The 144,179-nt window shown below is 42.7% G+C and overlaps 2 protein-coding genes and 1 long non-coding RNA gene across 3 annotated transcripts; 2 read left to right on the top strand and 1 right to left on the bottom strand.

Moving 5' to 3' along the window:
* Window positions 1-36,545: 36,545 nt before the first annotated feature.
* Window positions 36,546-70,665, bottom strand: LOC124086873 (uncharacterized). The gene is made up of 3 exons (XR_006849956.2): window positions 70,185-70,665; window positions 69,508-69,598; window positions 36,546-38,890 (listed from the first exon to the last, which is right to left on the bottom strand). It is a non-coding gene; the product is annotated as an uncharacterized LOC124086873 (long non-coding RNA).
* Window positions 41,611-48,564, top strand: Vsx1 (visual system homeobox 1). Its single transcript, XM_046435353.2, has 5 exons — window positions 41,611-42,059; window positions 44,336-44,414; window positions 45,347-45,470; window positions 46,393-46,573; window positions 47,545-48,564. Exons 1-5 carry the CDS (start codon window positions 41,636-41,638, stop codon window positions 47,832-47,834), a joined length of 1,098 nt encoding a protein of 365 aa, XP_046291309.1. The 5' UTR covers window positions 41,611-41,635; the 3' UTR covers window positions 47,835-48,564.
* On the top strand, window positions 70,636-131,716 carry Acss1 (acyl-CoA synthetase short chain family member 1). Its single transcript, XM_046435340.2, has 14 exons — window positions 70,636-70,978; window positions 82,846-82,942; window positions 103,030-103,229; window positions 111,345-111,520; window positions 111,945-112,097; window positions 116,663-116,810; window positions 118,037-118,174; window positions 119,787-119,879; window positions 121,407-121,519; window positions 121,885-122,011; window positions 123,809-123,936; window positions 124,085-124,148; window positions 127,968-128,086; window positions 129,732-131,716. Exons 1-14 carry the CDS (start codon window positions 70,651-70,653, stop codon window positions 129,909-129,911), a joined length of 2,064 nt encoding a protein of 687 aa, XP_046291296.1. The 5' UTR covers window positions 70,636-70,650; the 3' UTR covers window positions 129,912-131,716.
* Window positions 131,717-144,179: the final 12,463 nt, after the last annotated feature.

Raw genomic sequence — 144,179 nt, 5'->3', positions numbered from 1 at the left:
AGAAGGCTGGAGTAATGGTGCCTTGGAAGCTCTAAAGACACATGCCCCATGGGGAAGGTAAAAATAGAAGATAAATAAAATAAAGCATAGAATAGTGGTCACTAGAGGATAGAAAGAGGAGGGAGAGGTGTGGATAGGGGAGGTTGGATAATGGATATGAAAATGCCATGAGATAGGACTGGGTAGAGTGCTTGTCTAGCACACTCAAGGCCCTAGGTTCAATCCTCAGTATTGAAAAAAAAAAGTTAGGAATGAATACTAGTTTTTTATAGCAGAGTAGAGTGACTATAGTTTACAACAATTTATCATATATTTTATAAAGCAATAAAGAGAGGAGTTGGAAAGCCCCCACACAAAGAAAGGATAAATATTTAAGGAGATGGAAATGCCAATTACCTTGATTTGATAATTACACACTGTATTCATGTATAAAATAATTTCCCAACACCCCCAGGAATATATACAATTAAAAATATTACAAAAATATAAAAATACATTCAGTTTTTACGAGTCATAAAACAAAAACCAATGTGAATCCCAGTGCTGGTTCTTCCACTAAAAAAAACTAGGACTCCATGAATCTGCTCTATTTCTGGTCCCTTCACAGCTCTATAAGGCTCTCTCTAAATCAGGGCACATGGGCTGCAAGAATTTGTACTGCAATCCAAGAGTAGTTAAAGCAGTAACCCACTCCACTTCTATTTCTTGTCACCATTTCCCATACTATGCTGAGCACTGGCAACATAATGAAGAACTGAAATATATGTGGCTCCTGCCCTCAAGTTGCTTCATCCATATTTTCCTTGGTGGCGTTCCCCTGGATTTGCCAGTCATATGGAATCCTCATCATCGTTTTGGCCTCTCAAAAGGACCCATATCTATTCTACAGTAAACTTCTTTGGTTTGAACAACTTCTGTAAGTGTAGACAGGCAGCTCCATGGTTGTATAGTGGGTAGTTTGCCTTTTTTCTTTTTTTGAGTTGGAATCATTTTTAATATTTAAATACAAAAATTGAGCACTGACTTTTTTTTTTTTTTTTTTTACACACAGGTCTAATAGCCAAAATGTGCAGAGCCTCTGTTCTGTCTTCCACACTCATTATGCCCATTTTGTGGCTGAAGCTGCAAACAGCCTCCCTTCTCTTCAATATACATGGGGCTTCCTGGTGCTTTATAAGACAGCAACAGTGCACTTTGTCAGTTTCATAATACGTGCATGTCCCTCCCCAACATCTTCATTCTTTAAAAAACAAAAAGAAAAAAGAAAGAAAAGTCATTAATGGTCAGGGATCCTTCCCTCCCATTGTGGGGTATCATTCTACCCCATAATGAGATAGTGAGGAGATCTTCCAGTTAGGAGCAATTTACTAGAAGGGCCAGAGCTGGAAAAACCATCTGCATAGCTGCGCTCTGGTATCAGAGTGAGGAAAGAAGAAACATTGAGGACAGCGTGGAGGGTACAGTTGAAAGTTGGGAGTCTCTCCGTGAGACAATGAGGGGAGAATTCTTCTTACCAGGTTTGGATCAATGTGCCACAGTTTAAAAATAATTTCTTTCCCCTCTAAATAATCAGCAGTTCAAACACAATTGAATTTCCAATTTCTCCCATCAAGACAGCTCAAATAGAGCAGTAACAATCTATATATTTCCAGGAAGCGAAGGCAGAGCCCCTGACATTCCTCCTAACAGCCCTGTGTTAGGCCCTAGAAGTATCAGCTGCTGTTGCAGTTGCTACTGTTGCTCCATTTGTAACTTTTCAGCCTCAAAGACAACAGGAAGAACCAGTACCATAAAGGAAGTGGTCCCAATTCACAAGGCTTCCCTGGAAAACCTGAACATTTTTTGAGCCACGAAGAGGGAGAGATCAAAAGTGGCTCTGGCGGCGTACTGGACCCTCTCCGGGAACATCTCCGTCAGACCCCAGAGTCTCTCCGACAGGGTCTCATGTAGCTCATCGTCGTTGTCCACTTCCAGTTGGTAGTGTGCCTTTGATTGGGAAAGATGGAGCATCTTCATATTTCTTTCTGCTGGTATCCAGTAGCTCTCCTGGGTCACCTTGCCACTCCACAGTTACCTTCTCAACGTACAACAGAAGACTGAAAGCAAAACAATAGATCTCTGTGATTCCAAATTCATTCAAAAACTCAGCTATATTTGTTCTATACTGTTATGGTTTGGATATGAGGCTTCCCCTAAGGGTGAAATGATTAGGTTATAAGAACTTCAGCATAATTAGTCCATCCTAGTTTGAATAGACTAACTGGCCAGTAACTGTAGCAGGTGGGGTGTGGCTTGAGGAAGTGAGTCACTTGGGGGCATACCCTGGAAGGGCTCATCTTCCCTGCAGCCCCTCTTCCCTCCCTTTGCCTCTGCTTTTTTGCTCATCATGCCCTGAGCAGCTTCCCCTGCCTCTCCTCCGGCCCAGAGCAATGCAGTTGACTCACCATGGAATAAACCTCTAAATCTGTGAGCCAAAATGAACTTTTCCTCCTCTAAGTTGTTTTTGCTGGGAATTTTGGTCACAGTGATGAAAAATTGACTAATGCTCGTGCCTGTGGCAATTGCAAAGCACTTTTTTTTAAAAAAAAATTAATATTTATTTATTTTTTTTAGTTCTTGGCGGACACAACATCTCTGTTTGCATGTGGTGCTGAGGATCGAACCTGGGCCGCACGCATGCCAGGCGTGCGCACTACCGCTTGAGCCACATCCCAAGCCCCATGCAAAGCACTTTTATTTATCCATTCCCATTCCATAAAGATATCTTGGGTCAGATTCACTATCTAGATTCAGCCTGTGGTTAGCTCTGAGGGCTTCTATAGAGCGGAGGGAAAGTTTAAATCATCATGAATTTACAAACATGCTTATCATAGCTCTCTGGTTATTTCTGCAGGTCCAAATTTCAGTTTTACAGAAATCAAAATTTAAGCACAAACATCAGAATTAGACTACATATCCAAACTGGAACTAAACTTTATTTAGAAAATAATCATTTCTCCTTAGAAATTAAGATGAAAGGCAACATCACCCAAGCCTGTATGCATCTAATTACATAGTTTTCAACGACATTCCCAAGATACATGCTCTTTCATTTTTGAGTAGCCATGAAATTAGGATATCCCATGATCATGATGCCTGAGTATACATGAATTTGCCCAATGGCCTAATGGATGATGATAATCCACATTTCAGTCTTCAAACCGTGTGAGGGCCTTCTAGGAGGGACATGAGACCTGGATATTGTCTGAAGGCCTTATGTTGGTGTTTCAGTAACATCAATTTTAAAGCATCATCATCAATGTATGTGTATGTGAACACCCCTCAGAAAACCTCAGAACAACAGGAGAACATTTTTTTTTTAATAAGAGATCATGTGTCCCTAACACCCTTGATGGGTGAGAGAAAGAAATGTGTAGAAAAACAAGGATAGGTGCTCAGGTTGTGGCTCAGTGGTAGAGCGCCTTCCTGGCATGTGTGAGGCCCTGGGTTCGATCCTCAGCACCACAATAAATAAGTAAGTAAGTAAGTAAATAAAGCTAATTTGTCCATCTACAACAATAAAAAATAAAAAACAAAACAAGGATAGAAATGGTCCTAATTCATAAATAATGCAGAAGTGTCAGGTTCTGGAAGACAAGAAGTCTCAGGAGTACCTTAACCAATTATTTTGCTTATATTTTTCTCTTTGGTATGCATTTAAGAAAATATACAATAAAATGATTTAAAAATAGCCTAAAAGAAGTCTTTCAATAAATATAAAAATTCTCACAGATAAGAAGCATTGTGTCATAGCAATTAGTAGCTTTATTTTTCTCAGCAGTGTATAAAATAACAGTGAGACTGGACAAAAGGCATTAGTGATAGTGGTTGGGGTGCATAACTTAGATCCAAGTTATAGGGACTTAAATCTTGACTTTGCCATGCTAGGCATATAATAATGGGGTTCCCCTTTGCCTTGGGTTCTCATCTGAAAAACAAGAATAGTAACAATGGCTCCCTCATATGCTGTTATGAATTATTAAATGAGGTAATAGATGTAAAGTCTTTATCATAGGTTCTGACACACAGGAGACAGTGAATGACAGCAATTCAAACACACTTTTACAAAAACTGATGCAAATACAAAAGGAAATGTAAAATTTCACTATCATGTTTTAATGAGGTTTTAATTATACATCTCTTTTTTTTTCTTTTGCTCATTAATTATACAGAACAGAGGGTTTCATTGTGGCAAATTGCGTATGTATAGAACCCATTTTGATCATGTTCACCCTTCCCTTCTCTGACCTATCTATGCTCCCCTCTCCATTACCCCAATCCTCTTACTCTTCTCTAATAGTCTTTCCTGCTACTTTCATGTCACCCTTTTCCCCCCTCTGGATTCCACATATGAGAAAAAAAAATGTGATACTTGTATTTCTGAGACTGGCTTATTTCAATGAACACACTGATCTCTAGTTGCATCCATTTTCCTGAAAATGACATGATTTTGTTTTCCTTTATGGCTGAATAATGTGTATACATATACATCACATTTTTCTTTATTTATTTATCCATCAACGGGCATCTAGACTCATTCCATCATTTAGCTATTGTGAATTGTGTCCTCATAAACATTTATATGCAGGTATCTCTGTAGTATGCTGCCTTCGATTCCTTCAGGTATATACCTGGGAGTGGTATACCTGGATCATATGGTAATTCTATTTTTAGTTTTTTGAGGAAACTCCATACTGATTTCCGTAGTGGCTGTACTAATTTACATTCCTACCAACAGTGTATAAGGATTCGTTTTTTTCCCCTCACATCCTCACTAGTATTATTTGGGTTTCTTTTTTTTTCTTTTGTATTCTTAATTATTGCCATTCTACCACCAAAGAGGTGAGAGAGAATCTCAATGTAGTTTTAATTTGTATTTCCTGATGGTTAAAGATATTTAAACATTTTAAAAATATAATTATGGCCACTTGTATTCTTTTGAGAAAAGTTTATTCAGTTCACTTGCTCATTTATCAATGGTGTCAATGTTGGTATTTGTTTTCTGATGTTAAGTTTTCTTGAGTTCCTTGTATGTTCTGGATATTCTTTATATATTTGGGATATTCTATTGAAAGAGTAGCTGGCAAAGATTTTTCTCTCATTCTGTAGGTTCTCTCTTAATACTTTTAATTGTTTTCTTTGTTGTACAGAAACCTTTTAATTTGATGAAATTCCATTTGTTGATTCTTGATATTATTTCCTGAATTATAGGAGTCCCAATCAGAAAGTTGTTGCATATGCCAATACCTTGAAGTGTTTCCTTTATGTTTTCTTCTAGTGGTTTCAAGATTCCAGGTCTTATGTTTAGGTTTTTTTCATCCATGTTGAGTTGATTTGGACAAAAAAGAGACAGAGATCTAGTTTTAATCTTCTACATATGGATATTCAGTTTTCCTAGCACCATTTGTTAAAGAGGCTGTCTTTTCTCCAAATCCGTTTTTGGCACTTTTGTCTTCTGATGATGGCTGTTTCTGTGTGGTTTTATCTCTACATCTTCTATTCCAGTGCATTGATCTACATGTCTATTTTTTATGCCAGTACCATACTTTTTTTTTTTTTAAACATGGCTCTATAGTATGTTTTGTAACCATGAATTGTGATGCCTCCAGCATGGTTCTTTCTGCTCAGAATTTATTTGACTATTCTGTGTCCCTTGTTTTTCATAAGAATTTTAGGATTAATTTTTCTAGTTCTGTGAAGAATGTCATTGATATTTTAATGGGAATTTTATTGAATCTGCAGATCATTTTTGTAAGTGACTATTTAATGGATATCTCTTAACATTGACAGAAATAAAGAAGATTAAAAATAAGCACATCTTGATTAACACAGATGACAAACATCATATAACAGAGAACAGGTTTTTTTATCCATTTGAGAATATACCATTTGTAACATAGTCAAAAGAACTGGCCATATGTTTTCATAAAGAAACTGTCAGTAAATTCTCAAAAACAGCAATCATGTTATAGAGCACACTTATGCACAATACAGTAGAATGAAGAATTGACAACTGAAGATAACACATATACTTAGAAAGGATCATTTAGTAAATGTGCAAAGATGCATATACAAGGTTTATGGCTAGTAATAGAAAAAATGCAAACTTCCAAAATCTCCTTTACTAGGGGAATTATTGAAGCTATGGCACATCAACATTATGGAATTCCATGCAGCATGTAAAAAGAATGAGGTGGGCTAGTATATAGAAGCAATGAATGATGTCCAAGATGTATTGATAAGTAAAAAAGTAGTCTAAAGAGAAACGATACATTTAGTGATACATATCACTTTTGTACAAAAACCCAAAATGAAATTATATTTCTCAGGCTGGGGCTGTGGTTCAGGCAGAACACTTGCCTAGCATGTGTGAGGCACTGGGTTTGATCCTTAGCACTGCATACAAAAAATAAATAAAACAAAGGCATGCTGTCCATCTACCACTACAAAAAAATTAAAACAAAAGAAATTGCATTTCTCAAGAAATGAAATCCATTTCTTACTACACACACATAAAATGTACTGTAAAGGGGAAATAGTAAAGGAAAATCCTACATTATTACATTATTGTAGTAATAAAAATCATCTCTAGAAAGGATCTGGCATTCAAGGTGTTTGGTTAAGAAGAGCTTTTCTCATCACTTGCATTGTTAGACCCCCCCTTTTTTTTTTGTACTAAAGACTGAACCCAGGGGCACTTAACCACTGAGCCACATCACCAGCCATTTTTATAAGTTATTTCGAGATAAGATCTTGCTGAGTTGCTTAGGGCCTCGCTTTTGCTGAGGCTGGCTTTGAACATGCAATCCTCTTGCCTCAGCCTCCTGAGCTGCTGGGATTATAGGCGTGTGCCACTGTACCTGGCATAGACATACTTATCATGAAGATATAGTCATCTATTCATATATTATGGCATTTAAAATAATTTAAAATAACAGAAAGGTGAGAAAGAAAGAGCAATTTTGGGTACCACTATTCAATGGAAGGACAAGAAGGTTTTTAAAAATATTTTCTTCCTCTCTTTGCTAATTCTTCATCTTTACCTTCCTTTACCAATGTTTATAGAATATCATAACCTTGATGTGGCCACTTACAGTTTTAGATTTCCATAGACCGTCTTTGTTTGTGATCTCCAAGTTTCAAAACAGTGGTCATTGTTCTTCCTCTTCTGGGGGTCACACTCTTGTGCAATCCTTCTCACACTGAGTCAGAGCTGGCCTCTGTCCAAGAATTGGATGTAAAAAGTAATGCATCTTTTATTTTACTTTTTTGGATGACTTGTGCTGAGGGAAATCAGCCACCATGTCATAAGAATGCCCAAGCAACCTTGTGGAGGGGCCTGAAGAAAGCACCAAAGACTCCCCAAAACAACAAACACCAACTCAGCAACCATGTGAGGGGGTGCCTTGGAAGTGGATTCTTCATCCGTAGACAAACCTTCTGATAATGGTAACTCAGGCTGATGTAATAGGCTGACAATGGTAACTCGTGAGAGACCCTGTCTTATTCCATTTTGTGCTTCTCTAATAGAGCACCACACACTGGATAATTTATAATGATCTCATGGTTCTGGAGGTTGGGAAGGCCAAGATTGAGGGACTGGCATCCAGTAAGGATGTACTTGCTACAATATTCTAAGGTGGAAAAGCAAAGAGAAGACAAAGGTCATTCATGAGGGCAAACCTCATCGCCTAATCACCTCTCATTAGGCCCTACTCCCAGCATTGTTAGATTAGGGATGAAATTTCCAGCACATGCTTTTGGGAGGAAACATTCAAACCATAGCAGGCCCTAAGCAAGAACAGGCCAGCAGAGTTATTTGCAAATCCTTGACCCACAGAAACAAAGAGAGATGGTACATGTTTATTGTTGTTTTAAACCATTAAGTTGTGTGGATACTTTGTTATATAGTGCTAGATATCTAAAATACCATCCTTTGTTGGGAAGATCCTTTCTGTTTCATCATTTTTCATATCTTGGGCATGCTGCTGACCACCCTCCATTCATAGGCATCTAACCATTTTAGCAGTCTTTGAAATCTCCATTCTCCCACTTAGCATCCAGCATTCACCATCATTGATTCTTTGATGTTGGTTCAGTCTGCTTCCACCTCTTTGTGTACCTCTCTTTCCAGCTTTCTGTGAGCGAGCTCATATTCATTTTCTCTCTCTCTCTCTCTTCTCTCTCTCTCTCTCTCTCACTCCCCCTGCCCCCCACCCCACACCTCTCCCTGGATTTTTTCTTGGGTAAGGAGGTGAAGTGATTGGATAAAAATCAAGCGTATGATCTTGACCTTGGGCAATGTCACAGCCAGGACCATTTTGTACGTCAATCCTATGTTACTTTGTAATTGGACAAGAGGTTCCAGTAAGGATGCAGCCTGCTTTGTTTTCAGAGCCTAATTCTTTTTCTCTCCTCTGAGGGATAAACCAACCTGGTGGGAAGGCTTTCTCAATAGGGGCCAGACAAGACAGTCTTTTCAAGATAGGTATTTTTTGGAATGAATATGTTTTTTTTGGATTAGTTTACTGGGGACCTCCTATTTGGCTATGGAAGCAACCTTAGCAACAAAGCTGTCTCAGGCCTGTGTTTCCTGCCAAGATGCCATCTGACTATAAAATGTCTGTCCCAGGTCTGGTGCAAGGTGTGGCCTCGTTTATGAGAGGGAGTCTGCCCTGGTGCACCTCTGGGGGAGGAGAGGCAATACCTCCTATGGGGAAGGGGAACCCTTTCTCAGCCTATGATGGCCAGGCCACAAGACAAGTATAAATGCATACGTTGGCATTTCAGAGCCATGAAGGACTCGGAGAAGCCATCCAGCATTTTAGTGCCTCCATCGCATGGAAGTCTCTACAGGCTTTAAGACAAAGAAATGAGGGGTTGGGGTTGTGGCTCAGTGGTAGAGTGCTTGCCTAGCATGTGTGAGTCCCTGGGTTCGATCCCCAGCACCACATACAACTAAAGAAATGAGACACATCTATGAGTATACCCAGGACAATCTCCAAGTGAAAAATGAGTGAAAAATGCCAGGTGTGGGGGCAGATGTTTGTGAATGATGTTATAAATATACAACATCCCCATTGTCTACTTTTACCATAAATACAATACCATCTGTCTATTTTCCATCATATTGGTTCATCTTTATAAACTCTGAAAGAGTCATGAAGTTTTGAATGATGTGGTTTATTCCTGTTTTCCACCAAGAATACTCTTTCCCTGGTTTCTATCTCTTATCCACTCTCTAAAACTCCGTTCAAGTATTTATTTTTTTTTCCTTTATAAAGCCGAGTGAGAATTCTGATAAACTTTTATCTCCTTTATTCTATGACATGGCTTAAATGCATACTAATTTGCATATCATCTAACATTATTGAGCACTCCTGTGGACCATCTCCAATGCTAAGAATAGGGGAAAATGAGCCAGGTGTGGTAGTGCATACCTGTAGTCCAAATTACTCAGGAGGCCAAGGTAGGAAGATTATGTGAGCCCAGGAGTTCAGATCAGAGCCAGCCTAAGAAACACAGATGTTCTTAATTTAAAAAAAAAAATCAATCCCAGCACCAAAAAAAAAAAAAAACCCAAAAAACAAAACAAAACAAAACAAAAGAATAGGAGAAAACAAGGCAAATATAATAGTAGTTTTTCTATAAGAGTTGCATAATTAACTGAACAACATGACGTTTGGTGAAACTCATGTTCTGATTTTTTTTTTTTTGAGCCATGGTCTTGATATATTGCCCAGACTAGGCTTGATCCCACAATTTTCCAGCCTCAGCCTCATCAGTAGCTGGAATTACAGGGACGTACCATTGCACCTGGCTAGGTTCTGAATCATTTCACATACAGAGATTTATTCAGGGATAATAATGTGTCAGAATCTTTAGAAGGTAAATCTAATTGTGCTATGGATGCTATAAATCTGAAGCACACATGATTCCATATGTTTATTATTTCTGTGTTTTTTCATGATTTTCCTTCCTATATTAAGTACCTATTATCCTGATGCTGTTGTCATTACTGAACACTACTTGGCTCTGTTTCTTTGGTCATCAACTTGGCCCCCTAGTCTCTCCCTCTAGGTCTCTCTCCCTTCTTTAAAGCCATCATCCAGATACATGTAAACTAGGAAATAATTATAGGCTAGTAGTTGGGGATGACAAGACTTTTCATCAAGCATGTCCTGAGTGGGAGAAGACAGAGGGAGGGGAAGCTGGAGCTGGTTTCCTCTCACCTGATGGTCCAGCTCCCCATGTTGGGAGGCAACCATATTAAAAATCTCCCAGGCGTGGTAGTGCTGCCTGTAATCCCAGTGATTTGGAAGGCTGAGGAAGGAGGATTGAAAGTTTGAGGCCAGCCTTAGCAACTTAGGGAGACCCTATCTAAAAAGGACTGGGGATGTGACTCAGTGGTTAAGTGCCCCTGGGTTCAATATCCAGTACCAATATAAAAAAATAAAATGTCTCCTGAGTCCCTCCAGTGGGATCTCCTTTTCTGTACTGCACAGGTACAGATGTTACACAGCTGTTCTGGGTTTAGTGGGACAGTCCTACTTTCACGAAATTGAATACTTTGCAGTCGGATTCCACTATATATTTATATTTATAAATATAAATCCCACTATAACCCAGTGGGATTTATTTAGATGTGACCCTTTGTACACTATGTTTTTGGATTAACAAAAGTGAATTGAATTAGAAACTCCCCATGCTAGATTAGAGCTTGATCTTTCTGAATATTCTGGACTCTTCTGGATGTCTAGCACTGGAGTTCTTGGATGAGCTTTCTCTTATGCTCTTCTGTGATCTTAGTGTTAATGCACTCCCTCAACTTGCATGTTGTATCCTAATGGTCAGTGTGGTGATGCATTAAGGGGGGGGGGGCTTTAGCATGTAATTAGGTCATGAGAGGTCTGCCTTCATGAATGGGATTGGTGTTTTGTTTTTGGTACCAGGGATTGAATCCAGGTGCACTTAACCACTGAACCACATCCCCAGTCCTTTTTATTTATTTTGAGACAAGGTCTCTCTAAGTTGCTTAATGCCTCATTGAGTTGCTGAGGCTTGCTTTGAACTTGTGATCCCCCTGCCTCAGGCTCCCAAGTCACTGAGATTATTGGAGTTCACCACTGTGCCCAGTGGGATTGGTGCTTTTATAAAGGAGGCTTAAGATAGTCTCCTGGTCCCTTCTGCCATGAAAGGACACAGTGTTTGCCTTCCCTTAACTTCCATCCTGTTAGGATACTAACATAGAAGAAGGTATCATCTATGTGGAACAGGCTCTACCCAGACATTGCATCTGCTAGCAGATCTTGGACTTCCCAGTCTCCAGAACTGTGAACAGTAGTTTTCTGTTTATAAATTAGTCAGTCTAAGGTATTTTATTATAGCAGCAGGAATGAACTAAGCTTTTAAGCAGGTGGTCAGAGCCCCTAGGAATTGTTTTTCCCTTTAAAGTGTATGTCCTCCCAGGCTACCCGCTCCTGGACCCCTATGGGGAGCTGAAGTTGTCTTCCCCAGAGCAATTGCCTCCACTCTCCTGGCATCCTGAGGGTGGGGTATGGATGAGGTAGGGTACTGTTTTAGTCAGCTTTTTCACTGCTATAACTAAAAGATCTGACAAGAACAATTGTAGAGGAAGAAAAATTTGAGGGCTCACAGTTTCAGAGTTCTCAGTCTACAGAAGGCTAGCTCCATTCCTCGGTGCTTGAGATAAGATTGAACATCATGACTGAAGAGTGTGGTGGAGGGTAGTGGCTCACAAGATGATCAGAAAGCAGAGACTCCATAGGTCAGATATAAAATACATACCCCAAAGGCATGCCCCTATGGATCCACCTTCTTCAGCCACACCCTACCTGCCTTTAGTTGCCCTCACTTAATCCCATCAGGGGATTAATTCACTGTTGGGTTAAAACTCTCATAACCCAATCATTTCTCCTCAAACCTTCTTGCATTGTCTCACATAGGCGCTTTTGGGGGACACCTCCCATCCAAACCATAAAAGGTCAAAGTCCTTACTTCCCTAACAGAAAGAATATGGACTATTTTTTTTTTTTTGATAGTTCCTATGGGTCAAGCTCAGTGTGAAAACTTTCTGGAATTCAGAGACAGTGTAGACATCGGTTAGACAGTGGCTGCATCTACTTGTAGAAAGGCACCAGAATAAGTTCTTAGATGATATTTCCAGCATTCCGGTGTGCAGAGCAGCTCACCTACAGGTGCAATTAGATCAAAGGTCGTGACTGATGTCTGGGAAGGAGATGCAACCTAAATGTGATGCTGGAAAATAGAATGGAGGCATCTCGCAGTGGCTCAGCTTCCATGACCAGGGAAGATGTGATTCTAGGGATCTACACTAGGATAGTGGAGAAGTGAGGCAGGAAGAAGGAGGCCAAATAAGTGCATCATCTGAGAGTTACTCTGTGAGCAATGCAACTCCATCCCAGCTGGCAGCTCTGGAGACCATGAGCCCACACCCGAGGGGATCTCACCTATGGGCCAGAAAGCTGGAACAACCACCCAGCAGCTCCCTTTCCTCATTGGTTGAGGGATATTTCTGGGACATTAACTTTCTGGTATTCCTGGACAGAGTGAGGTCCCATGTCAGACAAAATCCTGCTGGGGGTGTTTGTAGAAAGCACTATCTGCATATAGAGGTGCATACAGTGCACAGGGCAGGGCCAGATGCTGCCTGCACAGTGAATTTTACTAGTATTGTGTGGAGCACACTACCTTCTCTTGTTGTAGGGACAAACGAAGCAAGGCACCAAAGATAGCAGGAAACAGTTTTATTTGGCTGCAGCTGGGTTCAGAGGGTACAGCTTTTGCTGTAATTAATCAATTCCCTGAACCCCGAGTTCAGGGAGTTTCAGAGTTTTATATCCAGCATTTAAGGGGAGGGGCTCAGAAGTTCACAGTCTGCAGAAGTTCACATGAAAGCAGCTTTTTCTTTCACTGTTCTGGGCATGTTAGCTCTTCAAGGACAACACCTGAGAAGGGGAGAGCTTCTTCTCTTCTTTCTATCTTCCCCCTGCCAGCTGTTACCATGGAGCCCATTTGTAACTTATCTTAAAAATGTAGACATCTCTGTGAAGCCCAGCTCAAGGCCAGAGGCCTTGTTTGCACATTTCTTCAAAGTACTATACTGGATATGTTTGTGAAAAACTAGTAAGGGGGTGTCCAGCACCTGGAGTGCTGGCATCTTCTCGGCCAGTGGCCCAGTAAACAGGGTGACATGAAAATAGGAAGTTTATCTACAATGGACTCTTTTGCTGACAGTCCTAAAATCAGCCGTGGTGAAGAGGGCTTTTCTGTGGAGAAAGGGGGTGCCACTTCACTCTGACTCCTTTGATTCTCATCACAACCCTATGTTACAATTTTATAGACCAGAAAACTGTCTGAGAAGGTCAAGTCTGTTGCCCTGGAATACACAGCTACCAAACGACAGGGTACGGATTTAAGATCAAGTTAGCCTGGCCAAGAACTCTTGTCCTACTTCCACTGAAATACTTGGTGTCTAAGTTGGAGTCTCCCCACGCATTAGGAAGACGAGGGCAGACGTCTGCTTCTGAGGCATACACAGCTTTGCAGAGTCTCTGCTCCACACTGAGCATCCCACTTCTCCAGTGCCGTGGGTATTTCTAATCTCACTGGTGGGCAGCAGGCAGGTGTAGGCCATACCCTCCCCATGCCTGATGCCAGGAGGCCTTCCCATATCACTCCACCTGCAAGTTGCTGGGAATCTCCCCTTGGGATTGGGAGAAGAGACAGGTGACTGTGATTCAAGTTCATGGCTATAGAGGGACGTAATGAAATTCCCATTTAGGAACTTTCCACCTTACTCCTGTGAAAGGGAATGCCATGAAAGGGTTAAACACTTTATGTAGATGGCTTTGCTTGTTCTGGAGAATTAATGGGAGATAAGCTAAAAGTTCATTTATAAGAGTATTAAAGGATAATTATGATGGAGTAAGTGCAGAGGGTCAAAAGGCATTATGATGAACAGACTTATAACACAGAGAGCTGGGAAAAATAGGCTAAAGTACATTCAATAATGCAGTACCTAACATTTCCCTCGTGAATTCCACCATATATGAAAATCACCTCTTTCTCTCCCCTTTCCTTCTCTTTCTTTCCCTCTCTCTTTCCTCTTTTTCTATTTTAATTAAAAGTAGAGCAATTCAGTTCCTTGTTAGGTCATCTGTGAACTTATAATTATGAATTGATCCTAGGAACTTAGAGTTCGAGGCAGATCCAAATAGGTGATCTTTTAATAGCAACAGAATAAAAAAAGATTTTGTAGAAAATCTGTTTCAATCAGATTAGATGAAAAGTGGGTAAAGCTGATTACAATCCTACTAAAGACAGTATTTGGGCAGTATTTGTTCTAAAACAATGACATTAATTCTTTCCTAACACGTATTCTCTGGAGAAAAATCAATAATTAACAGGAACTTGTTTTCAACTATATAACATTGACATTGTATTGTGGTATAAGTAATCTGGAGATGCTGTGTATAAGTCATATGCAAATACTATGCCATTTTGTATAAAGGACTCCGTGGATTACCTAATCCACAAGGGTCTTGGAACCAATCCCTTCATACACTGAGGGACAAATGTATTGAGACTTAGAAAATAGTAACTCCACAGATGTGGAACTTCCTGTGTCAAAAGAGAAAACGCTGGCAATCTTCTTTGATGTGGCAGGGGGTGGAACACCTAGATCTCCTTGAGAGGGACTTACTGTCCAGATGTGGGAGAGTGGCCAACAGGATCTGGGGCTTTGTCTACCTTGGCCACAAAATTGCCACCTTGCTCTTCCCAGGGAAGATAGTATCCAATGACCAACCGATTCAACCCAGCTATTTGCACCCAATGGGGATACTCATGAACTATCTTTGCTCCAGAGCTCTGAACTGGGCTGGTTGAGGCATCATCAAAATTAACTTCTCCCCCCCTGCTCAATCCTACTGCCTCCATTTTCTTTTATAGGCATCATACCTCAATAAACTTCTTGTACCACAAACTCTGTCTCAGGATCTACTTTGAGATATCAACATAGCCTACAAATCTAGGTTGCTATACAAAGACTCAAAATAAGGTAATAACCTATACTCATTTCTGAAAGCTGAGAGAAAGGGATCCTTTATTTTCTCTGTCACTTTTTAAAAAATTTTGAACTTAGACAAAAATTGACAGTTCTACATCGAACACTTGTATAAACAATCATAAGTATTCACCCCAATCACATTTTGTCACATATGTGTGCTTGGAAGTCCCCCCCCCGCACCAAAATAAGTATTTGTAGACATTTTGACATCTCACTCAATGTTCATAAGGAAGAGAACATTCTAGAGAACCTCAATACCATTGCCACACTGATAATAATAATAATATCTAGTATTCAGATTATATTATTACTATAAGTTCAGACTTCCTCCTTTGTGACAATAATGCCTCTGGTAATGATTTATTTGTTCTTTTTATAATCAAGGATTTCATCAAAGATTGTGGCATTTCATTTTGTGTCTGTGATGTTTATGCTTTTGAAATTGTAAACCTCTTTTCACATATAGATAACTCCACTGACATTCATCTTGATCTTATCTGTGCCATTTCTAAGGTATTTCACTTAATATGTTTAATATTGAGAAGTCTTTCAAGTGAATGGGCTGATTTCCTTTTTTTTTTGGTCTGATTTCCCTATTCTCTTTCCAGAATTCCTAGTATTGAATGGTGAAACTTTTTGGTCTGATCCTCCAATTTTCCTACTGTTTTGCTCCTATTTTATAATTCTTTTTAATCTACTTTATGGAATGATGTTGTTCATTTTTATCTTTCCAACCCTAATATTGCATTTTAAATTTCTACCACCAAGTTTTCAGATGCTAAGAGTTCCTTTTTGTAGTACCGTGTTCTCGTTTCATGGATGCATTCTTCTCTCCTCCTCCATCTGGTATCTGTTTCATCCAGGTAACATTTACCTTTTAATCTGCATCTTACAGGCTAGAGGTGTCTCACATTTTCAGCCATATTTGGTTCATGATTTAGAGAGGAGGGATTAAAAAGCCGATTTGAAACCCAAGAGTGAGTGCAAACTTATGAAGTTTGAATTTTAATGTAATGTATTCCATAGAACATATATTGGAGAAACCTTGAAGTCAGTATCTTCAAGTCTTTCTTTTTGAGTTAGTCAGAATCTCAAAGAAACCTTTTTTTAATTTCTTAACTCTGGGAATATGGTCTGGCTACCAGTGGGAAGACACCTAGGTCTTCCTCCTAGGAGACCCTTGGTTCTCCCAGAAATTATGGACCTTTGTCTCATTTCCATCAGTCTTCTGCCAGGGTAGAGAGAATAATTTTTTTATATCCAGGATCAAGAATGATCCAGGGGAGTTATTAGGTAATTTCATTACTGCACAAATACTATGGAGTGTACTTACACAAATGGAGATGGCTATGATGTCACTAGGTGAAAGTATTATGGGACATCTTGATATATGTAGCCTGTCACTAGTTTAGAAATCATTATATGTGTGTATACTATGTTTTCTGTATCCATTTATCTGTTCATGGACATTTAGTTTCTTCCTGAATGCCTATTGCGAATAATGTAATGAATAAGGCTCTTTAGATACTAATTTCACTCCTTTTGGGTACATAATAAGAAGTAGGGTTATTGGATGATATGATAGTTTTGTTTTTATATAGCTATTTTATTTTTAGTCGCCGTAGGGATTACATTAAACATCCTAAGGTTATAACATTCTACTTTGAATTTATGCCAGCTTAACTTTAATATCATATAAAATGCTGCTTTTTAATAGCTTTGTCCCCTTTGCTAGTGCCCCCAAATAACATCTTTAAACATTATCTGCCCCCCAAAATTAGTTAATAATTCTTTTAGATGTTTTACATTCTTAAACTATGTAGAAAGCAAAATGTTATAATATTATTAGTTTTTAGACAAATGATTTTTTATTATATTTATGTATGTCTATTGAGATATATGTATTTCTTCATATGATCTGAATTATATCTAATGTCTTTTCATCTGATCCTATAAGACTCCTATGAATGTTTCTTGCAGAGCAGGTCTAGTGTAAATGAATCTATCAGCATTTTTCTATGTAGGAATGTTTTAATTTGTCCTTCACTTTTTAAAAAAATATATTTTTTTTTAGTTGTTGATTGACCTTTATTTATTTATATGTGGTGCTAAGAATCAAACCCAGTGGCTCACACGTGCCAGGCAAGTGTGCTACCGCTGAGCCCCAACTCCAGCCTTGTCTTTCACTTTTGAAAGACAGTTTTGTTAGTGTTTTAGTTAGCTTTTTCATCACTGTAACCAAAAGGCTTGGCAAGAACAATTTTAGAGGATGAAAAGTTACTTGGCATTTATGGTTTCAGAGGTCTCAGTCCATAGAGAGCAAGCAAATAGTTCTAAACCTACACATAGTGGGGTAGAACATCAAGGTGGGAGGGTGTGAAGGAGAAAAGCAACTTAAGAGATGGCAACCAGGATTCAGAGAGAGCTCCCATCACCAGGGACAAAATATAAACCCCAAAGGTCCAGTGACTCACCTCTTCCAGCCACTCTCCATCTGCCCACAATTGCAGCCAGTTAGTCATATCACTGGGTTAATCCACTGATTAGGTTAAGGCTCTCATAATTCAATAATTTCACCTGTAAACTTTCTCGCATTGTCTTACATATGAACTTTTGTGGGAACACGTCATTTCTAAACCATAACAGTCAGGTATAAGATTCTTGGTTGACAGTTTTCTTCTTTTAGCATTTTGAATACAATGGCCCACTATCTTCTGGCCTCCAAAGTTTCTGATAAGAAATCTGCTCAAGGTCTTATTGAGGATCCCCTGTGTGTGAAAACTCGCTTCTCTTTTGCTGTTTTCAAATCTTCTATTTGTCTTTTAAAATTTTGATAATGTCTTTTTTAATATATTTTTTTAGTTGTCAATGGACCTTTATTTTATTTATTTATATGTGGTGCTGAGAGTCAAACCCAGGACTTCACATATGCTAGGCAAGTGCTCTACCAGTAAGCCACAACCCCAGCCCCTTGGTAATGTCTTGGCGTGGGTCTCCTTGAATTCATCTTACTTGGAGTTTGTGGAGCATTTTGAATGTTCATATCCATGTGTTTCACCAAATTTGGAAGGTTCCTGTCATTATGTCTTCAAATAGTCTCTCTTCCCCTTTCTCTTTCTCATCCTTCTGTGTCTTCCACAATGCATATGTTGGTAGGCTTGATGGTGTCCCACAGGTCTGTTGGGCTTTGTTTACCTCATAATATGTTTTCTGTTTCTCATATTTGATACTTTGATTGTTCTATCTTTAAGTTCACTGATTCCTTGCTCTGCCTGCTCAAATCAGTCTTTGAATCTCTCTAATAAATTTTTCATTTCAGTTATTGTATTTTTGGCTCTAAAATTTCTTTTTGGTACAATAAGAGTGGGATCCTCTTAAATAGGGTTGGGATTCCTTTAAAGAACAGCCATGAGAAAACTTGCTTTCTGTCTCTACTGCCATGTGAAGATATGAGAAGATGGCTATTCACAAACCAGTAAACTAGCCCTCATTAGCCACCAGATCTACTGGCACCTTGATCTTTGACTTCCCCAGTCTTCAGAACTGTGACAAATGAACATTTGTTGTTTATCTGTTCAGTCTATGATAAAATTTGATATAAGAGCCCCAAATTAGCAAGACAGATATAAAAACATCAATACTTCAATGCTACGATATAAAGTTATTACATCTTATATTACATAATAAGGGGAGAAAAGAGGATCCCCCCAAATCTGCTATAGACATATTCATTACAAAATAAGGATGAAATACTCATGACAATACTCACAGTCCTTGTTTTTGTAACTAGTTATTTAGTCATAGCTAATATTTATAACTTCTTCCACTACCCATTTTTTGGGGGGCTTTGCTAGCATACCCTCCTGGTGAGGGTAGTGTAAGAACTATCTGAATGTTCAATTGTCAAGAGAGGTTTTGCCATCCAGAGCTGGACAGAGAATGGGTGGGGGTAGGGTATTTTTTTTCCCTAGAAAACTTACCATACTGCCAGAAACAAAAATCAAGAGAGCTCTTTCAGATTTTTTAATTTACCCCTAATCTTTTAAAGGTGTTTTGTCAACATCTAATTTAAAAGAAATTTTATTTTTGCATTTTTATCTCTTTGGTTTTCATATGATTTAACTAATTTGAATAATGCTAACAAGTACAGAAGGCAGGTAACAGATTTGGGAACAATCCCTACTAATAGTTGGGAAGCATGATGCTTAATTGGTAGGAACTGCAACTATAAAGCCAGTTGTGAAAGTACTGACGAATATACATTGGGCAATAGGCATAATTCTTATAGAGGGACTAAAAGAACCTATTGGTTGCCTAAAGGTCATCTTTGGGAACATTCATTGTAGTTTAAAAACTTAAAGACTCCTAGTAGTTTATAATGCATAACAATCCCTTAGTCCATGTAGCAACAGTTGGTTCCTCATCACTATCCACTTTCCCCATCAGAGGTTGTAGGAAGTCTCAGTGGATGAATCACATCCATGCTGATGACTTCTTACCTAGAGCATCTGCATATTTCTGCTTTAGGATATTATCTGGCGGTAGGAGTGGATTCAACTCCTGCATGGAGCAGGCACAAAGTTCCAGGGACTTTGTGCCTCAGTGAGTAAGGACTGAGAGCTGTGACAATTTTGAGTGGGCAATTTGGTCTGCACTGTCTTCTAGAGATTTCTAGTAAGATTGAGCCCCAGTTGCCCACAGTGGCAACCTGATCATCCAACTCATCCTACATTGGTTTCTTTCCCTTCCCTGCCCAGTTCCCCCTTTGCATTCCAGTGTTTCCTGGAATCATCTCGCATATGAATTTGTATGAAATGTTTGGGGCAGGAGCTGTTTGGGCAGGTGGGGGGAAAATCTAGTATAAGAAAGCTCACTATTTTCTACTGTCCAGAGATAACCATTTTTAATCCTTCTAGCTATTTCTAAGATATTTCCTTATTATTAAATAATATTTAATATTTAAATGTAGCCATTTCTTGATTTAACCATTTTAGAAATTATGATATCTGAGGATTTTACTGTCTTCTCCCCTAGGTTCTCTTTTTCACATCCTCCTTATAGTTTTTGTTGAAAGATAATATTTACATTATGATGATAATATAGTAATTATATTCCAGGTCTTGTAGAATTTTTTGTTTTTTTGGAGTTATCATTACCTTCTTTTTATTGCCTTTTTCTTTTGACAATCTCTCACTAGTTCTTCCCGCACCTTTTAACAGTTTGTTATTTTGTTATGACAGTCTTTTTATAGTGGCAAATATATCAGATGATCTTCCTAAGTGATTGATCTATTTTCTCATATCTCCCGGAATCCCTCCAATCTCTTATTCAACTCTGCACAAACATTATCTTGAGTCTTCCCCTTGAACATTCTAGCAATTCCTTTAGTGTCTCTCCTGTCCCTGTCTCCTGGATCCCACGTATTCTTCTTTCTTAGTTTGTGGCCTTCATTCTGTTATAATACTCTATCTAGTAACTTCCTCTGGGATGATGATTCAAGATAATTGTTTTATGACCTTACAAATGTGAAAATATCCTTGTGTTCACATTCCACATCATTTTACAATTGATTGACAGTTTGAATTGGATATAATTCTAGACTGAATATATTCTCCCCTTTGAGTTGTGAAAGCTCAGTTTTTAGGTGCCAATGCTGTGTTGGAAAGGCTGTTCTGATTCCTCACTCTCATCATTTGACCTAAGTTTTCCTGTCTGAAAACATTTGGAATCTTTTCATTGTTCCCCAGTGTTCTCTAATTCTTCATGTTGACCTTTAATCATGTGTGTTTCTGGTGACTGTTGGGCCTTTTGAATGAGGGACAAGTTCACTTCTGCAACAATTTTTTTTTTTTTGCATGATCCCTCTGTGTTTTCTGACTCTCTTTCTAGAACCCTCATCAGCCGCGTATTGTTCCTCTGTAGTGATTCTCTATTATTTTTTTGTACTTCTTTTGTCTTTTTGCCCATCTTCTTGCTTCTCCCTGTCTTTGACAGATGGCTTCAATTTTGTCGTAAACTCCTACTACCGATTACTTTGTTTTGGCTATTATGTTTTGAATTTCCAAGGGAATATTTGGTCATTCTTACTTTCTTTCTTTTCCTTTTTTCTCCAACAGCGCTGAGTTTTAGTTTCATAGAGACAATATCTCTTATCTCTTGAAGGATATTAGTTATAATTCCCCTACAATTTCTTCTATTCCATACTTTCTGTTTCCATTGTGTTTCCTAGTTTTGGCTTTTTTTTGTTGTACTCTCTGTCTTGACCATTAAAGGCTCCCCTCTGTTATCTTTTTATATTTAGAAATGAGAAAACAGAGCTGGGAGTCTAGGTTAGTGGTACAGTCTTACCTAATACGAATGAAGCTCTGGGTTTCATTCCCAGTACTGCCAAGAGGGAAAACAAAAGGAAGAAAGAAAGAAAAAGCAGGTGAAGTCCTGTGGGTGAGTGTGTAAGAGTGTATGAGTGTATGTGAGAGTTGTGCATGTGAGTGTGGTGGGGGTATTTGTGGATTTTTCCCTGCAGGTCACCAGACCCCTCTCAGAGAAAAAAATCCAGCTTTCAGAGGGCTGGGAGAGAAGTGGTTCCATCAAGAATGTGGGGGGTCCTGGCTCTAATTGCTCCCCCTACTGATTTTTCCGCTTTTAACCCCAGATTCCATCTTGTCTTCCGAGGAATGTGGGGTGTCTAATTCCTGGCTTTCCTGGGTTCTCGTGGGAGACACAGCCCACATGTCATCAAGGTCCCCTTCACAGGCCTTGGTCCTTCCTGCTTTGCCCCAGAATGCCTGTCCCCTGAATACTGTTTCTCTTTAAATTTCTGTTGACCTTCCAAGTCTATTGTGTTTGCTGCCTTTTCTCCTTTCCCATTTTCTTTCTCTGTATGGATTTTTCCCTTTAACTTTTAATTTGGCAGGATTTGGGGAAACAAGGAACATAAAATTGGCTGTTCATTTGGCCACATTTAACCATGTGTTCCATCATAACCAATCAAATTCATTTGTTATTATATATTATATCTACCTATAGAAGGATTTTCAAATTGTTTTCAGTTTTTTTTTTTTAATTATACCAAATGTTTCAATGGATCTCCATCTAAATTGAGTTTTTCAGCCAGGCATTTTGGCACAGGCCTATAAGCTCAGTGACTGGGGCTAAGGTAGGAGGATCACAAGTTTAAAACCAGCCTGGGTAACTAGTGAGACCCTATCTCAAAATAAGATTTAAAAAGGGGTTGGAAATGTAGCTTAGTGATAGAGTACTCCTGGATTCAATCCTCAATACTGCTGAATAAATAAACAAGCAAATATATAATTGTTTTCATGTCTGTGAAATTGTTTCCTTGGTAAAAAATGGCCAGGAGGGGGTTATTATTCCGACATCTTTGTTTTCTTTTTCTTTTTTTCTTTCTTTGCCTGTGGTTGTCGTGTCCTGAGAAGTTACCCATGACAGCTTTTATTTTCAGTTGGCAGCATAGTATTAGTTGTCCCCAAATGTCCTCTGGGACGGGGCCAAGGATGGGGCATGGGAAGGCTGTGGTTGGCATGGGGCTTACCTCTGGAGAAGGCCCACAACTTGCAGGAAATGTGGGGTTTTGTGGCCAGTAATGACACTGTGCCTGCAGAAAGAAACAGGTTGTGTGAACAAGGAGGGGCCTCTGCAGTGACATTTAATCACTGGACATTAACAGGGGACATCTGTCACCACCTCTCAGTGAGGAGGCCAGGCTTGCAGCCCCAGGATGACAATATGTTCTGGGCCTCATAATCACTTGAAAAATACCACTTTTGCAGAGGGTTCTTCCAGCATTTGTTGCAAATCCTTCTATTTTATTACAGAAATCCCAGGCAAATCCTTCAGTGAAGGGGACTTTCTATTAACACGCAGCTGGTAAGTGAAGAATAAAACAAACAAGAGAAAACCTAAGCCAGATCCCAAATAATCACACGTTGGCGCTCTGAACACAGGAGAATCAGGCAGAGGAGAGGATAGCTTCAGGGATCTGAACAACACTTTTTTGAAAGCCACAGCAGAAACCATAGCCCTGGCCCAACAAGGCCCTGGGTTCGTCCTTCTCTCACTCCCTGCTCTTCTCTATCACTTTCTTCCTCTTCTTCTCCTTCTTAAACTATTTTTTCCTCCCAGTAGATGACTTTTATGTGGTGCTGAGGATCAAAACCAGTGCCTCACATATGCCAGGCAAGCGCTGTACTGCTGAGCCACAACCTCAGCCCCCTTCTTCTCCTGATGAGACTTTAATCACTATTCACCCTTCAGTCCATCTGAGACACCCCTTAGCTAAGTCTCTGCACGTATGGGCTGCTGAAGGCCTGATTCTATCAATCAGGAGAATATTTTAAATTCTTTTTACACTTAGGGTGTAGCTCACACATGCTTAGAGTGCATGCTTAGCATGTGAGAGGCCCTGGGTTCAATCGCCTTTCATACATATACACATAAAGAAGTTGATGTGTTTCCTTTTGGCTTCTGAAGTTTTTCCTTGATTAACATGTTATAAATAAGATCTTTTCTCATAGTAATAGCAGGTACTATTTCCCATGGTGGTTCTCTTCTTCTTCTTTTTTTCTTTTTCAGTGTTAGGGATGGAACCCAGGGCATCACACATGCTAAGCAAGTACTCTGACACTGAGTTATACTCTGAGCCCATTATCTTCTTTTTAAGGGAAAAATTTGAGGTATAATTAAAACCAGTAAAATGTGTTCTTTTTAATGGATAGTTCTTTAAGTTATAATCTAGTAGCCACCAATCTTAGAGGTTCATTCATCCAAAGCTACTTGGCTTAGATGGTTTGTTGGAAGCAGAGTCTAAGGCAAGAATTTAGTGTGTGTGGCTTATTGTGGAAGTGGAAGTGAGTCAAGCTTGATTGGGCAAGGGCAAGGAGCCAAGCAAGGACGTAGGTAACTTGCACCACAGTGAGGAAGGGCACAGCTGGAGGTTCCTTCAGTCATCCAGTTGAGGGACGCTGGGACCTCCAGGCACTCTGGAGCCAGGTGTCTGTGTCAGGTTCATGCTGTTCTCTAGGGAAAGATGCCCAAGAGCCTGTGGCTGCCAACTCCTACAGCAGCAGGTGGATGGCAGTATCAGCCAGGAAAAGACATCTGAGTAGCACCAATTCTACAGCTACACTTTCTGAGAGCTAGAATATTTAACACTCACAAAAGGCATCCTGGGAAATGCCAGACAACCTGCTAGGGTGCCAGCACTGCCTCTTGAACTTCTTAGCAGTGAGAAAAAGCTCATCCAGGGCACAGCCTGGGTCTCTGCTGTATATTTTGGCTTCAAGGCAAAGGAGGTGAAAATTTTCCTTTATTTTTGACTGAGCAGCATTATATCTGTACATGAAAAGAATATGAATGTAGGAAATAAGTTCCTATCATATGTATACAGGCTACTACTTATGCATTTTTTGAGAAAATGTACCAAAATATTTTATTTAGAGCTGTCAGATGACTATTTATCTATCTTCCATCTATCCCAATGCTGGGGATTGAATCCAGGGCTTTGTGCATGTTAAGCAGGCACTCTACTACTGAACCACACCTCCAGCCCTGTCTTATATATGTTTAAACAACCTTTGAGACTTACAGGAGAAATACTTTCCTTGACCTTTCCAAAAAGGGCACTGGAAATCCATAAAATATAAAATACCAAAGAAAAAATTGGGGTGAAGGTGGTGGCATTGCTCAGTGGTAGAAAGTATGCTTATTCTGCCAGAGACCATGAGTTCAATTCCTAAAATAATCACCCCAAAACAAAAAATAAACACATAAAAAATTTAAACTTGGGTGCAAGCATCCTGTTGTTACTCATAAGCTATTTTTTCTGCTCTTTCACAGAGATATGTGTGGTAGAATGTACTGTGAATAACTCGTTTAATAGCAATCATTAACATACATTCTGTAAGCCCAGATTAAAGTGCACTCCTACTAGCGAAACATATATGGATACATGCGCAGGATAAACATCTTCCTAAAACATAATCTAGGAATCAATTCCCTGAATTTGAGAAAACCGGCTTCATTTAGTAGGATTAATCCCCCCCACTTTCAGATATGGAAAGGTTGTGCTAAATCTGTCAGAAACATAACTAGAAAGGCAGTTCATATGTACATGCATATATAGGTGTATTTGTCTCTCTGTCCATCTGCCATGCATTTAATTTCTCAGGCATTTTAAGATGGCATATAAAATGGAAATAAATTGAATACATTAATTTTTGCTCAGAACTTCCAGGAACATTTCTAAAATGTATAGTTTCAGATGTTACCTTATCCTTAGTTCCATAGTTTTGTTGCTTAAACAAGGTACCTTTAACGTCTCAGATATGGTGATAAATAAGGTGCCTCTAAGTTAAAGAAAAATTGGTACAATTAGCAGTCACTTAATAGATTTAAATAAAGCCTTTTGCTTAAACTTTCCCCAAAAGGAGCAAGTGGTAGGTTCTGAAAGCAGGATATCAGGTGTTCTCTTACTCTTTGGTCTAGCAAATTGAATGGCTATCTGATCATGAGGTTGTCAGCTGATGGATAACCAATCAAAACTTGAATTTGGGACATGTAATCAAGAGAGAACTCAAATATTTGAGTGATGCTGCCATAATAAAACTGCTTCAAGTTACATCTACTTCTTTTGTGAACAGGAGATCTCAATGTCCCAAATGTAAAAAATGAGAAATGCGATTAAATGGATGCTGCCCGATAGTATGCAGTGTTGACCCAGGCATGCATGAACCAGTCCTGGAAGAGTTCTGTTTCAATAAAAGATAAATTTTCTCAGTAGAATGCAAGTTTTTTTTAAAATAATCATTCTTTAAATATTAAGTATATTTATGATGTATTATTTAATTGTGCACTAATATTATAATTCAACCCAGATGCCTTTTCAAAGACTTAGAATCATATGGTTGCAGGAAATTTTTAAAACTTAGAATAAAGGTGATATAATTTTGTTCCAGAGAGGTGACAATACTCAATGAAAAATCTTCAAGCACAAAACATATAACATTGAATTAAATTCTATGAGAGAACTGGGTTGAAAATACAAATTCTGTGAGAACTTGGGGAGAAATCTGATGCAGCCCTATTGTGCACTGATCCTCAGATGGGTAGATAGGAGCAGCCCCAGTGTTATGGAGAGAACATAGCCTCAGGAGGGGGACATCTGGTTCAGCCCCAGGGCCAGGCTTCACTCACCAAGTGACTTCAGGAATTCTGGAGCCTCTGGGTGGCTCTGTTTTACCCATTAGAAAGCAATCACCTGTGATGAGGCTGCAGACAGCAGTGGGCGTGACCTGCAGCCACGCACCTTTCCAGTCAGAGCAGGGCAGTGATCAAGAGTTTGTTGGAAACAGTTATTGTATATCTTCTTCTGAGAAGTGTCTGTTCAGTTACTTAGCCCGTTTATTGATTGGGTTATTATTATTATTTTTTGGTGTCAAGTAAGTAACAATAAGTGTTGGCAAGGATGTGGGGGAAAAGGCACACTCTTATATTTGGTGGGACTGCAAATTGATGCAACCAATCTGGAAAGCAGTATGGAGATTCCTTAGAAAACTTGGAATGGAACCACCATTTGATCCTGCTCGGTTTATATCCTAAGGAATTCAAAACAGCATACTATAATGATGCTGCCACATCAATGTTTATAACAGCACATTTCATAATAGCTAAATTGTGGAACCAACCTAGATGCCCTTCAATAGATGAATGGATAAAGAAACTGTGATTTATATACAAAATGAAATATTACTCAGCCTTAAAAGAGAATAAAATCATGGCATTTGCAGATAAATGGATTGATTTGGAGAATATCATGCTAAGTGAAGTAAGCCAATCCCAAAAAACCAAAGACCTAATGTTTTCTCTGATAAGTGGATGCTCATCCACAATAGGGGTAGAGGATATCACTGGAAGAATGGAGGAACTTTAGATAGGGCAAAGGGGAGGGAGGGGAATGGAAGGGGCTTGGGGGTAGGAAAGATGGTGGAATGAGATGGACATCATTAACCTAGGTACATGTATGAAGACACAATGGTATGACTCTACCTTGTGTACAGCCAGAATAATGAAAAATTGTGCTCCATACGTATACTATGAATTGAAATGCATTCTGCTGTCATGTATAACAAATTAATTAATTAATTTTTAAAAAGAAAGAGTATACTGGGAGCAGGGCACGGTTGAAGATGCCTGTAATCTCAGTGGCTCAGTAGGCTGAGGCAGGAGGATCGTGAATTCAAAGCCAGCCTCAGAAACTTAGCTAGACATTTCTCTAAAAACATTAAAAAAAAAAAACAGCTGGGGATGTGGCTCAGTGGTTAAGCACCTCTGGGTTCAATCACTGTTTACCCCCCACCCAGCAAAAAAAAAAAGTGTTTGTGGGAAGCCCAGGAGACCAGGTGCAGCCCCTCTGCCAGTGGTGTGAAGGTGGGACCCATAAAACCAGGTGATGGGTTTTCTGCAGACCCTGTTTCCTCCCTCCCAGAATCTTCCCTTGTGTGTGCTCTCAGGGTAATAGGGTAACAGCAGCAATTTTGTAATGGGGAGCATCAGGTCTGCTGACCCTAAAAGAGAAGGCTTTTAGTGTCCAGCCTGGTGAGATTCTCTACAAGTGGGTCTCGGGCTGCTGACTCCCAGGAACTGGGGAAGGCTAATGTCTTTTTTTTTTTTTTTTTTTTGGCACCAGGGAGTGATCTCAGGGACACTCAACCACTGAGCCACATCCCCAGCCCTATTTTTGTATTTTATTTAGAGACAGGGTCTCACTGAGTTGCTTAGGGCCTCGCTGTTGCTGAGGTTGGCCTTGAACTCGAGATCCTCCTGTCTCAGCCTCCTGAGCCTCTGGGATTACAGGCATGTGCCATCACACCGGCTCCAATGTCTTTCTGACCTCATTTGTGCCTAAACCCAACCCTCATGCAGGTGATCCCCAAGCGTTCTCCTGCCCTGTGTCCCATGAGGAGTATGAAACACTTCACCCACAAGTCAAAAGTGCTTCAGGCCAGCAGCTTGTGGTAGAAAGGACAGAGGAGTCCAAAATAAGTGCTTCTCTCTCCACTTCTACCCTGTTCTTGCTGTCTCTCAAGCCCCTAGCTCAGTATCCACCAGCTTGGAAACTCCCAGCTGCCTTAGTTTCTCCTTCCAGGGTTTTTTCCAACCTCCAACACCAACTGGGTGCAAAGAATATTTTATTTAATCAGGTTCTCTTGACTCTGAGGTGAATGGCTCAATGCAATACATTGCATCCATGATTGGAGAAGATAGAGGAGGTGGGGTCTGTTCTGTGGGGAAAGTGCCATTACTGGAGAAGAAGGAGGTGGACAGTGGTCCTGATTAGGGAAGGAAGAGGTGGGCTCTGGTTAATGACTGGAGTGGGGAGGTGTGATCCTCATTTAGTTTCATTGTCTCTCTAGGGCAGCTTCAGTTTACATCCTTGCTGGGTTTTCTAAGAAGGGTACACATATCATCACATGATGTGAAGACAGCAGTATCTAGCTTTATATGAGGGGGAATAGTCCTTCTCTTGCCTAACCCTTGACACTTGCAAGGGTCTTTATCCTTCTAAGACTCCTGCCCACCATCTTTGCCAGTCCAGCAACCCTTTCCCCTTCTTTTGGGTCTGCCTCTGTTTGCCTTTGTGATATGCCTTGCTTCCCAGGTTTCTTGGTAGAGCTGCTGACCAAGGTGTCCCATGCCTCTGAGAGGAAATCTAAGGCATAGGTGGTCAACAGAACTTGTCTTGCAGAGCCCGCTGTTAGGTTCTGCACTCAGAGTGATCCCAGTGCCTTTCCTTTTGCAGGTGGAGCACCCACCCTTCCTTCCATTCTGCCTCCTGTATTCTTCCCTGCCTTCCTTTTTAATGTTCTGCTTGCAGTAGTTGGGTTTTTGACTGACCACTAAAGAATGCTAATGAAATCTTCCTCTCCCCTGGGACAATTTCATCCCATCTTTCAACAGACAGGAGGCAGGGAAAAGCTTAAGAAACGAGTATACAATACATTCTGTGCCTGCAATGGCATGTGTTCCTCCAAATGTTCTCTTACTCCAGAGGAAGGTGGGTGGCCTGGCATGTGTGCAGCCCCAGTGGTAAGGAAAGGGCAGAGGTGCCCAGGGGTGAGAGTCAGAGGGGGAGGGATCCTGGCAGCTGTTTCTGGGGGTCCAGCTGCACCCATTTGTTTTCCTGTTCCTTAAGCTAATAAATTCCCTCTGCCTAAGTTGGTTCAGGTTGGTTTTGTCACTCATAGCCAGACACATGTTGAAAATTTTATCTGGAGAATATTTGATTTCCATTGTTAGCAATCATTGTGAACTGAATAAACTGAAAACCTAGAAATGCTGAATAAAAAATAACACAAGTGCTTTATAAAGTCAGAGTTTTTCTTGCAAGGGGAATTTTCAGGAGCTAAAAAGAAGGTGAAAACCAGGGTGGTGAGAGGAACTGAGAGCAGGCTCTTCTCTGTGGTTTCCGTCAGCTTCAGGAACCAAAATTTGTCTTAAAAAAAAAAAAACTGAGCAGAAAGTACAGAGAGTTCCAATAGACTGCCCTCCTCCTCCATAATTTACCCTAATGTTAAGGTCTTTCATGAATGTGGCAAATTTGTTATAATTGATGAACCAATATTGGTAAACTTGTTATTAACTGAAGTCCACAGTTTACATTGGGATTCATTGTGTTGTACATGCTATGGGTTTGGATAAATATATAATGTTATGTATCAACCATTATGGTATCTTACAGAATAGTTTCACTGTGACCCCAAATCCTCTGGGCTCTGCCTACTTATCTTTCCCATCCCCCCAGTCCCTGGCAATCACTGGTCTTTTTTATTGTCTCTGTAGTTTTGCCTTTTTCACAATGTCATATACTTTTATTAAATGGTATGTAGACCTTTCAGATTGACTTCTTTCACTTAGTAATATGCATTTAAGTTTCCTCCATGTATTTTTATAGTTTGATAGCTAATTTCTTTTTATCACTGAATAATATCTTATTATCTGGATGTACCACAGTTTATTTGTATATTCACGAATGGAAGGACCATCTTGATTTCTTCCAACATTTAGCTATTATATAAAAAAAAAACTACTATAAATATTCATATGCAGGTTTTGTGAGGTAATAAATTATCAATTCAATTGACTAAGTACCAAGAAGTGTGATTGTTGGATCACACGGAAATATTATGTTTAACTTTCTAATAAACAGCCACACTGTCTTCCAAAGCAGCTGTATCATTTTGAATTCTCACCAGCAAAAATCAAACAGAAAAAGGTAATGGTGAAAGCATGAAAGGAACTTTAAGCAATGCAGCTGCACTGAGCAGACAAGGGGACCCATGTGATTAGCCTTGTGTTCAAGGGATTGACAATGACTTTGAGATTTTATAAAAAGGGGAATGAGGGCAAGGGTCAGGGGTTTGCTTAGCTTGAGGCTTTTCACAGCTTACAAAGCAGGTGATCTTGATCAGGTGTGGTCTGCTCCATCATGATCTCAAGATTGGTTAAGTGGAGTCTTGTTCTGGATAAAAAAGCTGCTATTGCCTTTTGGGTAGCCTAGACTAGTTACAAGGTGTTTATCCATCCTTATTCCTGGACTTCAAGGTGACTCAGAGCAAAGGAGACAGATACAAAAATGGAGGCAAAAACACCAAGTCTTTAACCCTGCTTTTAGCCACCAATTGGACAGTTGCAGGCAAAAGTGAAGTATCCAAGTCCTTTGTTACATAAAGATAAACAGAAGTGAATAAATGGGAAAGGAGCCACCTCCTTTACTTTCCCTTCTTAGAGTATCTATTTGGGAAGCAAAATGGATCTGAGTCTTTTTTCTTAACCTTTGGAAGGTAGATAAATCTCTTCAGGAACTGGAAAAAATCCTTCTTCTCAGTCTTACAATGCAGCAATTTCTCCCGGAACAGAGGTCTATAAGATCCTTGAAATGTGGAGTTAACCTAGCAGCCTAGATCAAGGTATAAGCATTTGTCCTTCAGGAGAGAAATTTTCTTATTCTTTTGGAGGAGGTGAATTAGCTACACAAATAGCTACCTCATTCCTAAGTAAACTTTTTTTTCCTGCTTTGTTGTACAAACTGTGTGGAATTTTACTGTGGCTTGATCATCTTTTGTGAGCTATCTATATTCATGTGCTCTGTTATGCTCACTAAATAATTAACTACCTTTCTTTCTGTGTTGATATGGGGAAATACCTCTGTTGGAAGTATTTTTATTTCTCCAAAAGCAGATATTTAGAACCAAGTCCTCTATTAGAAGTTGATACCCTTAGCTGGGTGCTGTGGCACACACCTGAAATTCCAGCTATTCAAGAGGTTCAGGCAGGAGAATCACAAATTCAATGCCAGCCTTGGCAACTGAGTGAGACCCTGTCTCAAAACTAAAAGGGGGATGAAGCTCAGCAATAGAGTACTCCTGGGTTCAATTCCCAGCACCCCACCCACACACACAATGTTGATACTCTTGAAAATCCCACCCTATGAGAAAGACCATGGAGGCCACAGAGGGATTATTTATCTTGGACTTGGCTCTAGATTGAAACAACCTTCTTCAAGTCTATGGTCTGAATGTTGATGTTCCCTCGAAACACATGTTGGAACCTAATACCCAATGTAATAGTATTAAGAAGTGGGGTCTTTGGGAAAGTGATTAAGCCATGACAGTTTTATCTTCATAAATGGAATTAGTTCCTTTATAAAAGAGTTTGAAGGTCTGTGGGTGTGGCTCAGTGGTAGAGCGTGCACTTAGCATGTATGAGGCCCTGGATTCAATCCCTAGCCCCAAGAAGAAAGAAAGAGAGAAAGAAAGAAAGGAGTGGGGGGAAAGAAATAAAGTGAGAGAGAAAAAGATTGAAGAGAGCTGTCTTGTTCCTTTTGCCATGTGAGGATGCAACCAGAGTGACATTCATGAAGCAGAGAGCAAGATTTCACCAGACACTGAATCTGATCTTGGATCTTGATGTCAGACTTCCCAGACTCCAGAACCATGAGAAATAAATTTATATTAATTATAAATTACCCAGTCTAAGGTATTTTGTTAGGGCAACCTGAGCACAATAAGACCTCGAAATTCAGGAGTGACAAGCTTGCCAACATGTGAGCCTGGGGTTCTAGTTTATACCAATGGATTGGCATAGGAACCCCATGTCAAAAATTAACAAGTGATCCCTAATCCTGGGTTTTGACTCCTCCCCAACCCCCACCCCATTCCATCCTCCAAAAACAAAAAGAAAAAAGAAAAAAAAGTGGTTCCTGACTGATAAACATAAATGGAGGATCTAGAAGTAAACACAAATGTAGGATCAGAGCTCAGAAGAACCTATATAACATGACCACAGATAAAGTCTGATGGAACATGAGGTAATCCTTGATTACAACAGAGCCCAGGAAAAACTACTGTGAGCAGGAATCAGCAGAAACCTAAACAGTAGCATTTGACCTCCACATCAAATTCTGATAGCAAAAATTGACTGATGTCTATCCTAAAATGGGTGTTTTAAAATCAGACAGAAATGAAAAATATAGCCACTGAATTTAAAAACATCATAGATAGTTTTGAAAGCAGATTAGGCACTATTTAAGAGAGAATTGGGGAAGTCACATTAGACCTGCTACACAAAGAGATTTTTTTTTTTCACAAAGAGATTTTTTTTTGATGGACCTTTATTTTATTTTTATGTGGTGCTGAGAATCAAACCAAGTGCCTCACACATGCTAGGTGAGCACTCTACCACTGAGCTACAACCCCAATCCTCACAAAGAGATTTAAAAAAAAAATGAAAAAGGTTTAAGAGCATGTAGAATGGGATAAGAAAGTCTAATCTAAAAATAACAAGTACAATAAGGAGAGAATAGAAAAAAAGGGGGCGCAGCAAAACCCCCCCCCAAAAAAAAATCTGATAATTTTTTAGAACAAATGAAAGACAGGAGCTCCAGAAATCCAAGGAGTATGTGATGAAAGTTTCCTTAAGCACTTACCAAGAACATAAACCACTCCTTGGGGCAGATGAAAGACTCAACTAGAATTGTAGTTGAAGGAATAAAATGTCTCAGCATTTGCCATTTCCTCTATCTATGTACCTAAACTTTGAGTAGAAGCATCTCTACCATGCTCAGAAAGGATGGCTTAGAGGCACACGGCAGCCAGCGTCCGCAGTGGGCGTATCTTCACAGTTAAATCCTCTCCTTCTCTGACTTCTCCTTTCCTACTCCTTCACTGATCACAGCAGTGCTGGGATCAAACCCGGGCATTCGCACATGCCAGGCAAAGCACTTTATCACTGAGCTAAATCCCCACCTTTTTATTTTATTTTATTTTGAGGCAGGTTCTTGCTAATTTGCCCGGGCTGGTCTCAAATATGTGATTCTCCTGCTTCAGCCTATTGAGTAGCAGGTATTCCAGGCATGTCTCACCATGCCTGACATTTGCAGACCTTTTTGTGGTCTGTGCTCATGATATTCTGTGCCCTGGAGGTCCTAGGGCAAGTTCTGGTCATTGTGTCCTCTTCTTAGTTTGGCTTGGTCCTGGGGTTCGTTAGATTCACAGATGGGACTTAACAAAGAGGGTGGCCATGAGCTCTTTTTAGAGGTGAGGGAGGAGCTGAAGAAGAGGAGGGCAGGGGCGAGGAAGGAGAAGACAGGTACCAGGAAAAGAAGGGAGGAAATCGGTGTGTTTCCTGGATTCCTACCTAGAACTTCCCTGTTATCTCAGGGCCTAAAAAAAAAAAAAAAAAAGATCAGTCACAGGTCACAGAGCTCATGAGTTTCTCCTAGAAATCTGCCCACAGCCCATAATGCCATCAGTTGACAGCAATTGTAGTAGTGTAAAAAGTAAGACTTTTAAAGACCTCACACGTTTAAAAAATAAGAATACAGGTGTGATGGCACATGCCTGTGATCTCAGAGACTCCAGGAGGCTGAGGCAGGAGAATTTCAAGTTAGAGGCCAGCCTCAGCAATTTACACAAGACCTTGTTTCAAAGTAAAAAATAAATAGGATAGGGGATGTAGTTCAATGGTAAAGTGCTTCTGGGTTTGATCCCCAGTGCCTAAATAAATAAAGAATAAAAATAATACTAAGTATAAGGAACTCCCCAGCATTTTCATTCCCTCCTCATGTTTTACTGTTCTAAGTCTGATGGTCAGGATGGAACCCTGATCTCTTCACTTACTGCTGAGCTAATTATAGCTCCACACTTCAGTTTTTTCATCCACAAAATGTGGATAATAATAGAACCTCATGTGAGCTTGGTGTGGTGGCACATGCCTGTAATCCCAAACACTGGGGAGGCTGAGGCAGGAGGATTGTAAATGCAAAGCCAGCCTCAGCAACTTAATGAGACTCTGTCCCAAAAAAACAGAAGAGAAAGGATTGGGAGTGTAGCTTAGTGATAAAGAACCCCTGGGTTTAATACCCAGTACCAGATAATAATAATAATAATAACAACAACAACAATAATAATAATATAATCTCATTAGGATTGTCAGAAATAGTAAACAAATTGATGCCTATAAATTATGTAGTACAGGGCCTGGCACAGAGTGAGTGAGTGCTCCACTGGTAGGTATTAATTTTATCAATGTTATATGTTTTGGAAGATAACATTACATTTTTTTCTTTTTTCCATTATTTTTTGATGCCCTGATTTGCTAGTTCTCTAAGCTCCTGTCTGGTTGATAACTGTTGTCCTAACACTGCACTTAAGTGGTCTTCATAGTTCCTCAGAGCATTTGGGAACAACCAGATGTTTTTGTGCCAGGACATATTTGTTAAACAAATGAGTACACACGGTTCATGTAGCATTAATAGAAAACCTTGGTTCTTGAACTTGGGTGGGCATTAGAGTCCCTGGGGTCTTGTAAACATGCTGATGCCCAGCTCACCCCCAGGATCTCTAATTTTGGAGGGTCCATAGTTTCTTTTTCCAGCCAGTTCCCAGGTGATGCTGATGTAGCCAGGAACCATACTTGGAGAACCACTGCTTTGGAAGAGGGATGTGATGACGAGGAAGACTTTTTTCAGGGCAACTGAAGCCCCTGGGTGATGAGTGCAATATGAGATGGCATAGGGAATATCAAGAGCTACAAGAGTTTGGAAAAGTGTCTTTCTATCCAGGCAGGAAAATCTGAGAGGGACTCATGTTGAGGAGCCATTTGAAATGGGTCTGTGTGGCAGGGAGAATTTCTGCTCAGCTACTGGCCCTACAGATATTGTGTGGTGGCCTTGAAGTATATACTTCTGTTGTGAAGAGGTGGGATTTATGTCTTGTCCTTGTATCTGGGTGGGTTTGTGGCTGCTTAGACCAGTCAACAAGGTCAACTTATCCAGTAAGCACAGTGCCCAGGGACCATATTTTTAAGGCCAATGAATATATTTTAATTTCTCTTAAAGTCAATAGGAAAGACGAATTGATAATAATGAACATATAGTCATCAATCTGGACTTGATTATATTTTGCATTTTACCAACATAGTCTTGCAATATAAGTTAATATATTTTATGGAAGAAGGGACTCAGGAAGGTGAATATACCTAAGACCCCCCAAAAGTCATGATATGGCTCTACCTATGGAGTATGTTGGAAATGATGCTCTGGCTCCTGAGTGAGCCTGCTAAGCCCATGCATCATGCGCCTACTCTCTTGGGAGGTTCCCATTTCCCTTGAGACCCCACAAGGCCCATCAGCTATAGCCAGTAATCAAGCCACCTTGGCGTTCAGCCTGGTTGAACTCTTGGGTGACTGCAGTCCCAAAGGCAACCATGTGTGGAGTTTCAAGTGAGAATAATATAATCCCCAAATTTCTGGCCCCCAAACCATGACTAAAATAAAAATGGTTTTTTTTTCAGTGGCTAAGATTGTTGTTTTTGTTTTTGTATTTTGTGGTGCTGGAGATCAAAGCCATTTGACCATGATAGTGGCTAAGTTTTGGGATAATTTGCTAAGTTGAAATAGTAGTCAGAACATTCAGTCAAGGAAGGGTTCAGAGACTGTTGCTCTTGTGGACATGATAAATAGATTCATGATCCCTGATCCCAGCACCGACTGCAGTTTGGGGTGAGTTTTATGACATACTGGTTTGTGGACTCTTGATTGCCCACTTGATGAACCAAGCCTGTGAAGCAATTGCCTCTTCAGTCACTGGAAGAAAAGGGTCATAAATTAGTACTGTGTGGGTGATGATGGGGAGATGGTGAGGAATTTAAAGTTAAGAGCAATAATAGGGCATGATCTCACAAAGATCACAGGTGGTGGAACAGAGATTGGAGTCGTGGGGCTGCAAGGAAAGGGCTGGAAAAGATGGGAGGAGACAACAGAGGATGGAGCCTGATCTGTAGACGATAGAGAGGTTTCTTGGACACAAACCACAGGGAGAAAGGCTAGCAAATTTATGCAGAAAAGAAGATTACTGCATGGTATCATTTTACTTTTCCAGGTTGATGGAAGGTTGGAGAAAAGGTGCAGAGCTGCATCAGGCTGGGCATCTGTGCATAAGGTCAAATCATGCCAGGGAACAGTGTGGTGTGAAATGGAATCACTGGACAGTCCCCTGAAGCTGCTGTGGAAAACATTCCCTTGCCTTCAGTGCCTGGGTCAAGGTCCCAGGTAAGAACTTTGAATTGTGGCCTGGGCATGTACCTCAATGGTAGGGTGCTTGCCTAGAATACATGAGGCCCTGGACTCAATCCCTAGCACTGAAAGAAAAGGAAAGAAATTTATTTGGTGGCGGGATTTCAGTGGTAGATTGTGCACTTATCTGGGTTTAGTCCCCAGCACCAAACACACATACAAAAATCTCCACAAGTAAGAGATTGGCTTGATCCAAGGTGTGGCAATGGGCAGGGAGAGTAGATAATTAAGGAACACAGGCTATCCCAGAGTCAAGCTGTCAATTCACACTGTTTGGGTTCAAATCTTGGCTTGCAGTGACCTCAGGTAATTTCAATAATTATTTGACTGATAGAAATCTTTGTTTCTTCATGTGAAAAATGTGGACAATGATATTATCTACCCAATGAGTTGTGAACAGGATAAAATATGATTATCCTGACAAGGTATTTATAATAAATGCTCATTGTGACATGAAAAATTGTGCTGCATACATGTAATAAGAATTGTAATGCATTCCTTTGTCATTTATTTAAAAAAAATCAATAAAAAATGCCCATTGTAAGAAGCCAAGAGGGGTCAGTTATCCTCATTACCGTCCAAAATTGGAGGTGAGCAAGATGGGGATAGTGGGGAATCGAGGACTATGCTCAGGGTTTTTCTGGACCCCTGGGTAGAGAAGTGAAGAAGAATTGAGGAGGTACAGGCTGCAAAGGAAAATGCTGACTTCAGCTCTGGGTGGGTTGTGTTTCTGTGCTCCCAGGAAATTCTGGGGCCTTGTGAAATGGGGCCTGGCTTCAGGAGCAAGTCCCAGGCTGAAGACAGATTTAAAAATTCTTGGCAGGGAGACAGTGACTGTGCTATGGGTGCTTAATGGTAAGGGAGAGAGGTGCCCAGGGAGACTCTGAGCCACGCATTATAGAAGAGATCGGGTATCTGAAGGTTACTTTCAGTAAGGAAGCAAGATGGAAAAGGAAAGCATCTGAGGTTGGGGTCCTTAGAAGGAAAGCTGGAGAAAATGTCTTTAGGTGGCACTCTCAGGAGTGAGGGAACCCAGGGAGGGAGTGAAAGGAGCTCAGAAAGCATGCAACTGACCTGATCCATAATGGGGAGGGTTTTGCAGCAGAAATGATTCTGCAGTCATGCTGGCTGTTCAGGTGTGTGTTCTGGGGTAAGGGACCTTTGTGCAGCAAAGGATTCTCCTGATGAGGGAGCCTGGTGACCTGTTAGCAGCCTGTACTTAGCTGATAGGGGTAGGTGCAAGAGTCCAGGAAAGGGGTCTAGGTGGGGCACCAACAGCACTGAAGAAGGAAGCAATGTGCAATGTGATCATTAGCAGGGAAACAGGTTCATTCCTGCTGGGGATTGCTGGGAGATGGAGTAGAATGCATCCCAGACTAGGGAGGGGCAGGGTATTTATAATTCAACACCTGTTAGTTTGTGGTCTAGAACTTTTCAGGACATATTAGTTCTTGGCACCTTTGGCTAGTGGGCAAAATTGACGCAGAGAAAAACCCCAAAGAAAAATGTGCAGGTGTGGGTGCTGGAGGTTGGGTTCAGGCAAGGTGGTCAGGGCAGGAGATGTGGATAGGGCAAAACAGGGTCCCCTTTAAAGTGGGGCACAAAAACAACCAAGAAGGAACAGCCAAAGAGGTGGGAGGAGGGTGTCATTCACCTGTAATCCCAGCTGCTCCAGAGACTGAGGCAGGAGGATGACAGGTTTGAGACCAGCCTGGGCAATTTAGGGAGACCCTGTCTTAAATTTTTAAAAGGGAGGGGAGTGTTCTGGGGAAGTAGCTCAGTGATGAGGTTCCCCTGGGTTTAATTCCCGGTGGTGATGTGGTGAGGGGGAGGGAGAAAGTGGGAGGAAATCTAAGAACAGAGCCAGAGCCATGAGAATGATTTGTGACACTCGTATCCATGCTGTGCATCCCACTTCTATTGTATTTGCGTATAGCAGTGGCTCTGAAAGGCCCAAGAGAGGTATCTGTTGCTCCAGTCTCAGCTTGGCACAGTGAAGAGCCAAGTCACTGTGGTCATCCTGGTTGGGCAAGCTGAAGATCGCGTGGTCTGGGAAGTGAAATGAAGCAGAGAGGGGCTGGAAAGCTTCCCTGAAAAATAATGAGAGGAGAAATCTTTACTGATTAGTTAAATCCCGGATAATCCTGGCTGATGAAGGCAGATCCGGACCCCTTAACGGATTTAGGGTTCCAAAATGACTCCGGGGGTATCCCGGGGCGGGGATGGGGCGGGGACACTCTCGAGCGCCATGCCTCCGGCTGAAGATTTGCATATGGTGGGAGAAGCCCACACTCCAGCCTGCCAGGGCATGGAGCCCTCTTTCAAAGGCCGGCGGCCACAAAGACTCCGCATCTGCCCCGGCGCCAGGATGGACTAGAGGAGAGTGAGTGGGTTCGGGAACCAGCTAGCTTTCTCTTGTCCACTACTCCTAAGCCAAGATAAGCTCTTCCTCCATCTTGATGGACGCTGAGCGAAGCACTTCGCCCCTTCTTGCTGCTGCGACCCGGTCCCTTGACACAGAACTGATTTCCCCGTCAGAGGGCGTGATCCTCTGTGGCTGCTGAGGGTGGGGTGCAGGTTAGAGTGACGGGGCAAGGGAGGCGTTTCTCAGTGGAGAGCAGGTCCTGAAGTAGTTTTTTGGTGTGATGTTCCGTGGCCTCCAGGTTGGGACAGGAAAGTGCCCCAGGGTCCAACGAGCTTCTGTCGTGGTTTTTACCATTGGGGATGCCACTGTCAGAAATTGCTGGACATCCCCTGGAGACACGCCTCTTCATGGTCTCCGAGTTCCCTTAGAGCCCCAAGTAGGACTCTTTTTTCTTGGGTCTCTTTGCTCTACTTCCCCTTCCCCATTTCTTTCTCTGAGTCCAATGTTGTCAGGTTAATAGAAATGTCACTTTCTTTCATCCGTAAAATGGGTTTAGTAAGATCTTTCACAAAGGGTTGGAAAAGGGTCTGTTTTGGGCACTGTGTCGAAGTCACCATGTGGAGTGGCTAAGATTCGGTCTCCCTCCCATCCCCCGCCTTTTGGTACTTCTGGATACCTTACCATAAAACTTGGGGTCTGTCGTCTTGGAGACTTCCTGCCTCCCTAGGCAGAAGCTAGGAGAGGAAGGCCCCAAGTCTGTGGACCAGGTGAAGTTGTCGCGTTTGCACCTCGAACTGCAGGTGAGGCGTGCGCATCAGCTGGAGCCTCTTAGACTCTCCCTTGCCGGTGACCCTGTCCTGCCTGCCCATCATGGTGGAGGGCTATTTAATACATGGAATGGTAGGTATCTTTCCTAACTGCGACCCTTAAATTCACATTTACAAATGACCACGCTGCTGGTCGAAGAGCAGGAGCACTTGGCAGTGTTCTGTATCTTCAACGCCTTCCCCTAAATCCAGAGATAAAATTGGGGGAAAATTCCTGGTGGAGCCGAAAAGGACGCCCGCGTCTAAAGCCGCCCTCAAAGCCACCCCCGACCCGGAGCGATTCAAAAGACAATTATCCCAAACGAAAGTTATTGTTTTGCTAATCCCGGGAACAGCTTGCAAGGGGAGATTTGGGTCTTCCTTTAATAATGGAAAGTTAATGCGCAGCCTCTTGTAATTATCTTCATCGGAAGCCCCTTGTTTAATCTGTATGTTTAGAAGAGGCCTCACTCAAACGCGCAAGGAGCGGGAGACCCACTTGCTGAGCGTGGGCTCCCGCGTGCACGCAGCGAACAGCGTAGCATCCTCACAGGGCTCTGGGAGTTCCTCCTCACTAGCTGAATGACCTCGGCCGTCTGGCCCTTCACGAGTGACATTGAGGTTTCTGGATTCTATGATTGGGAGAAGGGTAAACTCAGGGCTCCCAAAGATGAGTGTTGTGTGGGCCTAAAGCTGAGCCCAAAGTGGCTTGCCCACGTGCTTTGGCGCCAATTTTAACAATATGGTAATTTAACATGAAAATCATGGTGACTTTGGAGAATCATATAATCAGACAATAATTTGTTAGTTTCCATGAAGGAGTGTGTCCCAGTGTGTGCACTCTATTTTATTGCAACCCCCCCCCCCAATTTAGGGCCGTTTGATAAAATACTGGTACACTACCAAAACAATATTCACTACTTAACTGAAATTCAAATTTCACTGGGACTCAAATATTTTTATTTGTTAAACCCAGTACATGCCCCATCATTTTAGCCCGCTTCAGTCCATTCAGGCCTCTACTTCTTGCCCCCAGATCCAGTAAGTTTGCGACCCCCTACAGCCTAGATATTAGAGTAGGCAGGGGTGGGGTAAGAATTTGACAGGAAGTAGAGTGTCAATGGATTAGATAAAGGTTTCCCACTCTTTTCCTCTTGGGGATTTTCAGGGAAGGTCTTCTGTGCTCAGGCAGTGAAGTTGGAGGGCTGGAAGTGGTCGTTTTAGCGGTGGGGGTGTGGTTGGGAATGAGACCCTAGATCTCGAGGTGCGATTTGGTCCTGTCGGGGAGGGTTCAAGACGGCCAGGAGTGGAGCCTCTTCCCCGAAGAGTCTGGAAAGAAGGAGAAGACCACACTAGGATGTGGAGCTTGCGGCTCTTAGAGGGATAGGCAGACACTACAGAGTCGTTGTTCTTTCCCTTTCCCTCCTCCCGGGATTGGAGGTGGGGTGGGTTGGGGGACTGCTGTAGGGAGGCTGGGAGGGCGGCGACTAAGGGGAGGGGACCTGGAGGCGTCCCCACTTCGCAGGATCCAAACGGTGACGCTGATTGGAGCCCTCCAGGCCTTCGTGCCCGACGGGCAGCCCAGGTATAAAAAGCGTCTTCTGAGCTGAGCCTCGTCTGCAAAGGTGAACCACAGAGGATCTCGCCTCGCAGGCTAAGAGGCTATGACCGGACGGGACGCGCATTCGGATGGGCGCACCGGGAGTAGGGCGCTGGTACCGGGCGGTTCCTCCACCGGATCGCGTTCCCGGGGTTTCGCCATCACCGATCTGCTGGGCTTGGAGGCCGACCTGCCGGCACCCGCCGGTCCCGGGCCAGGATCAGGATGCGAGGGCCCAGTGACTACTCCGTGCCCCGATCCGGGGCTGGGTGGCTCCTGCATAGCGCGCGGGGCTCTCCCACTGGGGCTGGGCCTCCTCTGTGGCTTCAGCGCACAACCACCCGCTGCTGCTCGGGCGCCCTGCCTGCTCCTAGCCGACATGCCGTTCCTGCCACCTGGGGGACCAGAGCCTGCTGCCCCGCAGGTCCCCGGCCGCCCGCCACCCGCTCTTGGCCGCCAGAAGCGCTGCGAGAGTGTCTCGACGTCCGGTAATCAGGCCCGCGCTTCCCGCCCCTGCCTCTGACCCGGGAGACTTAGAGCCGCGCAAGGGTAACACACCCTTGCCCGACTGCAGCCCTAGATCTCAGGGAATTTGGGATCCCAGAGGGAAGCCCAGCTGGGAGAGGCTTCTTCGCGTAGCTGCAACTGCCCTTTGCTGGACCCCAAATCCCTGCCTCTGCTCTGAAATCCGATCCCTGAATTGCTGCAGGGACGGCTACCGTGGGTGCCAGATTGAACGCTATAATGAAACAAAATGGATCTTGGCGCCTCAGGAGCCGTCTTCCGACGGCTTTTTGCTTGGCGGCTGGCTGGGACGGGCGTGAGTCGGGAAGGCCTGGGCATGACTTGTTTCACCCGCAGTACAGAACCTGGTATCCTGAGGGTGAGCTGATTGAAACTGATTTGTTGAACTGATTGAAACTAGTTACGGGTGCTTGAAGTGAGTTGGGCTACGAGCCCTGGAACTGTCCGCCTTTACGAGGTGCTGAAAAAGGGAGTCCTGGCTCTCCCGCTGCTCTGCTCCCAATTCCAGTAAGAAAGAAAACAATCTCGCTGATTCACAGTACTCGTGCTTTGTTCGGAGCCCACCCGCTTCCTCAAAGAAGTAGAGGTGCATTTAGGAGGAAAGAGAAGGAATCAATGAAATTCCATAAACAAGGAGAGCAGGGAATTAGGGTATGGGGGAAGGAAAAAGATAATTATGTAAGAATATGTAAGCCTAGAGGAAACTATTTGGAGAACCTAGAGCAGAGCATCCAGGCAGCCAAGTCAAAAAGAGTACATTGTGTCTCACAGATAATAAAAGGAGGCATGCCAGATCAGCGAGCAGGTGAGCACTGAGCCCTAAAAGGGCTTTATTTCACAAATCTCTGTAAAATAAAAATGAAGCCCTCTATTGGTTGTTCCATTAAAAATTCAAAGGCCAGCCAGATGGGGTGACAAACACCTGTAATCTCAGTTACCAAGGAGGCTGAAGCAGGACAGCCAGCCTAGACTGTGCAATTTAGCAACACTGTCTCAAAATTAAAAGGGGTTGGGGAGGGAATAGTGACATAGCTTGGTGGTAAAGCATCCCCAGGTTCGATTTCTAGTACCCTCTAAAAAAAAATAAATCTAGGATGGATTCTTTCTTCTATGGGCACTGATAAAAACAAAAGGCAAAATGCATCCTATCCTATGCAAGCATTTCAGGAAGATCTAGAGCAGAACTGTCCAATGGAAATAGTATGTGATCACATATTCAATGAAAAATTCTATCACCTTAAAAGGAAAAAAAAACAGGTGAAATTAATTTAAATACTATATTTTAAATCCAATATATGCAAATATCATCATTGCAATATGATCAATATAAAACTATTTTATTTGGGGGGTACTAAATCTTCTAAATCCACTGAGTATTTTATATTTACGGCAGGTCTAAATATAACTAACTACATTTCATGTGGTCAATAAACTTCTGTGTCTAATGATGACCAGATGAGATAGCACAACCTAAATTCTGTAACCAAAGCATAAAATTTTCTGATGACCTAATTGATGTAGGATCAAAACTAGTATTATTTTTTACTTTTTCATTTTTTGAATAATAATGCTTTCTCAGGATGAATCTGACAACTTTCCTTTCCAGCTAGATTTTTTAATACAATGGATATAAAAAGATAAGGCATAATAAAGTGATTCTTGAGATTTCAAGTTCATCTACAAATCATTTGGGCATACTTGTTAAGAATGAGTTTCCTGGATTCCAACTTTAGAGATTATGAATTGGTACATCAGGGTAAGGGTGCAAAATCCACAGGGATTCTTATGTCACACAACCTCAATCCTCCTTGTGAGAATTCTTGCTGTAGAAGCAAACATGAGAAGGTGGGAGGCAAAGAGAGGTGGATGAATTTAGGGGCTATGGGGGATAGAATATGCAATTAGTGGCTGATTAGCTTTGACTGCCACACAATTTGGGATTTGAATCTCAAACCATTTACTTTTTATGTGATTTGAGCAAATTATCTAACATCTCTTTGCCTTTGTTTCTTCATATGTAAAAATAGGATCATAATAGTAGCTACTTATGAAGAATATTTGCGATAATGTATGGATAGTGACAGTGACTGGAGTCTGGGAATTGGTAAAATTCTAGCTCATATTGTTAAATACATTCCTAACAAATATGTTAGGAATATGTTAACTCTCACATGAAAATCTAGGAAATAAAGTAAAAAATGTGATCAGCTTTTGAGTCCTCTTCTCATTGTGCCAGCAGATGAGGAAAGTCCACCTGAAGACAGGAGTGATCCGAAGGCATCTCCCACCCTAGGGAAGAGGAAGAAGCGGCGGCACAGGTATAGGGACAGGCTGTCCTTTCTGACCACTTTCCCCTAACATCTATGGGACCAGCATCTGAAAATTTATTGCTCTGATTTATAGCAGGCCCAGGGGCCTCCTGGTTGGCAGTAAAAAGGGCACATTTTAAAGCAACCATTTGCAGATAATTCTGCAGTTCCTAGAGGGCCACAAAGGACCATCTTTGCATCATTTTAAAGACATGATTTTGTGGGTCTGTAAAATAGGTCTTGTCAGAAGAGTTTATGGAATTCATTAAGAAAGAGTTTAAAAAACAGATGCAATGGTACATGCCTGTAATCCCAGGTGGCTGAGGCAAGAGGATCCCAAGTTTGAGGCTAACTCAAACTTATCAAGACCTGTTAAAAAAATAAATAAATAAAAGGAATGGGTGTAGCTCCTCTAGGTTCAATCCTGGTACTGGGGGAAAAAATCCCACAAGGCCTTTGATTCAAACACTAGCACACACACACACACACACACACACACACACACGCACACACACACACACAAAATCAAGAAAAACAGAAACACCTGAAGAATTCTGCTTTGAACAAAGATTTTCCAGAGACTAATCATTCAGCTGTGGAATGTCCAGTTATCATAAAGGGGAATTTTGGGGGGAAGGAGTGAGGAGGGATACTGGGGGTTGAACCCAGAGGCAAACTATTATTAAGCTACATTCCCAGCCCTTTTTATTTTTTGAGTCAAGTTTCCATTAAGTTGCTTGGGGTCTCACTAAGTTGCAGAGGCTGGCCTCAAACTTGTGATCCTCCTGCCTCAGCCTCCAGAGTCCCTGGAATTACAAGTATGCTCCACCACTACCCAGTATGAGATAGCTTTTGGGGTGAGGACTGGAAGGGTTAAGGCAGAAAAACATAGTTTCCCCTGTGGACATGTGCCCGCACACATATTTTGGGTTTATCCACAGGACAGTTTTCACCGCTCACCAGCTGGAAGAGCTGGAGAAGGCATTCAGTGAGGCCCACTACCCTGATGTGTACGCTCGGGAAATGCTGGCTGTAAAAACTGAACTCCCTGAAGACCGAATTCAGGTATCTGAGGTTCCCCCTTCTGCTTCCCAAAGACATCCAGAGAATATGTCACTCCTGCACACAGTGAGCCAACCCATAGCCACTTCTAAATAGCCCAACTCAGTCCCCTTGGCTCCAACCCTGAGGGTCACTTAGCTAAAGGCACAATAAGCTTACCTCTGACCCTCATGCCTTTTCTCTTATTATTTTTATTTATTGTTAGATCATTCTCAAAAATATGTGTGCTGCAACTAGAAACTACCTGAAGATATATGGCTAAACACTCTCCACCTTATATCCCCAAAGAAATCATGTATAATCCCATGTGACTGTTCTATACCTTGTGCTGTCTCATGTCATATATATATATATACATATATATATATATATATATATATATATATATGAATATTCATGTGTATGTACATATATGTGCACACATATGTGCACTCACACAGAGAATTTTGTTCTTTGTCTTGTCAGATTTGCCACTAGCTTTTTAAAGAGTTAAACTTCCAGAGCATCCAGTTGTTAACAAAATATTTTTCATTAGAAATATCAGTAGCAATACAACAACCTAAGATTAGATTGGGTCATTGACCCAGTGGACTCTAATTGTTATGATTATTTGGAAAATCATAACAATTTAGAAGATGCTGTAGTCAACCTGCTTACACAATGTGGGAAAAAGTACTTCGCTTTTGTTTTTTATCCTTCCTGACTCATTGGAAAACCCGAGTGGGAGCGTTACGCGTTATCCCCACGGTGCTGAATCTCTGTGGGGTTGGAGGGAACGTGGACATAGTCCTGAGAAGTTCCAGGAGCGTTGCTTTACGGAGGAGAGTTGGCTCTTTTTAGTTCAGGGACACGCTTCCGTTTCTCCAAGTGCCCCTCTTCACGCTGTTTCCTCTTGTATGCCCTTCTGTCTCCTTTCTCCAATCAGGTCTGGTTTCAAAACCGGAGGGCCAAGTGGCGCAAGCGGGAGAAGCGCTGGGGCGGCAGCAGTGTGATGGCGGAGTATGGGCTGTATGGCGCGATGGTGAGACACTGCATCCCGCTGCCGGACTCAGTGCTCAACTCCACAGAAGGCGGCCTTCGCGGCGCCTGTGCGCCCTGGCTCCTAGGTAAGCAGGAGGCGCACAGATGCTGGGCGGGGGCTTCCATGAGGTCAGACAGACATTTGTGAAACGAAGCAGCATACATGCAATCAGATTAAAAGTCAGAATCTTGCATCTGATTTCTACTTAATTCCAATCCTAAACTATTGCCTTGTTTTTCACAGTTTAGGGCACATGGTAATTGGAAATGGGAGGGTTCAGAGCAATGAAAAGCTAGAGACAATCAACAGTGAAGTCAGGAGTTCTGGTCCCTATTCCTGCTTCTGCCATTAACAACCTACCATGTAGCTTTTCTGTTCCTTAGATTTTCCATACTAAAATAGTCTCTGCTGGAGCGGTTCAAACTTTGAGGCTGGGTGGTATTCTGCCGTGGCGAGAGAGGAACAGGCACGGATAGCAGATTGGAAGAATGAATCACAAGATGAGCAACTGGGGTCAGATTAGTTAGGGGGATTATGGTGGTATTGTAGATTGTGAAAGAGTTGTTTTCTTTGTTCAGCAAACACTTTCTGAACACCCATTTGCCAGGTTCTACCTGAAGAACTAATAATTAATATAATCTTGATTTTGCCCTCAGGGCTAGAGAAACTAGAGAGAGAATTTGGGGGGCAGGGAGCCAAGTCCAGTCATATGAAATCACACATGCAGGCAGGGGATGGTGCTTGCTGGCATCCTCAGTACAAGAAAAGGGGTTCAGTGCCCAGTCACCATGTTATACAAGCAAAGGCAAAGTCACTGTGTCATCCGAACAAAGCACCTTTGCAGATGTTACAGTTGGCAGACACCAGTTTTCAACCCCTAATGGTGGGAGTCAGTATGAGTGAATTACCTACTTGACTCTCCTGTTGGCCCCACAGAGAGCTACTAACAACATAATTCTAATGGAATTTATGAAACAATGATATGAAGTGTACTTAATCACTGAATTTTAAAAAATATTTTAGTACTAACTTTTTAAAAAATTTTTATTTTGCCAGGGATGCATAAAAAGTCCACAGGAATGATAAGGAAACCAGGAAGTGAAGACAAATTGCCAGGACTCTGGGGCTCTGACCACCTCAAGGAAGGTTCTAGTGATAGTCAGGCAGGACACCAGAGAGGCTCAGACAAAGCCAGCCTTGAGAATGGCTTGGAAGATGTGGCCATTGATCTTTCCAGCTCTGCCAGACAGGAGACCAAGAAAACACACCAGGGGGACAGTGCTCAAGGATGCTCTGACTCCACTGGGGTAGAGGGGCTCCAGCCAGGGAAGGTTGGTGACCTATGAGATCCACAGGCCCCACCCACAAAGGCTGAAAGTGTGCTTATTTCTCACTGGCATTTTTCAAAAGACAACAGTGGTCTAAGACAAATACCTTCAGTTCAGTTTTCTCTTAATGGAGTCAGGATAAAATGCAGGACCACTTGTTTTAAGAGGACAAATGGATGATTTAGGGACAATTCCTTTTTGTTCTAGAATGGAAACCATTTCTTAAAGGTACTTGGAACCACTTCATTTGGTATAAAAGTTTGATTCTGTTTTGTGGAACTTGGGCAGGCAGGATTGAAAGTTCAAAAGACGATATACTGCTTGCTGCACATCATTTGAGATGTGGTTCAGGATACTATGTAGATAAATAGGATAGGTCCTCACTCTAAATTAGAGAATAAATTATTTTTAACTTCCAGAAGAATCAGACATCTTTATAATGAAGACTCCAGAAAAATATATGAGTGAATTACATAGTATCTTCCTTCAATTTGGTGTTGGACATTTCAGTTTTCATGTTAGGCAATAATTCTGTGTTCCAAGTGTCATTTGGTAGGCTATACACATTGGAAGTCATAAACAACAAAGAAAGCCATTCTCCCCTTCACCTTCTGAAGTAGCTGGGACCATATTTAAACAACTGTTGAGTATCTGGAAACAGTTTTCAAAGTTCAGACCAGGCTTCTTGATCTTCTTAAATTTTATGTTTGAAAGCACTTTAGTGACTTGGTTTTCATGAACATTTCCTTTCCTGTATTTTCTTTGCCTACTTATTTATTATTTTAAAATAAACATTGTGTGGTGTGTTTGCTTCTCGAGGTCCTCCTTCCATTACACATGTGCATATCTCCACTATTGCTGATCCCTGGATGGGCTGTTTCTCCCCACTTGTCCCTTTTCAATCTCTTAACAACCAAAGCATTTTATCCTTTAGACTGCAGAACTTACTCTGGGTTGCTTTGTAAACTACTGTGGGGCAACAGCCATGTCTAATTCACCTTTTGGAGTTCAGAGCCCCGAGAGAGGTTCCTTCTAATGGGGACAGTGTGGAGCTTCATGAAGAAGGGATTACAGGTATGCACCACTATGCCAGACTGAATACAATATTCTGAACCTAAATAGAATTTGGCATTTAAAATCCAAATGTAATTTTTTTAAAAAACAATTTTAGTTGTGTATAGACACAATACCTTTATTTTATTCTTTTTTTTTTAATGTGGTGCAGAGAATTGAACCCAGTGCCTCATACGTGCTAGGCAAGTACTCTACTTCTGAGCCACAACCCCAGCCCACAAATGTAATTTTTTAAATTTATTTTTTAATTTTTAATTTTTATTTTTGGCACCAGGGATTGAACCAGGTGTACCTTACCAGTAAGCTGCATCCCCAGCCCTTTTTATTTTTTATTTTTAGTTTTGTGACAGGGTCTTGCTAAGTTGCTGAGGCTGGCCTTGAATTTGTGAACTTCCTGCTTCAGCCTTCCAAGTCACTGGGATTCCAGGTGTGTGCCACTGCACCTGGCTAGCACTGAAGTTTTGAAGGATGCAGATCACTCATTTCTTAGAATGTCCCTTCATTTTAGGACTGTCTAATGTTTCTTCACATTTGTACATTTTTGGCAAGAATGCCACTGAAGTGAACACCTAGAGAGTTTAAAAAGGTTGACTCTGGACTGAGTGGTAGCTTAGTGGTAGAGAGCTTGCTTTAAATGCATAAGGCCCTAACTTCCATCCCCAGCACGGCAGAGTAAATAAAGTAAAACAAAGATTGATGGCCAGGCATGGAGGTGCATTCCTTAATCCCAGCTACTCACAAGGCTGAGGCAGGAGGATTGCATATGATTTGATACAGTCTTTTTTAAAATGAAGGGAATTAATTGGCATGTATTTTGGAAGTAAGCAGGCATGCCAATTGTTTTTGAACTCCATTGAGTGGGCCAGGAATTCAGAAATGCTATGAATGGTTTAGGAACGAATCGTTTCTGTCTAGGACAGCAAATACTCAGGCATTTAATGACTTGCTGTCCTAAAAATTCGATTTTTTTCTTTTAAAGTGCTATGGATTGAACCCAGGGCCTCACACATGCTAGAAAAGTGCTCTACCACTGAACTACATCCCTAGCTCCAGAGTCCAAATTTTATGTCCTTTGCAGGACCAGAATCCTAGTCTTCTTTCTGCTCTGTGTTCCCTATTTCTGAGCTTATGCCAAGCATGTCCAGACCTTCTCAAGCCACTGTGGCTACTGCTGTTGAAATTCTTGGGACCTCACTTTGCTAGCTGAGTAGGATTCTCAGGGGCCAAAAAGGTTTACACAGGCTTTGTCCTAAGTATATAGCAATTTCCCTCTTGTTTTACGGGAGACCTGCCTCTCCAAGAGCTTCTATGAAATACTCTCTCTAGTTTCTAATTCAAACTTCTGCTCATTGAGGATTGTATTTACAGGACCAATTTTTGACTGAATGTTGAGTTTTATCAGAGTGCACACAAACTCCACCACACCCTGTTGTTGCATGATTACTATTATGTTTTGGATCTGAGTGTCCCCAAAAGGCACTGGTCACCAGCCTGTGGTGCTATTCAGACATGGTGGATCCTTTAGGAAATGGGGCCTAGTGGAAGTAAGTTAGGTCACTGGGGCCATGGCCGTGAAGGGGTTATTGGGAGTCTGGTCCCTTCATATCTTTCTTTTTGCTTTTAGGCTACCATAAGGTGAATAGTTCTCCTCTGCCATGTACTCCCGCCATGATGTACTGTGTTGCACAGGCCCAAAGCAATGGGGACAGACAGCCATGGACTGAAACCTCTGAAACCATGAGTCAAAATAAGTCTTTCCTCTTTTTAAGTTGATTATCCCAGGTATTTTTGTCAAAGCAAAAGAAAACTGACTATCACAGTCATCTTTAGCAAAACCCTTTAATGCTGCTCAAGTTTTTTCCTCTGGGGAATTTTTCACATAGCTATGTTCTGCTGAAATAAGCATTCCAGTTTTCCTTTGTGATCTTTAATGGTCACAATTATCAGATTTCTCCTTGTGGGGATAACAGAGTGCAAATCTTAGAACTGAAAACACTGACCTCCCAGTTTATTGTATTCTATCTCTTGTTTGTTATCTGATTATGAGAATAAAACCACATTCATGACAACTAGGTCCAAGTAACAGATGCAGAAAGCTACTTGTACAGAAACACCTCCCCTATTGAGTATTACTCTGAACTGCTTCCACCAAAGAAGAAGAGAGAACTGTAGATCCTTGGCATATGTTCCAACTTTTCTGTGCTTTCTGACCCACAACTGATACAAGTCCATCCAAGGCCTGTTCTGGCTTCTTTCCATCTTCAATGACAATTGGCGCCACCTGCTGGCAAGCATGGTTAATATGCGTTTACCTTGACACTGCTTAGTATCCATTTAAATTTATACGAATCATTGTCCTTAGAGGAATTTCTATGCTTTTCTAAGCTAAGTATTCTAACTCTCTCTCAAAATCACCAGCCATGGTCTTTTCCTCTCTGAGCTCTGATCTTAACCCAGAGCTTGATGTCTTTAGTCACACAATTGTTTGGTTTTTCCATCTTTCTAGGCTTTGCTGTGTTTGTTCTGTCTCATTGACATTTTAGGACTCTCCTTTCACTCCCTTCCACCAAGGATCACCTACACTTCATCTTTTCTTTTTCTTTCCTTTTAAAAAAATTAATTGCTGGGAACTGTGGCATATGCTTGTAATCTCAGCTACTTGGGAAGCTGAAGCAGGAGGACCACAAGTTTGAGGTCAGCCTCAGCAACTTAGTGAGATCTTGTCTCAAATAAAAAATAAAAAGGACTGGGGATGTAGCTCAAAGGCAAAGTAACCCTGGTTTCTGTCCCTAGTATAAAAAATAAAAAATAAATAAAATAAAAATTAAAAATTAATTACGATTTTCATTCACAAAATGTTTATATTTATGGTGTACAATGTGAAGTTTTAATATATGTATATATTCTGGAATGACTAAATCAAACTAATTAACATATGCATCACCTTTCATACTTAATCTTTTTTTTTTTTTGTGAGAACACTAACAATCTAATTTTTTTTAATGACACAGAGATCAATGATGTTAGAGACATTATGCCTTAGTATTTGTTTTACAGTCTTACTCATTTCATTCTAGTGAAGTAAAATATTGACCACAGGGAGATTCAGAAAGTTACAATGAAAATCATCTTTGAACCACAATGACTTTGTAGGAATCACTTTTTATGATAAGAGTTACATAAAAAGTTTTTTTCTTCCTTCTTGGAATTATCAGTATTTCCCAATGTTTATATAGGCATATATATACTTTAACAATTTTATTGAAATATAATTAGCATTAATCAACTATAAAGGGAATAATTTAATAAGTTTTGACATATATATACACTTGCTACAATAAAAATAATGAACATTTTAAATGTCTCCCCAAATTTCCTCATTCCTTTTTAAATCCATCGTTTTCTACATTATCTCCTTCTACAACAGTCCCCAGACAATCAATGACTTTCTTTCATTGTAGATTAATTAGTAGTTCCTGAAAATTTATATAAAAGGGATCATAATAATCATGTTCTTTTTTTTTTAAAGAGAGAGAGAGAGAGAGAGAGAGAGAGAGAGAGAATTTTTTTTAATATTTATTTTTTTTTAGTTTTTTTCGGCAGACACAACATCGTTGTTTGTATGTGGTGCTGAGGATTGAACCCGGGCTGCACGCATGCCAGGCGAGCACACTACCACTTGAGCCACATCCCAGCCCCAAATCATGTTCTTTTTAAAAGGGAGGTGTCTGGGTTCTTTAACAAGACTTTGAGATTTATCCACATTGTTGAATATATCAATAGGTCATTCCATCTTATTACCAAGTAGTATTTCATTGTATGGATGTACCATTCATCTGTTGGTGAACTTTTGAATAATTTCCAGTTTGGGGATGTAAAAATAAAAATAAAAATAAAAGCTTTGGGCATTTGTATACAAGTCTTTGTGTGTGCATCTTGGATAAATATCTTGTGTGGAGAGGTTGGTATATAACTATTTCAGAAACAGCAAAACTTTAAAAAAATTTTGCTCTAATATATGCCCTCCAACAGCGTAAGAGATTTTCAGTTGTTCCTCATCTTCATCACAAGTTTGTATGGTCTGTTTTTAATTTGGTCATTTTAATGGATGGGGGTTTTCTATATTTTGTTTGTTTGTATTTTAGGTGTCACATTCAAGATTTTAACTTAAATTTCTCTGGTAATGAATGATATCAAGCATTTTTTAATGTGCTTTTAACCATTTATATATCTTCTTTTGTAAAGCATCTGTTTGCCGCAGTCTGGCTGGGCACAAATGCCGCAGTCTGGCTGGGCACACAATCACGAGCCACCACACAGCTTGTAGATTCAAACAGCAACTCTTTATTCCCGAACTCACACCAGCCGTCTACAATCACGTTCTGGGGAAATCCACGTTCTCTGCCCAAATCCACATCCACTGGGCTTCTATCTCCCAAAAAATACTGTCTGAATCCTGTGAGAACTCAAGGGGAACTCAGGCAGCAGGATACGCCCTATTCCCAGCAGGAATAACCTTAAACCTGGAACGCCCTAAACCGGAACGCCCTAAACCCGATTATCCTAAACCAGGAACACCCTAAACCCTTTTTGTCCATTTTTTAAAAAAAATTGGATTATTTGCTTTTTGCTATTAAGTTGTAGTTTTTGTATATTTTGGATATAAGTTCCTTTTCTGTTATATGTGTTACAAAGTTTTTCTTCCAGTCTGTGGTTTGCTTTATTCTTTTTTTGGTTGTTTATTTGTTTTGGCTTTTGGCAGTATTTGGAGATTGAACTCAGGTCCTTGCTCATGCGAGGCAAATACTCTACCACTGAGTTTTATCTCTAGTCTTTTTTTGTTTTATTTTGAGACAAAGTTTCACTAAGTTGCCAAGCTGGCTTTGAACTTGCTATCCTCCTGTGTCAGCTTCCCAAGTAGGTGTATTACAGTCATGACCACCACACCTGGTTTTCAAAGTTATTGAATTGCTTTGGAATATTCATCAAATTAATTGATAATGCAGTTGTGTGTGTATTTCTGGACTTTCTATACTGTACCATTGACCTAAATGTCTTTTACTTCAATGATGTCAAACTGTCTGTATTAATATAGATTTATAGTGTTTTATTATCTTTTTCTGTATTAATATAGATTTATAGTAAGTTTTATTATCAAGTATTATAAATCCTTCAGCAATTTTATTCTTTTTGACAATTTTTTTGTTATTCTAGAACAGGGGAAGAACAGATCCTTATAATAAAAGATAGATTAATAAGAGAAAAGTATTTTAACAAAGGTATTTTAACATACAATTTCATCTATAAGTGGGAGATACCCAGGGAATGAGTAGTTCTCAAAGAAGTGATGTTAAATTTGTTTATGCAGCATCATTAACAAAGTACAGTAAATTTTTTGAGAAATGATAAGGCAAAGGAAAAAGACTTCACCTCTCTCTCTCTCTCTCTCTCTTTTTTTTTAAATGAGGCAATACCAAGATGCTTGTGATTCCCCCAAAGTGCAATGCTCTTGTAGGGGAGGTAAGACTTTGCTTCTACCTGCTGAGAGTTTGATGACTTAGTTGATGAAATAAGCTTACAGTGAGCAAATTAATTCAAGGGAAGGTAATATTAATTTATTATATACATTAGAGCATTACATAAAAGAAAAATAAATACTGTAAAACCCAGCAAGATCTAGAAGTTTATATGAACTCTTTGTAGGGGAGAATAAATTATTTCTGCTAAAGATGAAAGGGTCCTCAGCCTGTGACAAAATCTGTCTAGGTCTGGTGTTGATCACCAGTATTCTCCTGTGATACTGTTCATCTTCTCTGGTTGATTAGATTCTGTCAACCATGCAGAGTGACTGTGGCATGGTTCTTCGTTTTATAAAATGAGGCTGAGTCCAAATGAAATCCAATTGCAGATGAAGAGGAATTTTAATGATTTTCTGAACTCAGAGAACTCAGGTTACTGACTTTTCCTTCCCACAAGTGCATCTCGTTATTTTTAAAATTACAATAAGTCTAGTTTTACAGATCTAGGTTGGCCTTATTTCTGATTCTAGAATTGGGTAGCAGTCTGGACCAAAATTTGGTTTAGAATGTTTGTTTCAGAGGACTTAGTCTAGAGAAGGCCAGCTCCATTCCTCGGGACTCAAGGTGAGGCTATACATCATGGCGGGGTGTGTGGCAGAAGGAAGCAGCTCATATCATGGTAATCAAGAAGCAGAGAGTACAATCTAATCTTAGAAATTTTCAGGAACAAAATCTCTATTATTATATGTTGATATTAGCTGTGATTACCATGTTGTATAATGGATCTCTTAAACTCATTCCTGTGGTCTTAACTGATATTTTCTATCCTTTGATCAGCCAGACCATTTCTCTTCTAGTTCCCTCTTCAACACACTGCAGGTTTTGTCTGATGATTAAAGTTTCATTCAATCCTGAGCAAAGGAATTAGGGACGCCGTTGAACGTGTGTGTGTGTGTGTGTGTGTGTGTGTGTGTGCGAGTGCATCTGTGCCCACACACACATGCATGCAGTGGGGGGGATCATTCTAGGATCTCTCTCTCTCTCACACACACACACTCTCTCTCACTCTCTCTCTTTTTCTCTCTCTTTAAATATTTTTAAACTATTAATAGAACTTTATTTATTTATATGTGTTGCTGAGAATTGAACCCAGTGCCTCACAGATGCTAGGCAAGCGCTCTATCACTGAGCCACAACCTCAGCCCCTAGGATATCTTTTAGGATCATTGGTAGAAAGCTCCTGGAAGATCAAGGATTCTATAATAATTATCAGTTAAGCCCAGTATTTCAAGGAAGTGTTATTTTTACCAAGTAACACAATGAGGAGTCCTTCCAGAAATTTCTGGTGTGGACATTCCTGTGCCCCATGTCACATCTTTTTGTGACATTTTTACTCCAGCCATTGCTGCAGTGACCAGTCTTCGTCCTGCCCAGAGTTTCTCTGACTTTAAGGTTTGGATGCCATGGCAGCTTCTCTGAGTGACCTGGAAGAACTTCTTTGCAGGGAATCCACAGCACATGAGCAACTCATGAATAGCATGGTAAATTCCTGAAATAAATGCTCCCCCTCTACCCCCATGATGGAGAACTCAAAAATTATTCAGTACATACAACGTGAAGGTTCTGGTGGGTTCCAACCCTAATTGCCCATGGAGGTGACAAACTGGAAAATGAATCCTTGCTTAGTGTTCTCTCCTTCCTGTCTTACACTCCTCAGTCCCCGACTCCTTTCTCTGGATTACCTCCTAAACCAAGCCGCCTGCTCCAAAGACCCATCTCAGGCAAAGACGGGGTAGGGAATGGGCAGAAGGTTGGAAAGAGGGTAGAGGGTAAGGGGTAGGAGGGTCTACAATCCTAGCCATGATAGAAAGTATAATGGAACCTGAAATAACTATCTTAATGAACTAAAATTCCACCTGCACACAGAAACTGGTTTTACTGAATTCTGTTTTGTAGGCAAAGAATCCAATCAACCACTTTTATGAATTTAAATGATTCCCATTGTCCAATCTTTTTTTTTTTACTATTTCCCTTTTTTTTAAAAAATTTTTTATTGTTGGCTGTTCAAAACATTACATAGTTCTTGATATATCATATTTCACACTTTGATTCAAGTGGGTTATGAGCTCCCATTTTTACCCCATATACAGATTGCAGAATCACATCAGTTACACATCCATTGATTTACATATTGCCATACTAGTGTCTGTTGTGTTCTGCTGCCTTTCCTATCCTCTACTATCCCCCCTCCCCTCCCCTCCCCTCCCCTCTTCTCTCTCTGCCCCCTCTACTGACATTCATTTGTCCCCCTTGTATTATTTTTGCACTGAAAATAATGTGAGAGTCAACTTTTCTGCTTGTCCTTATATCTCTGTCCATTTTTGCTCATATTTTTAGAATCGCATTATTAAGTATATGCAAGTTAAGAATTTTTAGACCTTCCTGGTGAACGTTGACTATATGTCATTTCCTTTTTATCTTTCCTCTTATATTTTGTGTTACTGTTCATTCTGTGTGATATTTATTTATTTGTAAGTGTCTGTGGTACTAGGGATTGAACCCAGAGGTACTCTACTACTCAACCATATCCTCAGCCCTTTTTATTTTTCATTTGAGACAGGGTCTCATTAAGTTGCTGAGGCTGGCCTTGAACTTTCAATCCTTCTGCCTAAGCCTCCCAAGTAGCTGGGATTACAGGCGTCTGCCACCACACCTGGCTGGTAAATATTTTCTCTCTTCCCCCTAGCAACATTCCTGAATGTTTTAGATTTAGTTATGTATATTGAGAAGTATGTAGTTGAAACTTTTAAAAATCCATTCCAACAACCTTTGCCTTTAACCAGAGAAATTGTCCTATTTACAGCAATTTTAATTGTTGATATATGAAAATTTGCTTTCATAAATTAATTTTTGTATATTTTTAGTTTTTTTTCTATCTTTTTTCTTTTGCAATTTCCATTTTATCCATCTTTCAGATTTTTTTTGTTCCATTTCTTACTCTTCTAGATTAGAAGTTATATATTCTCCTTGTAAGTGGTTAACCTAGAAAATTTAACAGGCATATTAAATTTAAAATTTTGCGAGGTATGGTGGTATTTGCCTGTAATTACAGTTACTCAGAAGGCGGAGGCCAGAGAATCACAAGTTGGAGGCTATCCTGGGCAATTTAGCAAGACCCTGTCTCAAAATAAAAATAAAAATAAAAAGGGGTGGGGATGTAGCTCAATAGAGTGCCCCTGGATTTAATCCCCAGCACTGAAAAAATATTAATTTAAAAACTATCCTAAATATTCTTTTGATTCTCTCATTGTCTGTGCTCTTATTTGGGATTTTGCCTATATCTTGTTTCTCTTAACCCCATGATTACAAGAATTCATTGTTGCTATAATTTTCTCCTATTAGTGTTTGTTTACATTCACTCAACATAACAATTTCCTTGCTCATTGTCCTTCTTTCATTTCACATCTTCATTTGGTGATCATTTTTCTTCCTTCTGAAGTAATTTTTTTTTTTTCAGTACTGGGGACTGTACTGTATAGAGCACCATACAGGGGTGCTCTACCATTGAGCTACATCCCAGTCCTTTATATTTTTTATTTTGAGGCAGTGTCTTGCTAAGTTGCTGAGAATCTTGCTAAATTGCTGAGGCTGACCTTGAACTTGTGATCCTACTGCCTCAGTCTCCCGAGTTGCAGCAACTACAGGCTTGTGCCACCATTCCCAGATGAAATAATTCTTCAGTGAAGGTCTAGATTGGGGAACCCTCCTAAATTTTTGTCGAAAAATGTATTTTGTACTTGTTCTAGGGGAGATGATTTTATTAAATACACTTCTCAAGATTGAAAATTATTTTCCTGGAAAACTTTGAAGTTGTGTCTCATCTGTCAGCTGTTAGTCTAATCCCTATTCTTGGGTATGTAATCTGTCTTCTCTTTCTGTTTTTAAGACCTATAGCTCATGTTCAGTTTTTGACAGATTCACTAGGATGTGTATAGGAGATAATTTCACTTTTATTTAACTTGCTTGAAATTTGTGTACTTTCTGAGTTTGAAAGTAGCTTTGGATGCAACTCCTAGAGGAAAACGTAGGTCAAAATTCTAGATTTAATGAATCTTATTAATTAAATTTGCAACTTTTAACTCATTGAGTATTGCCTCTCTGCAGTCTTTCCACCTTATGTTTCAAATATGCATATGTGTGAGTCTTACATCCTCTTTTCCAAATTTTCTATCCTTTTGACTCTGTGCCATATTTTCTATTAATGGAGAATTTATTCATAGTTATTAAATAATGCAAAGTAGAGACTTATCCCATGATCTTATATTTTCCAACTTATCATTCTTATTTATTCCTTCTTCACCCCACCCTCTTCTCCTTTTATTTTTCTCCTTTTATATTTATTTATTTATAAATGAAAGTCATTACAAAGAGACATTACACCAAAATCCAAGCAGGACCAATGTTCCTGAAAATATCCAGATGTATTTTTCCCGTATATTTTTTTCTATTGGTGCATTATAGCTTTATAGAATGGTGGGATTTGTTGCATATTCATACATGTGCACAATACAACAATATAATTTGGCTAGTATCATTCCCTAGTATTTCTTCTTTTTTTTTTTGAGATAGGGTCTTACTATTTGGTCCAGCCTGGCCTTGAACTCCTGGGCTCAATTGAGCCTCCTGCTTCAGTCTCCTGAGTAAATGACTAGGTCTTTTTATCCCCCCCCACCCCTTTTTTTTAAGAGACAGGGTTTTCAGGGTTTTGCTAAGTTGCTTAGGGCCTTAAGTTGCTGAGGCTGGCTTTGAACTTGTGATCCTCCTGAATCAGCCTCCTTTTTCCCTTTTTTTTTTTAAAAATATTTATTTTTTATTTTAGGTGGACACAATATCTTTATTTTATTTTTATGTGGTGTTGAGAATCGAATCCAGTGACTCACATGCTAGGCGAGAGCACTACCACTAGAGCCACATCCCCAGCCCCTCTTTTTCCCTTTTTATTTGACCAACTTTTGTTCTATTTCTTTCACCAATAGTTTGATATATATATATATATATATATATATATATATATATATACATATACATATATATACATATATACACACACACACTTTTTTTTAGAGAGAGAGAGAGAGAGAGAGAGAGAGAGAGAGGAGAGAGAGTTTTTTTTAATATTTATTTTATAGTTTTCGGCAGACACAACATCTTTCTTTGTATGTGGTGCTGAGGATCGAACCCAGGCCGCACGCATGCCAAGTGAGCACGCTACCGCTTGAGCCACATCCCCAGCCCGTCTTTTTAGTTTCCTAAGAATTGTGCATAAATTTTAAACTAAATACTTAATCATATGATTCTACCAACACCTAGAGTTACACAGCATTTACATCATTCTTCCATCCAGGAAAGAGATTTTGCATAGTTTTCCTCTATCTGTGGTTTTCCCAGACAAAAAAGTAGCTTTGGATGCAACTCCTAGAGGAAAACGTGGGTCAAAATTCCAGTGTATATGCAAAGGCAACAATTTTCCCAAAAGGACCCCTAAAGCTCAGGAATTAATGCCAAGAGTTATTAAGTGGGATGGCATCAAATTAAAAAGCTTCTGCACAGCAAAGAAAACAATTAGCAATGTGAAGAGAGAACCTACAGAATGGGAGAAAATCTTTGCTAACTACTCTTCTGACAGATTAATATCTAGAATATATAAATAACTCAAAAATTACATCAAAAATCAAATAGCTCTATTAATAAATGGGCAAATGAATTAAGCAGACAATTCTCAAAAGAAACATAAATGGCCAACAAATATATGAAAACTGTTCAACATCATTAGTAATTAGGGAAATGCAAATCAAAACTGTACTGAGATTTTGTCATATACCAGTGAGAATGGCATTCATCAAGAATACAAATAATAAGAAATGCTGAAGAGCCAGGCGTGGAGGTGCATGCCTGTAATCCCAGCAGCTCAGGAAGCTGAGACAGGCGTATCGTGAGTTCAAAGCCAGCCTCAGCAATGGCGAGACACTAAGCAATTCATTGAGACCCTGACTCTAAATAAAATACAAAATAGGGCCGAGGTTGTGGCTTAGAGGTAGAGTGCCCCTGAGTTCAATCCCCTGGTATCCAAAAAAAGAAAAAACATGCTAAAGACAATATGGAGAAAAAGGAACACTTTTACACTGTTGGTAAAACTGTAAATTAGTACAATTGCTATGGAAATCAGTGTGGAGATTCCTTGAAAGCCCAGGCATGAAACAACCATACATCCCAGCTATACTGCCTCTCAATATTTATCCTAAAAAATTAAAGTCATCTAATGATACATACATACACATGTTTATAAGCAGCACAATTCACAGTAGCCAAACTCTGGAACCAGCCTAGATGTCCATCAACAGATGAATGGATAAAGAAAATGTGGTATATATACACAACAGAATTTTATTCAGCCATAAAGAAAAAATGAAATTATATCATTTGCAGGAAAATGAATGGAACTAGAGACCATTATGTTAAGTGAAATAAGTCAAACTCAGAAAGTTAAGAGTTGTATGCTTTCTGTCATAGGTAGACACTAGAGAGGAAAAAGAAAATGAAAGTTGCGGGCAGATGTAATGAAAAATCAAAGGGAGATCAGTAGAGGAAAGGGCCCAAGGGGTGGGAGATGGGATGGAGGGAGGAAGTGCTGGGGAGTGATAATGGCCAAATTATGTTATATTATGTATCGTGTGCATGTATGAATATAAACAAATTCCAACAGTATGCACAACTGTAATGCGCCAATTTAAAAAAATATGGAGCAAAAATAAGATTTAAGAAGACACAGACTAGCTTTGGGGTTGGGGATGTAGCTCAGAGGTAGAGTGTTTGCCTAGCATTCAGAAAGCCCTGGGTTCAATCTCCAGTATCATTTAAAAATAAATAAATAAAAAGTAGCTTTGATGTCAAATACAAAACTTCACCACCAGGTGGAAGTGTTGGCCAATTTAACATTTTCTTAAAATTACTGCAAGGAATTTGGTTGATGATATTAACTCCTGATCAATAAATAAACACCCTCTTGGGTCCCCAGCTGGTGTCTTCAGAGTAGGGGCATGTTTATTCTCTCTTTGAGAGCCACAGAGACTGGTCCCAGAAAGCAACATCCAGCCCAGGTGATTAGCACATGCTTGCTTCATTAGTGATTTCTGACTCTAATGAGTATCATAAATCTTCAAATCCTTGGGTTTGAGCTGAGAGGCTGGGAGGCCCACACGGAAGTTCCTGAGGCCACAGGAAGAGATGGTGATGGCAGTTTCAGTTGCCTTTGCCTCTGGGGGCAGGGCTCATATCTACCCAAACACCCAAAAGCTGTTCTCTGGTTTCCTTCCCTTGGTCTTGTGCCTTTTTTGTGTGTGTGCTGGGGATTGAACCCAGGGGTGTTTTACTGCTGAGCTTTATCCCAGTCCTTTTGTTATTTTGAGACAGGGTCTCACCAAGGTGCTAAGGGTGACTTTAAATTGCCCAGGCTGGCCTGGAACTTGAGATCCTCCTGTCTCTGTCTCCTGAATTGCTGGGATTTCAGGCATGCTACACCACACCGGATTGCCATTGTGCCTCTTATTGTAAAGGAGCCAAGAAACCAGGGTGATTATTGCAAAACAAGCCTCCAAGCCATATCTGCTTGAAAGTTAAAACAGTTTGTCTGGCTCCAAGACCACCTGAGCAACAAGGTGGGGTATCAGTGAGCACAGGACCTTTCTTAGAGTGAATGGGCTGGTACCGGCTGCTGGACAATGCACCCATGGTACAAAATCACAAGGGCCTTAATTGAGAGCAGGTTGTGTTGCTACCACAGTTGCTGGTAGCAGGCCTGCCCTGGCCCCTGGGGACTCAACCCCCAGTTCTTTGTTATGCATGTCAATGTGGCCAGTTCACAAGGCCATGACGCAGGCTTGCGGTTCGGTTCCCTGTTTATCTGCCTGGAGCATATGTGTCTCTCGGGAACATCTTGACCTGTTCCAGCCTCCTGATAGCTTCTTTTATTTATTTATTTTAACACTTATGGAGAGCTGGAGTGGGTTAGTAAGAGTAACCAAGGGTCTGGGGTATAGTTCAGTGGTAGAATGCATGCTAAGCATGGGCAATGCCCTAGATTCAATCCCTAGACCTACAAAAAAAGTACCAGGGTTTGGTGTTGATGGAATTTGGTTAGCATATTTTTAAAGCTGACTCCACCATGGAGTCTGACTGCTCTGCATCCTGCAGTGCCCTCAGAATATCACAGAATAAAACTGCATGACAGGGTGTCCATAGCTTCAGGAAAGATACTTGGTGGTTACTAGAGTTGGTCCTGGTTTTCACTTCCTGTCTCTTCCTAGTCTTAATGGTAAACCTCTCTGTCCTGTGTATGGCTGTGGCTTGACTGCAGAGTAGAGGGTGACTTCTGCTCACCCACAGGGATAGGAGTATAGCGTTGTTCGGTGAGACCCTGGGCATGTTGCAGCTGTGCTGGGCCCTGACCATTGAAATGGATGTTCATGCAGATTCCCCACCTTTCATGGTTTTGCCTTGCATTCCAGTTATTTGAACTGGTGTCTGCTCTACCCTCACCCCAAACTTCCTACAGATTGTGACATGGTTCAGTGCAGGGACTGGAGCCAGTCCATCCTTGTTCCACTGAAGGACCTCAGCTCTGGGTGGTGTGCACTGGGTGGCCTCTCAGATATCCTGTGTCATCGGAAAGAAATGTGCAGCATGGAGGAAGTGAGGGATGAAAAGGACTCGAGGAGATGTGGGAAAGAAGAGTGGGGATGGAGCTTTTCAGTTCCTTTGGAGGCCATTGACCTCACAGTGACTGGATTTGGTGGCTCCACCCCAGGCCTTGCTGGAATCTCCAGGGGATCTCCTCAACCAAGGCTGTTTCTTAGGTTAAAGAAAATTTCAGGAGGCCAAGGTTTTGGACTGGGCTCCCTGCCACTGGGTCCCAGTGGACTAGACTCAAAGTAAAAATGGAATCACTCAGGCTAAAATTTGAGACACCAAACTGAAACTAAGCTCTTTATCTGACCTTTCAAGAAATCAACATTAAAGAAATAATAGCCAAATCTCCCCAAAACAGGACAGTCTCAGTTGGCCTGATAATGAATTTCTCTCCACCTTAATCTTAAAGTCCCCAATGAGCATCCTAATGTGAACAAGTTATTTCTCTATTGCTTGGTCTCCCTATCCTCACCTTTCAAGGAAAATAACTTTGAAATAACCAAACTGTTTTTTGTTTGTTTGCTTGTTGTTCTTTGTTTTCATTCTCTTTGGCCTTTTTCTGTCTATAAAACCAAACTCCTCTGCTCCATCCATTAGAACACTTAATCTATGTTATAGGATGTAGTATTACCTGATTCTAGAATTGAAAATAAAGCCAATGTAGATTTTTAAATTTTTTTATTGTTTTTTTTTAGTTATACATGACAGTAGAATGTATTTTGACATATCATATACACATGGAATATAACTTCCCATTCTTGTTGTTGTACATGATGTGGAGTTACACTGGTCGTGTATTCATATATGAACATAGGAAAGTTACGTCTGATTCATTCTACTGTCTTTCCCATTCCCATCCCCACTCCCTTCCCCCTACTACCCCCTGTCCAATCGGTAAAAACTGCCCCCCTACCTATTGTGAGTCAGCACCCACATATCACAAGAGAACATCCAAACTTCATTTTTTGGGGGAGTGGCTTATTTTACATAGCATGAGTCTCCAGTTCTATCCATTTACTTGCAAATGCCATCATTTCATTCTTCTTTATGGCTGAGTAATATTCCATGTGTATAGGTACAACATTTTCTTTATCCATTCATCTGCTGAAGGGCACCTAGGTTGGTTCCATAGTTCAGCTATTTTGAATGCTGAGCTGCTATAAACATTAATGTGGCTGTGTCACTATAGACACTAATTTTAAATTTGGATATATGCTGAGGAGTGGGATAACTGGGTTAAATGTTGGTTCCAATCCAAGTTTTCTGAGGAATATCCACGGTGCTTTCCAGAGTGGTTGCACCAATATGCAGTCCTACCAGCAATGTATGAGCATAACTTTTCCCCCACATCCTTGCCAACATTGTTACTTGTATTCTTGATAATTGCCACTCTGACTGGAGTGAGATGAAATCTCAGTGTAGTTTTGATTTGCATTTCTTTAATTGCTAGAGATGTTGAATATTTTTTCATATATTTGTTGACCGGCCGTATTTCTTCTTCCAGGAAGTGTCTGTTTAGTTCCTTTGTCCATTTATTGATTGGATTATTTGGGTTTTTCTTTTTTGGTGTTAAGTTTTTTTTTTTTTTTTTTTTTTAGTTCTTTATATATCCTGGAGATTAATGCTCTATTTGAGGTGCAGGTGGCAAAGATTTTCTTCCATTCTGTAGGCTCTCTCTTCATGTCAATTGAGATTTTTAAGTTGCTGTAATTTTGTCATTTGACACCTGGGAGCATTGAGTGCTCCAACTTGCCCAGTATTGTGAGTAGTAGGAGCTAGCAGGGCAAATAGCAAAGGGGTCTTGGTTGACTGTACCCCAAAGCTGTTCAACCAGTAAGCTCTGGTGGCTGAGAGCTATGACTCCTCCACTAACCAGCTGCCTGATCTCGGTGCACTTCTATCCTCTCTGAGCTCATTGTTTCACCAGTAGAATGAGGACCACAGCATCCATCTCTGGGGTTGTGAGGGTCAGGAATCGTCTCTGATTTAAAAATCAGTACTAAGGGGGCTGGGGTTGTGGCTTAGTGGTAGAGCATGTATTAATGCACTGGGTTCAATCCCTGGCACCACATAAAAACAAATGAAATAAAGGTATCATGTCTATCTAATATATATATATATATATATATATATATATATATATATATATATATATTTTATTTTATTTTTTTAATCAGTCCTGAGGTTGAAGACAAGCCCCAGATTCCCACAGAAACCTCCCCAAGCTCATGCTACTTCTGCAGCCTATGCTTTTGGCTGTCCACAAGGGCCTGTCAGTGTACAGGTATCCCACTAAAGTTAAATCTAGGAGTTTCTTGGAGGAGAAAAATATCATCTATGCTGCCTAGATGGCCTTCTACTCTCCCATCCTTCCTTCCTATTTTTTTTTCCACTACTGGAGATTGAACCCAGGGGTACTTCACCACTGAATCACATCTCCAACCCATTTTATTTTATTTTTTAGTTGTAAGTAGATACAATACCTTTATTTTATTTATTTATATGTAGTGCTGAGGATCAAACCCAGTGCCTCACATGTGCTAGGCGAGTGCCCTATCACTGACCCAGCCCTCATTTCTTTTTTTTATGTTGAGTCAGGGTCTTGCTAAGTTGCTGAAGCTTGCCTTGAACTTGCAATCTTTCTGCCTTGGCCTCTGGAGCTGCTGGGATTACAGGCATGTGACACTATGCCAGGCCACTGTTGAGGGCCCCAGGAAGACAGCTGTGCAGACACAAGATCTGATGGGGCTCACCTTTCTTCTAGTTCTCAGAGAGTTGGTTATTAGCTGCCATCTGTGAGGCAGCAGGGGTGACCTTGGCCTTAGACTGTGACAGTCATAAGGAAGGTCCCCACATGGACATTGGTGTAAATTGGACAGCAGGAAAGTGCAAATTTGCACCATCTGGTTACTTCTGAAATGCTTTATGTACACATAATCACTTCTCTTTATCCAACCTGAATAGGAAACAGAAACTACATGTTTCTTTATTCTGTTTTGGTTTTGGTCTGGGATTTAACCCAGGGGTGCTCTACCACTAAGCTACATACCCAGTCCTTTTTATTTTTCAATTTGAAACAGAATCTTGCTAAGTTGCAAGAGTCTCACCAAGAGGCCGCAGCTGGCGTTGAATTTGAGATTCTCCTGTCTCAGTCTCCAGGGTACCTGGGATTACAGGTGTGTGCTACCACAACCAGCCATATTTATTTTAAAAAGGAGTTAGGAGCTGGGGCTATAGCTCAGTGGTGAAGCACGTGCTTAGCCTGTGCGAAGTCCTGTGTTCCATTCCCAGCACTGGGGTCTAGGGGTGGGGGCAGTTTATTTGATGTACTTTATCCCTGTAGAAGTATAGGAAGTTAGAAAGTGAAGGTGACAGAGGGAGTTATCACTCATGCACCCCCATGGCTATGATTAAGGTGTTTTCTGTTTCATCTTTCTCATTTATTCAACAACAATCTACTGAGATTTTACTACATGCCAGGATGATTCTAAGTTCTGGAAACACAGCAAGATGACTGGTATTTCTTCTCCCCAAGAGCTCCCTTCTACTAAGAGAAGAGAAAAAATAAACAAAGAACTAATACACACACACATACACACACACACACTACAGAAAAAAAAAATAAAGTCAGTAGTTAGGACTCAGGCATGAAGAATTGAAGATATGAATCCATGAAGAAAAAAGAGAAGATTTCCTGGATAAGGAATGTTTGAGGAGACTTGAAGTAACTTGGGAGAATGGTCTTTGTAGACATCTAGGGCCGAGCATTCTAGGCAGAAGGGAGAGCACATGCAAAGGTCCCGAGGTGGGAGCATGGCTTGTGGTTGGAGGACAGAAGGAGGCCAGTGTAGCTGGAATTCAACTAAGCCAGGAGACAGAAGAAAGAGAATCCTGAAGGGGATGAGGCTGGATCTGATAGGACAGCAGTTTCCAAACTTGAATGTGCACACAGATCTCCTGGGAATATGTTAAAATGCAGGTTGTGATGCAAGTCTGTACTGGAGTGTGGCAGTGTGCATTTCTAAAATGTGGCCAGGTAATTGTTATGCTCCTGTGGACCACTCTGTGCTTTGTAGAGAGATTGCAGCTTTGTGTGCCAGGATAAGGATGTGACCTTTCCTCTGAGGGAACTGAGAAGTCTTTAAATTATTGTTCTGAGCTGCAAAGCAATTTCATCTGACCTCTGTGTGTGTGTGTGTGTGTGTGTGTGTGTGTTTTGTTGTGATGGAACCCAGGGTCCAGTGCATGATAGGCAAGTGCTCTGCCTCTGAGCTACATCCCCAGAACTTGACCTTTGTTTTCAAGAAATTGCACTGACTGTTGGTTAGGCTCCAGAGAGCAAGGGTAGAAGCCATTGGAAGCCCACTGAAAAACTGGGGTGCAGGGAGGTGCAGGGAAGAGCACAGCAGTGTGTGGTTTGGATAGGAGAGAGGAAGGGTGATGGGGGAAGGGGCCAGATGCTGAAGATATTTTGCAGGTGATCACAAGGATTTGCTGACTGTGCATGGTGTGTGAGAGGGAGGAATCTAGGGTGACCAAGGTGTACTCTGAACAATAAGAAAAATACGTTTTCCACTCTCTGACTTGGAAGATAAAGTATTCGAAGGAAGAATCCTCAAATATTAATTGAACATTTGGATGCGGGTCTGACATTTGGAGGAAAGATCCTAGCTATAGCTATCAACTTGAGAGTCAGTGAACACAGAGCTGGCTGCTGTCTCCTAGGGGGTGATCATGAAGTTTGGCGGGGGGGTTTGAAGATGAAGCCCAGGAACATCCCAACACTTCAAGGTCAAGGAGATGAAAAGTAACCAATAAAGGGAACTGAGAAAAAGGCCAATGAGTAAGAGAAGACCCATGAATTTTTGGTCCCAGTAGTATCAGCTATCTGTGACTGAGAAACAAAGCCCCACTATTGCCATTTAGTGGCCTAAACAATATTTTACTACTTCTCATACTATGAATTGACTGGGAGGTTCGTTTTTATCACACTGATGCTATAGTATCCAAGATGGATTCGTTTGTGTCTGGAAAATTAGTGGTCCTGGTTGTGGGCTAAGGCAGCTCTATTCTCTCTGTGAAGTCTCTGCCTCCAGAAGATGAGATCACCTTCCCCACTGCATGGTAACTGGGTGACAGCAGCTGGGGCTGCTGGGCCTCTCAGGACCTAGGCCCAGAACTGTCAGAGCATCACTTCTGTCTGCCAGGTCCTATTGGTCAAAGCATTGAGGCTAGCCCAGTCTCAGGGCAAGAAACCAGGCTACATTTTTTTTTTTGTAGGGGCTACTGGGGATCAAACCCAGGGCCTCTCACATGCTAAGCATGTGCTTTTTCTCTACAACTGAGTTACACCGCACCCCAAGCTCCTTGATTTGCTGGAGCAGCAAGTTATCCTGTGTACACAAGGGAAAGAAAGACCACATGCTATGTTATATTTCCTCTATTCATAATTTTATATATTTGATTAAAACCAATAATTTAGGACAAGTGGTACAACTCGAGATGCTGGTAGTTAATTTTCTTCTTCCACTAGGCAACCATATGCTTTTGTGTGTGTGTGTGTGTGTGTGTGTGTGTGTGTGTTATTAGGGGTTGAACCCTGGGCTGCTCTACCACTAAACTACATCTCCAGCTGTTTGCCCTTTTTAACTTTTTTATTTTGAGACAGTCTTGCTAAGTTGCTGAGGATGGTCTCAAAGTGGTGATCCTCTTCCCTCAGCCTACTGAGTTCCTGGGATTACAGGCATGCATCACAGCACTTGGCTCAACCATGTGCTTTTTTAGTAAATCCTTTTATTTGTTTGGGCTGTTTCCTTATGTGGTCCACTACAGGACTAACAATCAGAGGGGAATGGTAGCACTAGATAACTTTAAAATTTTTCTGCATGTTTTTGTTTTGTTTTTTGTTGTCTTAAGGCCTGCAGTTTCTGGCCACGTTTTTTGTTTGCTTTTGTTTGTCTGTTTGTTTGAGACAGGGTCTCCCTATGTTGTCTAGACTTGTCTGGAATCAACTGATCCTCTCACCACAGCCTCCAGAGTAGCTAGAGTAGCTGGGATTACTAGCGTGGGCCACAGAACCCAGGTTAGATAACTCTTAAACTAAGTAGAAAATGCAGGTCAAGTGCTTGGCACAGTGCAGGGCACATGTTGTGCTAGCTACTGTAACTGCCTTATAAATCTCTATTCTCTGGCAGGAAGCAACATTCTGCACAGGGTTGGTGGCTGAGCTGGAAGAAGACCCTCTGAAGGCAGACTCTCTTCCTCTGAAGCTATCACAACTAACCAGAAGAAATTCTTTCCAGCACAAAGAACTCAACAAACCGGTTTAAAAAATCCCGTTTCTCCATGTTTACCTTCTTTATTATGTGTTTACTTCTTGACTGTTGAAATATTTAAGGACCTTGTAGAGACAAATTCCTTTCTATCATTCTTCCTTCTTCGTTCCTACACAACAAAAACACCACAGGCTCTATTGAGCTTACTTTGCGTCATGCTGACCACTGCTAGACATTTAACAGACATTATTTAGTTTATTCTTTACCACAACCTCCGGGAAAGAGGCGTTACTCCGGTTTTCCAGAAAAGGAAAATGAAGCAGAGAAGTTAAGGAACTTGCCCAAGGTCACAGAACTAAAAATGACAGGGTTTCAACCCAGGCCACAGATGCTAGAGAATTCAGAGAAAATCCCCATCACCCCAGTCAGCTGAGGTTAGCAGGAGCATGCACTTGTTTCTCAGTTACACTTTTCCCCTGGGCAGGAAGTGACCCCATCAGAACTGATGCCGGCAGATAGTGACTTGAACACTGGGCCCTCAGACCATGGACCCAGGCATTCTCTCTCTGGCTTGAGGGTTCCTGGCAACTCATTCAGCTCATTACCCCAGGGCGCTTATGTGTGCATGGGGTAGCGAGGGATACAAGCCAGCACCGCCTGGTTGTGTTCATTTTCAGGGGCGCAAAGAGCGATTGAAACTTTGGCTTCAGCTTGCAGAGATGCTGAACGGACCAAACTTTGGTCCTTAGACTCACCTGTGCGGTTCGATCGCTCCATTCACCAGTCTCTTACATTCCATGCCTGCTCATTCCCACCCCAGAAGGCTCCCTGCGCCCCAGTCCCTGAGCCTGCTCTCCCGTGGCACTTGCCCCCGCTACTATTGCCGGCTTGGGGAGGCTGTCTAGGCTTAAACAGAAACCAAAACAGCCGGACGCCCAGAAGCCTTGGGGAGGGAGGGCAGACCAGTGGGGCGCAGAACTAACCCATTTGGGTCCCGGAGCCAGCTCGGCTCCGCACTCCCTTCTAGTGCCCCTTGCTCAGGCTGCTCCCCTCTTCCTTTTCAGAGCGGGAGAAAACGGGTGGCGACCCCAGCGGGCTCAAGCTAACAGCTTCTGACCGGCGAGGAGTGGGTGGGGGCCGGAGGGCGGAGCAGGGGCGGAGCTCGCGGAAACTCCAAGTGGAGCCCCGACTCTTCTCATCCGCCTTGGGGCGTCGGGCGAGATGGCGACGCGCAGTGTGGGCCGCGGCGTCGGGCGGCTGCTGGGCAGCCTTTGTAGGCGTCCGGGGCTGCCGGTGCGGCCCCTGCGCGGGCTGAGCGCTCAGGGCGGGGCAACTTCCCACCTCTCGGGGAGCGCCCCCGCCGTAGCCGCAGCGCAGCGGGGTTCGTATCTCGCTCTGAGCGCTCAGGCTGCCCAGGAGCCGGCTGCCTTTTGGGGGTCGCTGGCGCGAGATATGCTAGTGTGGGACACCCCCTACCACACTGTCTGGGACTGCGACTTCAGCAGTGGCAAGATCGGCTGGTTCCTGGGAGGCCAGTTAAATGTATCTGGTGAGTGGCCTACGGGGGACTCTGGACGCCCCCGACTCACGAGTCCCGGGGATACTCAAGGAACCTCAGAAGGCAGCAGCTGTTCCTGGGCCAGGCGAATCGCAGCTGGCGTCTCGGCTGCCTTAGAGCAATCCCCTTCTCTAGTATTCCGCTCCACTCATTCAACCCTAAGGCATGTCACCCCGGTCCCGCATCCCTCCAGGTCCTAGGGAATGCAACCCCCTCCTGGCCAGCTGCAAGCCGGGAATCCACAAGTTCGGCTCCAGGCACTGCCTATGGAGTCTCGGCCCCACGTCAGCTTGGCCTTGTCCCAGGGAAGCTTCTCAACCGACCATCTCCTGAGTTTAATTACAGAGTTCCACAGTGTCTCAGAGCGCAAGCCTGTGGGGAGCATCGGACAACAAACTGGGCCAGGCTTGGGTGCAGAGTGCTTTGCTCAAGGAACCGGGACTTCCCGGCTCCTGTACCTGGGCGGGAGGGGAAAATGGAAAGCGTGTAATGGTTGTCACCTATGACTGCCGTGCCTGGGGACAGACCCTGCTGCGTAAACAGTCGTGGCGAATGGCCTGGGGAAGAGAAACACTGACACCCTTACAACCCCCACTCAGCGTCTGGAATCCATTATCTCCTTACTCAGGGGTTTGTGGGCGGGAAGTTCTCTCTCACCCCTCCCCTCTCCCCAAGACCTGCCCCTCAAAGACACAAACCCAGGTTTGGAACCGGTGGGACTCCAATCCCAGAAACTAGCTCCAGCAGACTGCTAATCCTCTGATTTCTGCTGAGCTGGAATCCAACTGTTCTGCTAAGATATGGGGGTGGGGGAGGTATATGTGGCTCTCTCACCCCAGTATAAGGCACTGAGGAGGTAGAAAGAGAAGGTCCTGGAACTGTAGGCCTGGCTGGACACATAGGGTGGGCCTCAGATGAAGGGCTGCTGTCCTGCAGGATGGGGATAATGGGTGTGGTGGGTCTGCCAGATGTTAAGAAAAGGACAACAGATCATGCCCTGGTCAAGGCCCAGCTTGGAGGTGGGATCCTGTCTCTTCAGCGTCATCATCCCAGTTATTCTACTCCTCTGAGCCTCAGTCTCTCATTTGGTTGTTGGTGTTTTGTATTCTTTCTTTCTCTCTTTTCTTTTTTCCTTGGAACTGGGGATTGGATCCAGGAGTGCTTTACAACTGAGCTACATCCCCAGTGCATTTAAAAACAAAAATATTTTTTCCCCCAAAACAGAATTTCACTAAGTTGCTGAGGCTGACTTCAAATTTGCAATCTTCCTGCCTCAGGATCCCAAGTTACTGGGATTACAGGTGTGGACCATTATGCAAGTCTCTGTCTCCTCATTTGTAAAAATAATGCTCACTTTTTAGACTGACTGTGAGGACAGAATGCTCACAGGTATGGAACAGGCTCTTTGCTTATTGGTGATCGATGAGCAGTAGCAATTTCAATATAGCATGAGATAGCATGAAATTATAGGTAGTGTCTATTTTTCAAGCAAACAAAAAAGAACTTTGGGCTAGCATTTTCCCCCACATTTCATGTTGTGCTACAGGCTTAATCAAGATGAATCACTTACTAGATAAGTGTTTTCTTTAAAACTGACTCAGCAGCAAATGTCCTTGAACTAATGGAGGTGTGTGTGTGTGGGTGGGGTGGTGGTGGTGGTGGTGGTGGTGAGAAATCCTTAGGTTTGCAGAGTTGATGGAATGTGCCCTTGAAGAGTTGATAAAGCAACATGCAGAAGCAAGAGGGCAGAAAGTATGCAGTTCCTTTATAGACTGCCTCTGGACTCTGGAGGCCAAGGCTACTGGGAACATCTATGGTTGGCTCCTGCACAGTTGCAACTGGTAAGACAGCGGATAGACCTCTTTGGGCTGACCAAGGATTCTATGAGCTAGGGTCAGGGGTAGTCAGCAAGAAATTCTGAATCTTTTTTCTTTCATTTATTTCTCCTGAATAAAGGCTTGATAGCTCATATTCTGCTCCACTCATTCAACTCTAAGCCATGTCACCCCGGTCCCACATCCCTCCCGGTCCCACATCCCTCCCGGTCCCAGGGACTGCAACCCCCTCCTGGCTAGCTTCAAGCCAGGAATCCACAAGTCTGGCTTCAGACACTGCCTGTGGAGTCTCAGCCCCAGACATTGACCTTCAGAAAACTGTCTTGTAGAAAAGCATCTATTCTGTAGCTTTCTCATCTCAAATGGGCATTCCTAGCCACTCATCAGTCAGCCACTTCCTTGTTCATTGCAGACCAGTGTCTGTGGACCAGAGTGGTAAGAATAAGAAAAAGAACAAGCCAGGCTGTGGCTTCACTAGGAGCCACCTAGAAATTTGTGGAAGGGATGCTTTGACCTAGTATCTCTCTCTCTCTCTCTCTCTCTCTCTCTCTCTCTCTCTCTCTCTCTCTCTCTCTGTGTGTGTGTGTGTGTGTGTTAAAACCAGCAGGATGACTTGTTTGCCAAAATCATCCCTCTTGAAACTTGTGTTACTCCTTCAGAAATATCTAGATCTAGACCAGCAGTTCTCAAAGCATGGTCCCAACTGGCAGTATTTCCTTACCTGGGAACTTTTTGGACATGCAAATTCTGGGGCCCATCCTAGACTTCCAGAATCATGAACCCTAGGAATAGGGACCTTTCATCTAGAATTAACAAACCTTCCATGCATAAGGATGTGCACCCAGGTCTAAGAATCACTGACATATATTCTCCAAACAGAGGAAGATGAAAGACCTTCTAAAATAGGCAGAATTGGGATACACATGCTGGAAATAACCCTACTAAAGAAACAAACAAACAATGGCATGTGGGTGTTACAGTACACTTTAGAGGTTCCAGGTGGGTCTTTTGAGTCACACCTAGGTTGGAATCTTTGGGTTCTCTTTACTATACTTTGCTTTTTTCCTCATCTATAAAATAAGGATTGATTGTAAGCGGATTCTATTCCAGTTACCATTTTTGCATACCAAGCCTCCCCCAAGTTTAGTGGCACAAAGACAACTACCTTTTTATTATGCTCACATATCCTGTGGGTCAGAATTCTAGAAATAGCCTGTGAGGATGACTTGCTTCTCTCTCATACTTGGGGGAGCATCTGCTTGCTTCTCACTCCTGAGTGTGAGGCTGGTTGGTACTATTGTGAGAATATGGTCTGTCCCCTCAAAACTCCCCACTGTGAGGTTAAGATGGAAACAATCTAACCATAGTATTCAGAGGTGGGATTTTGGAATGTGATTAGGATTAGATAAGGTCATCATGGTGGAGCCTTCATGATTAAATCCTGGTCACTTTATAAGAAGAGGACAGAGATATAGCAGACACACAGACAAAGTCTCTGTATCCTGCCATGTAACACCTTTGTACCACCTTGGGACTCTGTCAACAAGAAGGACATTACCAGATGTTCTTCAAGGCAAGCTCTTTAACCTCTAGAATTGTGAACTGAATAAACCTCTTCTTTGTTAAATTATTCTGCTGTGATATTTCATTATAGTCACAGAAAATGTACTAATACAGTTTAAATGACTTGAATCACAGGTTGGGCTCCACTGGTAAACTACACACAGCTTCTCATACCCAAAAATTACACAGAATTTCTCACGGCCTGATGTCTAGGCCCAGGTAATGTCCTGTGGCCTGAAGTCCAAGAGATCAATGCAAAAATTGTTAGGCTGATAAGCCTATTTGACCTGGGAGGGTTACCTGTTTGCCCAAGTTTCCTTATTGATGAGGTTTATCAGCACTCACCTCCTAGGGCTCTTGTTAGGATTAGATAAGACTTATAAAGCACTCAGCACTGTTTTTAATGTATTACAGCCCCAATTACTGACCAATGTTAATTATTAATGAAACATTTGGGGAGACTGTGTCCTTGAATTTGGCCTTCAGCAGCTGCTAAGAACTGTGTTCCATCTGCACTGGACCATGTGTGTTTGTATCTGATCATCCCAGGATGGGTGAGAAGCTGACTTTGGAAAACACACAGGCACCCAAATTGCTCCCAAAGCATCCCAGTACCCTGCCTATTCAATGCTTTGATAGCCAGGTGGAATGAGGATGTCACTGCCCCCAGAGCAGCTAGGTAGATTCTCCACTCCCTTCAGTGACTTGTCTCCTTTGCCTTTATGTAGGTCTGCTTTGCAGGAGGTTCTTTGGAAAAATAAATTCTATAAAGGGATTCTTTCCCACCTTTGAAATTTGGTTCTGTTTTTTATAGGGTGCACAGGTGTTTTTGCTCTGTGGCATGTAAACTGAAGAAGTCAGGAAGTTGCAAATGAAGAGTCGCAGCATAATGATGTGTGTGTGGCTTTCAAAACACACAACTGGGCTTTAATTTCTAAACCCTAAAATTTGAGTCTGATTTATTTTAAAAAATGGGTGTATTTGTACTTAAGCAAGAATGTAAATAACTATTTTTAACCAAGCATTGATCTCCCCGCTATCCCCCTGGGGTGCCGGGGATCAAACCTAGGGTTTCACAGGTGTCAGGCCATAGCTCTACTACTAAGCCGCATCCCCAGCCCAAACAGTGAGAGGTTTTTTTTTTTCTTTTCTTTTTTTAGTGTGTGTATGATGCTATGGATGAAACCCAGGACCTCACATGTTGGGCAAGTGCTGTACCACTGAGCTATACCCCCAGTCCTCTTGGATGATTTTTGGAACATGAATTATAGGAACAGAAATCATTTTACTGCCACTTTCTCTTCTATTACATACCTCCTTCAATAATCCAGAAGACAGATACATTGATGATGGCAAGATACTACATAGTTACACAGTTGTGCTTCATTTTTCTCTCAGTGATTAAAATAACTTGTGTAAGGTTTTTTTTTTTTTTTTTTTTTTTTAAACTCTAAATGAAAATGTAACTCCAATTTTAGGAGGCGTATCCTCTGGAAGAATCTGAATTCTTCCCAGTTGTCAGAGGCATGACTTACTTTAAATAGCAGATGCTCATGGAAAGTTGGCAAATACAATTTTTGTGACTGATGTAATACCCCAATATATGCCAAGGAGGTTTGCTATTTAAAGAAAACCATTGTGAATCCTTTCGTGAATTTTAACTCCCTAGTTTCTTTTGATTAAAATTAACTTTGTGTGTGTGTGTGGTACTAAAGACTAACCGAGGGGTGTTCTACTACTGAGCTAGATTCCCCAGCCCTTTTTATTTTATTTATTTATTTATTTTTTAAAATATTTTTTTTAGTTGTAGTTGGACACAATACCTTTTTATTTTATTTATTTATTTTTACGTGGTGCTGAGGATTGAACCCAGCGCCTCACACGTGCTAGGTAAGCACTCTACTGCTGAGCCACAACCACAGCCCTGGCAGCCCTTTTTATTTATATATTTTTTTTATTTTGAGACAGGGTCTTGCTAAATTTCTGAGGCTGACTTCAAACTTGCCATCCTCCTGCTTCAGCCTCCTGAGTAGCTGGGATTACAGGAGTGCACCACTGTGCATGCTTAAAATTATTTTTTTGTGTGCTGGGTCCACTTCAAATTGGGGTGTGTATGTGCAAGGGATATATTTAAACAACTAACCAGAGTTTTTGGGCTGAGGGTGTAGCTCAGTGGTAGAGTGCTTACCTAGTGTATGTGAGAGGCCCTGGGTTTGGTCCTCAGCACTACAAGGAAAAAAAATAGAGTTCTTGAAAATTCCTACATTAGTATGTTTCATTTTCATACTGGAAATGATAACACTCTTGTAATTCTTTTTGGTTAGTGAGACTAAAAACCCATGACCCACAAACAGGTATTAGCTTAACTGCCGGGAGGCTGTGTTGGGCCTGGGGTTGGGCCTGTGCTCCAGTGAACTTGAGCCCGCACTCTGCTCCCAGGGGCCTCATCTCCTCCTCAAGACATCAACATGAAGTGGTTGGTGGTCCCATTATACAGGTGTGGCAAAAGGCTCTAATTTATACAGTAGTCGAGTAATTTAGAAAATACCCCATCCCACAGACCTGAATTCTAAATCAAGAGATGGATCATAAATCAATTGTCAAAAGACAAAATCAACAATTTAGTTTAACAATCCTGATTGGTTTTTTTTGCTTTTGTCTTTGTCTTTTTTTTTTTTTTTCCTGACTCTAGAATTGGGCAACACTTCTATTTTGTAAAACAGATCCAGTGTTCCAATGGGCCAAGATTAGAAGAGGTTGGTTTTATAGATAGTGAAGGGTTGAAAAAAGTAGTAAAAACTATTTTGGACATTTCAAAGTTATTTTCCTTTTGTAAGGCAAGAGCAGGGAGACAGAACAATAGAAAAATAACTGACGGGTTTGCATCAGTTTTTTTCAGGTTACACTGGGGTGTGTGTATGCAAGGATTAAGGCAGAGGGAACTTTATTACCATGCCAATTGAAACAGGCCTATTGGGGAAGTTTGGCTGTTACCCCACTAGTCCTAATTTTTCTTAAGGGCAGATAAACAGCCTAGTTTCAGCTTGGTGACCTTGAACTTTAACAGGAGTGACTCCATTTTAATTTTTAGCCTGATCTATGTAGGAATTTAATCCAAAACAACGGCCTTCTGTCATTTTTATTCAACATAGTAAACGAACAAGTCCATACTGTGGTAACTTGCTCAAGGGGTTTTATTTATTTTTCTTTCTTTCTTTCTTTCTTTTTTGCAGTTGTTAGAGGAAGAATGGTGCTCATGATAAAGGAATCTGAGGGTCCCTGTCCTCAGAGACTTTTTGATTCCTATGGGAGGCTGGTTCAGCATTGTGTCCCAGAATGGAGACCACTGAACAGAATGAGGAATTAATAAGTATTGTGGCCAGTTTTCTGCTGGAAGGAAAGACTTTTGTGTGTTGAGAAATTTGGAAAAGGCTTGAAGTAGGTGGGGCTGTGTCTTAGATTGCACTAGGCCTTTCCCCACTCTTCTTGGAAACACTTGGAAATGGATTTTTTTTGTCCCATTGCCCAGTTCTTTGAATTGAGTTTTTTTTTTTTTTTTTTTTTAAACTGGTGTGTGTGTGGGTGTGTGTGTGTGTTTATTTAAATGTAGGATTTTCATCCACCCTTCCCAATTTCCTTCCCTCCATATTTCCTTTCTTCCTTCCCTCTTTCCCTTTCTCCTCCCTCCTCTTCTCTCCTCTCTTCTCTTTCCTTTATTCCTTCTGTCTCTGTCTCCCCCCACACTTCCTTCTTTCTTTTTCCTCTTGGATTTGAGGCACTAGCAGAAACCATAAGTAAGAACCAACATGCCCATAGCATTTTAGGGCCCCTGTCCCCCAGGTAACACACTGTGGTGGCTGTGAGCAAAGATGAGTTATTCTGTTTGTTTCTCGTGAGAACACTCTGACAATCTCTGGCCCCATAACAGAAAACTCTCAAATGACGCCTAATTCCTACAGTCCCACCCAGAGTCATTAAACCACCATATGGATCAGAAAACTGAGATTTAGCTTAAAAAACAAGAACATTGTTAGTGGTTAGTGAGCATTTGGCCAGGGCTTGGACTTGAGACCAAGAATTTTTAGCTATGGCATCAGACTGCCAGCTGGGCATGGCCAGATGTCATACAAGACAGGCATGATTAATATTCTCCTTCCAAAAGGAAAAAACAAAACAAAACAACAACAAAACCTCCCCCCAACCCATGGAATCTAAAATCTACATATAAGATAGATGTGCTTTCATATATAAATAAAAAAAATTTACATAAAAAAAGATAGATGTGGATGTAGACACATGAACATCTGTCATTGTGTGGCGCTGAGACAAAGGGGGCAGCATGAGAATCATCTAGTTAAAATGGAAATAGGGGCTAGAATGAGGCTCAGCTACTTGTGTGCTTATAATCCCACTAGGGGATTCTGACACCACTCAAGGTTGAGTAGCACCAATTTTGGCTAAAAATAAGATCTTTTATTTGAGGGACAAAGCCACAAAGATAAGAACTATGTTTCCTCTTCTGGTGCCAGCTAGACCCCAGTGTCCTCTTCTAGCTCAAGGACTTGAATGGTCCATGTGTTCATCATCCAGAGTTTTGGTGTATGCTTAGCTGTATGCTCTGGGCTAGGCTGTCCATATACAAATGGACAGGACATCTGGCCCCTGCCCAAAGTGGCACAGCAAGGAGTAAACATCTCAAGCAATTAGAGGAAGGCATGGGTCCAAGGGCAGAAAGATGTGCAAAGAGAAGCTGAGACAGGAAGCATGAGTTGGAAGGTGTGGGGCAGCATCAGACAGGGGACATACCCAGACCCTGGGGCAGGAGGAGTTCCCTGAACTCTGCATGGCCAGCAAGGGAACATATCTTTCTAAGCCTCTGTAGCCACCAGTCAAGTGCCCTCTGTGTTGTGGAGGAGGCACCTAGGGAACACTGCACTTGGGGATGAATTCTGACCTGCCTGGATTTCTGCCATCTAACCAGTCCCTGGGAAGAGATGGACACGCAGCTGATCTCAGTGGCCACCTGGCTGTACTCTAGTGCTTTCTATTGGTGGCAGGCTTTCCTCCTCCACCTTTCTTAGCTCTGACTTCCTGTTTGGCATAAAACAGGTGTAATCTCTCTCTGGGGAAGAACAATGTGCCAACATTGTGGCTGTCATGAGAGGATGGGATGCGGTGAGATGAACCCCAGTGAAGTGTAAAATGTGGTTTGAGCCCTTCCTGCAGCTTTCTGGTTGGGAGTTTAGGCAGGTCACTGGACTACTAGGGAGTCTCTGAGGCTGTTTCTTGATCTGCATCTGGCTAGGTTGCATCTTCAGGGCTATAAAGGGTCAAAGTTTGTCCGAATAGAACTTCTCAGATGAGAACCTGGACACACAGCTCCTGGGAACTTCTCAGCAGATCTGAGTGGTTGAAGGATTTGCATATATCACCAACACCCAGGTGATGGCTGGAGAGGCCCAGGGCTAAAGAGAGCCCAGGTCTAATGTGAATAGCATGCTCCCTGCCAACCTGCCTTTTGGGTACATAGCTTTCATCCAGTCCAATTCTGATTCTCCTCCAGAACTTTCTGCAGCACCAATCCTGAGCTAAGCCTTCCTAGCTTGTCATGACCTGCCCAGAGTTACATCCAGGGCCAGGTAGTTGGGGAAAAGGTCTTGTACCAAAGGATGGCCTCTCTTCTGATTGCTCAGAAGCCAGAAATCCACAGTTTTAGTGTGAAAAGTTTCGATTTATCGAATGCATGTCCCCCCCACCCCACTGTTCAGAGAAACAGCACATTTGTAAGCTGGACATAGTTGGCCAATATTTGCCAAACCAGTTTGTTCATTTTTTCCCTAACAGCCTTGTTTTTCTCACACCTACCTGAACTAGCCTTTACTTTTCTAGATTATTCTAAGCCTCACCTGTATGTTAAAATCACACCCTATTCACATCTCGTCTTTCCTCCACCACAGACAGGGCTCACCTTTCTCTCTGTTGCATAAAGCTGTTCTTGGCTCCCCGTTGGGGCCATCACAAGGTGACTGTAGAGAGCGCGGTAGCGAGATAGATCTGAAGCTAATCTGTCTGCATTAAAGCCAGTTTTCCTACTGTGTGACCTTGGCCGACCACTTAACTTCTCTACCAGCTTCCTTTCCCATTTGTAATGGGACACTGGTAGTTCTCACTCCTGGCCTACGGAGGGCGCTGTTCATGTGGAGGCTCTTGCTATTACTCTTTCAGTCTGGGGTTGCTCTTAACTTCCATGGGTTTGCCTTGTTTGGGTAAATTCAGCTCCGTTGTTCTGTTTGGACGAATGTTACCATACCTGCCATAGCCTGCCTTATGTTTTGGTTACTTGCGTGTTTTCTTATGTTTGTAACTGTTAACCTGCACCCGTGGGGTTGAATATCTGTCCTTGCATTCCCTTCTGTACTCAGCATCTTGTCTTGATCAGAATTGGTGGCCAGGACGCTGGTTGAATTAAACCACCTCAGGCTTTATGTACCTCTCCCTTCTGTGCTCCTAAAAGACCCCCCATCCAGAAAAACACTTGGGGAAAGTGGCTTACAATGAGTGGGATAGGAATTCTAGTGTTTTAAAAATTGCATACCATGTCATGCTGAAACACAGACACCCTGTGGTCTTCTTGATGTTATCTGTGGTCTCTGGGTCTGGGGGCTCCAGGGCTAATGCTGAAAATAACGTCAGAAAGCTTTGTGATAGTTTCCCAGGCACAGTGGTACACACCTATAATTCCAGCTACTCGGGAGGCTGAAGCAGGAGGATCATAAGTTTGAAGTCAGCCTCTGCAATTCAGTGAGGCTCTGTCTCAAAATAAAAAATAAAAAGGGCGGGGGATGTAGCTCAGTGGTAAAGCACCCTGGGTTTAGTCTCCAGTACTATAAAAACAAACAAACAAAAAACTAACAAATAAATAAAGAAACTCTTGAATGTGGTGTGTGTGTGTGTGTGTGTGTGTGTGTGTATGTGTGTGTATGTGTTGATAACTTTACTAAACAGAGTGTAGCCTGGCTTTGCTGTGTACACATGGCATCTGAAGAAACGTGTGCACACACACTATATCTATTGATTGTACAACTCCAGATTTGCCACTAAAACCCTTTTTGTCTTTTGTCTCCCTCTCTCTACCTACCCATCCTCCCACTATTTTTTTTTTTACGTCATGGGAATTGAATCCAGGGGTGCTCAACCATTGAGCTATATCTCAAGCCCTTTTTATTTTTAATTTTGGAATAGGGTTTTGCTAAGTTGCTGAGGCTGGCCTTGAACTTGTGATTCTCCTGCCTTAGCCTCCCAACTAATTGGGATTCCAAGTGTGAGTCACTGCACTGGCTTCACTAACCCCTTCTTAGTTCAACCTCTTGCTTTACCTCTCTTTTAGTTTTTGGGCATATCTTCTCTTCTTTTTTCTAGTACTTTAAAGAAATTTCCTGTATCAATTAGTAGTACTATTAATTTCCCCCCTGTATCTACATTTATTAAGATTTTTGAGGTACAAATTACATAAGGGACACCGAGGTGACCCTGAAAGACCAGGTGGACTTGCAACCACTGACCACTGATCTCCTCCTCCCCCAAAATCTATTCAGAGTACTCATTTCCTCCAATTACTTGGGTACCTTTGTTAGGAAAGTGAGTAAGGAGGAATTGGCTTTGAGGGTTGGTTGCAAGGGTCTGTTTAAGTAATTGGTCTGAGTTAAGGTCACCTTTGAAATCAAATGAACAGTAAACAGGATGTCAGCAAATGAACAGATCATACTAATCATCAGGTTTACAGTAAACCAGTGGCACTGACCTTCCATTTTTTTTTTTACAGGCAAGTCATGTGATCTGAGCTTTGATAATAGAGGGGGAAGGGAGCAGAACTTTCTGGAAAACCAGATGGCATTTTCCCATCATTGAGTCACTTTTTGGAACAGAGGCTGGTTTATAGGGTGTCAGGTGGATACCTGAGAGAAGATTTGGATCCCTGCGCTGGCTGGCACCTTTACCTTGTACAAGGAAGCTTGCTCCACGAGATGTGTATTCTTTCCTGCAGCTCAGGCTGCAGTGCCCAGTGCAGGCTACACCTAAAACCACCCAGGGAGCTTTGAAAACCATGAGGTCCAGCCTGGGGCCTCACTGGGTAGGGAGACCAGGGAAGGTCCAGGTGATGGCAACTGGTAGCCAGGGTTGGGAACCACTGGTGTTTGTGGTCCCAGTAATAGTTTGAGAATAAGGAATATTTGTAGGAGGTCACCTTTCACCTTTGGGATAATGTTTACAGGGTGGTACCTCCATTTTTGCAGCTCTGACAATCACCCTTTCCTTGCAGGGAGGTAGAAAGCTCACCATGGATGAGGGCAGGGTCTCTCTCCGCACAAGTAGAGCAAGCCACAGCAAAGTAGATCCCTGCCCCCCTCTTCTCTCTAAAAACATGAAGAATTAATGTCTGTACAACCTGTTTTTGTACAGTCAACTGCTTGGATCAGCATGTTCAGAAGTCCCCCGAGAGTGTGGCTTTGATCTGGGAGCGAGATGAGCCTGGAACTGAAGTGAGGATCACCTACAGGTACTGTCTATCCCTTCTCAGGTCTCCACACCCAGCAGGGTGACCGGAGTTTCCCTGTCTATTGGCATGGATCAATGACAGTCATGACTGCCAGCACCAAACACCCATGCTGTTCCATTTAACAGCGAAGGATTCTCTAGCTTGGCAGGAGCCCCAACCTCCTTGTTCACTTTGGCAATTTAATATCTTTAGATTCCCATAAATGCAACTGAGTTTTCTGAAACAAGCAGAGACGGCAAATGTTCAAGGTACAGGGGAGGCATTTGGCCTGGTCCTGCTGTAGGTGTCTGGCTCTGGGGGAGTGGGTGGCTGAATATCAGAGAACACGATTCAGCTTTGGAAATATCCTTTCATTTCAGAAAAAAAGAAGCATGGGAACAAGCTGAATAAAATACACACTGGAGTCATAAAAGCCGGTCACTTAACCTTTTATTCTCACTTGTGAGTGTGGGACAATACATAAAAATAGCCTTGGAGTTTTTTTTTTTTTTTTAACAAACTTGATACCGTATTTTGCCACATAATCATCATTTCCACATTCATATATATTTATGAGCATTCCATGCATCCTCATTTTGTATCAAACATAATTTAGTCATAAATGATTTTAAAGTAATACTGGCACAATTTCTTAAAAATTGCTTCACATAATGATTACACCCCACTTTTTTGCAAAAAAAAAAAACCCCAAAATTGGCACAAGATCTGCAACAATTATGTGGTAAAATATGGTGATTTTATTCTTGGATTTCTTAAGCAGATTCTTTGCTATATCATGGGCCAAGCACATGTGTATTGGGTGGTTTAGCTGAGCTCATGAGTAATGGGCCTTCCTAAGGTTTCCTGTAGGGGCTCAAATTCTTTGTGATCAGTCAGTGTGGAATATAGGTTTGGCATTAAAGTCTTCTTGGCCTGAGACTGGGGATGTAGTTCAGAGGTAGAGCAGTTGTGTAGGACGTACCAGGCCCTGGGTTTCATCCCTAGCACTGAAAACAAAAAACAAAAAACAAAAAACCCCAAACCTTAAGGCACAATTTGCCATAATTTTCCTTTACAACAAGCTGCCTAAATTGTGTGTCCTTTGTTCACATATCTTCCCACCCCTCACCTCATCAGGTCTTCTGCTATGATCACTATCCTAGAGGTGGCTTCAGACTTCCCTGGTCTAATCATCTAGCAAGTCTTCATTGGGTGCCTTTGTGTCCAGCAGGACAGGATAGGTTATGTGTAATAACAATCAATCCCCAAATTCCCGGTAGAGTGGTCACTTTTGACTGAATAGTCAAGGAGGTTCTCCCTGAAGGAGGTAGAAAGCTCACCATGGAAGTCATTTAAGCTGAAGTCCAATGACAAGGGGAATAATTTGCCTGGGGAACAGAAAAAAAGTACAAGTAGCTGGAATCTTGGGGTGAGGGGGACACTGGAGGAGTATTCAGAGAAATGGATTCAGCCTGAAGATCTGAGAGTGAGTTACTCGCTGGCCACTTGAGTGACCTGAGGGGAAATGGGCCCCCACCATTGCTTTTCATTTGTTTCTCAAATTTCAGTTTTATCCCAGACCAAATTCACCAAGCCTGGTAAAACTGTGCTCAAATTAACTTTTGCATGCAGCAGTGGTGACGTTGGTTAATTTGCTCCAGCTCCCAATGGAACTGGCCTGCTTGTGTCCCCCACCCCCACCCTATCCCTCAGGCCCATCAGAGACTTCACAGCTGTGGATCCTCAGCTTCTTTCCCTTACAGGGCTGAACTCTGGGCTTGTGTTTGCTTCTTATTTCTGTTCCCTATCTCCATCTTGCTTCTGAGAGCCTTGGGTCCACTGGACCCACCAAGTAAATCCCATGCAGTCCTCCTGTGCACAGGGGATTATGAGGGGTGTGTCAGATCAGATGGGGGAGGCTTTATTGAGATATCACTCCCGGGCGGGACTCGATCAGACCCACAGAGAGGACAGGAGAAGGGTCTGAGGAAAAACCGCGTGGAAGCTCTACCGGACTGGACCTTTATGGGGCTTACAGCAGGAAGGGAAGGGCTTGGGACAGGAAAAGGTGTTTCTAGGGTCTCTTGCCCCCTTGGAGTTGGTCAGGGGAGTTGGCTGAACTCCAGGATTGGCCAGGGGGGTCCTGTTGATTGACAGGCGTTAGTCAGGAGATCTGGCTGATTGACAGGCATTTCTGCCGGCATCTGATTGATGTTCTTTTCCCAGAGTGGGCTGCTTTGTTCTAAGTTGCCACTAAGTCGCTGCCACCGACCTAACAGGGTGCTGGTCAAATAAATAGGGTGCCGTGACACTTTAATGATTTTTGACCCAGCTCCATTTGTCTGTAAACAAACTTTTTTCTGAAAAGGGCCTTAAGGCAGTTGCCTTGGGAGTCATCCTTCAATAAAAGATGAGAAACATCTGTGAGGCCAGAGGTGCTAACTGGATACCAGCTGTGAGCAGTCCAGTCCTGGCCCTCCCTGGAGGACTAAACTCCTTCCATCTGTGTCCAGCGTATGCCTGGACCCTGGGGGCAGATGGACCATGGGTTACACCCACTCCCAGCCTCTCTGTATGCTGCAGTCTTCAGCAGGGTGTGAACTAGGCTCCACAGCCCCCTGAAATGTCTGGTTAAACATAAACCATGTGGAATGTTCAGGACTGCAGCCAGTCCTGAACAAGGGCAACTTTAGTTCCATAGCAAAGAAGTAGCCTTGGGTCACAGACAAATTTATGAATACAGGTAAGGTATTTATTATTCTAAGAATGAGCAGACTTAGTCCAAAATGATTTTGCTGATCTTAGCCAGGCTTAAAACCAGGTAGCTATTTCTATTTGCTTTTTGAGTGAAAAGTGTATATACAGGTTATCTGTAATTGCAGCGAGTCCTTGAAGGACCCTGGTTAATCATCTTCCTGGTCATTTTAGGAGTTTGATATGAGATTTTCTTCCTGTCCTTCCACACTTACTGCTGGCTGACTACCAGCAGACATAAGCATGCTGGAGGGTGCACATGAGCACACACACACACACACACACTCAAGCACACAAGCCAGTGTTAAAACCAAGGGCGTCTTTGTCATTGAAATGAAGTGCTTTCCTGCCCTGATGTCCCTGATGTCTCATGCAGTGGTACCACAGGAGCTTCAGAATAGCTACAACCTTTCTGAGTTCAAAGGTTAACTTCTAAACTCACAGCCTCTTCCTTCCTTCCTTTTTTCCTTCCTTCCTCCCTTCCTCCCTTCTTTCCTCTTGTGGTGCTGGGGATGGAACTCAGGACCTCATACTTACCAGGTAAGACTTGTGCCACCACTGAGCTAGAGCCCCAGCCTGCAGGCCCTTTAAAGCAACCCCATAGGACTGTACTTTCCATAGGTTGGGGTGTTGATGCAAGCTTACAAGTGGCTGGAAATTCTGCATGCTAACATGCCCCTGGGACAGTGACCAAGGAGAAAGAAATTTCTTGACTTTTACCCCTTACTTTGACCTCAGGCACAGCAGGCAGTTGTCAGTACCTGCAGACTCACCCTGGGATTGGCACAGTGGACTTTGCTCTGGAGGAATTTGCAGCCTGATTTTTCTCTGGTTATCATAGGACTTGGGGTCAGCAGAAAAAGGCAAATTCTGGTTTAGGACCATCCTCTGTTGGTTTGATGAATTGTGAAGTCACATAGTCTCTCCAGGAACAATTTTCCCATCTATAAAATGGAGGCAAAAATTATAACCAAAGACTCTACCAGTGTTAGCACAAGGAGATGGTGGAATGCATTGAAGTGTAAATACTATCTGGGTGTGGTGGTGCATGCCCGTAATCCCAGCTACTAGGGAGATGAGACAGGAGGATTGCAAGTTGGAGGCCAGCTTCAGTAATTTAGGGAGACCATATCAACAGCTCACTCCCCATAAACTATGGGGCTTAGCCCTTAAGAACACACACACACACACCCCTACATGTCTCAAAATAAAAAATACGAAAGGCTGGTATTGTAGCTCAGTGGTAGAGTGCCCCGTGGTTCAATCTCTAGTACCAACCCCTCCTCCAAACAAAACAAACCAATTAAAAACAACAAAAAATTATCCAGTAAAAAAGAATGATGATTATGATAGTAGCCACTATTTATTGAGTACTTACTAAGTTTGAGTTCTATTTTAAACACTATGACTACATTATTTTAAAGATCACAATTTGATTGGAAAAGAATAATACTGCTGATTATTATTATTACTACTTCCAATGTTTTATCATGAAAAAATTGAAACAGTGCACATACTATCTGCCCACCACCTAGATTTGTTTTGCCATGTGTGGTTCATCCATCATCCCTCTAAGTATGTTCCCAGACATCAGTATACTTTTCACAAGTCTCCATCATGCACATGATTAACTAGAGGCCATTATGTTTTTATTTTTCTCTTTTGATGTGAAATTTACCTGCAATGGAATGCACAAGTTTACATTTGCTGGATTTTGACCCATGCATACCCCTGTGGAACTCAAATTTGTATTTTAAGAAACAGAACAATCATTGCTTCAGAAAGTTCTTGTGTCCCTTCTTAGTTAATCACCACCCCTTCCCCAACAATCAACTTCCAGTCTGATTTATTTTCTGAATGGGTATCTTTTTTAAGCCAACCTTTCAGAAAAGGAGACAGACTTAGGTGAAATTGTTTAACTGGGAGCAACTGTCTGGTGGGGGAAGCCATGGCTTGATTCCATGTCAGCAAGTTCAGAGCCAAGAACCCACATCGTATGCCATAGGCTATGTCAGCGACTTCACTGGGACCTGATGCATCCTAGGACGAAGCCCTTCAAAATGGGCTACGTCAGCATCCTTTTTCTGGGACTCAGCTTATGGGGGGGTGGTCACTAATGTGTTTTCTTCCTCAGGTTCCCAGAACCTCTCACTCCTGGGTCTGCTAATTCCTTAGACAGGCTCATTTCTGAAGAATCACTGTCATGCTTCTTTGTGTCATGAATCAACAGCTCATTCCCCACAATCTATGGGGCTCAGCCCTTAAGAACACCTTCATGCTGAGAATTCACGAAAATCTCCACCATTGCTGTATTGCAGGCAGACACACACACACACACACACCTACACACATGTACCTTTTTAAAATTTTTTGTTACTGGGAGTTGAACCCGAGGTGCTGTTCCACCAAGCTGCATCACTGGCCCTTTTTATTTTTTTAAGATAGGGTCTGGATAAGTTACAGAGGGTCTTGCTAAATTGCTGAGGCTGACCTTGAACTTGCAATCCTCCTGCCTCAGCCTCCCAAGTTGCTGGGATTACAGGTGTGAACCACCATGCCTGGCTACATTCACAGCTTTTAAACTTGTTTCCACAGCACTGGCAAAGCTCTGCTTCATGTTCTGTGATGGTTGTGTCACCTCTTGATAGATTTGCCCTAAGTTACTTAATCATTGCCTCTGGGTGGACACTCTTGTGGCCTTCAGGTGTGTGCTATTTTGTATATTAGCATCTAAACTCTACCTCACTTGGCCATGGACCTTTCCTGGGGCCAAGTGGTAGGGAGGCCTGGGGGGATTCACTTTAAGAACTTGGGGGGCGGGGAATGCCAGTATCCTCACCTGGTTCCCACTTTGTTCACATCACCAGTGCCTTCTCCCTGTGGCTTCAAAACCAGAGCTGTGAGTAGCAGCAGCAGGAGCCAATTCTTGGACACATCCTGCCAGAGGGCACTGAGGCTGGGATTCAGCCTGGGATTGATCTGTGCCCACTTCCTCATATGTGACCTGAACCCCCCTTTTAGCTTTCCTTTGCCCAGAACCATCTCCCCAAGGGACCTAACAGGCCCCTTGGAGCAGGGCCCCTGGAGGCCACTAGGCCAGGCATAGATAATTTGCATGCTCCCTGAAGCAAGGTGGCAAGAGAGCACTCTAGGCAGCTGCTTCTTCTTACCATCCGCATGTGCCTCTTTTAGAAGATGGTTCTTCTCATCTTAGTTCAGATGCACAGATTGGAGAGACTCTTGGGGGTAGACACACAGAAAAACTCAAGTGCTTTTCCTTCGGCAAGATGATGTCAATGTTGGGGAGACTGATGAGGCTTCAGCTCTGCTACCTGCCTGGGTAGTATGTAATCTCCCTGTCAATCCTGGGGTCTAGGCCAGGGTTTTCCAAGCTAGAGGTGGACACAGGCCCTTCAGAGCTGTCGAAGGCCTTGCAGCTGGTCTCACATCTGTTCAGCCTGTGGGGTGTGACCTGAAATAGGAGAGGGCAAGTTGTGAGAGCCAGAGTGAGTGTTTACCAAGCCGGAACCAGGGTTCTTTAATCTGAGGCTCTCTATGGGGGATTTTAATTTAAACTTGAGGCCAAATGAGAGTATTTTAATTAAACCATAAAAAGCCAGGTTTTATCTCTGACCATCCTTGTGACTTTGGGGCCATCCCTCTGGGCCTCAGCATCCTCATCTGCAAAAGCAGAAATTAGAAAACCTTGGGCACTGTCCAACACTGGTGGACTTGAGCCAGGAAGGCGGGTCCTAATCAGCATTGCGAAACATGGTGGAGCATTGTGGGTCCCCTGAGTGTGCTGGGAAGGACAGTATCATGTGCCTGAATCATTCAGCATCTGTGGCTAAATGATTTCCACAGGGCTGATTTCCTGGGATTTCATTCTGGGCCTTTTTCTTGGGTGGGAGTTGGGTGCAGTGAGAAAGCCCCGCCCAGAGGAATAGAGGGAATATCAGGCCTCCCTGGCTCTGCCTGCCACAAACCCCTCAGCAGGCATGGAGGGCAATGGTTTTATCTTTGGGAGGGCTGGGTGAACGTTGGACATCATCAAGAATTCACATAGCCAGTGTCTGATGTGGAGGGCCCACAGGGAAGCACAAGATGGGACCTGTCTTGTGGTGTGCCCTTTTTATCTGGGGAAGAGGGAACTGCTATAGACCACATGTTGCAGCCAGCTGGGGATGGGGTGGGGAATTTTCATGTTGGAGCTGCCTTCCTAACAGGCTTGTCTCTGTCTAGGGTGTCTTCAGCGTGGTCACTTAGGAAGGTCACAGAAGAGGCTGGTGTCGGTGGATTCAAGTGGTAGGAAGCAGGAAGTCTCACTGTACACAACACCCAGTTGCAGAGGGCTTCAGGGAGGGTTGAGTTTTGAGAGGCAGAGGAAGGAAGCATGAGGATGAAGGCAGGAGGAACCATGGGAGGTATGCATGTTGCAGGGTGTGTATAAGGTCCTTGCTTAGCATCTGGATGGCCATCTTAAGCGACAACTGTCATTTTAAGGGAAAAGTTTCGCTTTCCCTCCCAGAGGCATTTCTGAGAAAGGCTCACCTCTCCCTCATACCAACCAACCCTTAACTGCTGCATTAGGACCCACCCGGCTCTGATTCCTGAGCCTCTCCCATAAAAGTCCCACAACTCAAGCCCATTTTGCCTCTCGCTCCTATAGAGAGATGGCCTTTATTTGTCAGCTCTGACAAATAAATTCTTGTGTATATCTCTGCCTGGTCTCTATCTTTTCATTTCTCGATTACTCATCTCTCGTTCCTCACTTTCCCTTAAGTGTGTCTTCACCAAGCTGCCAGATGCCTGCTGTGTCCCTTGGCTGTGTGTAACTCACAGCAAATCACCTCTCTGACCCTCAGTTTTCTTATCTGTACAATAGAATCATGATTTTCCTCCCCGGGTCTGCTGAGTGTTGCTTGGGACACATAGGATGAAAGCCCAGACCTGTGTTAGGAGAGGAAAGGTCTATATTTGCTCCATATTGAGGTTCGTTTGCTGCATATTAGGGTTAATTTAAGGTCAGCAGAGTATTTCAGAAGCACAGGCTGGGGATGTCTGTGTCTGCTGGGCTCAGGAGTGGGTGGGTGAGTGGGATTCCACCTTAAGTGCATTAGCAAAACACAGCCCCATCCCTCCCCATGCCTGCACTTTTTCCTTAGCACCCCACATTACTTGCTTTAGAGAACAAGCTCCTTTATTAAAACATTGAGGCAGTTGAGGGAGGCTCATTAACTGACTGAGGTTGATGGATGCAGTGGGATGGGATGGGTGAAACAACCCTCTCCGCAGTTGGTGTGTTCAGGGGACCCCAGAGTTGGATAGAAAGGTCAGAGGCTCCTGGGCCACAGGTGATGTTCAGGCCTGGCTTCCCCACCTGAGAGGAGGTGGCACTCTGGGTGGTCATCTGAGTAACTCCATTTGAGAAGGTTGGTCTGGAATCTGCATGCTGGCAGTGGGAATCTAATAGAAACTCGGTATTACTTGATATGCACAAGTTTTTAAGCCAACATCTACCTTGCCTTAAGATTTTGGCTCCAGATGTTAAAGCTGGGAAATGGTTCTGTTCTTTCTATATATGACAACTGTTTCAGGGCACTGTTAAGGTTTTCAGAATTTCATATTTTAGAATAGCTGCATCTTCAGACTGCAGCAGCAATGACCTCACATCTGGATGTCTCCAGAAACCTTGATGGGGAAATTTCTGAGAATTCTTTGGGAGTAAAGCCTGGCAGAGGTTTAATTCCAGGACACACACATGCTTCCCTGAGAGCTGGTGCCCCCCTTTTGGGAATCCCCTTTCTGCATGCAGGAGTTTGCAGGGAGTGACCAAGTTGTGGGAGGTGGAGGGGCGCTGGCTCCTGGAGAGGAGGCAGGGCTCTGGCTACCAAGGGGAACACTGATGCTCAATGCTTGGGGCTTGTGGAATCTGTGAGTAGGCAGCCAGGGTTTTGTTATTCCCATTTTGTGTTTTTCCTCCTGTTTTTGCAGGTTCTTGACCAAGGGGTTAGTCTGACTCACAGCTTTGTTGTAGGCTGTACTTTGATGTCCCTCGGCCATGTGGGTGGGGGTCTCCAACAGGGCAGCACGGCCAGTATTAGGTACCAGGTGGTTGACACCTTTTACTCTTCTATACTGCCTTGAAATGTGAATTGCCCTGGCCCATCTCCCTATTCCCTCCCCCAGGGGTTGAATCTTTATTCTTTTGCCCTCTCATCCCCCTCCATTTCCTCCTCCCATGGTAGGGGGAACACAGCAGTGCCCCTGCAGCTGGAGCCCAGCCCTGGGGAGGATGGGGATGGACTGTGGGGGTCCCTGCTTATTCCTCCGGAAGCCACCTACCCTCCCCCTGCTGCCTATGGTGCTGCCCTTCTCCCCCTGTACGGGGCAAGTGCTGAAATGGATAATCCTAGTTCCTATTCCTGACCCTAACTCCCAGAAGTCCTCAGGAACTGGGACATTTACATAGCTGGAAAAACCAGAATTAGGATTTGAGCTTAGTTTTGGCTGGGGCCATCCACTGGGGAATCTGAGGCTCAAGTCCTGTGGATGGAAGAGGTAAAGGTGGGGTGCTTTACCACTGAGCTACATCCTCAGTCCTTTTTATTTTGCTGAGGCTGCCAGGAATTTGCAACCCTCCTGCTTTAGCCTCCCCAGTCACTGGAATTATAGGTTTGTGCCACTGCCCCTCCTCCTCTTCCTCTTCCTCTTCTTCCTCCTCCTCCTCTTCCTCCTCCTTCTTTTTACTGACAATTTTTAAGTTGTTTATTGGAAGTATTAAGTTTTTTAAAAACCCACTAATTATTTTGCTATACAAAATAAAACTCGTAATATGAACTTTTAACATTTTGGTATGAAATTAATAATATGGAAAAAGATGCAAACCAACCAAGAGGTAAAAAGTTTTTAACAGTGACACTGTGTACAAACATCTTTTACTCAAGTGAACATCCAGGCTAATAGTTTATTTTCCCTTTGTTGATATTTCTCACAAACTTTTTAATAAGCATGGTTCTTGGTGGTGTGTGCAGGGGCTGTGTGCAGACAATGTACCTTCTTACTGATAGGATGATTATCTTCCAGATGGCTAGAGCCATAGAGGACAAGCAGACACTCATAAAGCATGGATACCACTTGGGAAAGGGCTCATCAGTGCCAGAAAGTTTCAGGACCATCGTGAAGGTCTGGACAGAGCTTGTAGGAAGTAGGAAAAAGTGGTGATGATGGCTGTGAAGTCCTAAAGGCTGGACTGGGCTGCAGGTGGATGCTGTGACCTCTATCATAGGAGGAGGAAATGAAGGGGGGACAAGGGCAAAGGAATAGAAATGCAGCCCCTGGAGGAGAGGACAAGGAGATGAGCCAGGATGTCTCTGCACCCACTGTGTGCTGGGTGCTGGCTGTGCTGCTTGCTGGGCAGTAAGGAGCAGAGAGCACAGGGTGCTAGGGAGGGAGACAGCTTGGGTGTTGGCTGCTTCTCAGAACAGTGGCCACAAGCCTGGCACTGTATCACCTTCATATCTTTCCTTGATTCTCTGTGGCTGTACAAACCTCATCAGAATGTTGTTACAGACCTTGCTGGCAGAAGGAGATTTGGGAATCTGCATTTGAAAATGAACCTGTTAATGCAGTTGCAATGACCCCAAGGGAAATGTATCTGTTAGGACTCAGGTGCAGAAAGTGGATTCTCTGTGGCTCTTTTAAGCACAAAGGGAGTTTCCACAGGGTGCTCATCAAATCACTGAAGAGGGAGGACCCCCTCCAGGGTGTACAGTCAGCCTGGAGGCACAATCCCCAAGGAACTCCGGCTTCAGCAGACTCTTGGCACCCTCAAAGGTAGGGGGACTGCTCCAGAAAAACCCAGCAAAACAAAGGTGTGCCTTGCAGCCTCTCCCATGTGCAGTTCTTGTTTACCTACAAAGGTGCCAGGTGCAAAGGCATCTCAAGGGAAATATACCCCCTGGGGAGGCTGGAGTGGATGCTATGTAGAAACCGGTGAAGACAAGTCAGGTGCAGCCCTGTGGGGGAAGGAATAGGGAGCTGAGCCAGGGCAAGTCACATTTCAAGGAAGTGTAGAAGGGTAAAAGGTTTCAACCTTCTGATACCTGATATTGGCTGTGCTGCCCTATTGGAGACCCCCCACGCCATGTGGCTGAGAGATGTTGATGCCTGGGGGTGGGGGTTAACTGTTATAAGATGAGGAGCAGACCTGTCGCTTCCCAGATCCCAGGTCACAAGCAAGGCCTTGCTGATCCCTCCACTTCTTGCAGTTGAACAAACTCTCAGGTATTCCTGTTGTGCCAGGGCCTTTGGTTGCCACCACTGCTCAAGGTCTGCTATAACTAACAGTCTATGATTTTTTTTGCTGTTGTTGTTCTACTTAGTTTTACATGACAGTAGAATGCATTTCTACTTATTGTATACAAATAGAGCACAACTTTTCATTTCATTATACATGATGTAGAGTCACACCATTCATGCAATCATACGTGTACATAGGGTGATAATGTCTGTATCATTTCACCATCTTTTCTACCCCCATACCCGCTCCCCTCATCTCACTCCCTTCTTCCCTATCCAAAATTCCTCCATTCTTCCCTTTATTCCTGCCTCCCCATTATGGATCAGCATCCACATATCAGAGAAAACATTTGGTCTTTGGTTTTGGGGGATTAGCTTATTTTGCTTAGCATGATATTCTCCAACTCCATCCATTTACCTGCAAATGTCATAACTTCATTCTTCTTTAAGGCTGAGTAATATCCCATTGTGTATACATACCACAATTTCTTTATCCATTCATCTATTGAAGGGTATCTAGATTAGTTCTACAGTTTAACTATTGTGAATTGACAGGCTTTGATCTTGACCCCTAACTTATTAATTCCACCCAGGGTAGGCTTATCTGGATGTGGATTCATGGTAGGCCAATGCTTTTTCAAAATAACAGTCTTCTATTTTGACATTTTAAACCCATTAGTTTTCTGGTTGTTAAAACTAAATTGTGATTGTTTTCTAGCCTCAGAATTTGTGTGATGTTTTTGGCATGTTTCCACTGGTGCAAATAGGAATGCTTTTGTGAAATTGCAGAGGTTCACAAACTACTTCTGAAGTGGTACATGGCCTCTAGTGGGTTACAGCAGAGATGAGATGCATGAACTTGTGCAGTGGCCTGGTGTCGAAGGCTGCCGAGGGAGAATATATGAGCATGTTCTCTGCTCTTGATCCCATGATCAGGAATGAAGTGGAGTCTGGGAGTCCAGCCTCTGAGCTTATACAGAACTTAACTCCATCTGAAACTCAAGGTCAGAGAGACTGTGGCCTCAATAGGGAGGTTAGGTGGCTTGGAATAAAACAGAGGCAAGCATTTGCTCTTCCCTTTTTCCCAAACTTACAATTTGAGCTTTCGTTAACAATTACTTATTATTGAATGAATAATAAGATGAATGAAATAAATAAATGACTAGCAATTATTGTTTCATGAAGGAAAAAAATATGTGAACTTTAAGGGCATTCTTAAGGAGTGGGGCAGGCAGTTTTTGAGATATGATTGCTAGGAGAGATGAGAAGGCTGCCCCTGGAGCAAGGCAAGGTTAGTTAGTGATTCCCAAGTCTTATGGGGTTGGTGGCATCAAGTACTCCTCAAAATGATTGTGTATATAGTGTTCCAACACTTCATTCACTTGAGTCACATATAGTTTAAAATTAGCAGTGGGTAGAAATATTTACACTGGTATAAACAGCAAATTTTACAAAGCAGGGCTTTTCTTTTTAGTTGTTAAGTTCTGCAACCTGCTACCAACTCAGGTCTCAGGCAGTCATGCCAGACTTGGTGCCCTCTGAATGTGACCTGGTGACTGTGCCACCTTCCTGGTGACTTCCCTCCAGGTATTAATTTGTAGTGTTCTGTGGACCCACAGAAAAGCCTAGAAATAGAATGACTCCTAATTTGCACTCGGTTTGGAACTTTCTATGTGAACTCAGCTTCTCTGTGTTTTGCCTTTGCTGCTGCAGAAAAATGAAATTGCACAGGGCAATCTTGAGAGACGGATGGCACAGGGAACATGCAAACCCGAAGTGGGACCTGAAAAAAAACATCCTGTGGCTTTTTTTTTTTTTTAAACCAAGGGAATAGTGAATGCTTTTAGGAAGTTAAAACCTACATCCTCTTCCAAACCCCACCAGGGAAAGGACTTAATTATGTGGATTGGGAGGTAAACAAGTCTGTCCTGCCAGTAGATGAATGTTCTGCCAGGACCTAGCTGTTTTCAGGGCTGTCTTCCAGGCTTGGAGTCCACTTGGAGGGTGTGCTTGTCCAGAGCCACCAGCCTGCAGGAGCCTGGGGAGGGAGGGAGTTCTTAATGTGTTGACACCTGGTTTCCTCCGTGATGTGAGCTGTGCTTTGTGGCTAGAAGGGAAAGCACTTCTTTTCAGGGAAACAAGATTCCGGCCAAGGACAACTGCTGAGAGGTCCAAGAGGAAATCAGGCATTAATGAGGCCTGCCTGGTTACTTCTATTCGACAAGGGTGTCCTTTAACGGGTCAACTGCATACTGACTCTGGCCAGGATGTGAGATTTGACCTGGATGTGTCTGGCGAGACACCCTGAAGTAGGGGGTCTTGAATATGGAGCCACCCCTATACTCTCCCCCTGTTCTGCATTCTTGATGATGGGAGAAAGTCTCAATTTAATACTCATGGATAGGGGCAGGTTTTTAGCACTTTTCTTGGTAATTTCCTCTTCTCCTTTTCCTTCTTCTTCGTGGTACCAGGAATTGAACCCAGGAGCACTTAACCACTGATCCACATCCTCAGCCCTTTTTGTATTTTATTTACAGACAGGATCTCACTGAGTTGCTTAGGGTCTCGCTGAAGTGCTGAGACTGGTTTTGAACTCATGATTCTTCTGTCTCCACCTCCTGAGCCGCTGGGATCACAGGCGTGTGCCACTGCACCCAGCGGTAATTTCCTTCTTGAACAAGAATCAGTCTTAGGTTTAGAGCCCTTGGTTCACTTGGGTTGGAGTTGGGAACTGAATCCAGGGCCTTGTGTGCACATTCTAAGCACATACTTTACCAACCCGGTTCATTCTTAAAATACATTTATATTAAAAAAGTAAATTAACCCAAGGAAAAAATGGTTCATTAAATAGCAAGAGCATTGGCAATTGGTAAAAACCATGAAGCTTGGGAAGTTTTATGACAGGAAAACCAACAAACAAAACAAAACAAAAAAACAACCACAAGTGTTCTGATGTTGAAGCTCATGAAAAGAACTGGGTATGAGCTGGGACTCCCAGGGGAGACTAGGCCTAGAATCAAATTCTGCTCTGACTCATTCAATGGGCAGCCTTGAGAAAGTGTCTTAACTTCTCTGTGTGTTTCCTCATCTGGAAAGTGGAGGGGAATGAAACCTCTGAGCTCCTAGGCTGGAGTTGAATGGCGCTATTGTTTGGATCTTAAATGTCTCCCAAAGGCCCATGTGTTAAAGGCTTGGTTACCAACGTGTAGGGATTATTGAGAGGTGATGGAACCTTTAGAAAGTGGTGCCCATTGGAAGGAAGCTAGGTCACTGTGGGCATGCCCTTGAAGGGAACAATGGGATTCCAGCCCCTTCCTCTCTCTCTCTTTTGCTTCCTGGCCACCATGAGGAGTATATTATGCCTTATGTACTGTGCTGCCACAGGCCTAAACAACAAGGACAAGTGACCATGGACAAGAATCTTTGAAATTGTGAACCAAATAAACCTTTTACTTTATTAAGTTGATTATTTTGGGTATTTTGTCATGGTGATGAAAGGCTGATGCAAATGGGTGCTTTTGTGTAAACTATTTGGAACAGCCTTTACTGTTGTCATTTCAAGGGAAGGAAGTGAGAATTGGGGGTGGAGGTGAAGGAAGGCCAGAAGAGGAATCTCTTAAAGATTGAGGAAGTAGGAGGTGGCCTGGGGAAAAGGTTCCCTGTGCTCACAGTGGGAGGTAAGTATGACTGGAGAAGGTGGCGTGATGCACAGCTGGTGATGAATAGGTTGCTCAGAAAGTGCACAGTGGGCCTGCCTTCCTTCTGACCTCTCAGAGTCACAAGCCCCAGCTGAGAATCTGGACCTCAGAACTGGCAGCAGCTCCGACAGTGGGTGACTCTGCTCCTTCTCAGAACCACTCTTGCCATTAGTATCTGCCACCAGGGCATAGAGCAGCTGAGCTGCAAGGCACCTGCACATACTTGTGTCGCATTGACTCTGAGCAAGGGACGTGGATTGTGCCAAGCAAATTGTTCTTCCTCTCCTTGAGGTACCCAGCTCTGTTAGGGAAGTACTAACTACCTTTTTTTCCCATTTCATAGTCTGTCATTTTCTGCAGTGATTATAATTGCTGTATATAGGGCATCTTTAAAGGCCCCTGGGATGTGGCTGAAGGTATTTTGCTCAGTAGTAGAGCAATTGCCCAGCGTGCTCAAGGCCCTGAGTTCAATTCCCAGCATAGTAAAAAACAAACAAACAAAAAAAAACTTTAAAAAAAAATTAAAGGTGCCCAGGACTTCATATTTGTGCTTCACAAGCATTATTAGTGGTAGGCCCTGTTATCAGGGCATCTTATACATAACATAGAAAAGGCCCCAGGGGTATAGAGAGCTGGAGAGGCCATCTCTGGGAAACTCTCACGGAGTTCAGTATTTTCCATAGAGTACACCAAAACCTTAAGGAAAACGCTGGGTATGATGGCGTGCACTGGTACAGTCCCAGCTTCTTGAGGTTGAGGTAGGAGAATCACTTGAACCCAGGAGTTGGAGACCAGCCTGGGCAGCAGATTGGGAACCCTGTCTCAAAAACAAAGCAAAAACAAAGGAACAGATGAACAAACAAAAGAACCAAAGAAAAATGTTTTCTGCAAGGAATTTAGAAAACATACTGCTTGAGGGACTGGTTGACCCCTGGCAATTGGGCTTTTATTTCCTGGGAACCCCAATGTATCTTGGGCCTTGCTTGCCAGATAGAAGCTTAGAGATATTTTTTGTGTTTAAGTGTGGTTTCTGCTCTATATTTTCATAGCAGTTTCTCTTTACTAAAAGGTCAGGGTCACAAAAACAAATAATGTATAAGGAGCTTCATACTTGGTTTAAGAGCCTGGTTAACTGATTTCCAGGGCTTCTATACTTTTATTGGTAGTAATTAGCAGAGTGAGCCAATGTCATTACCATTAATTCAAATTTAGTGGCTATGGAATGTCACGGTCAGAGGAGTCTGTGCCTTAGGCCTGATTCCATGAGTTGTGAGCCACCTCTACCCAGAGTGAGGAAGTCTATCTTGATATGTTCCTCTTTCCTAAAATCCATCCTTTCTTTTCTCACCACCTCTATTTTGCAGAAACAGTATGCTGAAGAAAATATTAAGTTCTAGAGACAGCATATGCATCTAAACATGAAATTGACCTCTTTGCCTCAGCACAGGGGTAGAGAGGACAGAGGTGACTTGTGCCTGTGAAACACTTTGTGTCTGTCACAGGTGTAGGAGAATGCAGGGTGGGTTCGGACTCTTGTTTCATGCTCACCTTCTGTGCTCATTTGTTCAACAAATATTTATCGAGAATCTTTTATGAACTAGGCTTAGTTCTAGATGCTGGGAAGACAGCAATAAATGAAAATGAAATCTTTGCTCAAGTAGACCTTATACTCTAGAGGGACAGATGGATCATAAAGAAGATAAATCTGTCAGCGAGTGTTTATTTCATGATTACTGAGAACCAGAGAAACTGTAGGAAATGAACAAATTATGCAACCTCAACCTCTCTCTCTCTCTCTCTCTCTCTCTCTCTCTCTCTCTCTCTCACTGGGGATTGAACCCAGGGATGCTTTATCATTGAGTTACAGGCCCAGTCCTTTGTTTTTTACTTTGAGACAAGGTTTCACTAAGTTGCTTAAGGCCTTGCTAAATTGCTGATGCTGGCCTTGAACTCATGATCCTCCTACCTCAGTCTCCTGAGCTGCTGGAATTACAGGCATGTGCCAATAAACCTGGCTCTCAATTTATTCCTTAAACACAGCATAGAAACAACTTATCTTAATTCCCTGGGCTGGTATCAGGAAATGACGAGGAGAGAAAGATACTTTCAAATATTAACCATGAAGAAACAGCTTTGATTGGAAGATGTATGAAAGCAAATATCAGTGCATTTCTTCCTTCTCTTTTCTCCGAACTCTGTTTCCAGCTGTTTCCTGTTTTGGGCTAATATTAGATTCTGAGGCTGGGGAGCAGGGGGTGCATTATAGTCTGAGTTCATGCAGGTGTCATGTTGGTGACAGATACTTGCAGTCAGATATTGTATCTTTAATACTGAACACAAATTATTCCCAGTCGGTGTTATGAGTTGCGTATAGAAAGGCCAGTCAGCCCCTGAAGGCCAGCCAGAAAAATGTTTGTGGTGTTAAGCACCAGGAATGCAAGGCCAAATTTGTACATTTGTGCACATCGTTTGTGTAGGTCTACACTAAAAGCTGGGCCTTGAGTAGTCTACATTGCAGACAAACTTTAATGTCCTGCTCAGTACCTGACCAAGTGTTATATTACTCCTTGAACTTAAAGCTCTAACTCATTTTACTGGTATCATTTCTAAGAAAGCTGCCTGTCGCTGAACCTTGGAAAGGGCACTAGGTGCAAGATCGAATATCCTGCAACAAAGAGGAAGCTGAGGTTTCCGGAAGCTAAGGCCCAAAAGCTCTTCTGAGTGGCTGTTTTTTTCTTTTTCTTTTTTTGTGGTGCTGGGGATAGGACCCAGGTCTTTGCACATGCCAGGCAAGTGCTGCACTCTGAGCTATACCTCCCAGTCAAACGTTATTTTTTTGATGTGGAAGCAGTAGCATTTTGGTTTGTGGAAGGGTTTGAGAAGTCACAAATATTAAAAAAAAAAATGATTTTGAACAGTTTCAGAGTACTTGAAACATCAGAACCATTTGAACAGCAGTTATTTTTCAATGATTTCAAGACCTAGATTTGCACCAGGCCACTGGGTGCATATGGAGGCCCTCAGTCTCCCAAGGAACACATGGAGGCTCCAGCTCCTTGGTGCATGTTGAAGCCTTTGGTTCTCCAGGGAACACGTGGTCAGCCTCAACCTAGTCTGTAGAGCCCCTTTGGACTATAGTTAGCTGCCCAGTTTCAGTGGCTGGGCAACTTCTGCCCTCCTAGGGAAAACCCACTCATTCCTTTCTGGCTCAGTCTTCTGTCCTGAAAGCTTGCTGTGCTGCCCCCAGTGACTGATCTCCAGGATATTATCCCTCTCATTTTCTTTGTCCAGTGTCAAAATCCTTGCACATCTCCCTGTGAAGATGCCTTGAATGGGATTCTAGGTGCTTAAAATGAGATTTTTTAATCTTAGGAAGTCACCAAGTAAGTTAGTTGATTTTAGTCATGTTAGGAAAGATTTCAAAGATTTCTGGGAATTCCCATCTGTTGGAAAAGAGAATACCTACTGAATATTCAGCAGGGTCCTGGGTGGCTCCTTTTTCTCATTAATACTTGCATCAGTTAAATGAGATAGATGGTGCTTACTTTTTCTCACAATGATGTGGCAACTGAGAAGTACAAGCTCCCCTGCCAGTGCAGCTATTACAGAAAGTTAACCCAAGTCTTTCTATATGGAGGGTTCACATTCAAACTGCTGCTTTAGATCCGTAGAATAAAAGCTGAATTTCAACACCATTGATTGATGGCAGTCAAACCTCCATCTCCCTCTACACTGCCCAGAGGCTTAATCCCTCAGAGCTATGAAAATGGATCCCACATTGAAGGCTCAGAGTTGCTCTTTTGTGTTGACCAAAGTTGCTTCTTTAGCACTGTAGGAGGCCCTCACAGCCTCCTTTAAGAGTGTTTCTGGGCCCTGGATTCTGTGATTTTGGTCAGGGGGGTGCTCTTTCCTTGGAACTTAGGCAAGGGGTGGGTGGAGCGCCACTCAATGGTGCCTTTGTCCTCCTTTGAAAGCTTTAAAAAGAAAAGATGAAATTCCTCAAGAGGGGCTGGATCCAGGCTGGGCTGGATCCAGGCTGGGCGGGAGCTCCCCAGCCTGGGAGAAGTGCAGGCTGGACTTGGGATTTGGTTCTCATCTGGTCTCCTTTGCAGGATGGCATTGGCAGGAAACAAAGCTCTCCTTGAGGTCCCTGCTTAAGTAGGAGACCCTTCATTTTCATTTCACTGTGGTTTCCCAGCAGCCTTTTAATGAGCTTCATCTTTGACAGCTCTTTGAACAAAGGGGAACTAAACTTATTAGGTCTTGCGGAGCTCAAAGGAGGGAGGGTCTTGCCTCCAAAGCATCTGCAGTGTTCTGTGCTGCCCGGCTCAGGGTCCCTTTTCAGCAATGCAGAGAACCGGAGTGTGACGAGTGGTAGAAAGCCCAAGTCCAGAGAGAAGGGGTTTCTTCTCATCCTATCCATCTGTGCTAGTTCTTTTTATTTAAAAAAAAATTGGGTAAAATTAAACCACGTACAGCAAAAATAGGGGAATAACTGGTTACTGCAATCGCCAAGTTCAAGTTCAGTGAGGTAGAAGGCTGGAACACAGTTAAAGGGAACTGAAGGATATGGACAATAGGTCTCAGCTTGCTTCCGCAATCGCCTTTGTTTTTCTTCATTTTCTGCTCCGCACAGTACAAGGAGGCAGCTCTCAAGTACTTGGAGATAAGCGTTTTGGATTTTGATGGGCTGGAATGGATTACGTGTCACTTCTAACCCAGTCATCTAGGTTCAGGGTTGATTGAGTTCTGATTGGTTGGTGAACTCAAGTTTGTGGTAGGACTGGGAGGGGTTGGGCACTGATACCCCTTAAACCAAGGGGAACCGCCCATCTGTGCTCCTGTGCTTATTTAGTGCCTGCTATCTCTGCTTCTGGGCTTCTAGCAGGGTTGCAGATCCCATGCTACCTTCCTTCCAGATTCTGGCTTCACAGAATTGAGGACTCTTCTATTTAGGCCTGTGACCCTGACTGGCAAGAGGGTTTCTTGGCCACTGGCCTGTATTGTTCAGAAAACTGGGGTCTCCTGTTTCCTTACTTAAGATCTAACTAATGAGATGGGTCTTTCTTTTGGAGGAGAATATTTTCAGACGTCCCTGATATATAATCTGTGCTTCAGATACATGTGGTGGCAAAGATAGACTTATCAGCTTAGCAATGTCTCAGTAAATGTACAGATGTTAAAATTATTTTTTTCTGGAAATGAACTTGGTATGCAACAAGTATTCTGGTACCTGCTAAATTTTGTGCACTGGGCTGGATGTATGATACTTGCCACTTGTGAATTGTTCCAGCCCACTAGTCTGTGTTTTGGCTCTTTCCTATCTCTGATGGCTTTCTCTTCCCTGTACTACAGAGAACTGCTGGAGACCACCTGCCGCCTGGCCAACACGCTGAAGAGGCATGGAGTACACCGAGGGGACCGTGTGGCCATCTATATGCCTGTGTCTCCAATGAGTGTGGCAGCAATGCTGGCCTGTGCCAGAATCGGAGCTGTCCACACAGTTGTCTTTGCTGGATTCAGTGCAGAGTCCTTGGCTGGGAGGATCAACGATGGTGAGCACATGGACTGGGGAAAGGAGGAACCCAGGAATCCCCTGGTCCTTGTTCCTGTGGGGCCTGGTCACCAAGGAGGAGACTAGAAGTAGGGCTAGAAATAACCGAAAAGTTACACAGCCAAATGACAATGCTACCAGGGTCACTACATGGGTGACCAAGCATTTGTTCTGTGAGCTGAGATCTGAGCATGTTGGATTTAGCCAGGAGAAGAAGGGAGGAGAGAGTTCCAGGTAGAGAAAATAGGCTGATGGTGGCAAGAGTTTAGTGTGTGTGAGGCCAGGAGGAAGCTGGCATGGTTGTAGCACAGGAGGGAAAAGTAGGGAAATTGAGGTGAGGCTGTGCATGAGGAGGTACTGCAGGTTGGTAGCTTTCTGTTGTGCGGAACAAAGGGGTGAATCATCTCCAGAGTCAGGTGAGGGGGGATGCAATAGATATATCCTTAGGGGTTCTGACTGCAGGTTAGACTCCTGGACAGAGCAGTACATTAGTGTCTCCCCGCTCTTGCTATTGTCAAAGGGCTGAGTGTCTGGATCATTGCCCAGTATGTGGCTGGTGGCCCAGTGTCTGTGCAGTCTTATTCCTGCTCTTCTTACAGAGTCCTATGAGCTGGCTTTCTAAAGAAGGTGCCAGTTTCCAGGAACCATTTAGAGTTCTTCTGTCTCACTGAAGACTTGCCTGTGAATTGAGCAGAGTTAAAGGACTGAGTTTTTAGAACCTGCTGACCAGCCTTTTTAAAAATGTCCGGGAAGCCCTTCAACTCCCTTTTAGGGCTTCTCATCCACTTTCAAGGAATGGTGCTGCCATCTCTTCTGCTTTTCCTCTCTCTAGAACTTTACAGCACCCAGTCTGTGCCAGACACTGTTCAAAGCACTTTGCAAAGATTATCTTCTTTAATTTAACGAATTTAGTCCTCATACATTTGTATAAAATTGTACTCTTACTTTGTTTTTCTCCTTTAAAATTTTCACTGTGACCATTTCAAAGAGTAAAACTCAGTGGCAGTAAGTACATTTGCAGTGTTGTACAATCAGCATCACTATCTAATTCCAGAACTTTCTCATGGCCCCAAGCAGACATGTTATACCTTTCAAGAAGGCATTCCTGATCTGGGGGTGGTGGCACACTCCTGTAATCTCTGCAGTTTTGGAGACTGAGCTAGGAGGATTGCAAGCTGGGAAATTTAGTGAGAACTTGTCTCAAAATAAAAGAGTAAAGAGGGCTAGGAATGTAACTTAGTGGTAGTGTCCTGGGTTTACTCTTTAGTACTGCTCCCTGCCAAAAAAAAAAAAAAGTTATGCCCCTTTTCTCTTGTCCAGTCTCTGGCAACCACTTGTTTTTTGATTTGCCTATTCTGGATATTTCAAATAAAGGAAATTGTACAATACATGGTCTTTTGTGTTTGGCTTTTTTTTTTTAATTTTTATTTTTTACTAAGCCTGAGTTTTTCAAAGTTCAGCCATGCTGTAATGTGTATCAGTACTTTACTTCCTATTGTACCTGATTAGTGTTCCACTGTGTGGATATATCATATTTTGTTAATCCATTTAGCAGTTGAGGGACGGTTGAAGTGTTTCCACTTTTTGGACTCGAGAATGGATTGGCTATGAATGTTCATATGCAAGAACACCTGCTTTCAATTTTGAGAGTATAGACTTAGGAGTAGAATTGCTGATTCATATGGTAATTCCATGTTTAACTCATTGAAAAATAGCAAAATTGGTTCCCAAAAGGGCTATACTATTTTACATTCCCACCAGTAACATATGAGGGTTCCAGAAACTGCATCCTCATCAGCTCTGGTTAATTTCCATTAAAAAATTATATTGTCAGAGTGAGAATAAAGCAGTATCTCACTGTGGTTTTGATTTGTATTTCCCTGATGACTAATACTGTTGAGCATCTTTTTCTGTGCTTTTTGGCCATTGTTATGGTTTGGATATAAGGTGTCCCTCCAAAAGCTCCTTGTTAATGCAGGGATATTCAAAGAAATGATTGGATTATGAGAGCTGTAAGATAATCATTCCATCCTAGTTTGAATGGACTAACTGGGTGGTGTCTGTAGGCAGGTGGGGCGTGGATGGAGGAGGTGGGTCATTGGGGGTATACCCTGGAAGGGCTCCTCTCCTCTGTGGCCCCTTCCCCTTTTCCATGGCTTTATGAATAATCAGTGAGTAATCAATGCTCCTTGACCATGCCCTTCTGCCATGATGTTCTGCCTTCCCATGGGCCCAGAGTGATGGAGTTGACCCACCATGGACTAAACCTCTGAAACCGTAAGACCAAATAAGCTTTTCTAAGTTGGTCTTATCAGGTATTTTGGTCACAGTGATGCAAAGCTGACCAACATATATTTGTATGTCTTCTTCGGAGGAAATGTCTGCTTAAGCACTTTGCCTGTTTTTTAATTGGTCATTTGTCCATGTGTTGTTGAGTTTTTAAAAAATATTTTTAGTTGTATATGGACACAATATCTTTATTTTATTTATTTACTTTTATGTGGGCTGAGGATCAAACCCATTGCCTCACATGTGTGAGGCAAGTGCCCCACCACTGAGCTATAATCCCAGCCCTGTTATTGAGTTTTAAGAGTTCCTTATTATATTCTGGATGCTTAATAAATGTATATATTTAATTTTGTGTTAGGGATTGAACCCAGGGATGCTGTACCATGGAGCTATGTGCCCAGACCTTTTTATTTTTTGAGACAAGCTCTTGCTAAGTTGCCCAGGCTGGCCTTTAATTTGTGATCCTTCTGCTTCAGCCTCCTGAGTTGCTGGAATTATAGGCATGCATCATTGTGCCTGGCTGGATGGTGGACTTTTATCAGATACTCCTTATGATTTACAGGTTGTCTTTTACTCTCTCAGTAGTGTTCTTTGGTGCACAAAAGTTCTTAATTTTGATAAAGTAGTTTATTTTTTCTTTATTTGCTTGTTCTTATGCTGTATTATTTTAAAAAAACCATTGCCAGATGGTGTCATATTGATTTTCTCCTATATTTTCTTCTAAGGGTTTTGTAGTTTTGGTTTTTACCTTTAGGTCTTTGATTCATTTTGAGGTTTTTGTTAACTCTCCACTGGGGATCAAACCCAGAGGCCCACATGTGTTTAGCAAGTACTCTACCACAAAGCTGTATACCAGTCATTTTAAGTTATTTATTGTACAGGTATGAGGTCAGGGTCCAATTTCATTCTCTGCCCTATGGATATCTAGTGGTTCTGGCACCAGTTGTCAAACAAACCATTATTTCCCTTGTTGAATGGCACCCTCTGTAGGGTTGCGGATGGAAACCAGGGTCTTGTGCATGCTGGGCAAGTGCTTTACCACTGAGGTACAACCTTAGTCTGCACTTCTTGAAAATAATTTGACCATATGGGCTTCTTTTGGGCTCTGTCTTCTATATTGTGCCGGTCTATTATTATCTCAAACTGTTTTGATAGCATAGCTTTACAGAAAGTTTTGAAATCAGAAGGTATGAGTCTTCCAAATTTGTACTTTTTTTTGTAAGATTGTTTTGGCTATTCTTGATCTCTTGCATTTCCATATGAACTTTAGGGTCAGCTTTTCCATTTCTATGTAAAAGGATGTTGGATTTTGATGTGAATTGCATTGAATTTGCAGAAAAATTGGCAAGTACTGTCATAACAATATAATCCTAGAACATGGATTTCTTTAAATTTAAGCCTTTAAAAAATTTCTTCTAGAAGCTGGGTGCAGTGGTGTATACCTATAATTCCAGCTACTGGGGAGGCTATAGCAGGAATGATGTAGTTCAAGGCCAGCCTTCACAACTTAATGAGGCTCTGTCTCAAAATAAAAATAAAAAGGATTGGGGTTATAACTCAGTGGTAGAGTACCTCTGGATTCAATCTATAGTACTGAAAAAAATTTTTTTCTTCTAGCAATGTTTTGTAGGGTTTAGTGTATATGTCTGGCCCCTCCTTGTATACATTTTCCTAAATATTTTATTATTTCTGAATTTTTATTTATTTTTTGGTACCAGGGATTGAACTCAGAGGCATGTGACCACTGAGCAACACCCCCAACCCTATTTTGTATTTTATTTAGTGACAGGGTCTCACTGAGTTGCTTAGCACCTTGCCATTGCTGAGGTTGGCTTTGAACTCACGCTCCTCCTGCCTCAGCCTCCCAAGCTGCTGGGATTACAGGCTTGTGCCGCCACACCCAGCCTGAAGTTTTTGTAAATTGAATTGTTTTCTTAATATCTTTTGCTTGAGTATAGAGACAGAAATTATTTTTGCATGTTGATTTTGTACCCTATAAAGTTGCTGATTTATTTATTAATTTCAGTGGTGTGTGTGTGTGTGTGTGTGGGTATGTGTGTGTGTGTATGTGTGTGTGTGTCGGGGGGTATTTCTTAAGATTTTCCACATATAGGATCATGTCATCTGTGAATAGAGATAGTTTTACTTCTTCCTTTCCAGTTTGGATGTTTTAAATTTATATTTCTGGTTAGGACTTCTGTTATAATGTTGAATAACAGTGGGGAAAGTAGGCGTCCTAGTCTCATTCTGATTCTGAGGGAATGCTTTGGTCTTTGATGTTGAGTATGATGTTAACTATTGATTTTCATAGATGCTCTGTATCAGGTTAAGTCAGGTTAAGTAGGTTCCTTCTGACTCCTAGTTTGACAAGTGTTTTTTTTTTTTTTTAATCATGAAAGAGTATTGAATTTTTTTTCAAATGCTTTTTCTACATTTCAGCTTTTCCTTCCCTCTGTCAATATGTTATATTGCATTGATTAGTTTGTGCATGTTGACCACCCTTTCTTCTTGGGGTAAATACCACTGATCATGGGGTATAATCCTGTCAATAGTATTGAGTTGAGGGTTTTTGCATCATTTTTCATAAGGGATATTGGTCTACAGTTTTCTTACAGTGGCTTTGGTATTAAAGTAATGCTGCCCTCATAAAATGGATTTTGGAGGATTCTCACCTCTTCAGTTTTTGGAAGAGCTTGGGAAGAATTGGTGTTAATTTTTCCATAAATTGGTTAATTCATCAGTGAAACTATCTGGTCCTGGTCTTTTCTTTGGTGGGAGGTTATTATTTTCTCTTTAAAGATGAAGAAACTGAGGCACAGAGAGGTTAAGTGACATATCCAGAGTCAGGCTCTTCCACCAGAGTTTATTCTTTTAACATTACACTGGGCTGCTCCTTTCCTCTCTTGCTGGTGTGGCCATGGTTATAAGTTTGTTTTTTAAAATACTTTGAGACAAGCAATAACAGTTGACTCTGGAAAATTCTGGAAGACTAGGGATTTAGTACCTGGATGCTGGGGTAGTGCCCAGAATCTCAGGATTCTTAAACCACCAGCTTGGGAAAGCAGAGGTCTCACCACCTCTGAGGGCCTTAGCAGGGGACCTCCTGTAACATTTTTTCAGAACGTTGCCACTAAGAAAAACTTGCCCCAACACCCTCTGGTTTCTGTGTCCAGCTCTCCTGGTATTGAGTTTCTGGGGGCAAGACTCTGTTAAGACAGTGTCTGGGTCCTCTTGGGCCAACAAGGGACATTCTTGATTGTCTTTTCATGTATAACAAACTGCACCAAAACTTAGTGCTTAAAACAACAACTGAACATAATGTATTTTGTTTTATTTCACGAACTGTGGGGCAGGAATCAGATAGGCCTGGTAGGAATGGCTTCTCTTTGCTCCATGATTTCCAGACACCAACTGGATTGACTTTGAATAGTTGGGGGCTGACCTGGCATCTCTTTCTTTTTGTGTGGCTTCTCCATGTGGCTGTCGTGGGTTTCCTCGCAGCATGAGAACCTCAGGCAGTCAGACTCATGACATGGTTCCTAGAGGAAGAAAGTGGAGACTGCCTGATTGTCCTTATGGTCAGAACTAGAATATACAGAGCATCCTTTTTTTTATACTTCATTGGTCAAACCATTCATTGGCCAGTCCATATACAAGGGGAAAGGACCTATATTATCTTTCTCCATAAGACTAAGTCAAAGAATCTGTAGCTATTTTCAGTCTACCACCAGGAAGGTTGGTGTATTTTCAGAGTGTGATCACCAGGGTCTTGCCATGAGCCAGGTAGCCACCTTAATTGGTATGCATGATTCTAGAGTTCCAGCAACCTGCCCCGGCTTCCAGGCTGTCACCATTATTCTTTTATCTTCTCTCTTGCTTATTGCTATCTGAAGATAAAGGGGACTATGAGCCAGGGAATGTGGGTGGTTCTAGAAGCTAAGAATAGTTCAAGGCTGACAGTCAGCAGGAAATGAAGACTGTGGTCCTGAAGTCTCATGGAACTTAGTTCTGCCAATAGCCAGTTGGGTCAGGGAGCAGATTCTTCCCCAGAGCCTCCAGATGGGAGCTCAGCCTGCCAACACCTTCCTTTTTGCCTTGCAAGACTCTGTCCAGAGCAACTGTCAAGCTACCTGTTCTGTAGAACAGTGAACTAAAAAGAGATGTCCTTAGCTACGAAGTTTGTGGTCATTTCCAAGGGAGTGATTGAGAACTAACATAGATTCCAAGACCTGTTCCAAACCAGGAAGGGACATTTGAGGCCTCCCAGATAGTGTCACACGGCTCCTGCCTATTCCCCACTAGCCCTATCCCCATCATTCTGCTGTAGAATGATCCAGTGGGTGAGATGACCTTGTCCTGCCTAGGTACTCTCCCTGGGTCCTGACCTTGAAAACAGCTTGGGCAGTGGGGCCCTGGACAAGTGAGAATGCAGGAGTGAGGTATGAGTCATGGAGGCTGGAGAAGGAGCTGCCACTTCGACATGGGAGATGGGTGGGAGATGGTCATCTTCCTTCTTCATCTATCGGGCACTCAGGTCACACCCACCTACAGGGATATAGAGTTGGAGAGTCTCTGATAGGCCTCATGTTTGACTCAGTTTCCCTAGGTGACATATTGCTAAGATCTGAAGAGCGAAGAATGTATATGGCCAGACCCATGTGGGTGTCCTAGTGCCCCATGAAGGTATGGCTGCTCCTGGGCAGGTCTAGAGTATCTCTTCAGTCTCTCCAATCTAGAGATGGGCCTATGGGGTCATGTGGCTGCAAAGTCCTGTGCTGGAAAATTCTCAGGTAGCCCTCAAGTTCATGACATCTCTAGGGCTCTTAGGAGGAAAAAGATCCTGGGTATGTCATTCAAAAGTATTTTCAGACAGAAATATGGCTCAGGAATATGGTGACTTATTGCTCTCATAGAAAAGATCCTGAGACAAGAGTCCCACTGTAGGCAGTTTATCTGGGAGGTGGTCCTCAGGTATTGGGAAGTGGGTTCAGAAAGATGGGTCTACATTGGTCAGCCAGAACTTCATCCACAGGGAAGCCTGAGTGATAGCATAGCTCATGTGCATCAGGATGACTCCTTATGCAGGTAGGGGAGTTGAAGTAATTATTCTTCTGTTGAGAGTCAATGATTGAGGAGAACTGGGGTGGGAGTAATTCCTCAGAACTTGTGTCCTTTGCTCTACAATAGGCCCTCCATACAGCCTATTGTAACAATGAATATTTTTTCCAGACTTTTCGTTAGAATGACTATATAATAACCAACCACAGTCTTGTTCTCTCTGGGTTTTCCCACATTAGATACAGTGCAAAGGATAATTCCTTTGCCTATGATCCTCATGCCCAAGTTTGTGTGTCTCTCTTTTCCTGCTCTGGGCCTTGCCTTATTGTCTTAGGAAGCTCAGGTTCCCCAATATAGTCCTGGGCCTGGCTGACCCAGGTTCAGTCATTGAAGACCAAATGCAACCGGGGGGAGCGTTGATCTAAAGGTGAAGGTAGATGGACAGCTCCTGGGAAGCCACCAGGGTGGAGGGGTCTCTATTCTTTGGACAGTGAAGGTTCTTGGCTTATAAAAATGCCCCTGGAACTGGGACACTGTGGACTTGGCCTTTACCTCTCAGTGTTGCACTGCCACCATGATTGCCATGGGCAGTGTGACAGCCCATGCATAGCATAGCTGCTGCATAGCAAAGCCACTCTTTTGATTGATTCTTTTACTCAAAATTAAACTTTATGACACTCTTAGGCCTGGGATGTGTGGCTTCAAGTTGGGCTACGAGGGTTGAAGCAGGGAGGAAACTGATTAGACATGTCCATGTTGTCTCTGTTAGCCAAATGCAGGGTGGTTATCACTTTCAACCAAGGACTCCGGGGAGGGCGTGTGGTGGAGCTGAAGAAAATAGTGGATGAAGCTGTGAAGAATTGTCCAACTGTCCAGCATGTCCTGGTGGCTCACAGGACAGACAACAAGGTCCACATGGGGGATCGTGACATTCCCCTTGAGCAGGTGGGTTTACTTTACTTTGTGTAGTTTGAGATTAACAGGGTTAATTAACAGAAGAAATTGGTTAACAGGGTCTGGGGTTGGGCTGTAGTTCTCAATTGTGGTTCCCTACAGGTGTCAGGGTTCCTTTGTTGTATTCACCCCCCCACACACACACACACTTTTTTTTTCATGCTGAGAATTGAACCCAGGTCCTTGTGCATACCAAGCATGTCTCAATTTCTGAGCTAAACGTACAGACCAAATCCATCTTTTTATTTTGTGTCTTCTCTGCGTTTGGAATCAAACCTGGGCAGACCAGAGAAGGTGCTCTGAATCTGTTCTGCTGAGTCCCACTGCAGCTGGGGAAATGGTGTTCTCAGGGAAGCTGAATGAAGGGGAGAGACTAACTGCCCTGTATCTGCTGTGTGTTTCTTCTCCCTTCTAGGAAATGGCCAAAGAGGCCCCTGTGTGCACCCCAGAGAGCATGGACAGCGAGGACATGCTCTTCATGCTGTACACCTCAGGAAGCACTGGTTCCCCCAAGGGGCTCGTCCACACCCAGGCAGGCTACCTGCTGTATGCTGCCCTTACTCACAAGGTAGAGAGGCCTGTGTGAGGAGGAGGACTGAGGATGGGTACTGCCATGCCACCGGCAGGCTCTGGGCAGGGTTGGGAGGTATGCAGTTAAGGAATTCCTCCTGTAGTGGGATGATGCCTCTTGATGTGATATGGTGTTTTGTTATGGTGTACTCATAAGCAGGGCCACTGTGAGTCATGCCATTGAGATAGTGGAGCAGGGATGTATGCTTGTGAGACAAGACAGGGCCCTTCATCCAAGCCTGACTGTGGCCCTGCAGTCCTCTAACCTGCCCCCACTCCTCAGTCAGCTTGATGCCTGTGGGATGGAGCCTCCCTGGCTCTGACATCAGGCTGATGCTTCTCATCAGCAGGGCTGTGTTCTGATGCTCTGGGCCCAGGCACTTCTGACTTCATGAGTCCCTTGCTCCATACGAAACGTAAAAAGTTGTATATTACAACTCTGTTGGGGAAATACAAGAATCTAAACAACAGAAATTTGCAAGGATTGGGGGTGTGATTTAGTGGTAGAGCACATGATTAGTGTGTGTGAGGTCCTGGATTCCATCCCAGAACTGAAAAATCCCAGCTATTCCAGGCTGAGGCAGAAAAATTATAAATTTAAGGCTGGCCTGAGCAACTTAGACCCTGTCTCAAAATACAAAAAAAAAGGACAAGGGGTATAGCTCAGTGGCAGAGCACTTACCTAGCATATGCTGTAACCTCGGGAAGCACCGGTACCCCCAAGGGGCTCGTCCACACCTGCTGTATGCTGCCCTGACTCACAAGGTAGAGAGGCCTGTGTGAGGAGGAGGGCTGAGGATGGGTACTGCCAGGCCCTGGGTTCTATCTCCTGCTCATTTCAAAAGTAAAATTAAAAAAAATTACTTTTATAAGGAAACTTAAATTACTATGTGGAAATTGCATTATAGTGGGCCACACTTTTGCAGTATAAATCAATGATAGAGCATATTTTTTATTCCAATAAATGCATTTGCAAAACAGTTCTCATTTAAATGTGGATGGGTGGGGAATAGTGATTTAGTAGGGTATTTGTAGTTACCTTGGGGAGTAGCTGACATGTCCCCTGTGGACTTGAGTTTTGAGCTACCATCTGTGGACTAAACTGTGTTGTAAAAAGCCAACTTAGCTCTTGCTGGTGGCAGTGGTGAAGGGAACTGACTGGCTCAGATGACCTGACTGGCCCATATAAAAGCAGAGCTTGGATGCTGACCTGGCTGGTGGCATCTTTCCCTGCCTTGGCAATCTTGTATTGAAGGTGAGTTTCCTAGCCAGGCTGACCCAGGAGCCAGAGAAAGCCTCAACAGTCTCAGAAAAATCTTGGCTGGGTTGGGGTCCAGAGTTAATTCTGACTTGGTCTCTATGGGTAGCAGTAAGGGTAAGATGGAAAATTCTGACTGGGCAGGCTGGGTCTCTTGGGGAAGTGCCTCCTGGAGATGAAAGTAAGGTAAGGAATTTCCCAGAGGGAGTTACAGAGGGAAAGAGAAGGAAGTGCTAGAGCACAGAACTTATGCCCAGCACATTGACAGTGAGGCAGAAAGACAGATGTAGTACAGAATCAGCTGAGCAGATCATATGCCATGCCGAACATGAATATATATTAACATATTTACCTCTAGCTGCTGGCTGACTTTGTCTGAGTCACTGGACCTTTCTTGACCTCAGTTTGCTCATCTGAAACCCGACTCCTCCTCAATTCCTAGTAGGGATGTTACAAAGATTGGCAGATTGTATAAGTAAAAATGTTTCGGAACACATAATCACTGAGACCAAATGCCAGGAAAGTCAAAGTGGATCTGTTTCTATCAATTTATATAAAACATACATTAGGGAAGCTGCAAATGTGGTGAGATTCTTTGTTATTTGTGTTTTCTTTCTTACTTTCTGTACTGGAAATTGAACCCAAGGACACTCTATCGCTGAGCAACATCTTCAACTATTTTATTTTTATTTTTTAAATTTTGCCTTAGGATCTGGCATAGTTACTGAGGTTCTTGATAAATTGCCCAGCCTAGCCTTGAACTTGTGATCTTCTTGTCTCAGCCTCCCTAGTTACTGGGATTATAGCCACCATGCCCAGCCTATTTGTGTTTTCAAAGTGTTTCCCAGACACTGTTTACATGAGCAAAAAAAGTGGGGTTATAGGCATGGGGGACATCTTTTGAATGACTTTTCAATATGTGGAGGTTTTTTGAAGTGTTAGGAACAGAGACTTTTAGGCTTCTATAGATAAGACTAAATATGAAAAATAATGGAAAGAGAAGTGTGTTTCTTCTCATCCATTTGATATTTAGGGACTGCCCCATGCCAGTGCTCAGGACTTGGGATGCAGGGAGACCTCGGCATCCACAGGAAAGTAGGCAACTATACAACTTTCTCTGCTCAGTGGTAGCAACACATAGGAAAAAGATTGTTTAGGTAACTGTGAACTACCAACCAGATGTGTGTCCAGCTATGCCCTGCAGTGGCTGGATTAGCTTGTGTTAATCCAAGTCTGTGTGCCCTTTGCTGTAAGGTGGAGTTAAAAGTCCTCACATCTGGGGCTGTCCTGCAGCTCAGGTAACTGTGCTCAGGTGACTAGGTGTGTCAAGCCATTGGCGCAATATGTTGTTGGTGCCCTCATCATAATCACTGGGATGTTAGTATGTGGGCTCTTGCACAAGTGTATGTGTGTAAGTGCAGTTTGCATGCATATAGATGGGTACATGTATATGTGCATATGCTTGCCTGTGTATATGTGCACATGTGTTTGTGTGTGTACACATGCATGTATGCTTATACTATAGAATTAAGGCTCTTAGGGAAAAGGGTTTTTGGTTTTTGTGATTTTTTTCCTTTCTTTTTTGATACTGGAGATGAACTGGGGGTATTTTACTACTGATCTACATACTTGTTTTTTATTTTGAGTTAGGGTCTTGCTAAGTTGCTTATGGCACTAAATTGCTGAGGCTGGCCTTGAACTTGGTATCTTTCTGCCTCAGCTTCCTGAGTTGCTGGGATTACAGGTGTGCTGCTCGCTTGGTTTAGAATGGTTGACTCTGGAGTGTGTTGGAGGTGTGAGTAATGTCTGGGATGTATAGTGGGGTTGGGGTTCTGCTGGCTACTGGGCCCTTAGAGACTGGTCTCCCTCCATGCACTATAGGGGGAGAATTCTGCAGTCTCATGACAGACTTGGCAATTTGGGTTCAAGTTGTATTAATAATTCTTTTGACTTTTGAACATTTTGTGATGAGGGCCACAGAATGAAAATGCATTCTTTCTTGTGGAGCCTGGAAAAATAACTCCCTAGTTTGGAAAAATAGCTTCACCTGGCCACTTGTAAACTCCACTGAGCTACCTGCAAACCTTGGAGAAACTGAACAGCAGTCTTCAGGAGCAGGACCTGGGGGCCAATTTGACCAGAGTTTTAAAAACATCTTTTTAGAACATAGATAAAGAAAACTATTCAAATCAAATTAACGAGTTATAAGGCAAATGCCACTTTGGTCAAGAAATGGAATGTTACCAACCTCCCCTTTATGACCATAGCCCCCTCTTCTATATTCCAAATAATCACTGTTCTGTGTTTTTCTTTTTATAGTTTTGTCCTATCCACAAGTTCATCCCTGGACATTATTATTATTATTATTATTATTATTATTATTATTATTATTATTTTGGATACTGGGGATTGAACCCAGGGGTGCTCTATTACTGAGATACATTTTCAATTCTTTTTATTTTCTATTTTGAGGCAGATTCTCACTAAGTTGCTGAGGGGGCCTTGAACTTGTGATCCTTCTGCCTCATCCTCCCAGGTCAATGTAATCAAAGGTGTGTGCTCGGCCTGGCCCCTGTCACAATATTTTTGATGTCTTTTTAAATGAAAGGGATGGGTTGCCCTCTATCCCTTTCATTTTCTTAAACTTTGTTGTAGCACTTGGCCATTTGTCCCTGGTGTCCCTCTGTTCTCTGTGTTTCCTACAGATGGGCAGTTGGATCCCAAGACAGGATTAGGCTCTGGTTGGACACTCAGCCAGAATGAAGGAAATACAAATATCTCTCCTTGAGCTCTTAGAAGCTAATCATACTCAGTGAAGTTTTTGGTCTTTTTGCCTTTTGTGTTTTGCAGCTTTTAAGGGATTTTAAAAATTGCAGCATAAAGTAATACAGAAAGGTGCCCGTGTGTGTGTGTGTGTGTGTGTGTGTGCTGGGGATTGAACCCAAGGTCTTGTTCATGCTCAGTATGCACTCTACCACTGAGCTATGCCCTCAGTCCAGGTGCCCATATCTTAAACAGACAACTAGGTAGAAAAGTTTTGCCTCTGAGTGTACACCTATTTCAAGAAAAGTGACATTGCCAGCTCTCCCAGACAGTTCCCACAGGCTCACATCTACTGTTTCTTATACCTGTAGTTTTGTATTTCCCCTTCTGTGCACTATATGAAGCCTCCATAATGCACTCTCTCATCCTGCCACTGGTGGCCATGGTGACTGCATCTCAGTTACAGACCAATGCACACACTGTGTGGGCATGTGGTGGGGTGGAAGGACAAGCTCCTAATGGTCCCCCTTTTGTTTTCACAGCTTGTGTTTGATTACCAGCCAGGCGATGTCTTTGGCTGTGTGGCTGACATTGGCTGGATAACAGGACACAGCTACGTGGTGTATGGACCCCTCTGCAATGGAGCCACCAGTGTCCTTTTTGAGAGCACTCCTGTTTACCCCGATGCTGGTAAGAACTGAAGATCCTGTTTGGGTTCCAGCACTGGTGGTAGGGAAGGGAAAAGGCCTGCATTAAGGCATAGGCTGAGCTCTGGAAAGGGGTGGTTCTTGTGATTGACAAGACACTAACTAAAGTGGACACTGGAGTGGCTTGGCCTTGAGCACTGCTGAGTGGACTGGCACCTATCAGAGTGTCTTCAGGAAGATTAGATGCTCAATATGAAGGAGTCTGATTATGAGCCAGAAGCTACCTCATCTCAAAACTACCCACTGCAGTGTTCCTGTCTGTCTAACTTAAGATGCTTGCCTTGGGCCAATACCTTAGCACTGTCCCTCTCACCTCTGTGGCCACCTCACCTGACCAGATCCATCCTTTCCTTGAAGCCCAGGCCAGCTGCCCCCCTATCCTGTCCTTCCTAGCCCTTCTGCTAGATCCTTTAAGGCCATGTATGGCCTGGAGCCACTTTGTTAAATTGAGATCACTTTGAGAACATGGTCACATCTTGCTGCCTGCGGTATCTTCTCTCACATAACATACTGTCCCCAAATAATTTGTTTTAATGTAATAGAACCATAGCAACTCTGCCTGTGGACTCTTGCCCCGAGCATTCTACAGTGCATAGACTTCTTTCTTACCTCCCCTGGCTTCTCTTAGCTGACAAATGGGGATGGATACAACCAAGGAAGTGGGTGTAGGGGCAATGCTAGGGATGGAGAGTCATGGCCCATGTGGTCTCACTTGCATCATTTCAGGGAATGGTGTGAGTTTGGTTTTGGTGGGAGGAGGGGTCAGGTGTGTGCATGCTAGGCATACTGGGTACATGGCTTTGTGTACACACAGCAGAGATTGTGCTACTAGGGGTAAGACCACTAACTCCTTTAGGGGTCCTTTAATTTGTGACTATGTCAAAGTTTGATGTCATTTTTGAAAACTCATAGTGATATCCCTTTGAGCTAATTCCTGTCTAGCTCATGTGGGGTACACATTGTGGATGTAGTCATCCAAATCCAGGTGCAAACATGCTGCCTTGGATTTGGGGAGTACTGGGAGGAGGCTGCCTTTAGGACCTCTCTCTGTCAGGGACAGGTATGGGTCTCTTTTTTTGTGACTACACTACATGTAGATGTCTGTGTATACCCTGCACTCAGTAACACTGGGCTTGTCTCCAGATGTGTTTAAAATAGATGGTGTTTGATAGATTCTCCTATTGACTGTGGGTTTGGGCTCTTTTGTAGGTCGGTATTGGGAGACAGTGCAGAGGTTAAAGATCAATCAGTTCTATGGAGCCCCAACAGCTGTCCGGCTATTGCTGAAATATGGCGACACTTGGGTGAAGAAGTATGACCGCTCCTCCCTGCGGACACTGGGGTCAGGTGAGTGGCCTACCTTGTGGCAGGAGAAGGTCTGCCTGAGTGGGCTGTCAAAATCTGGATGGGCTTAGCGGCAACATGGGCTGTTCTTCCAGGAGACATTGGACTGGGGGAGAGGTGCTTCTGAGCAGGAGGCAGACAACAGGAGAGTATTTCACTATTTTGGCAACAGTGGGTCTAAACTGGTAAGCACAGGATGAATACCAGCCCTTTGCGGGTATTTTATCAGGGCAGACACTTAAGGCAGAGGCACTTCTTTTTTCCTTCCCATTGAGGTATAAGACATGGTAAAATGTACAAATGTCAAGGGCTTAGCTTGAGGAATGTTTACTTACAGACTTAAATTGATGACCAACACTCCAATCAAACTCTAGAAATAGAAGAATATAGAATAGAATACAGAAGGCTCTGTATAGTATCCCCTATCCATGACTGCTTTTGGCCTTTCTTATGGTGGGTTAATTTTTGTGGGATTTTTTGCTTTGTTTTGATTTTTGGCTTTTGTGCTAGGGATTGAATCCAGGGGAGCTTTACCACTGAGCTATATTCCTAGCCCTTTTAATTTTTATTTTGAGATTGGGGCTCACCAAATTGCTGAGACTGGCCTTGAACTTTCGACCCTTCTACCTTAGTCTCCCCAGTCACTGGGTTTATAGGTGTGGGTCAGTGTTCCTGGTTAATTTGTGTGTTTTGGATTTTGTACAAATAGGCAAAGAGCATGCTGTGTGAGTCATAGAGGTTTGTTTATTTTCACAGCTCTGTGGTATCCCATTGGACGGATATACCATAATTTATTATCCATTCTACTCTTGAGGGTAGTTTATAGTTTCTGTTATGAACAGAGATGCTATGACTGTATGTGTCCACTTTTGGTGGGTATTTACACTCTTTTTTGGGGGGGGTAGGGTACTGGTGATTGAACTCAGGGGCACTTGACCACTGAGCCACATCCCCAACCCTATTTTGTATTTTATTTAGAGACAGGGTCTCACTGAGTTGCTTAGCACCTCACTTTTGCTGAAGCTGGCTTTGAAGTTGTGATCCTCCTGCCTCAGCCTCTCAATAATATGCCACTAACCCAGCTCTACACTCATTTGTGGAGTGTGTCAAGAGTCAAATTTTGGGGTGATAGGGTAAATGTATATTTATTATTTTTATTTTTTGTTACTCAGCATGGATCCCAGGCCTTCATGTATTCTAGAAAGCACTCTACTAAGCTACATCCCCAGCTCTATATTTAGCTTTAAAATATTTGGCTCAATGATTGTCTAAAGTAGTTGTATTAGGCATGGTTAGTCTTAAATATTAATAAATATGTCTCAATTCCCCCTCAAAAAAATTCTGTACCAAATTGTATTCCTACAGTGTATGTGATACTTGTGTCTCCCACATTCTTGGTGACTTTTTGCTTTTTGACCTCCTAATAGTGAAAACACCTTGGTATCCTTTATATTTCTCTGATGACCACAAACATGATAACTTACAGCTTTTCAGATCTCCCCAGATGTCCTTTAGAAAAATTACAGAGCTGTTTCCCCCTTGACAATCTCTTCCTTTTAGTTTCAGGTTTATTTGAGATCTTTTAATTTCTTTTTTCTTTCATGTGTGGATTCAGTGGGAGAACCTATCAACCATGAGGCTTGGGAGTGGCTCTACACGGTGGTGGGGGACAGCAGATGTACGCTGGTGGACACATGGTGGCAGACAGGTGAGACTATTCCCGAGGAGAAGGAGACATGGTCTGGGGGTGCTGGTCTCAGTATAAGCCTTGATTCTGGAGGGTCTAGTGGGTGAGGCTGAGACCAAGGTTTGAGCTGTCAGAAGGAAGTGTGATGAGTACCACGTGCATGAGTCTCTTCGACACATGGCTGCTGTTTTACAGCTGTTAAGATTGTGTGTAATGACTTCTGAGCCTCAGTTTCCTCACTTGTAAAGTGAGTACTCCCTCACAGGCTCTGGGTGAGGATGAAATGAGACGACACAACTCAGGTATGTGGCCCAGGCCTGGCATGTAGTAAGTTCTCAGTATTCACTTCTCTCCCTTCCTGCCTTGCCTCGCCTCACTTTCCTTTCCTTCTCCTTTCCCCTTCTTCTTTCCTATTTCCTTCCAGCCCTCCTTCCCTCCTTCCCTCCTTTCCTCTCTTTCTCCCCTTCTCTTTCTTCCCTCCCTCCCCTTCCACCCTTTCTTCCTCCCTTGTTGCTAGAAATCCAACCCCGGGTCTCTCACATGCTAGGCAAGCACTCAATCACTGAGCTACATTCCCAGCCCCAAGGGGCCCTTTTCTGAACACTGGTACATCTGATGGGGACAGGGCACTGTGTTACAAGAGACCATAAGTTTAAATTCTAGTGGGAGAAAGAAGTGTTTCTGTGGGCATTTTGTTTTGATCTGTCCCCGCCTCTCTGGGATGTCTGACGTACAGGGATGTTTGGGCAAGAGGTCACTGCTGATAAAATAACGCAACTCTCCAAGGTCTCCATCTTCAAGTAGCCAGCAAGTGAGATGTTCTGAATAGCACAGTTCTTGTTCATTCAGAAAGTCACAGATGGAGATTCTTTTACAGCTCAGTCTCAGGATGTATTTCCATGCAGACAGAGACGAGTGGGAGAGATGACACGAGGATTAGGCTTTGTGGGCCTCTCTTATTTGTTGGGTCAAATGGGCACTGACCCAGATCAGTTCTTTTCCTCCATCTTACTATGTAAGTGAGTGGACTCTGCCCTCTCCTATTTCACACAGGGTCTGACACAGAAGGGTCCCTGAGCAGAGGGAGGCCTCTGCCCCAGCTGCAGAATGTGGAGTTTCCAGGACTGAGCCCTGCATTAGGGTTCTGCTTGTGTCCCTGTGGAGGGACCCAAACCCAAGCCTAGTTTGCCCCAGCCAGGCGCGGTGGTACATACCTGTAATTCCAGCGGCTTGGGAGGCTGAGGCAGGAGGATCATGAGTTCAAAGCCAGTCTCAGCAACAGCGGGGCACTAAGCAATTCAGTGAGACCCTGTCTCTAAATAAAATACAAAAAAGGGCTGGGCATGTGGCTCAGTGGTTGAGTGCCCTGAGTTCAATCCCTGGTACCAAAAAAAAAAAAGTTTTTGTGCCCCAGAAAGCATGGTCCCATCCACCTTCCACTTTGGCAGAGCACAGAAGATGTGTCACAAGTCCTTTGAGGATATAGTATGGACAAACTTGTCACTGACTCCCAGGCTAATCTGGCATTTCTTCTCATTATCCTTGCAGAAACAGGAGGCATCTGCATTGCACCTCGGCCTTCAGAAGAAGGGGCAGAAATCCTCCCTGGCATGGCCATGAGGCCCTTTTTTGGCATCATCCCTGCTCTCCTGGATGAGAAGGTGTGTGAGGGCCCTGTGGAGGTTGTTCCTCTGCACCCGCACCTAACTGCAATCACCAGGCATCCTCCTGCTTCCCCTGTCTATTCTACTCTCCTTTCCCTCATTGTGTGTACCCAGGGTCTGGACTCTAAATCACAGACCAGAGTCCCCATGCAGCACTTATGCAGTCCCCTCTCAGAGAGACATTTGATGGCATCACAGCATAGAGTGAGCCCAGGGCTTTCCTTAGGTGCCTCTGGAGGAAAGTTTGAGGCAGTTCTACTTGGACCCTGGCTTGTCATTTTTCTGCCTCAGGCCAAGCTGATTTTCAGTTCTTTACTTGTCAGTCTACCCATTCTCTCACACTCGTCTCCCTGGGTCTGCAGGGAAATGTCATGGAGGGCAGTGATGTCTCTGGGGCCCTGTGCATCTCCCAGGCCTGGCCAGGAATGGCTCGGACTATCTATGGCGACCACCAGAGATTCATAGATTCCTACTTCAAGGCATATCCAGGTGAGTGTGCTGAAGAAGGGACTTTCATGCCTATCCCATAGATTCATGGAATCATATTTCCATGGATTACTGAAATGCTTTAAGTTAATAGCAGTTGAGTGCATTGCAATGCAATGGTTAAGAATAGGCCCTCTGGGGGCATGAATTTAAATCCAGCCTTCTCTTTCTTTACCTCCCTGACATTTCTTATCTCTACCATGCAAGTCAGTCCCACCTCAGGGGCCTGTGTGGGGCTTGGTGGACATGGGTGTGAAGCCCATAAGCACAGCACCTGGCCCATAGTGGGCATCCTGTTAGCTATTAGGAAAGATGAATGAAATGGAAAACTGTCATAAATTCTGAGAGTTTTCTTACAATTTACTTTTCAAAAAAATTTGTTCTATTTAGTTATATATGACAGTAGAATGCACTTTGACACATCATACATAAATAGAATATAAGTTCCCATTCTTCTGGTTGTACATGATGTAGAATTATACTGGTCATGTAGTCATATATGCCCATAGGGTATTAATGTCAGACTCATTCTACCATCATTTCTACTCTCTATTCCCCTCCTCTCCCTTCACTCCCCTCTGCCTAATCCAAAGTGACTGTATTCTTCCCAACAACCCCTCCTCCCCTGCACACTGTGGATATGTAGATATGTAGATATCAGAGAAAACATTCAGCCTTTGGATTTTGGGGATTGGCCTTATTTCGCTTAGTATGATAGTCTCCAGCTCCATTCATTTACCTGCAAATGTCATCATTTCATTATTCTTTAAGTCTGAGTAATATTTCATTGTGTATGTACACCACATTTTCTCTATCCATTCATCTGTTGAAGGACACCTAGGTTGGTTCCATAGTTTAGCTATTGTGAGTTGAGCTGCTATAAGTATTGATGTGGCTGCTTCACTATAGTATGCTGATTTAAGATCCTTTGGGTATAAACCGAGGAATGGGATAGCTGGGTCAAATGGTGGTTCTATTCCAAGTTTTCTGAGGAATCTCCATACTGCTTTCCATAATGGTTACACCAATTTGCAGTCCCACCAGCAATTTATGAGTGTACCTTTTCCCCCACATCCTTGCCAACACTTATTGTTGTTTGTCTTCATAATAGCTGCCATTCTGACTGAAGTGAGATGAAATCTTCGAGTAGTTTGGATTTGCATTTCTCTAATTGCTATAGATGTTGAAATTTTTTTTTATATATTTGTTGACCAACCATATTTCTTCTTCTGTAAAGTATCTGTTCATTTCCTTAGCCCATTTATTGATTGGGTTACTTGTTTTTGGGGCTTAAGTTTTTTTTGAATTCTTTATATATCCTGTAGATTAATGCTCTATTTGAGGTGCAGTTTACTTTTATTTTTTTCTTAGTTTGCTTTTGTGTTATTGGATCAGAAGTGTATATGAACACCATCTTCCCTATCTTTTTGAAACTAGTAATTTTCTCAATAAATCTTAAGCTTAGGGAGCTGAGACTCATCATTTGGGAGAAGCTTCTTGAAGGCAATACTTGTCTGTGTTCTGCTTCCTGGACTTTCGCAGTCTTCACAGGATCAATGTTCTGTTGTTCAGTGCCACCTGCACCTTCACTAGAACACAGCCAAGTGGTACTATTTAGAGGTGTCTACATTAGGAGTTGACAGGAAGGCCAGGAGGTCAGGAATTCAGCTAAGCACTGGACTTCAGTTTTGGTCTGTAGAGTGAGGTTGGAACATGGGTCCCTCTGTTTCTCATGGAAGCTGGAAGTTCTGTGGGTTCTGGTCTCAAGTTCTTGGTGCTGTTCCCCCTGCTGTGGTGCAGGCTATTACTTCACAGGAGATGGGGCTCACAGAACTGAGGGTGGCTATTACCAGATCACAGGGCGCATGGATGACGTCATCAACATCAGTGGCCATCGCTTGGGGACCGCGGAGATCGAGGATGCGATGGTGAGCTTGGCCTGGACCTTCTCCTTTGCCCCTGCACCTCTGTGATGCCTCTCTTGACCTCTGAGTTGGGGTGGGAATGTGCAACCTGAGTTACCTTCAGCACCCTGGGGTCACCATGTTTTGCACTTTTCTTCTCTGTCATGCACAGGCTGACCACCCTGCAGTGCCGGAAACTGCTGTCATTGGCTACCCCCATGACATCAAAGGGGAAGGTAAGTGGCTGCAGGATACAGTCCTCTTTGATTCCTGATCTGATGCCCATCACAGGAACCCTAATAAAAGGAGTAGACCTGCTCCCTTCCCCTCCCATCCCTGTGCCCTATCTAGAGTTTGTCTATTCCTTCCATGCTCCCTCTCCCTACACCACTATGGGGTTAGAAATGATGGTGGAATGTGATGGACATTATTATCCAGAGTACATGGATGAAGGCACAAATGGTGTGAATAGACTTTGTATATAACCAGAGATATGAAAAATTGTGCTCTATATGTGTAATAAGAATTGTAATGCATTCCGCTGTCATATATAAATAAAAAATAATTTTAAAAAAGGAGTAGACCTGGAGGGCAGGACCATAGTTTTTTTTTTTTTTTTTTTTTTAATGGGTGAAGCTGTTGTTTTTCTTCTCAAGTGGAGATTTTGGGTGAGGAATCTGGACATTGTACGTGTTAGGCTAGGGTGAATTCTGAAATACCCAGGCTTCACTGACCTTTAAGGACACTCTTTCACAAGAAGCTGTGACCTGTTTGGCCCTTGGCTGGTCTTGAGAAATTTCCTCCTGGCACTGTTCAAGCTCTGTTACAGAGAGTTCATAAGAAAATGTCCAGTGGGCTGGGGATGTGGCTCAAGTGGTAGTGCGCTCGCCTGGCATGCGCGCGGCCCGGGTTCGATCCTCAGCACCACACACAAACAAAGATGTTGTGTCCTCCAAATACATAAAAAAAAAAAAAAGAAAATGTCCAGCCATATTAGTCCTCCCCTGTTCACCTGTTCACCTGCTTGGTCACAATGTTCGTGTCAGCTCTGCCTTTGCCATGTCTGTACGTCACAGTGCAGGAGCAGTGTGCTGGGACTCTGGAGAAACCTGACCCGTGATTCCCATTGCATGTTGACATGCAGGGGGAGGTAAAATGAGTGATCGGAATGGTATTCTCTACTGAGGACACGCTTTGTTCCAAAGCCTGCTGATTCCTAAGTGGCTGTGTCTGGGGAAGGGCAGGAGTGCTGGAGTATTGTAAAGCCAAGTCAACAGTGGCCACACTGACCCGGTATAGTGTGACCCAGACATATGCTGATCCTATTCCAGGGCATTGCTGGATAGGCAGACCTCTTCTGCCCTACCAGTAGCCTGGGATTGAGTGTTTACCTTACTTCTTTTAGGGGCATCCTGTGTCACAACTTGTCCCAAATATCACATGCCTCCCTGCCACATTTGTGTTCCGCTATTTACTCAACTACTTTATTTTTATTTGCTTTAGTGTTGGGCTCTGAACCCAGGGCCTCATGTATGCTAAACATATGCTCTACCACTGAGCTACAACTCAATCCTTCAAGTACTTTCCTCAAATTGACCCATTGTAGAATTTAAAATTTATTTAAATGCTTTAAAAACAGCATTTTCAGTTGCCATGATGTGTGATGAGGCTGCTGTGGCATTGTTAATAGGAGACCAGAATTGTTAATGGGAGAGCTGTGAGTGGCAGTGCCCAGCAGAGGTGTGGGCTGGACATAATTAGGGTGGGAAGAGAGTGAAGATAGGAAAGTTCTTCACATATGACTTGGGTAACTTCTAAAGGGACCTCACACTGGCAGGAGTCTAGACCCAACCTCTGGAGATCCTCCAAACTGGTACATTTCCGGAGTCTGGAAGCTGTGGGAGCTGAGTGTGTCTGAGTCCCACGGATGAGCAGTGCTTCCTGCTCAGGGTCTGGGACCCTAGGAGGACAAAGGTATTGCTGAGGGGCTGGTGATCCCAGGTACCTTCTGCCCTGTCCTGGGGGTTCATCAGCCCCTGGAAAAACCCCAGAAAATAAGTGCAAAGTCAGGGAAGGTACATTGGAAAGCAAACTTGGAACAAAATGTAGGGGGTATGTGATAGTCACTACCTTTCACAGGGCAGCTTAAGGTCTGGCAGATTGTGTTGGGGTTGTCCTCTCCTGGGGTGGCATAGCCCAGGATGCAGGTGTCTCTGAGGCTGTTTCAGAGGAGAGAGTCTTGGCTGCAGGGCACCTGACTCAGTGCTCTCAGGGCTCTTGGGCTCTTTCCATACCCATCAATAGCTCTAAGCATTTTTGCTCATCCTAAGCAAGTCTTTATTATCTGGCCTTTCAATACCTGCCAGGCTGTTGGGAGAAAATGTACATTTCATGGGTGTAATGATATGCATTTTCTTGGTTTCTAACAAATTTAAACATCTCTTTATCTGTAATCTATGAGTAACCCATTAAGTTCTTGGTTAGCCCCAAAGCTGATTGTCAATGCTATTATGTATCCATCAATACACCCTCTATTTTGCACTTGGTCTGAGTGAGGGGAGCCCCAGTTTAATTAAGTTTAGTTTAATTAAGACTAGTTTAATTAAGACTCAGACTCTTTGAGCCTCTGACCAGGGTCTCATGCCTCTGACCTCTGATATCCTGGGCCTTATCCATTTCCTTCTAACTCTTAACTGTTTCTTCCTTTCATGTGGTTTCCTCCCTTCATCTGTATAAGAACTCAATAGTCCAGGCCCACTTCCAATCCCATATCAACTAATAGGATGACAAAAATGGGGTTCTTTCCAGTAAAGATCTCACAACCTCATGGATGGGGGTAGTAGGACTGACAACAAACTTTACACAGCAAGTACCATAACTAGTTTTATGGGCAGAGTCAGGAAAAGTATCACAGAGTACAAAGGGGCTGAACTGGGTCTTGAGGGATGAATAGGAGTTTTCCAGGTGATTTGCATAGGCAAAAGCTGTACTTGCCTGCAGATTGTAGTTTGTTTAGGAAATAATCATTTACTGATGGATTTAACAAGCATTTATTAAGCATCTGTTGTGTTCAGTGTATGGTATCAGATGCTGGGGACACAGCAGGGGTAAAATAGACAAAGTGTTAACCTTTAGGGAGCCAACAGCAGAGGGGAGAGAACAAAAATAAACATGGTCAATGAGGAAACCACATAGTGTATTAGGTGAGATATGTGCTAGCAGAAGAATGAATTAAGATGAGGGGAATTAGTGCAGGAATTAACAGGCAAATGAACCATAAAAAGAGCTACACACATGTATATAGAAACTTAATGTATGAGAGAAAGGATGTTACAAGTCAGTGGGAAGGGACAGGGTATCACAAATGGTATTGGGGAAGTGACTATTCATGTGGAGAACAATAGGATTAGATCCTTGTGTGATAGTGGAATCCATTGTACATCCTTTCTATAACTTGCTAGGATATTGATAAGCAAAGCCTAGTGTTTGCACTAAGATATGGGTTGGCCAGGGCTGCCAGCAGCATTTTTTTTGTCATGATGGAACTGTTCCATATCTATATCTGCTCTGTCCAGCAGAGCAGCTCCTGTCACATGTGGTATCGATTAGCACTCAAAATGTGGCTCATGCATTTGAGGAATGCGATTATAATTTAATTTAATGTAAAATAAACAGCCACTGTGGCAAGTGGCTGCTATATTATATTGGCCACATACTTGTGAGGCTGGTGCCCACCAACTTTGTCTGTGTCCATCAGCCCACATCACGGGTTCTCTCACAGCTGAGCCAACAGTAGCTAATTCACACGACAGTATATGTCCTGCCAAACTCTCAACCACATGACTGCCCTTCCAGGGTGCTTGTGATCAAGTAATCACTGCCACTTTGCCATGCAACGGTCATACATCTTTAGGGCTGCGAGGAAACCAGCTGCCATAGTGTCACCAACGTAGGGCTTAAAGATTTTTTGGATTTATGGTAGGTTATACAAAACATTTTGCTTTGTGAGGTATCTTGTATGGTCCAACATCCTCAAACCTTTGCTTTCCTTCCAGCTGCATTTGCTTTCATTGTGTTGAAAGATGATGTGGGTGGCGCGGACATGGTGGTGAGTGAACTCAAGTCTATGGTGGCCACCAAGATTGCCAAATACGCCGTGCCTGATCAGATTCTGGTGAGTGGATGGCACTGCTCATTTTAAGCCTACTTCCCCGAATTATGAAATAGTGAAGCTTTTGTGAGTGTATTTCTTCTTTACAGTTAAAACTGACATTAGTAGTATTTTCCCTGGATGATAGATGAGAATGACAAGAGACAGGGAGGATCTGTAGCACCCAAAGCTTATGGCACTTATCTGTTTAGGAGAGTTCTGGGCAAGATTAGATGTTCTTGTACTTTGGCATTTGGAGGCTGGTTACGGATGCAGTACTAGGTAGTAAAGAATACTAGAAATATTATTTTATTTTCTGCAAAAAATAAAATAATATTTCTAGTATCTGGGTATCTGTGCTAGCTTTCCTTTTCTGTGACAAAATACCTGAGATAATCAACTTAGAAGGATGAAAGGTTTATTTTGGTTCACAGTTTCAGAGATTTCTGTCCATGGTTGGTTGGGCCTGTGTGGCATAGTACATCATGGGCAGGGAGCACATGGTGGGGCCAAGCTGCTCATGTCATGGCAACTGGGAAGCAGAGAGAGAGAGAGAGAGGGGCCAGGGTTCTGAAATATCCTTCTAGGTCACGCTACCAGTGACCTGAGTTCCTTCTACTGGGTCCCACCTCTTAAAGGTTCTACCCTCTCCCAACAGCACCACAGGCTAAGTCTTCAACACATGGCCTTCAGGGGATGTTTATGATCCAGACCATAACAATATTGAATTTAGGGCCTTGTGCAAACTAGGCAAGTGTTCTACCACTGAGCCACACCCCAGCCAAATAAGGGATATTAGATAGAGAGACATGTGGAAAATACCAGAATTTTCTAGCCCTGTGTAGTTTTTCTGAACACATCTCCAGGTTCCAGTGAGAGAGATCACTCATCTGAAAGATCTAAGGGGCAGAACTAGGCCACCTTTTCATCCCTTTAGCTTTTCTCATTCCTTTCTTCATTAACTTTTTCCCTACTACCATTCCTGAGTTGCTGATTGTCCTCTGGAGCAGAAGGGGCCTAGCTTCATTTGGTATTATTCACAATACTGGCCTAGTGACTAGAGTTTTTAGGTGAAGTGAAATGTTTCCAAAGGCAGAATTGCTAAAGTTGTTAAAGATGTCACATTTATGAAGCCCTGGGTTCACTCCCCAGCACCAAAGGGAGGTGGGGGAGATCCCAAACACTGCTCTTAAAGTATTGGCATTTGCATTGATGGACATAGCTGTTTGAAAATGCTAAATGTTAAAAATTTCAGACTGCAAGACAAAATTTTTCTGTTAAATGGTTCTCACCTCTTGTGTAAAACAGACCAACTAAGTCTCTGTCTGGGGATGGAGATAAGGTGCCTGTGCTTGGATCTGCTGCTACCTGGGGAACCTCACATGGTATAGCTGTTAGGACAGAGGTGATTACTCAGCTGACCTGGACTGGTGTGGCCTTCAGCGAAGCCCCCCATGGTTGATGCTGTCCTTTGGGTTAATTCCAGCATTAGATCCAGGTTGTAGGAAGAGAAAGCCAGAGACTATGGACCCCATCCTTCTTTGATGTGGGCCCATATATCAGTGAGCCTCTTCGAGTCCCTAGTGAGGGGTATCATTCCCCCAAGCAGAGTCCTTATCTCAGTATAGCCAGATATACCCAATTCTGATGCTTCTGCTGTCCTTACCAGGTGGTAAAGCGTCTTCCTAAAACTCGATCTGGGAAAGTCATGCGGCGGCTCCTGAGGAAGATCATCACTGGCGGAGCCCAGGACTTGGGGGACACCACCACTCTGGAGGACCCCAGTGTCATCACCGAAATTCTGAGCGCCTTCCAGAAATACAAAGACAAGCAGGCTGCTGCCAAGTGAGAAGGCACACTTCTACCTGGACACTCAGACTATGATCGGCACCTAGGCTCTACACGTTCTCCTCAAATGTCACCCTGAGGTGGCTAACTCTTGTCCTAGTACATAGCCCACATGTACCGCCCAGAGTGTGAAGTGGGGCTGAAGACTCTTTCTTTCTTCTAGGGGGACCCCAGAGTTATATAACCTGTGAAGAGGTACTGTCAGATGGGGATAGCACTTGTTACACTTATCCTGGCTTTGGTTTCCAAGAATTAAAATCATTGTCATCCACATCTGTGTCCCTTTGAGACAGCACAGGGAGGCGAGAAGCCTAGTAGAGGAGCCAGCTCCTCGGACTTAAGAGCTAGAAGCAACCATTGTTTTCTGCTGATGTTCTTAGATACAAAAGGCAGAGATTTTATTTTTTATACTTTTATATTTGGGGAGAATAATGTGCAAGCACTCAAGAGTACTGTGACGATTTCCTTATATACACTCATTGTAACAGTTATGAAAATCTCCCTTTTTGCCTACACTGGTGAGAAACATGGGGACAATCAGAGGATGCTCTTTTTGTTTTTTAGTGTGATTTGAAATCTGATTCACATATTTGCATAGCTCTCCTAAGAACTTGCCAGCTTGTAATTTGATGTCCATTTTCTGGTGTCTATTTCTCCAGTACTTGGTTTGTGTTATAAATAGAATTAACTCCTAAGCAATAGGGTGAACATGCTCACCTTTATTTCTGAAGCTACTCCTGTGGGCATTTTTCTCCAAGATATGATCTGGAAAGGTTTTCTTCCCCCCAGATGCCTCTTGGTAGGAGGTGAACATGCTCCAAATATGTACAGCCATTCAGAGAAGCCAGTGAAAACTCAGGTGACTTGTTATAGCACTAGTGCTGCCTGACTCTTTCTGCCCTTCTTTCTGTGGTTGCAGCAATAACTACTGTGGTCCAATGATGAGACTTGGAGCTTCTAATCAAGTCTCTCTCTTTTTCAATGTGCCTTAAGTCCTCCGAACATTAGCAAAATGATGTAAATCATGAGGCCACTGAGTGCTTATTTCATGGAGAGTGTACAAAACATGTGTGGGTCTGCTCACAGGTGCAGGTCATCAGGGAGCAGGGCCCTCAAGGGCAGGGAAAGGCTGTCCTATCTACCCTACAGTGCCTTGTAGCTATGTAGGTGTTCAGGGAGTGTCTGGGGTACTGAACACCTTCTATGGGGCCTTGCTGTGCTGGCCTCTTAGTGATCAGGCGAGTATACTGTGATCCTAGGATGTGGCAGTGGCCATAGCACGCACACTTTGAATAATGGTGCTTCTTTATTACCATTAGCAACAAAGAGCCACGCACTGGACTTGGTGGGCCATAGTTATGACACTGTTTATGAAATGGCTTATGTTTCTACGTTGCTGATATAAACTCTCAGGATGATCTGCAGGGGTGTTCAAATAAAGCTTTATTTTGTCCATTCTCTTATTATGGTGATGTTTTTGGTTAAGGCTAGTCTTTGTTGCTGAATGTAACCCTAGGGCCCTATTCACTCAAAAGATAACACTTAAAAATATATCTAGGCTGGGGTATAGCTCAGTGGTAGAATGCTTGCCTAGCATATGTGAAGCTCTGAGTTTGATCCCTAGGAGTGTAATAACAAACGAACAGTCTGTTTTCTTATAGGGAATAAATATACACTAACAGCTTACCTATATTTGTTATTTGACAAATTTACTTGGCTTTGAATTACTGTGCTTTCCAACACACTAGCTCTTTGTAGCTATTTAGTTATAAATTAAATGAAATCTAATAAAAATGTAGTCACTCAGTTATTGTACCCTCATTTCAAATGTTTAGTACCTGCAACATGTCCACTGGACAACAGGGAGACAAACATTCCCATCACCACACAAAGGTATAGTGTGTGGTGCTGGTGTGGAGGGTAATAGAAGTGAGGAAGGAAGCAAGATCCTGGGTAGCCAGAAGGCGAACATGAGCAGGATAGCCCACATCTAGGGTAGCCCCACTCTAGGTGTGGCAGGGAAGGATTTCTGTATCCTGCCCCAAATGCAGGAGCGGGATTTTTATCAGAACACAACTGAGCTATCTCCTGCAAAGCCTGGACACCTGCTGTCTCATAAGTCAGAGCTGGAGTGACTATTCCCAAGGGATGTTTTCTTGAGCCACTGAGTTTGGATGAGCATAGAGATGGGGTGCTGGGATGCTGGGAGGACCCCTGGGTGTCCATCTGAGGCAGACTCTGAATGCATGGAAGAGCAACTCACTGGGAAAAGACATGTTTTTGCACCTTTGGATCCTGTGGGAACTAATAGTAGGATTTGCTCTTGAGTTGTGTAGCCACACACCCTTCCCCAGGCAGGGCCTCATGTGGCTATTCTGGTAGAGTGTCCCTGATTTTCTGTGGGCAGCCATCCTCACTCCACTCTCAGTGACCCCACTCTGACTGCAAGGGTGGGTTTGTCATGATAATTTCTAGTATCATAGTCCCTGGCCTAAGTGACAGGTTCTGGCCTGGCCATGTGATACTGTCGGGGCCACTGAGGAACAAAAGGACACCATGGGTAAAGGGACTACTGCCCACTCCCTGCTGGATAAGGCAGGATGTGGACACCAAAGATAGGGCCTATTGGAGAAAAGGCCACATGGGGAATGGAGCCTGAGGGATAAGCTCAGGCCCCATAAAAATGCTGGGACTCACCCTGCTCTCAGACTTTCCTTCTTGTTTTTGATTTTCTGTCATCACTGAAATGTCCTGACAAGCACCAAAATTTGTGACACTGAGATGCAGAGAGATTAGGCAGCTACAGTGATGGCAGAGATGGGGCACCTAAGTGGAGAAACAGAGAGGAACGTCAGACTGGGTTTCAAAGACTGTCAGTCTGAACAATAAGTGCCCCTCAGGCCAGCATGCTAGATTACTTTGGTAATGACCACAAGCCAGGGAGGCAAATCACAGATTTAGGAAGGAGCAGTGTGTGCCTTCTAAGGTAATTTCCACTTGAACTACTAGCTAAAGCAAAAGTTGCTGTGCTTAAAGGGAAATTCAGCTTTTCGGCATGACTAGTTCCTAAAGGAAGTATGTCCCTATTAAATTTTAAAATAAAATATAACAAAAAATCATGGCTAACAGTTCAACATTTCATGATTTTACTGCCCACGTTTTATCAAAAGATAAATCATGAGATGACGTTAGGTGTGCATTCATCCCCGTTTCACGCACAACATCTGATTTTATGGTAAAGAAAAGGTTCCATGAATTTCCCCTCATTTCCCTGGATAGAAGAGGGAGATTTGGCCTTGGGACAAGTAGAGGTTAGCCTGAGGTGTGGGAGTTCTCTGAGAGCTGATATGCTTGTGCTGCGTCACCCGCCCTCATAATACCCCACATCAGGGAAGTGACAGAAACTTTTAGATTTATTGAGCACAGTGTGCAAGGGAGGCCCTGTGATAGGTTGTGGAGCCCATGACCCTGTCTCACCCTTATGTTGCCTCTACCTCAGGTAGACATTCTTCTCCCCACTTCCTGCCAGGAGCTGGATTTGGATGTAGTATGTGTTATTCAGCTTTGCACTGCTGTGACCAAAATATCCTACAAGCACAACTTAGAGGAGGAAAGATTTATTTTGGCTCATGGTTTCAGAGGATTCAGTCCATTGTTGACTGGCTCCAAGGCAGAAACTGCATGGTGGAGGACGTGGCAGAGAGAAGTGCTCCACTGATTTGGGGAGTCATCTAGTGGATCAATCCACTGATCAAATGGATTAATCCACTGGTGAGATCAGAGCCTCCACGATCCAATCAATCATTGCCTACAATCTCACCTCTGAAACTTGCTTGCTGCATTGGGGACAATGCTTTCAACACATAAGTGTTTGGGGGACATTCCAGATCCAAACCACAACATAGCACATCTGGCCCCATAGCCTGTGCCCTTGATCCTGTTTTCAACATGTGTGGCCCCTTCCTGGGGGTGGGGGAGCTTTTGAAAGATACTGACATCTCTGTATTTTTTTAAGGCATCTTAACTGTTAAACTTTGAAGAACTCTATGAATTGGTTATCTTTTCTTCTTCTTTTTTTTTTTTTCAGCACTGGGAATTGAACTCAGGGGCACTATACCACTGAGCTATATTCCCAACTCTTTTTTTGTTTGTTTGTCTTTTTGAGACAGGGACTCACCAAGTTTGAGGCTAGACTAGAATTCATAATCCTCCTGCATCAACCTCCAGAGTTGCTGTGATTACAGGCATTTGCCATCATGCCAGACTGAAATGCTTATCTTGGATGGGGAAAGAAGAAGTTTAAATATAGATCAAGAGAGTACTTGCCTGAAGATGATTTGTTTTTTATTTGGTAGAAGGTGTGCCAAATTGAGATTTAATAATCTCTACTCTGAATTATAGAATTTTTTCACTTCATTTTATTTGGGAATTCTGCTGTATAACAGGATTAAACCAAACAAACATATAATTTCTGAGTCTGTAAATACCAGTTGGGTTTTGTTGTTGTCTTTTGCTTTTTTGTTTTTGGTGTCTGAGATTGAACACAGGGCTTCATGCATGATAAGCATGTGCTCTACTGCTGAGCTACAGCTCAGACCCCACCGGTTGGTTTATTTATTTATTATTATTATTTTTTTGGCACTGGGGATTCAACCCAGGGGTGCTCTAAAACTGAGTTACATCCCCAGGCCCTTTTCAAACAGGGTCTGGCTAAGTTGCTGAGGCTGGCCTTGAACTTGCAATCCTCCTGCCTGAGTCTCTGGAATTTCTAGGATTACAGGCAAATACCACCACGCCCAGTCACCACTTGTTTTTTAACCATCCTATCAAAGTGAGGAAGAAATGAGTTTTTCTATGCTCCAAATGTTTGTTTTCCCTGCCCCCTGAACTTCATTTGTTGAAACTCTAACCTCCAAAGTGATGGTATTAGGAGTTGAGCCTTTGCATGGGATTAGTGCCTTAATAGAGACACCAAAAAGCCTGCTTCCTCTGTTTTCTGCCATGTGAGAATATAAGACAACAGCCAGTTGCAAGCCAGGAAACAGGTTCTTACCAGATGTCAAATCTGCCAGTGCCTGGTTTTAAACTTCCAGCCTCTAGAACTGACAAATAAATCTTTTTTAAGTTACCCAGACTATGGTATTTTGTTATAGCTGCCCAAAGTGAGACAACTTTCCTACTTCACAGTGTCCTGGGGAAAAAATGGGAGTGGAGGGTGGGTTCTAGACTATCCTGCCAGATATACTACTGACAGAGTTCTGGAGATAAGCTGCCCCCCTCAAACTACAGATGAAGACACTGAAAAATGATGAGGCTACTTGCCCAATTGCTGACAGTTATCTTCTGGGGCCTGTGACAATGCTCCCTTGGTAACCACAGAAATAATTAACAAACAGAGTTGCTCTGGGGTTTCTGGGCAAGGTTCCCTCTTTCTCCAGCTTCCAAAATTCCTTTTCTATCTTTACCTATTATTTATGTAATACTCTTTGCTACTCCAAAGAAATTGCTGCAAAGCAGATGATGGGCATCCAGCCTCCCCCAGCTATCCTGTGGCAGGGTTTGGTCAAAAGGTACCCTGACCTTGCAGGAAGGAATACAGTTCTGGATTTGGTATTATGATCTTATTTCCTAGGGACTGTATAGAAAGATATCATTAAAAGTACAAAACACCTGGGTGTTTTTTTCTTTGATTTTTTTACTTATTTTTTTTTTACTGGTGTATTATAGTTGTACATAATGGTAGGATCTGTTGGTACATATTCATACATGCACACAATATAACAATATAATTTGGCCAATATCATTCCCCAGTATTTTCCCTTTCCCTCTCCACCTCTCTTTCCTCTACTCTACATATCTCCTTTCAATTTTTATGAGATTCCTCCATGTTTCTTTTCCTTTTTTAATATCTAGTGTCCACATATGAGAGAAAACATACAATCATGTGGGTATTTTTTTTCCACTGGTGCTTAGCTCATTCACATGATGACATGATGATCAGAGAACATACTGCTATGATTTTAGCCCTTCTGAAATTGGTTGATGTTTGCTTCATGCTCAGCCTACCACCAATTTATTTACTTTTCAGTGAGATGGGGGTCTCACTATGTTGCCCAGGTTTTCCCCTAACTTCTGGGCTCAAGTGATCCTCTTGCCTTAGCATCCTGAGCAGCTGGGACTACAGTTGAGCATCACGTGTCCAGTTTTCTGGATCCTGGGGTAGCAACTTACTAGGTTGGAGCCTATAGGAGCAAGGCACCCAGGGACTTTCTTCTCAAAGACTTTCAAACAAGTTCACACTTTTACACCCCTTAGCCTAGGATGGGCAGGGTTCACACTTTTACACCCTCAGCCTGGGAAAGGTATCTTTCCTATTTTCTTTGTATAAAGTATTTGGCTTCTTAATGGTGCTAATCTCTTCAGCAACCACATTCTCCTTGGCCCCATTTTTAACAGCACTCCTTTTCTGGTCAAATTTTCAAATTTACTCTGTTTTTTGCTCCTGATCTCAATGTAAATCTGGTTAAATGCAGTCAGCAATACCCATGCTACTGCCTGAATACTGTGTTGCTTTGAAACTCCCTGTCAGATTAATTAGTCCATCACCTTTAAGCTGCCTCACACAAACCTCAGGGCATGGACAAAATGTAGACAAGTTCTTTGTCAGAATGTAAGGCAAATTGTCTCTAATCCAGTCCTAGTTTCCATATGAAAATAAATATGGATCAACACCCCCAGCAGCACTTTGGGTGTTATAACTGATGTGACAATTTTTGTTATTTAAACTCCTAAAAGAGTCCTAGTTTCCATCTGAAACCACAGCAGCAGAGTTTTTATTGTCTGTTTTCCTATCGGCATTCTGCTCTTTTGAACCCCCACCAGAATTGCCCATTAAGCTTTGCTTCTCATTCTGAGGCTTCTCTAGCCTGCATATCTAAACTTCTTGGTACCAATTTTCTGTTAGTCAGCTTTCTGTCACCATGACCAGATACCTAAGAAAATCAACTTTGAGGATGAAATATTTATTTTGGCTCAGAGTTTCAGAATTTTCAACCCATGGTCACTTGGCTCCACTGATTCTGGGCCTGTGTTGAGAAGGACATGGTGGAACAAAGTATTCACCTTATGGCAACAAGGAAGGAGAGAGAGAAATGAAGTGAGAGAAGGAGAGAGAAGAGGCTGGGGTTTCAATGAATGATTCAAGGTCATACCCCCTGTGACTTTCTTCCTCCAACTAGCCCTACCTCCTGAAGTTTCCACCACCTCCCAATAGTGCCACTAGTTGGGGACAAAGCCTTTAACATATGAGCCTTTGGGGAACAGTTTACATCCAAAGTACAATATATATCATGTCTGATATTAGTATAGCCACATCTGCTTTCTTTTTGTTGGTGTTTGCATGGATTACTTTCCATCTATTTGATTTTGATATTTCTATATTCTTATATTTTTGATATGTCCCTTTTAAGTAGTATATAGTTGCACTTTTGTTTTTTAATGGTGCTAGGGATTGAATTCAGGGCTAATAATAATTGAATTCATGCAAATAATAAGTATTGATCAACACCCCCAGCATGCACTTTGGGTATTATAACTGATGTGACAATCTTTGTTATTTAAATGATATACTTAGTTCATTTATATTTAATATAATATATATTTGGGTTCAAATATACCATCTAACTCAGTGCTTTCTGTTTTGCCTATTCAGTTTTATATTCTGCCTTCCTTTGGAGTGATATTTATTATTATTTCCTGCCCTCTCTTGATTAGCTTGAAATTATAAATTCTGACTATTCTTTTAATCAATACCCTAGCTTATATGTTGCATCCTTGACATATTAAAACTCATATTAATTGGTAGCTTTACCCTCTTTCCAGTCAATGAAGATATCTAAGAACATAACTCTCTCTGAACTTATAAACCATATATTTTAATTTCCCCTAGATTTAATTCTATAAGGCATAACTGTTTTATACATCATTGTTTTTCTACAGACTATATATTTAGATTCACCCATATATTTATCATTTTGGTCCATTTCTCTCCTTTCCATATATCTAAGTTTCCATCTGTTTCTTCTTGAAAACACCCTTTATAGTTTCCTTTAATGTGTCTCTGTTGGCAAAAAAAAAAAATCATTTAGTTTATGTCTATCTGGGTATAACTCTGGCCTGGAAATTATTTTCTGTCATTTCCATTGGTATCTACTCTCCCTTATTTGTTAAGAAGCCAGCTAATAAAATGATTATTAAATGTAATATGCCATTTAAATGTAATATGCCACTTTTGTCTGATCTTCATATTTCTCTTTGTCTTTTTCTCAGTTTTATTTTTTTGTTGACTTGTTTTTATTTATCCTGCTTGGTATCTGGACTTCTTGGGCCTGTAGCTTGATGTCTATTTAATTCAGTTTTGAAAATATCTTAACCATTATCTCTTTGAATATTATTTTTGTCTATTCTTTCTTCTTTTTTGAGGCCCCTAAATTCCAATAAACTGGAACTTCTCACATTGTGTTTTCTCTATCTTGCTGCCTTAGCCTGGATTACCCTGAAAGCAGAACATAACATAAAGGCTTGAAGGCAGGTTATTTACTTAAGAATGTGATTCCAGGAACAAGTGTGAGGAAACTGGGGTGGGAGGCATGGGTGTTGGTTGTGGTGGTGAGAGAGGTATGGAAAAGGGAAGGAGGGAAAACCAATACAGGCAGGGTATTGAGCCAGTCACAATGGCTCAATCTTGCAGGACTCATGAAAGATTTTATCAAATGTATCCCCCAAATTAACTCAACTCAGAACTAGATATTGGAATGTGGCTTGCTATGTCAACTTTTCCTTCTGGAATCTGCAAATGTACCCAGGAAAAATGGGTTCATGTTCCTGGATCCTGGTCCAGTAATTCCTCACCATTTTTGGGCTACAAAATGTCCTTAAGCAAATGTTTTAAATGTTTTGCTCATCACTGTCAACATTGGGAGTGAGAATTATCTAATCAAAAAAGAGAAAATATTGGATAATGTTCCTAGAGTGCAAGATTCTGGATTTCAACATACATTTGAACACAAGTGTTTCACATAAGTTATTGAGGACTTGGACATGTCATACAGTATTTATTCTTCTCCAATATAACATGGATGTCTCTACATCAGTATACTTAGACCCTTCCAATTCTTTTTAGTGACTGCATATGGCAATCATATATCTGAGCATTTATTTAACCATCATCAATGGACATTTAAGCTGATTCAAATTTGTTTACACTTTAAAAAATTATTGAAATGTACATTCATGCATAACTTTGCACCATGGGATAAAAATATATACTTGACTGTTAAGCTACAAATACGTGTGTGGAAATAACTTAAGAATACAGACAGTACCTAGAATCTTAGGCAGCACAGGTGAGAAATGTAGCAAAGACCATTACAATGCAATGCAATAAAATAAAACCTAGTACAAGATTATCTTGGCCTTGAAGCTTAATAAGAGAATTACTAATAGAATGTATTATAAATCCGTTATCACCTGTAAAGATAGCTATTAGCCAGTAATAAAATCTAATAGAATAATTTTCAAATCATAACTTTTCTAGTCATTTTTTTCTTTCTGGAACATTTTTCAAACTTCAGGTAGAGAGTTTTGCTTTCTTGACTTCAAGAATCAAGATACTAGTAAAAATTAATTCTATTTTCTCTCACAACTGGTTCTAAATAAGCTGAGGGCTAATAAACTGTTCAGCTAGCCCTGAACAGTTTCTCAGGTGTCTCCTGTAGACAGGCAGTCTCTCAGATCCCCAATGCAGAGTGATGGTGGTTATTCTTCAGAATTCTCTGATCTTAGGGACACTTGACTCAGGTCCCTTACAGTGGGATGGTGCATATATTTCTCTACATACTATTTCCTTTCCTTTTAATCAGTGATGCTCACTTTGGCTTTAAAAGTGTCTGGGGGAACTTTTAAAACTCCCAGTGGCCAAGCCACACTGTGTGGGTTGCAAGCTTTTCAGATGATTCCAAAGTACAGCCAAAGTTGAGCACAATTCTCTTAAAGTTCAGCACTCTGGGGTCAAACAGTCAACCACAGCCACAGCTCACAATTGCTAGCTAGAATATTGGCCACTGCTACCTGGCATACTCATTTCCTTTTCCCTTTCCTGTAGTGCCTTGGAGTCCAGTAGCTGACACTGAGAAGGCTGCATCCAGCCCTCTTTTTATAGGTTAAACACAATGATGGCCCTCCTGGCACAGGGGACACCAGAGGAAGTCAACTAGAAAAGCAGAACTGGGGCATGGGGAATGGAAGGAGAAAGTGCTCTTCGATTTAGTGCTGTCTCTCCTGGGTCTGAATGTTAAATAAAGAGTAGGACAAGAAACTATGCCCTTGGGTAAATGCAACAACTTAAAAATCAGTCAATGAGTTTAGGAGGGCTTCCTTTTATGAGTCCCTTGTGCTCCAGACTTGCTCCCTGTAAGGATTTGGGAGCTCAGCAACACTGTTAGAATGAAAGTGAGAGTGTTCAGAGCTTGCCTTGTACTTGCAGTCACACACTGATAAACACTGCAAATGACACCAACAAATGACATTTCCTTCACAGTCCTTCCTCAGGTCTCACATGGGTTAATAGCCCTTAAGTCTTGGTATAAAAGCCCTCATGCCTGCTGCCTTGGTTTGAACATATCAAAGGGGGAATTATTTTGTCTTTACCTTTGCTGCTTTCTGGAGGGCAACTGGTGAGGAAACAGAAACATCCCTGATTTCTACATGTGGGGTGTGAAGGTTGACCATTTTGCTCAACTGTCTTACTTCCTATTCTCCCTTTTTAAGAATATGGAGAGAATTTAGGGATACTCCAAACTTCTTCCCTACCTTCCCAATTAGACGCATGTGGTCATCCTCCACTATGGCCACGAGTGAATCTCTAAGTTTGCATTTGGTTGCTGCTGAACAAGGAGCTGCATCTCCCACCTACAGCAGTTTTTATTTCACAGATTAGAGAAGGCATTGGTTTGTGCCCCTGGAACCCTGATCTCAGGGTGCCAACTTACATAAAAAAGGTGAAAAGCTCAGGCTTGGGCACCTTACTGGGAGTATCAGATCTTCCCTAGGACTCTGGACTTGGACAAAGAGACTGTAGTTATTGAGGGTGGAATTCTGGAAAGGAGAAGTAGTGAAGAGTTAAGTTTGAGTTCATGCTCCTTTGCAATGGACTTCTCCAAGCAAGAATCCTATTCTAAATCAGCCCAGAAGTAGAGAAGGGAAGAGAGCTGGGTGTTGGCTGTCTTAGCACACTATTAATAAATCAGTAAGGACTTAAGGCCTTTAGAAAACCTGTTGAAATAACGATCATTACCAACTTCACCCTTGCAAAAGGGTGAAATTTCCTATTAATAATGGTCACCAATTGGGAAATCTTAGGTTTCCTAATCTGTTTCGGTAGATACAAACTTCTTCCACATAGCCTTCTGGATGAACCAACACTGCTTGGGTCAATTCCTATCCTAAAGGACATTATGTCACCTGAATCACATGTCTCTTTATTATTGAGAGTCCAAGAAACATTGAACTTTTACAAGTGTGTGTAAGTTTGTTTAGCCAAAGAAAAAAAGAATGGTAATCATCAAAATGGAAATGGTATGTTGCTTTCAAGCAATTGTTTCCAGGACATGATTAATGAGTGACTTGTGCCCATCTTGAAGTCAGCATTGAGGGAACAATGAGGATGGTGAATTTACTTTACAAAACATAACAAATATGGATACCACACCCTGGTAGACGCCCGGCTGCTGAAATGTCTTTCCTATTCAGTACTTCTTCCTACTGAGTCTGGGTTGACTTATGAATCCTCCCTAGTAGGGCAATTAAGGTAATTTTCCCATCAGCCTATTTTTAATCCTCACCTCTAACCCACCTGCTTCTCATGGGGGCAGACATACATATATTCAGTGTGCCAATTCTGCCCTGCCCACGCCTGCAAATCCTTGTCAGCTCTGTTGGTTTCTGCTGAACAGTCCATGGGTCACAGGATCCTGTTCTCTAACACAAAACATCAGCCCAGGCTTGGGCACCTTACTGGGAGTATCAGATCTTCCCTAGACTCTGGATTTGGACAAAGAGACTGTAGTTATTGGGGGTGGAATTCTGGAAAGGGGAGGTAGTAAAGAGTTAAGTTTGAGTTCATGCTCCTTTGCCATTGACATCTCCAAGCAGAGGATGCCAACACTCAGATAGGATGTACTCAGGGACAGCACAAATTGCTCCATTGAAAGTGGATTGAGATGTACAGGGACTGTTTTCCTCAGTGAATAAGTAGCCTAGAGGTAGGTGGTTGCTGGAAGTGAGTCTATAGCACCCACTGACTTGGGCTTTTCTCCTCTCACTGTGTTTCTGCTCCAAAAGAGGGGCAGAGTCAGTTCCATTTGACTTTTGTATCAGAAAAAGTCAAAAGAACTCCCAGATTGCTGTTTTCATTTCATGGCCAGAACCCTGCTTGTGGCTATCTTACTTTATCAAATGGCAAAGTGACAACCTGTCTTTTCCAGTTATACAGTGGAGGGGAGTCAATCGAACAGAAGGGTTTGCCAAGGAAGCATGGAGAGGATGCAGAGGCAAGACACCTGGAGGTAGGAGGTGGTGGTGAGGAGAGTAAATTTGTTCCTGGTTCTATGAGGTATCCCAGATACTTTCAAGAAATTCTCTCTATTTCTCAATGCATATGGGAATTTAATACAGGGGTGTTCTACTACTGAGCTATAACCCCAACCCTTTTTATTTTGAGACAGGGTCTCACCATGTTGCCCAAGGTGGTCTCAAACTCCTGGGCTCAAGTGATCCTCCTGCCTCAGCCTCTGAATGACTAGGACTATAGATGATCACCACCATGTTGTAAGTTGGCTCTTGTGTGTGTCTGAATCTGGCAACCACATGATGTCTAAGATGCTTTCTCTGCTGTATATTAGCTCTTCTAACTTCACAGTCTTTAGTCTTCCACCTTGAAAACCAGTTTGAAGCCAGTTTCCTATGATGACACAACTTGCCTTGAAAACTTTTCTCAAGGTAGCTGTTCCTCTTCCTGCTTTCCTGAACTTGTGGGCAGAGAGGAAGGCTCAGCCCACTTCTTGCCCTTTTTTGCCCCTTTAAGACTATTCTTCCTTTATCTCAGTAATTTTGAAGTCTACCCCTGATCATCATCTCCTTTTTTATCAACCCTGGGTATCCCACTCTTCCTTCTTAGCCTGTCTCTTGTCCTTCCCTAAACCCCTGACACCTGCTCACTATAATCTTACTTATTCAAGACTTGATGCAGAGGTCACTTCCTCCAAGAGGCTTTCTATGATCATTCCCACCTAATGGCATTTGTTCTCCCTCGAGGCCCACTGTAGTTCTGTAGCAGTGCTTTATAAGGGCATTATGCTTCTTATCTACCCTCCAAGATTATAATGGCCATGCAGGTTGGGGTACCTTAGTTCCCTTTGTTTGTCACAGCACTTGGCACTTGGCAGGCTTTTTGGAGATATCTGTGCAAAGAATTGAAATAGCATGGGATTGGGGAAAAGCGCTGGACTAGAAGTCAGGCTTGTTTAAAGTTTTAGCTCCAAGGCACACTGTTGGCTGCCTGCCCAGTGTCTTGTGCTCCTTCCTCCTTGCTGGCAAAGACCTGATTTTGTTGAGACAAATGCTGTCCTGTGGGCCAGTGTTTCAATGGAAGTGAGCCTCATATTGAGTCCAGGTGTGGAATGGCCTAACCTATTGATTTTCTCTCCTTTGGGGGGATACTAGGGATTAAATCCAGGGGTGCTCTACTACTGAGCTACATCCCAGTCTTTTTATTTTTTAATTTTTTTGAGACAGGGTCTAGTTGCTCAGTCCAGGTTGGCCTTGAACTTGTAATCCTCAGCCTCCAGAGTAGCTGGAATTACAAGCATGTGCCACCACCCTTGACACCACCCAGCTCAACCAATAGCTAGTGGTTCTCAACCAACAGTTATTTTGTCCCTTAGGGGACATTTGGCATTTAAATTTTTTTAAAAATTTATTATTTAGTTTTAGGTGGACACAATATCTTTATTTTATTTTTATGTGATGCCGAGGATCGTGCTAGCCTCTTGCATGCTAAATTAGCACTCTACCACTGAGCCACAACCCCAACCCTGACATTTTTGATTATTGAGCTAGCTTTCTGTCATCCTAACAAATGCCTGAGAAAATCAGAAAACCACTTGCCTCATGGTAGGGATACAAAAAGAGAAAGAAGTAGAAGCTGGGGCTA

Source organism: Marmota monax, unplaced genomic scaffold (assembly GCF_021218885.2).
Source record: "Marmota monax isolate L192 unplaced genomic scaffold, Marmota_monax_Labrador192_F-V1.1 WCK01_AAM20220418_F8-fsc00005, whole genome shotgun sequence".
NCBI lineage: Eukaryota > Metazoa > Chordata > Mammalia > Rodentia > Sciuridae > Marmota > Marmota monax.
This window is presented reverse-complemented; position numbering and strand designations above follow the sequence as displayed.

Bases quoted from the DNA above. Each gene is read 5' to 3' on its own strand.
- Vsx1 (XM_046435353.2), top strand. From the start codon at position 41,636: ATGACCGGACGGGACGCGCATTCGGATGGGCGCACCGGGAGTAGGGCG. The intron at 44,415-45,346 runs GTATAGGGACAG...GTTTATCCACAG, and splicing joins AGGAAGAAGCGGCGGCACAG to GACAGTTTTCACCGCTCACC. The intron at 45,471-46,392 runs GTATCTGAGGTT...TTCTCCAATCAG, and splicing joins TCCCTGAAGACCGAATTCAG to GTCTGGTTTCAAAACCGGAG.
- Acss1 (XM_046435340.2), top strand. From the start codon at position 70,651: ATGGCGACGCGCAGTGTGGGCCGCGGCGTCGGGCGGCTGCTGGGCAGC. The intron at 111,521-111,944 runs GTGGGTTTACTT...TCTCCCTTCTAG, and splicing joins GTGACATTCCCCTTGAGCAG to GAAATGGCCAAAGAGGCCCC. The intron at 116,811-118,036 runs GTAAGAACTGAA...GCTCTTTTGTAG, and splicing joins TCCTGTTTACCCCGATGCTG to GTCGGTATTGGGAGACAGTG.